This window comes from Spermophilus citellus (genome assembly GCF_964194105.1).
Source record: "Spermophilus citellus genome assembly, chromosome: 2".
Taxonomy (NCBI): Eukaryota; Metazoa; Chordata; class Mammalia; order Rodentia; family Sciuridae; genus Spermophilus; species Spermophilus citellus.
The window spans coordinates 14,063,690-14,185,585 of NC_138183.1; the positions used below are offsets into that span (position 1 = coordinate 14,063,690).

Sequence of the window (121,896 nt, forward strand, 5' to 3'; positions counted from 1 at the left end):
TCTCCCCAGCCCCTCGCAACCATCATTCCATCCTTAAATTCATTTCTCATCCCTTATATACGTAGCATTGTGTACTATTTTGTCTTGCTATGAGTGTCTTATTCCACTTAGCATAATGTCCTCCAGGTTCATCTAGGCCTTTGCATACTGTAGAATTTTCTTTTTTTCTGGGGCAGGATTGTATCCCAGTGTCTATCACCTTTTTTTTCATCTATTCATTTGTCAATGTACATTTAGGTTGTTTTCACCTCTTGACTGTTGTCAGTAGTACTGCAATGAACATGGGAATGATAATATCTCTTTGAGATTCTGATTTCACTTCTTTTGGATGAATACTTACAAGTGGGTTTGTTGGATCATATAGAAGTTATATTCTGAAGTTTTTGAGGAGTCTCCAGAGTTGCATTACTTTGAATTTTCAACAACATCGTGCATATGGGTTCCAATATCTCCACATCATCACCAACTCTTGCTCTCCTAGTTTAAAATAATTGCCATATTGATAGGTATGAGGTGGTTTCTCATTTTGGATTGTATTTTGCATTTCAAGACATTTAGCAATATTGAGCAATTTATTTATATAGATATTTTCCATTTCTATTCCTTCATGAGAAGCATCTATTTGAGCTCTTAGCCCATTTTTAAATTGGGTGATGCATTTTTTAGTATTATGTTATAGGAACTCCCTATTTATATTTATTTATCAGATGTATGGTTTTCAAATATTTTTTTTCCCATTAAACAGGTGCCTTTTCACTGTGTTGGTTGTTTGCTATGCGGAAACTCTTTTGATGCAATGCTGCTTATTTATTTTTGGTTTTTTTTTTTGTCTAGGCTGTTGATATTATATTTTTGAAATCATTGCCAAGACCAATGTAGTAAAAATTTTAAGACTTTTATATTATTATTATTCCTTAATCAATTTCCATACTAATAATTGGTCAATTCAGAATTTATTTCTTCATGATTCAATCTTGGTAGTGCTAAAAGAAAAACTCTTGGCAAATTCAGCAGAATTTTGAGCAAAAAACAGTTGACAAATTGGACAGCCAGCAGAACTAGGAGAGCTCGAACTGCAGTGTTAGCTGGGAGTATCCACATTTACATACAGAAAACAGAAGAGAGGAAAAGAAACAGCTTCAGTGTTTGCCTTGTTTGGATATGGTCTGATCAGTTGGCAGACTATATTGATTAGACTTAGCTAATTATTACAAAAAATAAGCTCTTGTTAGACTTTCAATTTGTTTCTGTATTAAATTAGGTTGTAGTCCGTTACCGAAGAGCTCACTGTATAGAGGCAGTCTCAGGCCAAATTTAACAGTAGATTCTGTGTTTCAAAAAATTCACTCATTTCTTTTAGGTTATCCAGTTCGTTGGCATGTAATTGCTCATAGCAGTAGTTTATGATCCTTTTTATTTCTGTAGCATCCTTTTTATTTCTTCTTTCATTGCTTATTTTATGTATTTGAGTTCTCTCTTTTTAATTTGTCTAAAGGATTGTCAATTTTGTTTTTTCTTTTCAAAACATCAACTCTTAGTTTTATTGCTTTTCTATTTTCTAATCTTTGTCATTTCTTTCCTTATGTTTGGTCAAAGTCTATTCTTTTTCTAGATTCTTGAAGTATAAATTAAAATCTTTATTCTTTTTTAATGTAGGCATTTATTGATATGAATGTTTCTCTTAGTATTGCTTTTCATGGATCCCATAAGTGTTGGTATGACTTGTTTTCATTTTTATTTGTTTTAATGAAACTTGTTTTCATTTTTATTCTCAGTGTATCTTCTGTGTGCACGCATGCATGCACATTGGGGAACAAACCGAGGGTCTCACACATGCTAGGCAAGTGCTCTGTCACTGAGCTACACTCCCAGTCCTTCTCAATATATTTCCTGATTTCTTTCTTTCTTTTTTTTTTTTTTTATTCTTGACCTAGTTCAGGAGCATGTTGTTTATTCTTCATATTTGGGAATTTTCCAGTTTTTTCTTCTTTTGATTTGTAGTTCCATTCTATTGCAATGTAAAAAAAATAGTATGATTTCAGTACTCTTAAATTTGTTGAGACTTATTCATGACCTACCTTGTCTTCTGTCTGGAGAAAGATCTGTGTGCATTTGAGAAGAATATGTATTCTTCTGCTGTTGGTTGCCGTGTTCTGTTTATGCCTGTTAGGTTCCTTTGGTTTACAGTGCTTACTTAACTCCTGTTTCCTTATTGGTTTTCTATACAGAGGTCAGATCTATTACTGAAAGTGGGTGTTGAAGCCTCACACTCTTATGTATTGCTATCTGTTTCTTCCTTCAGTTTTGTCATTGTTAGTTTTGTGTGTTTAGATGCTCTAATGGTAGGTGCATATATATTTATTATCATTAGACCTTTCTAGTAGACTAACCCTTTATTATCATAAAACATCTTTCTTTGTCTCTTATAACAGTTTCTGATTTAAAATCTTTTTTGTCTTATGGCTTTTTTTTAGGTTACCATTTGCAGAGACTATCTTTTTCCATTCCTTCACTTCCACAGCACAAATCAAATAGCTTTATCAGCATTCTTCACCAGATTCCAATCAACTCTACAAATCGGATTCTATTTTGAGTGGGAATAAACTCCTCCAAGATCCTCTCCCCCATTTCCAGCTGGCTTCATCTTTCATCCTTCTCTTCCACCTTTTCCTTTCAAACGCCTTGTGCTCAAATGTCACTCACTTCCTTAAGGTACCTGAGAAGGGCCTGGATTCTGTCATGCCTCTGCCTGGAGTGCTCTTTCCTTTCTAATTTGCCACGAAAGCTCAAGCTTCACCTTCTCCTCCAGCCCCCACTCCCAAGTGGGCCTGGAAGAACTTACCTTTTCTCCCATGTTAGTTTACTAGGGTTGCTGTAACAGAGCCCCAAAGACTGGTTGGTTTAAGCAATGAGAAAATTTGTTTCCTCACAGTTCTGAAGGTGGGAAGTTCAAGATCCAGATATTGCAAAGTTGGTTTCTTCCCAAAACCTCTCCCCTTGCCTTATGGATGGCCACCTTCTCAACTGTCTTCACATGGCCTTTCCTCTGCGTGCATCCACCCTAATGGCCTCATATAACCTATTATCTCCTCAAAGCCCCTGTCTCCAAATACATTCAGATTCTGAGGTCATGGAGGTTAGGACTTCAACATATTAATTGTGGGGGACACAATTCAGCCCATGATGATCCCCTTGTACTCAGCAGGGTGTTATACCATCAATGGAATGAACTCATTTCATTCTTGAGGACAGGAACAGGATTTACTGAAATTTATGTTCCTTGCCTGAAATAAATGAGTACTCAATGTGTTTTAAAGAGATAGACAAACCACCATAAAAATATGTGCATTTGTTGCGTTTTAAAAATCTTATTTGAGCATCTCAAGACAATACATTTGCAAAGAGTATGTAATGACACTGCTACAGAAATGTGTTTAATCATGTTCTTTACTATTGGTATAGATCAGAATTGCTGTGGGAAATAGAACCTGATATCTGATAAAATGGGTTCCATTTGATTTTGCAAATGCTTTGAGTGTTTAGATAATTTGATGGAAGCATTTATTCTAAGGGATGTTCTCTTTCTGTGTTTTTTTTTTAACAGATGAATCATATAAGAAAATTCTCAGACCAAGACGTTCCTTGAAAGAGGAAATAGAAAATCTAGGTGCTCCAAATTTTCATTTTTTTCCTCTAGAAGTTATAATGGAATAATGCAAGATCTGCAACACTTTGTCATTCTAGATAATTGATGTAGAACAGATGAAAAGGTCTATACATACTTCCAGATTTTACTATCAGAGAGGTGAAGCAAACTGGTAAAATTAACCCACATTTGTTCCGCATAGTCTTCACCTAAAAGATAAGGTATTCCTCATGTCCATTTTCTATAGTGACAAAGTCCTTAACCAAGTCACTAAATCCCCCCCCCAAGCCTCAGTTTCATTTTAAAGTCCCTTTGTGGCAGTGTCACACTCTAACCTAGAGAAATTATGATCAGTATTTCATTATGCCAAAGTGAGTTACTGAAAACTCAAGTATCTGGCCAAGTTTAAGTAAATGGGAGAAAAACATGGTCCAATGTTTCATCTCATGATATTGCCTCTTGGTTCCTGCCCTGGCACCGCCCCTTAGCAGGTACAATCACTTCATACCTTTGTCATCTCTAAATGACAGGAAAGGACATTATCATTCTAACCCACCGATCAGTGGTTTTTGAAAAAATAGTAAATTCTCTTCTTGCACCCACCCGGGCTTCCTACTGACTGCAGCTTGACTGTAGTTTTAGTCAGCTTTTTGTTGCTGTGATCAAAACCCTGGACAAGAACAATGTAGAGAAGGAAAACTTTATTTTGGTTCATGGTTTTAGAGGCTTAGTCCATAGTCAGCCAACTCTATAGCTCTCTGAAATGGAATAGGCCAAGTGGGGAAGAGGCAATTTCCTATTCTGGGAGCTGATCAAATAGTTGGAGGAAGTTTGATCAGAGCCTCTAAGTCCAGCCCTGAGACTTCGAATCTATACTTGGTTGAGAATTGTTTGTTATTATCTCAGCATCCCAATTCAGACACCCTGTTATCCGGAAGTGCTGTTATGATGGAGCCCATGTAAGTGAGGAGAGCTGCAGGGAGAGAGCTCTGAGGATTACTGTTGGCCAGCAGTGTTCCAAAGCTTTCTTGAAGTGCTGTGACCTGGCAAGTGAGCTTCGGGCAAACAGTTCTCACATTGATGTAATCATAGCAAGGTCAAGTAAGTGTAAAAGCTTCCACTCCATATGCAGTGCAGTAGGAAGGTGCTGGGTGGAATTTGTACTGCCACAGGAAGAAGAGATTCCAAACTGGGCTTTGATGTACAAAAGATGAAGTCAACTCCCGCAGTTCACCTCAAAAAGCAGAACCAGAAGCACAGTCATACCAGTTTGGGGATCACTAATCCCACATCTCCACTAACTCATTTTTAAAGTCGTAGGTCTTGATTTATCCTCTAAGAGCCAATTTGTAAAATGAAAATATTTGCATCATTGTGTGACATTGATTTTCTGCAGACTTCACTGGCTACAAGGAGCATGATTTTTAAAAAATTGCATAAAAACAATAACATACTTTGAAGAATCAAAATATCATCCATGATTTCACCACAAACCAATAAGATGTACTAGAAGTTGGTGCTTTATCTAGCTAATGCATGCTCTCTTCTTCCTCCTCCTCCTCCCTCTTCTTCTTCTCCTACCTTCTCCTTCTTCTGATGGCTAAATGTTAGGACTTGGTTACAGCTTAAAGCCTTTATATTAGTACTGATGCTGGTATTGATAAAGTTTGTGGATGACATTAAGTTGAGAAATCTTTCTTGATATTAAACTGAAAAATGCTTCTTTCTGTAATTAATTAGTGAAAGAAAAAGGTGAATCAGAAGTAAAAGGAATCTCAGTAGGCATATACAGACAAGAGTTTCCTTTAGTTCATTTTCACAGGGTTTAGGCTTTGTACAAATCAAAGAATGATGAGAATAATTTATTAACATTTTTTTCAATTTTACTGCCCTACTTTTTAACCTATTTTCTTTTGCATTCTATTTAACTATATACTATTTGGGGAAACATACAAATGAACTTAAGACAGAAGGTAGCTAAGAAAAATATTGAAATTTTTGTTTAAAATGATACTCAAACAAGTAGGTAGTTTATTAAAAATTATATTTTCCCAGTTATTTAAAAAGACATGTCTTTCCATGAATGTGTGAAAGCATATGAATAAGATTCAAAATGTATTTTATTTTAAAAAATATTTATTTTTTAAATGTAGTTAGACACAATACTTTTACTTTTATGTGGTGCTGAGGATCGAACCCAGGGCCTTGCATGTGCTAGGCAAGTACTTTACCACGGAGCCACAACCCCAGCCCCCATATGTATTTTAAAATATAAAATTTATCTTAAATCCTCAGTAATTGTGCTAGTATAAGGGAAACCCTACCATAATTTATGAGTGCATATATTTTTATAGCTTAAAGAAATAAAAGTAATCTAGCTCAAGTTTAAAAGGAGAAAAATCAGTAAAATAATAATAATAAGAGCAAACATTTCAAAATGTCACCCTTTCCACAATGTTAACTACTGTTAGGAGATTTATACATACATTGGGATCACACTACATAAATGGGATTCATGCCTTTCTGCAATGTGCTTTTCTTAAGTGTTGATAAATATTATGAACTCATTTTCACATTAGAGCAGAGAAATCTGCCTCATTCTTTTTAAATAATTGCATAGTACTTAATAATACTACCATGTCTTCATTTTTCTTCATTGTTTATATCTTACTGGTCACATTTGTTTCTGGGACCGTCATAACAAATCACTACCAATTGGACGCTTAAAAGAATGGAAATTCATTCTCTCACGGTTCTGGAGGCCAGAAGTCCAAAAGGTGTCAGCAAAGTCAGCTCCTTCCAGAGTCTCTAGTACAGAATCCTTCCTTAGCTCTTCATGTGTCTGATGGCTGCTGGTGATCGTTGGTGTTCTTTGGGTTACAGATACATTGGTCCAATCTCTGCCTCTGGCTTCACATGGCCATCTCCCCTATGTTTCTGTGTCTTCTCTTTTTCTGTCTCTTATAAGGACACTTTTAATGTTATACCTAATTAAGACATCTCATAAGGAGTTTGAACCCACTCTAATCCAGTATGTCTCATTTCAAGACAATTAACTTAATTCTCAATTGATTTCACATTCCCAAGTACCAGGGGATTTAGACATATCTTTTTAGGATCACAGTAAAAATTTGGATATAACTTATTAGGGCCACCTACAATAAGTATTTAAATATTTCCCCACATTTTCAATATTAGAAACTCCTAAGAAAAAAGCAAAACTATAATTTTGATCTTTTTTATGTGTATGTATATTTCTGTAAAATAGATATCATTATGTCTTAGTTCTGGCTACTATAACAAAAATACTATAGAGGAGGAATTTAAACTATAAACATTGATTTCTCACAGTTCTGCAGACAGAGAAGGCCAAGGCCAGGGGCCTATGGAATCTGGTGTTTGCTAAGGGCCTTCTTCCTTACTTGTAGACTGCTATCTTCTCCTGGTATCCTTACAAGGTAGAGAGAGAAAAAAGGCTAGCCCTTGTCCTTTTCTTATAGGACCACTAATTCCAGCAAGAAAGTTCCACTGTCATGACCTGATCACCTCCCAGAGGCCTCCTTCCAAAACTCATCACATCAGGGCATCAACACATGGGAGCACACAAACACTTAGCCAGTAGCACATTGTCTGAAGGTGGAATTGCTAAACCAGAGAGGGTACATTCTTGGAATTGATATATATTTAAAAATGGATGGTGGCGGGTGTGCTGGGGTTGTGGCTCAGTGGTAAAGCACTTGCCTAGCATGGATGAGGCCCTGGGTTTGATCCTCAGCACCACATAAAAATAAATAAATAAATAAATAAAGGTTAAATTCATTTTTAAAAAATCCTTTAAAAAAACAAAATGGATGGTACCAATTTCTACTCCCCACAAAAGCTGAATTTTCTGCCCCCTTGCCAAAATCTTTAATTTTTGTCAGTCTGCTGAGTCGGAAGTGTCTTACTTTATTAAGAAAATTAGTGATTCCATGTAAACTGATGACCAGAACATATGTTTATATGTTTATTGGACACTGATAGTTCTTCTGTGATTACCCTTTTCCATCTTGGCCAATTTTTCTTTGCCTTGTCTATCTTTTTGCCTGTTGTTTTATAGACATTGTCAAACATCATGGAAGCCAACCCTTCTCTGTAATATAAATTGCAAATATAGGTATGTGTATTAAGTACATACACACAAACATACAGACATAAACATATAATTAATATGTTGCAAGTATTTTCTTCCAACCCTTGTTTATAGCATCAGGAGTTGGGTTTTTTTTTCAATACCTTTATATATTTATTTGTTTATTTTTTATGTGGTGTTGAGGAATGAACTCAGTGTCTCACACGTGCAAGGCAAGCGCTCTACCACTGAGTTACAGCCCCAGCCCAAGGAGTTTTTAATAGTTGGTAAAATTTGTCTAGAGCTTCTGGGATTGATGTTTCTCTCTATATATCCCACTAACCTCTTTCTTCTACTTTCTTCATTGGTTGTTCTCTTCTGAAATTTTTAAGTGAATTACACTATTTTCAATTATAAATGTTTAAGTTGTCTCCTATTTCTATCAGGTTTTGCTTTATGTATTTCAAAGCTATGTTAAGTGCAAAAGGCATATGTCTGTTCCGTAGTTTTAGTAAATCATAATTTTATCTACATAAAATACTCCTCTTTGTTCATTGAGCATTGTGAGCTCTATTTTATCGCAAGTTATTATTTTCTCTGTAGCTTACTTTTGTCCTATTTGACCAATACATGGCTTTCTGTTCCTTTATTTTTAAACTTCCCACATTATTTTGGTGGCATTACATATTTTTTAAAAATCCATTTATTGCTGAGGATTTTTTTTCTTTAACAGTTCAAGAATTTCTCACTTTAAAGGGGATATTTGAAACCTGCCTCAGTTTGTTGAGACTATACTTATTTCTGTTCCCTTGTTTTCTATTTCTTTATATCCTTTTCTTCCTGTTGATTCACTTTGGTCATCCTTCTTTATCCTGTTAAAATGTTATACTAGTTTCCTTCATAAAAGTAACACTGTTTAGAAGAGTATGAAGTTCAAGGTAAAAGTCCTTGACTGGGCTGGGGCTGTGACTCAGTGGTAGAGTGCTCGCCTAGCATGCATGAGGCACTGAGTTCGCTCCTCAGCACCACAACCCCAGCCCCGCCCTTCCATCCATTTTTAAATTCAGGACTGAATTCCTTATAATTATTAATTAAAAGTTAACCACCTTTAACCAGGCACAGCGGCACATGACTATAATCCCATCCCAGGGGATGGGGAGGCTGAGGCAAGAGGATTGAGAGTTCAAAGCCAGCCTTAGCAACTTAGTGAGTAAAATAAAGATATTGTCTCACTTAAAACTAAAAAATAAAAATTTTAAAAAGTGCTTGGCTTTACTTGCTGTCCAATTTATGGCAATTGTGGACAATTTTATCTCCTCTCAGAAAAGTTGTTTACTATACAAACATTTGCATCTGGATCTATATCTGTATCTTTTGTTTTATACCTAGAGGATATCACCATTCTGTGCCTTGGGTTTTGCACTTAATATATTTTATTATTTTTTAATTTTAAATTTATTTATTTATTCTAATTTATTATACATGACAGCAGAATGCATTTCAATTCATACTACACATACAGAGCACAATTTTCATGTCTTTGGTTGTTCACAAAGTAGAGTCACACCATTCGTGTCTTCATACATGTACCTAGGGTAATGATGTCCATCTCATTCCACAGTCTTTCCTACCCTCAGGTCCCCTCTCTTCTCCTTCCTCCCCTTTGCCCTATTCAAAGTTTATTCATTTCTCCCATGTTCCCTATCCCCCAACCCCATTATGGATCAGTATCCACATAACAGGGAAAACATTCAGCCTTTGTTTTGGAGGGATTGGCTTACTTCACTTAGCATGATATTTTCCAACTCCATCTGTTTGCCTGCAAATGCCATGATTTTATTCTCTTTTAATGCTGAGTAATATTCCATTGTGTATATATACCACAGTTTCTTTATTTGTTCATCTATCAAAGGGCATTTAGGTTGGTTCCACAATTTAGCTACTGTAAATTGTGCTGCTATAAACATTGATGTGGCTGTGTCCCTGTAGTATGCTGTTTTTAAGTCCTTTGGGTATAGACAGAGGAGTGAGATAGCTGGGTCAAATGGTGGTTCCATTCCAAGTTAACATATTTTAGATAGCTTAAATTAATGCTTTTATGGTTCCTATTTTGATATCGCAAAAATTAAATGTTTGACTAAATTCCTTACAATTATTAATTAAAAGTTAACCATCTTTAGCCAGGCGCAGTGGCACATGACTGTAATCCCAGGGGATTGGGAGGCTGAGGCAGGAGGATTGAAAGTTCAAAGCCAGCCTTAGCAACTTAGTGAGGCCCTAAGAAACTCAGCAAGACCCTAAATTAAAAAGGGCTGGGGATATGGCTTAGTGGTTAAATCCTCCTGAGTTCAATCCCCAGTACCAAAAGAAAAGAAAAAATTAACCATCCTGCTTTAACATATAACTCTGTATGTTTTTTCCTGTCTTCCTTCCTTCCTTCCTTTCCTGTCTTCCTTCCTTCCTCTTTTTTTCCTGTGATGTTGGGGAATCAAACCTAGGGCCTCATGTATGCTAGGCAAGTGTTCTACCACTGAGCTACATTGCCAATCCCTGAGGTTTTATTTTATTTTATTTTATTTTAGACATATCACCAACCATATTGGTGATGAAGACAGTTTTAGAAAACTGGTTGTGGAAAGTGTATCACATTCCAAAAAGGTATTTTAAACTTTTATCTTTATTTTCATTAGGAAACTTAGAAAACATTCAAATATGATGAATATATGGTCTGCCACTCTTCTAAAATTTCCTTCATTAATTAAAGATAGTACTGACATTGGATCAGGGTTAATTTGGTTGGTGGTTGGGTTGATCTTTCCCTCAGTCTCTGATTGACTACAAAATGAAGGCTCTTTGCAGAAGAATTTCATTCAACTTGTCTCAAACAATAACTGAGCTTGTCTGTAGTTTGAGGTGATTTCTGGGCTTTGCACTTTTGAATAATTATTTTGGTCTTTCCAAACAACCTCTTTATAAAAACTAACAATATATATTGTCCAGGTTGACATGCATTTCCAATGATATTTTTCTATATAACAAGGAAAAAGAGGCAATATTTTCCTCATATAAAAAACACATTCTGTAAGATACTAACTAGCCATATGGCTTAGAAAATGTTGGTTTTGTTATCACACCTTGTTTGACGTCCAACAGCATCCTTCACTCCCCCGTCTCCAGTCTTACCCACTTTTCTCTTCTATTCTCCCAGCACAGCCACCAAATCATTAGATTAAATTCTGAGTCCACTCATGTTGCTTCCCCATGGGGTGGAATCTATGTGGATAGAGTGCCTGCTCCTGCCCCTCTCCCCCACAGCTCCAGCTTCTTCTCCCTGCAGGGACTGCCCTGGCCCCCTGCTGTTGGCTTTCTGCTCCAGCAATGCATGCCCCTGCAGCCTCCAGACCTTTTCCTGGAAATCCTTTCCTAGTTCCCCACTCCTGATAAACTCCAGCTCACTTTTAAAAAACCAACTCAGACCATGGGTTCTCCACAAAGTGGTCTCCAGAGAATTAAATACTTGATTTTTCTGCACACTATAGTTTGTACAAGCTTCGAACTGAAGCACTTACTATCTTCTGTGATAATTTGTTTCTGTATCTCCCTCCTCTTCTAGAGTACATTCCTTGAAGGCACACCCTTTGTTATGCATCTCTTTATTTAGTCTAGGATGTGCCTGGTACTTGATGGACACTTAGGAAATATTCACAGAGCAGATAAATTAGGGACTTTTGATTTCCAAAAATTCCATTTTTGATCATGTTTGTTTTTATACTCCACTTTTCTTAGTAGGGTTCACTAAATATAATTTAATTTTATTTGATAGTTTGTAATATCATAATTCCTTGAAGTCCTTATTGTGAAAGTAAGATAATGAACACAAAACACAGGAGTTTATATTAAGTTGAACCATATATATCTGCTGGTTTTCAAACATTTTGGCTGACACAAACAATAATTTCATGTGGTTTAACTTAATACAGTGTCTAAGCAGTTGTTCTGAATATGTAAAAGGCTCCGTTATCCTCTGATCTTCTAATCTTTTCTTGGTCTCATCCTCACTCACGGCCATTGATTTAAGTTGGTTTCCTTGTGATTTGCCTCAGGAGCCCCTATGAGAAAAGTAGGAACGTTCTGATTAACAGATGGCACCACGCTGGTTGCCCACTAATCAAGGCCCACATATGTTTCTTGGCTATGGACTATTTTATCTTCCAGGCTTCAGCTGGAGTTAGTACTACCTGATTGTGTAACTACCTGGGAAATTCAGGGTGTTGGCATTTCAGATAAAGGTAAGTACCTGGTCTGATATAGTGAATTAGGGAACATTTTCCTTGTTGAGGTTTATCTATCATCTTGTTGACAGTTCACCCAGGACTTTGGTAGTAACCTATTTTGTATTCTCATTGTAATCCAGGATAAAAACACAAAATCTATGTCTCTGAACATATTTTATTCATTTACTATTTTTATAAGCCGTCCCTCAGTGAGCAACAAATTACAACTTTCCATTTTCCTAAAAGCTTTCTGATCCACTGTGGATTTGAGGTGAGGGATAAATGAAGAATCCATTAGTGAACTCTCTGGCAAATTATGGATAATAGTACTGTTTTAAAATTATTTTTAATAATGTTTATTTGATTTTCACAGCTCAGTATCTTTACCCATCATCCAGGATATAAAATAATTAAAGAGCTTTTTACTGTGTTGAAAAAACAGGATTGAGAAAGACTGCTTAGAAGCCTATGTAACTTTGTAACTACCTTGCTAACAATGGAGCAAGAGTCCTGAAAGTTTTAAAAAAATATTAGATTCTAACAGAAGACATTACAGTAGACATAGTAAATTAGAGGGTGCAACAGAGGAGGTGTGAGGAACGGCTGAGGCTGCTGAGTTACAGAGAAAACAAAATAACCCACTTCAATTTGTTCAGCTACTATTACATAATAGTAAAAAATATTAATGTGCTAGAAAAAATTGCATATGAATCAATGAGATACTCTGCTATCATTCCTTTACTTTTCAGTCATTGTAAACTTATTAGCATTCAGGGCTATGCCTGTTGTGGAACAGACAGGACCTAAAAGCAAATGTTGTTGGTATGTAATTAATATTTTTAGTCTAATGCCTTAAAGGAAATGACACTGGGACTAGCAGAAATCGTGTTGGTGTTCTATTATTTTTTAAAAGTTCATGAACTATTGGAAGATACATGAACACTAAGTGAATATTTGATGATATTAAGAAATTATTTGAGGGATGTAATATAATGACATCATAGATATGTTTGAAAAGAGAAGTTATTTCTTAGATATGTACCAAAATAGTAACAGATGAAATAATATGATTCTGGAATTTACTTTAAAATAATCCAGGAAATGGAGCTGGACATAGTAGTGCCACTGTGGGAGGGAGCTTGGGAGGCTAAGGATCACAAATTTGAGCCCAGGCTCAGCATCGTAGGGAGAATCTGTCTTAAAATACAAATTTAAAAAATTGGGCATGTAGGTCATTGGTAAAGTGCCCCTGAGTTCAATCTCCAGTACCAAATAATAACAACAACAACAATAATAATAATCAAGGAAATGTAGAGAGAAGGAGGTTTCAAGGAAATAAATTTGTCCTTGAGTTGGTAATCATGCATGCTGGATAATGGGTACATAGGAGTACAGTATACCACTAACTCTATTTTTTTTGTATAGATTTAAATTCTTTTATAATAAAAACTTTTAAGTTCATAAATAATCATAATAAAACTCTTTATGAATGATCATTATCTGAACATTGAAGACAAAGGTAGGTGCCCCAGATATTCGCCCCACACACACACATCATTCAGGCCTTCTCAGATGAGTCTGCCTAAAAGACCATCTACTCCTTGTGTTCTCTCTCTCACCACCCTGTCTTATTTACTTCATGGATCACTTCCTGACATGTCATCACAGCTGCTACGTCTCTGACTAGGTTATAAGCACCATGAAGGCGGGGATTTTGTCTTCTGGTTCTCTGTTGCATTTATATTGTCTGGAACAGCGGCTGCCCACGGTAGACTCAAAATATCAATCGATTCTGAGGAAATAACAGGTCACAAGGCAGAACTTCCAAGAGCCATGAGAAATATAGGAGGGGAGAAGGAAACTTGATTATAGGATATTCTTCTTCTCCACAAAGTAAAGGCAAGGCGAGAATTTGAAAGAAGATAGAGTAATCTGGGAAGCCCCTAGTGCACTGAAAGTTACTGTCGCTCCTCGCAGGCCTGTGTGTTGCTGACGGGCTGCAGTTGCAGGTGTACAGAGACCACTTCTCAGTCACAAGTAACGGTACTTCCAGAGTCAATTAAAAGGAACAGTTCCTAGCATCAGAACTCCAGGATTCCAAGTAAGTAGGTAAATGCACAATAGAGACTTCATGATTGGGAAATCTGATGGTAAAATCACTTTACTTTAATGCTCAAAGTATCTAAGTGCATGTTGGGGGACTCAAGGACAGAGAAGAGGTAAAAAAAACTCTCTTCCAAATTATACTGTAGCAGGAGGGAGCCAGATGAAGATTCAGGTAAGGACAAAGTCACTTTTTGTTGGAAATGATGGGAGATGAGAGGTGTCCCTAGGTAAATCAATACATCAAACCATGCTTGTAAAATATTTAGAAGACACTACTATATACAGACTATCTGCATTTTCTGCCCCATCAGCATGCTTTCTCCCACCCAGGAAGCAGCACAATCTGCAAAATGCCAACTCACAGAAAGCCACGTCACCAAAAGAGCCAGTTTACCTGATGATCAGCTTCTGAATATCAACTCCACCTACTTCACCAAATTTGTGAGCCTGGAGTTGCAGACCAACTTTATCAAGAATCTTTTTGACGTCTTTGACAGGAATGTTCCTTTATGAATTTTTCCAATTTTTTTCTGGATGCTTTCAAAATTCAGATTAACATTAACTTTACATTTTCATATACTTTACATTTTTAATCTACATTTGAAATTTGAGTTGTTTAGCTTTTTAAAAAATTTAAATGACATTTAGCATTTAAAATTAAAAAATTTTAAATCTGATGTTTTCTGATGTTTTAATTTAATTGTTAAGATTTTTAAAAAGTTTTAAATAATTATACATGACAATAGAATGCACTTTGATATATCATATATAATGAAGTATAATTACTCATTATTTTGTTTGTACATAATGTAGAATCCCACTGGTCATATAGTTATATTTGTACACAGAATAATAGTGTCTGATTCATTCTACTGTCTTTCCCATGTCCCCTCCACTCCCTTCACTCACCTCTACCTAAAATAACTCTATTCTTCCCTACTGTCTCCCCCACCCCCCGCCATTGTGAGTTAGCTGAGAAAACTTTTGGCCTTTGGCTTTTGGGGATTGGCTTATTTTGCTTAGCATGATATATCCTAGCTCCGTCCATTTACCAGCAAATGTCATAATTTCACTCTTATTTAAATCTGAACAATATTCCATCATATATATACACCACACCTTTTTTATTCATTCATCTGTTGAAGGGCACCTAGATTGCTTCCATAGTTTAGCATTGTGAATTGAGCTGCTATAAACATTGATGTAGCTGTGTCACTGTAATATGCTGAGTTTAAATCTTTGGGGTATAAACCAAGGAGTGGGATAGCTGGGTCAAATGGTGGCTCCATTCTAAGTTTTCTGAGGAATCTCCATACCACTTTCCATAATGGTTGCACCAATTTTTACTCCCACCAGCAATATATGAGTGTACCTTCCTTCCCACATCCTTTCCAACATTTATTGTTAGTTGTATTCTTGATAATTGGCATGTTGACTGGGGTGAGATAAAGTCTTAGAGTAATTTTGATTTGCATTTCTCTAATTGCTAGAGATGTTGAATACTTTTTCATATATTTGTTGATCAATTGTATTTATTCTTCTGTGAAGTGTATGTTCAGTTCCTTAGCCCATTTATTGATTGGGGTTTTTTCTTTTCTTTCTTTCTTTTTTTTTTGGGGGGGGGGGATGTTAAGTTTTTGATAGAAATACAGAGATAAAGTTGGCAAGCAATTTAAGGAATTGATGATGAGAGAATACAAAAAATTGCTAACATTTGAGTTATTACAAATGCTACTAAAAATAACAGATCCCATCACATATGAAAACCTGTGGCAACAATTTGATCACATCAGAAATGCTGAGATTCTGGTTACTAGTAAGATCAATTAAGATATATCCTCTTGTTAGCAATTTCATATGAAAGGGGTAAAAGAACACTCAAAGAAATGTATGAGGAAGCCACAGAAGCCAGTGTATGGTTTGTTGAGATGTAACAAGTATCATATGAAACTCTCAGCAACCCTGTTAGGTGGGTAAGTAGATTGCAATCCCTATTTTATAAAAATAAAAATAATGGGGCTGGGGATGTGGCTCAAGCGGTAGCGTGCTCGCCTGGCATGCGTGAGGCCCGGGTTCAATCCTCAGCACCACATACAAAGATGTTGTATCCGCCGATAACTAAAAAATAAATATTAAAATTCTCTCTCTCTCTCTCTCTCCCCTCTCTCACTCTCTCTTAAAAAAAAATAAAAATAAAGTTAAGTTTTGAAAATAGTTAAGATATTCTTAACTATTTATTGTGGAGAAAAAATGGAAATGAAAGATGGATAATAAAAAACAAGGGACAGGGTTCAATGTTGGTAAGATTCATGAGAAGCAATGATCCAGTTCTCATAAATAAATTCACTCAAGAAATACTAAATAGATAATATTTCCTGAATTTCCTAGAATAAGCACTAGCTTTAAAAGTCAACTAAATTTTGGAAGGCATTTTTATATACCTGTCTTTTCATAATTTACAGTAGAATAAATCACTTTTTATTGTATTAACTGGGAATCATCACATCTTGTTTCAAAGAATTAAAGGTCTAACTTCATGGAAAAGCAATCCAGTTCTATGACCTTTCTGAATATTGCTTCTAAAAATTGTTCAAAAACATTTTAAGAATTGCCCTAACACATGAAAATGGAAGCATTTCTAAATTAAAATTCAAGCTGGGCACAGTGGCACACATCTATTAATCCTAGCTGAGGCAAGTGGATTGCAAATTCAAGGTCAGATTCAGTAAACTTAGTGAGACCTTGTCTCCAAAAAAAAAAAAAAAAAAGAAAGAACTGGAGATGTAGCGTGGTATAAAATGCCCAGGGTTCAATCCCCAGTAAAATAAACAAATAAATAAATTAAGGTTCAAATCTAACCTATTGATCAAATTTTCCAGAATTTCCTCACATATTATTTTTTTAAAAAAATGTTTTTGTAGTTGTAAATGAACAGAATGCCCTTATTTGTTCATTTTTATGTGGTGCTGAGGATAGAATGCAGTGCTCGCACATGCTAGTCAAGTGTTCTGCCACTGAGCTACAGCCCCAACCCTCTTCATATGTCATTAAGCCACTTTGTCCTATGGTCTCAGATATGGAACACCTATAAAAACTTAAATATAGTTTATAATTTGTAATATATGACATGATTATTTAATAATAACATAATTTTATTATAACATAACATTAATTGGTATTGCTTAATATTAATACAAATAATATGTATAAGCTGTATATCATTTCCAATCTATGTTAATGCAGCTATGTAAATTTTGTTGAAATATTCACAGAAACTGAAAACCTGAAATTTAATTGGTTAATGTGCATTTTATAAGACATGCAAAGAAGCAGGAAAGTGTAGACACACAGAGGTAAAATCAATAAAATCTGCACCTTTAGGGTCTACACACTGGACTTCCTGGACACAGACATTACATGACCAAAGAACTAAAGGAAACCATGTCTAAAGGAATAAAAGAAAATATAAGAATGATGTCTCCCCAAATAAAGAATATCAACAGAGAGACAGAAGTTATAAATAAGAACCAAACAGAAATTCTGGGGTTCAAAACTGGAATGACTGAACTGAAAAATTTGCCAGAGGCATTCACCAGTAGATTTGAGCATGCTGAAGAAAGACTCAGCAAACTTGAAGATAGATGAATTGATATTATACAGTCTCAGGGGCAAAAAAGAGAAAAAGTAAGAAAAGTGAGTAGTCTCCAACTGCCATCTTGTTATACCATCAAATGTACCCACATGTGTGTAAAGGGAGACCTCTGGGATAACACCAAGCACATATGCATAAAGGGAGATTCAGGAAAGGAGACGGGCAGAAAATTTATTGGAAGAAATAATGGTTAAAAACTTCCAAATACAACGAAAAACATTAATTATACATCCCTAAATGCCAAGTATCACAAACTCAGAAACAGTCACATGGGGTTATATTAAAATAAAACCATCAAGAGTCAATGATCAAAAGAGAATCTTGAAAATAGCAAGACAAAAGCAACACATTATGGTAGAAAGGATCCTCAGTAAAATTAACAGGCAATTTCTCATCAGAAAACATGGAGGCCATGAGATAATGGCATTATATATTCAAAGCTAAAAAAAGACTATCAACCAAAAGTTCTACATAATACCATCACCACTTCAGTGGTTAGAACTCAACATACATGTTTTAGGGGTTACAAACATTCAGACCACAGTATCAACCATCACAGGACACAGGTATACCTGTTCAATGTTTCCTATTTTATCCTCTTAAAAATTTCTCTTGACATTTTTTAATCACTCTGCCAATACATCGCCCTACATTATTAAAAGCTCTGATAATGTGTTAAGAAATTCATCTTAGGTATCAGATATAAGTTCATTCCTAACTTAGACCCTCTCAGGATGCAGGGACCTGCAACCTGTGCAATTTCTCAGGGCTCTGCACTCAAGAAGGACTCCACATTTGGTTTAATGTTCTGCCAATGCTGTACTGCAATTATTAATATTTTTATCTTTAAAGTTGGGTTTTCTAAGTAAAGTCTGGTGGGTCAGTGGAGCATGCACAGAAACAGAGGAAATAGCACAAGACCAGGCCACCATTCCTTGCCACCTCATTCACAGCATACGCAGTACCCCATGAACACAGAGTTCCAGGGGACCCACGATGTAAGGAAGTTTATAGAGACTCAAAGTCAGTGCAAGGTTAAGTGTGCCTGTTCTACAGCTGAGCAAGCAGGGCTTAATGACAGCCCAAAGAGGCCACATTTCCCTTTGGAACCAGAATTCTTCTGAGCACAGAAAGAGGCAGTGACATTCTAGAAAACGAGGAGTCTTATCATATTGTTTACTATTCATGTTATTTCCCTGTGTCAACCAACCACTTACACTGAATATAATATAGGAGAAGAAAAGTCATAATTCCTTTTCCCTCCAGGCTTTTCTTATTCATTAGTTAGCAAAGGTAGAGGATATTGTTAGAACATTTCAAAAAATGAAATCAAAATAACTGAGTCTATTTTATGCAGCCTTCCCACAGTGCTGGGAAGAATGGAACATACATGCCTGAGGAAGCTGTGCCATGGGAGTCATTGATTTGGGCCTTTTGAGGTGTCCCCCAAAAGCTCATATGTGAGACAGTGTAAGAAGGTTTGGAAGAGAAATTATTGGGTTGTGAGAGGCTTAACTTAAGCAGTGAATTCAAATCACCTGATAGGATTAATTGAGTGGTAACTGAAGGCAGGTGTGGTGTGGCTGAAGGAGGTAGGTCATTGGGGCGTGCCTTTGGGGTATATATATTTGTATCCAGCAAGTGAAGTCTTCCTCGGCTTCCTGATCATCATGTGAACTGCTTTCCTCCATCACACTCTCTCGCCATGATGTTCTGCCTCACCTCAAGCCCTGAGGAGTGAATCTGGCCTTCTATGGACTAAGACCTCTGAAACTGTGAGCCCCTAAATAAACTTTTCCTCCTCCAAAATTGTTCTAGTCACAGAAGTGAAAAAGCTTACTAAAACAACCCATGAGTGAAATGCTTTTATATTTGCTTTTGAAACTGCCTTTGTACAATATAAAGAGAAATGGTGAAATTCATGCCGTTGACTTAAATTTTTAATTTTCCTTTACTGTCAAGTGCATTAAAACTAAAAAACACCATGAGAAGTTGAGGGAGATACTATAGAAGAAAAGGGAAAGGCTTTATATTTCAATACCTGAACAGCACTTTTCCCTGCTTTTTTGAACAAAAGGCTTCATGTTTTCCTCTTACACTGGGTCCCTCAAACTATATAGTTGACCATGTCCACTTTTTATGTAATTCTGGGTTTTTTTTTTTTTTGTAAACTCTTTCTGATCATCAGATTTTTCTCTACACTTCAGATAATGCTAAATCATGCCAATCAACATCAAATGACTTCTACAGTGGTGAATCCTTTCATTAATTTCTTATTTTCTTTCTAACTTTCATGGACATACCCATAAAGTATTGGAGGGGAAGAATATCACAAAAAATTGGTGGGGTTGGGAGAATGGACCACACATTTGAGATTTGGATGTTGTTTTGGAAGAAAAAAAATCCATTGAAAAGTTTTGTTATATCTGGCTTTTTTTTTTTTTAAACAGAGACTTCTGCAAGTCTTTTTTTCAAAAATATTTAAGGTAGAAATAAAAGAATTGGAAAAGCAGGAGAGATAAGATGCTAGAAAAAAACAATCATAATGTTGTGAAGCTGGGACCCTTAGAGAAACTGAGGCAGTGTGAAGACCTTCCTCTTCAAACCCTCATTCTTGCAACCAAGTCAGAAAGATTTCAGACATGTTGCTCAGAGTAACAGGAATGAGCTTATTGAAAGGATAGCAAAAGGGAAAGGGAGAGAGTGGGTCCTCTTATAGAGGAGAGGGACAATGTGCCTCTCCTACACTCCAGTTTTATTGTGGATTCCAGAGAAGTTTCTAGAGAGTCCCACCCAGTTCTACCTCTTGACTTTTGACTGACAGCAGGGTGACATCAGATTTTAAGTCCCCATGGTCATGACAACTTTAGGTTATTGGCCCATGCTGACTGGTTCTAAATGGATTCTTAACCATACGTTCTTACAGATTATATGGTTAGGAGGAACTATCCTTATCTCCCATAATTTCAGGATCTGGTCACAAAAGTCTCCTGAGTTCCTTGCGTGAACATTATTTTGAGCCTGCATTTCTCCTGCAGTTAACAGGTAAGAAATGTGACATATCCTATCCACTTAGGCCAGGCAGATTAACAGGTAAGTTGCATCTTGGAAAAGAAAGCATGTGTGGGTCATCACGGTGGTCCCATTTTATGCAATTATTCTCTTAACCTCATGTTCCCACCATCCTTCTCTGTCTGTTCCTTAACAATAAGAACTGTTATGGCTTAGATATGAGGTGTCCCCCAAAAGCTCATGTGTGAGACAATACAAGAATATTTAGAGGTTCAGTGATTAGTTTATGAGCATTGTCACCTATTCAGTGGGTTAATCCACTGATATGAATTAAATATGCAGGTAGGGTGTGGCTGGAGAAACACTGGAGGTGTACCTTTGGGGTTTATATTTTATCCCTGGTGAGCAGAGCCCACCCCCAGCCCCCACTTCCTGATTGACATGTCCTGATCTGCTTTCCTCCTCCTTAACCTTTTGACTGGATGTTCTGTCTCACCTCGGGCCCAGAGTAACGGAGTTGCCCATTTATGGATTAAGATCTCTGAAACTGTGAGCCAAATAAACTTTTCCTCCTCTAATTGTTCTTGTCAGATGTTTTGGTTACAGTGACGAAACAGCTGGCTGAAACACTGCATGCATGTTTATATGATTTTTTTGATGCTAAAGGGTGTCATATGTCAGCATTCTTGTTACTTCTGGGCATTGAAGAAGTTTGATCTCAGAAGAGATACAGGATTGGAAGCCAGAGTCAGCCTTGGAAAAGTGTTGCTAGATCAGAATGCATCAGTCCAGCTTTCTTTGGGAAGCTATTAATTTACTATCAGCAGGTGGCGCTTTCAAAGCAGGCTTCTTTAAAGCTGCTGTTCTTTAAGGACTTCAGGATGATGAGTTTGTTCCTGTTCATGGTGGTATTGGATGTAAGCAGCTTTCATGAAAGTTACCTTTTTAGAAAAATATATGACCTGGTGTAGAAGTTAACTACTATAATATTATAAATTACCTAAAAAAAATAGTGGTTTAAAATAGCAGCAGACATTAGTTAACCTCCTCATCTCCTATGGGCAAGAATTCAGGAATGGTTAAGTTGGCCAATCACAGCTCAGGTTCTCTTTTGAGGGTGCAGTTAAGATGTCAGTGGGGCTCAGCCACCTAAGGGTGTGACCAGGGCTATCTATAGGCAGCTTGCTCATACAGCTCTGGGTAGGAGGCCTTAGTTCCTTTCCACATGGGCCTCTCCATAATCTTCTTGAGTGTCCTTGCTGCACAATGGCTGGGTTCCCCAGATCAGGAAATCCACCAGACAGTAAGGCAGGAATAGTCATGTCTTGTATGAGCTAACCTCAGAAGTCACCCACCTTTACTTTTGCTGTATTTATTTACCTAATAGCCCAACTCTGGTACAGTGTGAGAGGGGACCACAAAAGGGCATCAAGATCCTTACCAAGAGTTAAGGATCAACCGGGGCCATCTTGAGGTTCCTGGCCATTAGAGGAGTAATAGGTACCACAATTAGATGAAGGAACTTATGTTGATCAAAAAGTAAGATTGTCTGAAAAAAATGTATCAGTGGAGCCAAAGAGAGGATTAATGGGCTGAGCTTGATGCATTAAAAGGTATGGGGTGTAGACAGAAAAGCTCAAGTGAGGTAACCGACCACCCATCTATAACCTCCCTCGAGCTGAGCAATAAAGGCAGAGTGGGAGTGTATCTCTTTGTTTCTTTTGAAGCGAATGTGCTTAACTGCACTCCATTGTTAACACTTGATTTTCTCTTTCAACCTTATGGCTTGCTATTTTCTCCCTACTCTGAAATCCTCTCCTGTCTCCTTATTGGATAGGACCCAAAGTGGCCTTTTGCAACTTGCAATTCCAACCCACTACATGAGTGACTTAAAAGAATACTGTGAGCAACATCTTTCTCCTTTATCTTTCCTCAGTTGCCATTTGAGATTTTAATATAAACTCCTCTGCAATAGATTTGAACCATAAGTTCGTATTATCACTAAAGATGTGTCAATAGACAAAGATATTACTTTGTGTGCTTTTGACCTTCATAAAAGTTATGCATTTTGTGTCTTGCAGCTTTGATTTGATGAATATATACAGTAATTTATCATCCTATTGTTTAAGGTTGCATTCTAATTTTTGATTTTATAAGGAATATCAAAGAACATTCCTGTAGTAATCTCTAGGACAATGTGTGAATTTTTCCTGATGTATATACTTAGAGGGTCACTTTTCTGTTATCCTCTACCAAGTTTATTGTGGTATGTGATAAATTCCTGATAAGGTATTAGGAGACTAGAGTTGGATAAGGATACTGCCTGGTACAGAATTATGAGGGAACAAGGCTGCTTTGAGGGTCTGGTGTTGATAACCCAAGTCACTTGGGAAAAGAATTTTAACTTGAGCTGAAGTAGAGGATCATGAGCACAAAGAGAAAAGAGGCTGTGGTCAGCTTTCCATCTCTGCCGGGTTTCTGCTCTCGTGACTAAAAGGCTCAGGGGTCACTCCAGTCAAACTGGGCTAACTGGGCTGCATGAAATAACCACACAAGAGACACAAATACCTTTTTATTTGGGGTTGCTGTGACGGCTCCTCTGACCTTAAGGGTCCGAAGAAAGAGAGACCGAGAGCACGCGCTGACCCCTTTTATTGAGGGAAGCTATTCAAATGAGGCAAGGGGTCAGGTTTCAGTATCTTCATGATGTCCACTGTCAGCAAGTTGACTGACACCTGGGTAGGCCACACCCAAGGGCACAGTAAGAGGAGGGGACACACACAAGGCACTTCCATAGAAGATTCTATCCTAAATAGGGCAAGGGGTGCTAAGAGCCATAGCCAAGTAGTATGATGCATGGCATTTTGGGTTGAAAGGTGACGCCAGCAAGCCATTGAGATGATATGATTATGTTAAGATCTGCATTCATATGGATATTACAGCCCTGCTGTCCACCTCAGCCTGCTACAGGACTCCTGGAGAGTTCCCATTGGTTGGGGAAGTGCGGTAGGAGGGAATTCCGGAGGAGGGATTTCCCGTTGGTGTGTGTGCCGGGGAGAACGCCGCATGTGTGGGTCCATATTTCCCGAGAGCATACAGGGCATTGGTGGGAGTTTCAAAATAAAGTTTGTTCCTGTTTGAGTGGCTTGTGATTTTGTGCCCAGCCAGACTGCAGCAATTGGTGGCCCGTGCAGGGGACGCCTGAAGCTCAGAGGTAAGTAAAATTGCTCGCCCCTGAGGGAAGGCGAGAGAATGGGTGACCATTTCAAATAACAATGTGTTATTGTTTTGATTTATTTTTTTTTTTGTTTCAAGCTGCCTATCCCTAGAACTTTCTCAGGCAAACTGGGAAAAATGGTTGGCTCAAGGGTTGAAGTTGTTTGGCCCTGAGAAAGAGAAAATTGATACAACGATTTTTTGTTCCGTTTTTGTTTCATTCTGTTTCGGTTTTGTTTTATGTTATCTTATTGGGTTGCGTTACCTTTATAGTAGAATAGAAAATAGTAAAAAACAAACCGAAAGACTGTTAAGTAAATTGTTAGAGGTCCAGACTATGGTAGAAAACATGTTATGTCAAGCAAAAGAGAAGGTCTCTCGAGCAAGTCAGATAGAGGAACAAAATTTAAAGGAAGAAAGCTTAGAGGAAAAACAACCATGGAGGGTGGGGGGGAGCTACAACAGGAGGCTGCTACTAACTTCGTTCTACCACCAGAGGATGTAATTCAACCAACAGCTCCACCTATAGAGACAGCTGAGTGGCCCTCAACCCCCGTAGTTGATAGACGGAATCCTGAGGCAGGACCTCAAAGATTAGCATGCCCTGTACTTGAGCAGGGAGGAGGGCAACAAATTCACCTGCTTTAGATTTCAAATCAGTGAAGCAATTAAAGGAGGCTGTAACAACCTATGGCCCGAAAGCACCCTTCACTGTAAGCATGGTCGAATCCATTACCAACTTGGACATGATGCCAGCAGATTGGGCTAACATGTGTTGATCTGTGCTAAATGGAGGACAATATTTGTTATGGAAGGTTGCCAATGAGGAATTTTGCACGGAGACAGCTAGGCGAAATGCAGCAGCCAGTTACCCTCAAAGAAATCTAGATATATTGTTAGGAAAAGGACCTTATGAGGGTCAACAGCAACAAATTGAATATGATCCTGGCGTATACGCACAAATTGCTGTAGATGCAGTTAGGGCATGAAAGACTTTACAAGGACATGGAGATTTACAAGGTCAATTATCTAAGGTGATACAGAGATCTAATGAACCTTATGATGAATTGGTAGATAGGCTTATTTAAACAGCTTCCAGAATTTTGGGGGATACAGAACAAGCAATGCCATTAATAAAACAACTGGCTTATGACCAAGCAAATCGTTGCTGCAGAGAGGTCATTAGACCATGGAGACATGAAGATTTAAACACATATATTAAATTATGTAGAGACATTAATGAACAAGGGCAAGTCTTGGCAGCTGCAGTACAACAGGCTTTAGATGCCAGGCCAAAAACATGCTACAATTGTGAACAAACAGGACATTTTAAAAGGAGTTGCCCCATAGGAGGAGGGTTTAACAAAGCTAGGTATCAAAGGAATAGAATACCAGGTATTTGCCCACGATGCCATAGAGGGAGACATTGGGCTAATGAATGCCATTCTCAAACCACCATAGAGGGTATTCCGTTATCAAAAAATGGACAAGGGGGTGGAGGCGGCAGCACCTGCGGTGGCGGCGGCAGCAGCGGAGGAGAGGTGGGACGCAGCTTGTGGGACCTGGGTTACCGGCATGGACATATCGGGGCAGGAGACCGATTGGCGGAATGCCGCCTTCCGGCAGAAGCTGGTTAGTCAAATTGAGGATGCCAAGAGGAAAGCTGGTGTGGGCCACAGTGTATCCAGCAAGGAAATGGAGAACCATGTATTCCTGAAGGCCAAGACCCGGGACGAATACCTTTCCCTCGTGGCCAGGCTCATTATCCATTTTCGAGATATTTGGTTATCACGTGGTGCACCTGCTTCGTGGAGTCCACGGAGGCCCTCCAACAGGACATCTGGCTGAGTCCCCCATTTGCAGGGACAACTATTGGATCGAGACTACCCATGACCTATGGCTTCAAGGAACTTTCATCGATTTCGGCCCCAGGGAAATTCACATCTTCAGTGCCCTGGGCTTTACAGCTATGCTTCTCTTGTCTCCACACCCTGACCACCCCTCCCTTCCTTCACACTTGTCGTCCCTCTCTAGCAGGAAGTAGCCAGAAAATCTGATCGCCCTGCTCCCAACACAAAAACAAACAGGGAGGAATGTTGGGTATTTGGAAGACTCCCCACCAAAGTTCAGTTTCCTCTCAGGAGAACATCACGGGATCACTTACCCCTACCCCTCCTCTCCAAAGGGCGCCAAGCCAAAGAGCACCAAATTCAAAGGTTTTCTTGACCAATCCCCACAGGACACAGTGTCTGCTTGCTGTTCCTGTGTCACCCTGCCAATCAGCACCTGCCAAGTCACCTATACAATCCTTCTTAAGCCAAAGCTTGCAAGCTGTCTGCCTTCTTCCACTCTTACCTCTTCCTCTTCTTTCTCTCTCTCTCTCTCTGCTCTGGTCTCTTTCTCTCTGCTCTCCTCTTCTCCTCTCTCTGCTCTCTGCCTCTCCTTTTCTTCCCCTTCGGACAGCCCCCCAATAAAATCTCTTGGTTGAAAAAAAAAAAAAAAGGACAAGGACCAAGTGTTTACCCACGATATCATGGAGAAAGGCATCAGGCTCCATTGCCAAAAAACGGACTGGGGGGCCCAATGCTCCAGGGCCCACAACCACAAGTATACGAAGCAATGGAGGAACCCAGCAACACCATCAGGGTAGTGCCCAGGACATATTATCCATTAAATCCCTCATCAGACAAACTAGAGGGAGCGCAGGGTTGGACATCTGCACCTCCGCCAGAGCAGTACTAACTCCAGAGATGGGAGTTCAAATCATTCCCACAGGAGTAAAAGGACCTCTTCCCCAAGGAACAGTAGGCTTACTATTGGGACGAAGTTCTTCTACACTAAAAGGACTTATGATAAGTCCTGGGGTAATTGATCCCGATTATGAAGGTGAAATAAAAATTATAGCTAGTTCTCCAAGAGGTATATCAGTAATTTCACCAGGAGATAGAATAGCACAGTTATTAATAATACCCAGCCTGCATGATAAATTTTCCAGTCATACTGTAGAAAGAGGTTCCAGGGGATTAGGCTCCACAGGTGTGGATTGGGCTATGCTGTCTTTAAATTTAGATTCTCGTCCAATGCTAAAACTAAATATTCAAGGACATGAATTTAATGGGCTACTGGACACAGGAGCTGACCTTAGCATCATATCTCGTCAAGAATGGCCAAAACATTGGCCATTACAACAAGCCACTCAAACGCTTCAAGGCCTAGGAGTGGCAACTAATCCCTATAGAAGTGCAATGGTATTAGATTGGAAAGATCCTGAAGGATGTGAAGGAACTATACAGCCATATGTATTGGATCATCTTCCTATAAATTTATGGGGATGAGATGTCCTAGATCAATTAGGTTTGACATTAACAAATAACATCAATCCTAAAGCGCCCACTACTAGGGCTAGACAAGGCTTTAGGAAAGAAAAAAGATTAAGAGAACAAGAACAAGGTATAACAGCACCAATTCAAATAGATCAAGGAATAAATAGACATGGATTGGGTTTTCAGAAAGGGCCACTGAGACAATCAAAATTACTTGGAAATCAGAAAGACCAGTATGGGTTCCTCAGTGGCCCCTGACTAAAGAAAAGATACAAGTACCCCATGACCTGGTCAAACAATTAGTGGAGGGACATATACAACCTTCCGTATCTCCCCATAATACTCCCATTTTTGTCATTAAAAAGAAATCTGGTAAATGGAGATTATTGCAAGATTTAAGAGCCATTAATAATGAAATGGTTATTATGGGACCTGCTCAATCAGGGATTCCCCAATTGTCTGCTTTGCCAAAAACCTGGTATGTTTTAGCTATAGATATTAAAGATTGGTTTTTTTTTTCAATTCCAATTCATCCTGAGGATAGTCCACGTTTTGCATTTACTATCCATGCACTGAATCATGAAGGTCCTGATCAGAGGTATGAATGGAAAGTACTCCCTCAAGGGATGGCTAATAGTCCAACTATGTGTAAAATTTATGTTAACAAAGCAATCCAGCCACTTAGAAATCAAAATCCTGAACTACAAATATTTCACTATATGGATGATGTATTATTGGCACATAAAGATGAAAACACATTGCTAGAATGTTATGCCACACTTACAAATTTATTTAAAAAATTATAATCTAGAGATAGCAATAGATAAAGTACAATTAAATCTTCCAATTAATTATTTAGGAGTTCTATTATCCTCAACCATGGTCCGTCCACCAAAGATTCAAATACGAGTAGATCAACTCAAATCACTTAATGACTTTCAAAAGTTATTGGGAGACATATATTGGATAAGGCCTTATCTAGGCATACCAACAGAAGAGTTGGGACCTTTATTTGATATCCTAAAAGGTCCATCAGATCCAAATTCACCCCGCATGTTAACACCTGAAGCAAGAAAGGCATTAAAAATCATTGAAACATATATGGAAGGGCATCTAGGTTGGTTCCACAGTCTAGCTATTGTGAATAAAAAAAATGTGGCATCTATACACAATGGACTATTATGCAGCACTAAGAAATGACAAAATCATAGAATTTTCAGGGAAATGGATGGCATTAGAGCAGATTATGCTAAGTGAAGCTAGCCAAGCCCTAAAAAACAAATGCCAAATGTCATCTTTGATATAAAGAGAGCAACTAAGAACAGAACAGGAAGGAAGAGCATGAGGAAAAGACTAATAGTAAACAAAGACGAATGGGGGGAGAGAAAGGGAGAGAGAAGGGAAAGCATATGGAAATGATAGGAGACCTTCAATGATACACAAAATTATAAGAGGTTATGAGGGGCAAGGGGGAGGGGGTGAAAAAGGGGAGAGAATTGAACAACAGCAGAGGAGGTAGAGAGGGAAGATGGGAGGGGAGGGGAGGGGAGGGGGGATAGTAGGGGATAGGAAAGGTAGCAGAATACAACAGTCACTAATATGCCATTATGTAATAATATGAGTATGTAACAGTTGTGATTCTGCAATCTGTATTTGGGGTAAAAATGGGAGTTCAAAACCCAATTGAGTCTAATATATGAAAGATGATATATCATGAGCTCTGTAATGTTTTGAACAATCAATAAAAAAAAGAAACATATATGGAAAATATGCATTTGGATAGAATTCATATAAGTTTGCCTTTGTTATTTATTGTACTACCAACAAAAAATATTCCTACAGGGGTATTTTGGCAAGAAGGTCCATTATTATGGATACATTTATCTTATTCTCCTAACACTATTCTTACTAGGTATCCTGAAGCTGTAGGACAATTAATACTCAAAGGAATAAGAGCAGAAAAGAGAGTGTTTGGGATTTCTCCCAATAAAATTATTACTCCATATACTATGGATCAAATTGATGAGTTAGCTAATGAGTTAAATACTTGGGCAATAATCATGTGTAAATCTAATGTTTCATTTGATAATCACTTACCATCTAATCCTTTGTTGTCTTTTTGGTCTTTGCATCTTGTAGTTTTTCCAAAAATGACAAAAAAAAAACCCTATCATAAATGCTCCAAATATATTCACTGATGGGTCAAATAATGGTACAGTAGCAATAGTTACACCTGATCAAACTTTTACATTTTTAGTACCCAAACAATCAGCTCAAAAGGTAGAGCTTAATGCAGTATTACAAGCTTTTATGATGTTTAAAGATTCTGTATTTAATGTATTTTCTGATAGTATGTAGTTAATGCTATAGTATCCCTTGAAGATGCTGGTAGGATTTCCCCTTCTTCTACTGTTTTCTCTTTGTTTTCCACTATACAAAGTCTAATCTGGGACAGAAAAGATCCATTCTTTATAGGACATATCAGGGCACATACAGGATTGCCTGGAGCCCTTAGTTTTGGCAATGATTTAGCAGATAAATCTACACGACACACATATTTTCTCCACAATAGAAGAAGCTATAAATTTTCATAAAAGGTTCCATGTCAATGCCAATACTTTACAAAAGCGCTTTAAAATAACTAAGGAACAAGCCAGACATATAATAAAACAATGTCAAAATTGTGTGACCTTTTTACCACAAATTAATCTTGGAGTCAATCCTAGAGGATTGATATCTAACCATATTTGGCAGATGGATATCACACACTTGCCAGAATTTGGAAAATTAAAATATTTGCATGTTACAGTTGATACTTCTTCCAGATTTTTGATGGGCTCCCTTCATGCTGGAGAAAAAACTAAAGATATTATAGCTCATTGCTTACAAAATTTTGCCACTGTGGGCGTTCCAAAACAGTTAAAAACAGATAATGGTCCTGGTTATACTTCTAACTCTTTTAAACAGTTTTGCTCATCATTTGGCATTACTGACATAACAAGAATTCCATACAATCCACAGGGACAAGGCATAGTTGAAAGAGCTCATCAAACTATTAAAATGTACTTATTAAAACAAAAATAGGGAATTGGAAAGGGGTATATATCCCCCAAAGATAAACTTAAAATAACCTTTTTTACTCTAAACTTTTTAAATTTGGATTCATCAGGGCTTAGTGCTGCAGAAAGACATTTGTATCCAAAAAAATGTACATAAGCCTAAGATACTTTGGAAGGATATTCTAACAGGACAATGGAAAGGTCCTGACCCAGTGATTGTCTGGAGTCGGGGTTCTGTTTGTGTGTTTCCACAGGGAGAACAGCAGCCAATTTGGATTCCAGAGAGACTAACCAAAGTAATTTCTACAGACCAAAAAGAAGATGATTTGACTCAAATCCATAACAGCTGATATCCAGAGCTCCAGCTTGGCTATTCTTACATCTGCGACAGTGATTAACCAGGATGCTTTTTTCAATATCTATTTTATTATTGCTTTTTCCCACATCATAAAGTTCTATTTTATTTTTGAGCTCATACAGACCTAGGTTAATGTTTTTCTGATCAGTTTTATTTTTTGACTGGAGTTTTTAAACATTGCAATGGAGATTTCACCTATGTAAAGCTACAAGGCCTTTACTATTGTCTTATGTGTTGTACGTTTGTGTGCACACTTGTGTTTTGTGTTGTATGTCCATGTGTGCGTATGTTCATATATTCATATATGAGGAGCACTCATGAATAAATGGATCTGAATTTTTTTATTATTCACATGATTTAAATGGTTTAATTTAAATTGGGTAAACAGCTGTTGAGAATTGTTTTAATATGTGAACAAATAAGGAGGTTAACAGATCTGTTTGTTTACTTTTACCTTTCCTTTTCATTATATTTAATAATTCTGTTAAGGATAATGTAAATTGTTCAGAAAGTTGTTTTCTTAGTACCTGTTGGAATGTTACATAATTTTTTTAGCATCATTGCCAGAATTTCTATTTTCATCCCAGTGCCAGTGAAGACAAAGATAAAACCAAACTACAGCTTCTTTGATAGTTATCACAACAAACTGTATAAACTGATACATCAATGAATAATAACTCAACAACTGATGCTCTATCAAGGAGTTGATTTATTTTGGGAGGAAATGGACATATTGATAGATTCCTCCGCTTTGAACTGCTTGCAGAACTTGCCTGGACTATGTACCAATTACATGCATTGTGAACTATCTGTTAATGCAGCGGATTGTGGTAGTGCTGGCGTATCTTTGCTGATGTGTCACCAGTGATACAATTTTTCCAAAGGAGCCATCAATTGGCTTGGTGTCGTGGCATTTCTGTATCCTCCTTCCTTCTACTAGTGATGGTCTAAATTTGGGGGCCAACAGAGGTGAGACAAAGAACCTCACCCCCCCACACACTGGTGCATAGGCCTCTCCACAAGTATGGCTATATGCTGGACCGGTAGTCAGTGACGGGTATGATCCAATTGCAGTGGTATCAACCTAAGACAGGAGGCTGACGCCTAGAGGTCAGCTCATCTGATGACGGGTAAGAACCATATGTTGAATTGGACAACCTAACAGGCACGGTCCCTAAGCCACATTGCTTGTTGCTTAATTAAACAGAAGGGGGGAGATGCTAAGAGCCATAGCCAAGTAGTATGATGCATGGCATTTTTGGTTGAAAGGTGACGCCAGCAAACCATTGAGATGATATGATTATGTTAAGATCTGCATTCATATGGATATTAGACCCCTGCTGTCCACCTCAGCCTGCTACGGGACTCCTGGAGAGTTCCCATTGGTTGGGGAAGTGCGGTAGGAGGGAATTCCGGAGGAGGGATTTCCCGTTGGTGTGTGTGCCGGGGAGAACGCCGCATGTGTGGGTCCATATTTCCCGAGAGCATACAGGGCATTGGTGGGAGTTTCAAAATAAAGTTTGTTCCTGTTTGAGTGGCTCTTGATTTTTGTGCCCAGACAGACTGCGGCAAAGGGGTTATATTTCAAAGGAACAGGTGAGCATAGCTTAACCCATGGGGCTGTAGCAAGACAGACCCATTTCTGTGGCTGAGCACCTCAGCACCCAGTTAGGGAGAGTAACTCAGTCACCTGTAAGGTTGGCCTCCCACACATCTCTATAACAAACACCTGGGAAAATGTTTACTTCGGCTCTCTGTTTTGGGGATTCCTATATGGGAAGCTCATTGCTTTTAGGGCTCTGATGAGGATTGGGGTAGCACATCACCACAGCCATGAGTAGTGAAGCAAAAACCACTCGCCTCATGGCTGGAAAGTGAAAGAGAAAAAGAAAGGGACAGGGCTAAGGTCATGCTATCACCAAGGGCGTGCACCTAAAGCCTGGAAGACCTCCCAGTAGGCCACACCTCACCTCTAGAAGGTTCCACATCTCAGTAGTCCCACTCTGGAAAAAAGAGCTGTTAATGTTTGGGAGTTTAGGGAACATTCCAGATCTAATTATAGCAGTTGGTTTCTCCTTTGGTCTGATCGACTGAAAAACTTATTTCCACCTGGATTTAGGTAAGTTGGTACAGGGAAGCAACAAGAATAGAACAATTAAACAAGAAATGTGAGAAGAGGTTATTTAGTAGTGTAAGTCAGTGGTCTTTAAACAACGTGTCCAGGGACCCCAGGGTTGCCATGTAAAGCCCTCAAGGGCTCCTAAAGGTTTAAATGTGGACAATGGACTGTCCTACTCTTCTTCACCTGGAGCTGTTCCACTCTGTTAACACATCAAACTTCTCTGTAAGATTTTGTTTCAATAAACATTTTGGTAGCTCAATGTGTATTTCAACCCATTTAAACACACACATGCCCAGTGGGAAACAACAGATTAATGAGAGAGATTGACTCATACGTTTCCCTAAGTGGATGTAGCTTGTACTCTGAGATTCCCTTCCCCAGTGCTATTAAGGGAAAGCACTTAAATAAAGGTGTTGAGTGTACCGTGTGTTCCAGAGCCGGAAGCAGTAATCCATTCATTACCCATAGTTCCAAAGACACATTAAACTGAGGGTATAAGAAGATTAAGAACAGTATGAAGGCATGAGACTATGGGCTTGAACCAAAAAGCAGGCTGAGGAGCAGATGTGTTATACCCAGAACCACTGAGTGCCCCCCTTCCACTGTTGAACGTACTTTGCATGATCTCAAGTCTCAATTGAGAATGATTTAATGGGCTGGAGATGTGGCTCAACCTGTAGTGCGCTCGCCTGGCATGCGTGCGACCCGGCTCTTCGATCCTCAGCACCACATACCAACAAAGATGTTGTGTCCGCCGAGAACTAAAAAATAAATATTAAAAAATTCTCTCTCTCTCTCTCTCTCTCTCTCTCTCTCTCCTCTCTCACTCTCTCCTCTCTCACTCTCTCTTTAAAAAAAAAAAAAAGGAGAATGATTTAATTCCGGGGAGACACTTCCCTTTCTCTGGTAGCCTCCAGAGACTGAACAGGCCCGTGCAAATTACATGAGGTGGTTATGGGACATACTACCTTTCCTGCACCAGCCAGGCAGCAGGCACCTAAAGCTAGCAGTTGGTGGGCTAAATTTCTGAAAACAATAACACAAAATATTGCTGCTTTTTCATTCTCTGGATTTAACATCCATTAATATTGCCTCCCTATGAGTTTGTTTGCTTTTGAAATTGATACACAATAAAATCCTTTATCATGTATAAAAAAGAGGTATATAGTTTATATTAATAGTAAATTGATTTCTAGACCTTTTTCACTTTTACTAATTAAAAGATACAAAAATAACTGAAAGATACAAAATTATTATCCTGCTAGAAGCACCTTCATGTCATGGTGACTTCTGGGAATCGCCACACATACTTCAGATGGTTGGCTGTAGGGAAGAATGGGAACTTGGTGAATGAAGAACCAACAAGACTGGATAAGGAGGGGCCTTGTAACTGAGGCTGTCATCTGGGCTCCACCTTGAGAGCAGAATCAAGGTAATATCAACAGGAATGTTAAGTGATCATCAAAACTTCTGCCAAATTTTTAAGATTCTCCTCTTTTAGAAATGCAGTATTTTACAAAAATAAAATAAAACCAAAGATTTGCCCAAAGGTCACATTTTTACCATACAAAGAAAAATCCATCTTTGGTTTGCATCTAAAAGACAGGAAAAAAATTTCGTTAAACAGTTGAGAATATGTTTTTTTTTTTTTTAGAATCTTTGAACTCCTTCATTCTTTAAATATATTCTATAAGCTAAACATTGCAATGGTTTGCAAATACTATTTATTAGCATTTGTCCTATAGCACAAGCAAACAAACTTCTTTGCACTTAAAACAAATATTACCCATGTTGATTGAAGTGTTCTTTTCCTCAAGTTTCTTTTCCCGAAAGTGATGATGAAAGTGCTTTGTTTAACTTGACCTATCTTTCACAACTCAGCTTAATAATTGACAGATTTTCTTCTGAATTAAATGGGCTAAGTGGTCAGACAGTAGCGGCATATTTCTGTCATTTCAGCGACGTGTAAGAGACACCTTTAGTGAATGTATCTGTTCTTTTTCCCCTACCAAATTCAGTATTAACGTGTTGGTAAATAGAACCTTATCAATTCAAAGCAAGGATGTCTTGAAATCTTCATACAAATATATGAACTTTTAAATAAAAATATTCTGTGTCTAAATGGATGCAGATTTATAGAAATATGGTTAGGATGTGAACTCTATTTCAAGTAGAGTACATATTACATACTAAGGTAGAAATTAGTGATAATAAAATTTTTCTAATGACTATAAAATCATAAAACCAAATTGAAAATCTTAAAGCGTTAGGGGTATAGTTCAGTGGTAAAGCATTTGCCTAGCAGACATGAAACCCTGGATTCAATTCCCAATACCAAAAAAAAAAAAAAAAAAAAAAAAAAAACACCTAAAAAAGGTAAATTTTTATTTAATTGTGAATTAATTGCTATTCTCAGTTGTTATAAGAAGCTTTGTCTTTCTTGAGCTATACTAAAATCTTGAAATCTTCATACAAATATATGAACTTTTAAATAAAAATATTCTGTGTCTAAATGGATGCAGATTTTGAATGAGCAGTGTTTGAATGGATGGGTATTAAAGGGTGTGCATTCCCTACCAAACTCCAAAGTGTTTGGTTAGTACTTAGAGGATGATGACAGCATCCTCAGCATGGCATTCTCATTGCCAGTCACAAGATTTTCTCTACCTAATGTTCAGATTTCTCTCTAGACTGGGAAAGACCACCTGATTATCCTTTGGACCCCTTTTGCAGATCTTAGTTATCCTTATACCATTTGCAGCATCAATGACGATATCACTTTCAGGTCTTCTCTGAAAGAGACAACCTTTTTGTTGTTGTTTTAATTTTTTTTAGTTGTTGATGAACTTTTATTTTTTATTTATTCATATGTGGTGCTGAGAATCAAACCCAGTGCCTCACACATGCTAGGCAAACACTCCACAACTGAGCCACAACCCCATCCCTGAAAGAGCCTTGTTTGTTCAAAACCCTTCTAAAATCATCTGAGATAGAAACTAAATCCAGGTAGGTCTTTTTTCCAGAGATATGCTAAAAAAACAAAACAACATCAGAGCAAATGCCCTGGTCTAGAGGAGAAAGGCCAAAGGTGGCTTCCTAGATTCTAGCATTGAGCTGTTCTTCATAGTGCTAAACTCTCATTTTAGAGTCTATTTACTTGCATTAATAGAATTAAGTCTTCTGGGTATAAATTCCCATAAAATAACTTCTATCTTTAGTGTTTTAGTTCTGATTTTAGTTTTCTTACTTAGAGATTCCTCTTTCAGAATTAATAATTAACCAGAAAACTAATTTATCCAAAATCTTCAAGCTCAGTTTATTTACAAAGAAAGTAGCTTCAAGCAGGTTATGTCCATGGTTTTATACCACCTCCAGCCATGGACCTTTTGAAAATACTTTGTCTTTTAATCTTCCTGGGGAAAAGTTGGAGTCAGGAACAAACGTAAGTAAAAGAAATTGTCTTCATTTTATAATGTATCTTAGTAGTGATGAGTGAAGAAAACAGTAAATTCAACAGATTGTGTTGATTTGAAAATAACTCTCTCCTTCTGAGAGCACCAAATGGGTAGTCTCATTTCTGAATGAGACAGCCAAGGAACATTTTGATATGATGAGTGACTAACAAAGTGACAACTTTTATGAGATTGTTATTTATAAAAATATACATAAGTGATTATTCACATTCTACTTCAAAAAGGCACAAAGTCAACTCAAGATAATAACTTATTTGTCATTTCTTGCTTATTTGTATTCAGTGCTTAGTTTGATTTGTGTTTTTCATGGACTACACACAGTTAAGCCAGAGTTACTTGGGGGTCAAGTCTAACACTGCGATTTAAAAATTTATTGTTGTAATTAATTGTGTCTACACTTCTGAGCTGATTCTTCACAATTTTTAGTGGTGTTGAAAGCCTGTACATTTTAAATTATGTCTTACAAGTGGGGATTTCATATTTAGAAACAATGTCTGATTTTTGAAAAGTAACTGGATATTATCTAATGGAACCAACTCATTTAAGATGTGAGGGTATGTCCAGATAGGGCAAGTGATTGGCTAAAGGTCACACAACTAGAGAGAGAAGGACAAGACTTTCATTCACGTCTTCTCCTTATCACTTCAATTTTTTCAAAACTTTCCACATAAATATATTAAATACAAATTCTTAGTATGTCATAAATGTATATATAGTATTTTACCATCTCTCATCTGATGTTTACCACAATCAACACATTACCTTATGTAGTTTTTATTTCTTACTTTTTAGTGGGTTTTTTTACTTCTTAGTTACATGTAATATTGGAGTAATTTTGACATATTCGAAAATGCATATAACATAGTTTTCTCCATTTCAGTTGCAAGTACTACCCCTTCCCTCTCCTCCTCCCTCCCCTAGTATCCTTCTTCTACTCTATTCTATTGGTTTTATGTTTATCTATTTTAAATTGTATGTATGTATGTATACACACTCAAATTTTTTTTGAGACAATCAATTAAAGCTTATGGAAATTGATATTAATTGACTTCACATTACTGGCAGAAGTAAGGCTAGAATCTGGGATCACAAGATTCTTATCCAAGGACATTCTGAATTCTCCCCTACTACAGTGCATTGGCCCTTAATAAAAAGCAACTCCTCACTTGCTCTGAAAAAGTGGTAATCAATTACTTTAATTGATTGGTTGATTGAACAAATGTTATTGAGCACCTAGCATGTGATTTGCACTGAGGGTACAGCAGATGAGAAAAGACAATTCCTAGAGCTTGCTTCTCATGGGAGAAACCAACAACAGAAGGAATAAATGGGGACAGGTAGTTACTGGTATTATGAAATAAAAGTAAGAAGATAAGGAAATGAAGGAGCACTATTTAAAAGTATGGACAAGAGAGTTCTCTTAAGGAGATGACACTTGAGCAGGTATTGAAGAAGCAAGGGAGGAAGCCATGCAACCTTCTGGGGGAAACATTCTAGGTAAAGGCCAAGGAAGCATTCTCACCTCTCTGCAAGCTCAGTGGCCTGATCCTCTGCAGTTGTTGAAAGAAAATGAAAATATGGGACTGAAACTTGTATGAAGGTGATTCCATGGCCATCCTGCCCCAATTACTGGGGACTGAACCCAGGGGTGCTCTACCACTGAGTTATATCCCCAGCTCCTTTTGGTTTTTATTATGAGACAGGGTCTTGCTATAAATTGCCCAGGCAGGCCTCAAACTTGGAATCCTCCTTCCTCAGCCTCCCAAATAGTGGGAATTCCAGGTGTGGGCCACCTAAGAGCTTCTAGGCACTGAATTTACAATGTCTTACCACTACCACCAAATAAACAACTCAAAACAATATTAAATGAAAAATGCAAAGTTTCTAAGAATACTGAGATTAAAATAGCTTTTTATCTTCAGACATTTCTGATTGCAAAAGTCTTAAGTTCCATTTAGGATGACTGTTGAAAATGCTAATTCTGGAAATGTCTTCTCAGATTTAGTTCTTAATTCTATAAATTAGTTATGTGATTTTGGCAAGTTAATAAGCAACTTGCTCATCTTAAAATGGGAGTAATAATAAGACCCTCTGCACCAAATAGTTATAATAACAAATGAGTAATAATTATATATATATATATATATAAATTAGTAATAATATAATATATAATGAGTTATACATGATGGGTAATAATACATAATATATAATGATATCTCACACAGAGTTTGGAATGGTGTCTAGCACATAGGGAGGTTTTAGCAAACATATCTTATTACCATTTCTCATTTTCTGCAGTCCCCTGCTAAAACAGTAAATGACTGAAATGATTGGCTGGTGGGTTGGAGGTCTGGAGATTTTTAAATGTACCTATAATTGGCTCCAAATTAGTTATGTAGCAGAACTGCCTGATGCTTTAAAGGAATTATTTACTGCTAAACTAATTTTGTTGTTACCATAGACTTGTTGATCTTTAAAGACTTTTTTAAGAAGTCAGATATTGGTAGGAGCCTAGGGTAATTCTACCCAGTGGGGTGGTAGGTGTATCTCAAGACTTTGGGAACACTTCAATCAGTCAATCACTAGGCCCTTTTAGGTTGATACATACTTCTTATGCAGTTCTCACTATTCAAATTAGATACTTACATGATATGTAATTAATAATCTAATTTATGTTTATTTGAAAGTTTCCATTTAATAAGACAATAAAAAATCATATTTTAAAATTTGAATTTCAAAAGTTGGTATAGATCACTACCATTCTTATATAAATTGCATAAAGATAAAATTGAAGCAAATAGTCTGTGGTTGGAACAATGCTTGTTACTTTGATCTCAATTATACACATACAATAGAGACCTGAATGTAAACTTTCACCTCATTTACTTATAAGTCATGACCTCTGATCACATGTAAAACAGGAATAATAATAGTACTGGCTATTATAGCACTGGCTAATAATAATACATCACTGGCTTGTAAAGATGAAAAGAGTTCTATGGAAGTCTGCTCTGACACATCACTACCCAAGTTACTGCCTTTATGATTATTGTTGTATGATTGTTGTTATTTCTGTTACCTCACAGAGCTCCATCACTACTGCCAGATACCTTCCTCCAGCTCATTCATGTTCTGTGTCTTTATCCCCTCACTAGAAAGGCATATTTCTAATATTAATTCTTTTGAACTAACTTAGTGAAATTGGTGGATCTTATTCTTAATGATGAGTACTAAGCATGCTGGGTGCTGTCATATACATGCTCTTATTTAACCCTGACCACAGTCTGGTTTAAAGAAAATACACCTTGAAATTTTAACAGATGTATTATTTTGGGCTCAGGGAGGATTAGTGACTTTACCTCAGTCATTCAGCCAGCAGATGGCAGGATTGAAATTCAGTTTTTAGCACCTGTATTTCTTTTTTCTTCAGTGGAAGAAAGAGAAAGGAAGGAGGGAGTGGGAGGAGAGAGAGAGGGAAGGAAGAAGAGAGAGAGACACACACACATACACCATACCACACACACATGCAAGTGCCCACTTCTATGTTGCCATGAACATCATGGAGACCTCCCTGGCTGCTATTATTACCTTTCCAAACATAAACAAAATCCCCAGCTCTATTTCCCACATCTAAATTCTAAGCTCTTTCTTCTTGGAAACTATGCTGAAATTATCATAGATCACAAAATAAATTTTTGTTTTAAAATATCATTTAAGTTGAAATATGTCTATTTCAAGTTGAATCTCACAAGTGAGAGAAAAATAAAGAAAGAACACATGTCATATAAAGATACTGAACTCTTTCCTGTTTCAACAGCTACGTTATTTCAGCACCAAAAGTACTTCATGTTGGAGCATCTGAAAATATTGTGATTCAAGTTTATGGATACACTGAAGCATTTGATGCAACAGTCTCTATTAAAAGTTATCCTGATAAAAAAATTAGTTACTCTTCAAGTTATGTTATTTTAACTCCAGAAAATAAATTCCAAAGCTCTGCAATATTAAGCGTATGTATTTATCCTTCATTTTCTTTTTGTATGCAGAATATTTCTGATAAAATATGTTCAAAATTAGAATATTGATAAACATAAGATATGACCATTTGTGCTACACTACCACTGTGTAATTATTAGCTGATTATCAGTTGCTAATGATAATCTGAATGAAACAGAAAATTCTAAACAGAAGAATTGTGTCTTCTTTCTGAGCCATGCATGTAAATGTTCAAACTCTTATTGGAAAGTAAAATTGTATACTTAGAAAGATATTTGGTGATGAATTGAAAATAGTTTTTTTGCTATGAAAATTATCATGCAAGATATAGAGAAACATGAATATGCATATTGTTCTGTAGTACTTTGCTCACAATCAACCATGGATGCTATTGAATGTGTGGTTGCTTAAACTCCAATATTCTAAAATCCAAAAGTCATAAATTATTGACTACTCAAATAAATAGCTCTCACTGACAACCCATGGTATATAGAAATGTCAACCTTGATCAACCAACTTCTTCTATTAAGACATAGTAGTATAGAGACATGCTTGCAAGTAATTTGTTATTAAAAACTATGATACTTAAAAAAGAACCAGAAAAAAAAATCAAAGTTGGAGGGGGCTCTAGAGTTCATTAAGACCAGTGTTTGTCTAAAGTGAGTTCTTCATAAAGAAATTAAAAATTGAAATTTTATGAAAACTTCAAGTTAGACTCATATTGATTGTTAATATTTTGGATTCATTTCTACATTTGTTTTGATTTTTAATTATGTGAGGTCATAAGCATAAGAATATTACAGCTGATGTTAGGTTTGGATATATTAAGATACACTGTGAATGATTTTCATTATACTACAAATAATAAAATGTCAGCATGAAGAATCTTTCTATATTTATCCTTTAAAAGTGGTATACTTATTACTCATGTTTAAGCAACTCTGATCTAAATAAATTGTGGCCAACGTAAGGAATCTATCATTAGTTTTGGATGGCAAGTGTTCTAATATCAACAAACACTTGCACTTATTAGTTTTATTAAGAATTAAATTCATTCCCCACAAGTGTTATTTTCAGTAGGCACTGCCTTATCTGAAAAGATGCAGCATTGCCACTAGCCACCTGTGGTGCTTACCTTTAAATTTAAATCAATCAGTTGTGCTATTGAACAATTGATTGAAAAAGGAAATGAAGGTGAGAGAATCATAAAAATCAATATGCATCTGAAGCATTTAATTTTATCTTAACATTCTAAGGTATCTTTCTTGGCCAATTGTTGGATGTTTGCCACTGTATTCCAAGGACAAGTCCGTTGACTTGAGTTCAAATCTAATTTATTATAGGTTATGCCTTCAATGAATCATGAGTGTTCTATAGTGTTTCTTAAGAGTGAAGAAGGAAATTAAGATGCTTTGCAAAGTAACCTGAGTACAGAATCCTAAGATTTTTACAAAGTTTTCAAAATTTCTACAACAATCTGAAATAGCTGTTAGTATTTTCACCCCGTGTTTTAAATCCTAATTTTCTGAGAAACACTGTGCTTCCTTTTATTGCATATTTTTTGTGTAAAATCACATATCATTGAAGGTAAAGGGGATGAGTATAATTATATGCTCAGATTGGGAAGCGTGCACCATGGCCCAGGAGCAGCAGTATGTGATGGGCACAGAGTGTGCAGAGCCTGAGCCAGGCTGCCAGAGGCCGAGGAGAGCAGGGCTCATCAGGGAGCCGACCAGGCCGAGGTTTCCCATCAGTTCTGTAGCAGTGGCTGCATTAAGAGTGTGTAAATTGAGCAAACATGGAACCAAGAAGACTGACCATTCTTAAAGTTGATGATAATAATCGATACTGAAGGGCTTTGGGCAAATTTAATTGACTCTTCTGGCTCCCAATCCACTTCACAAATGGTGAGATGAACACCAATTTGGGTTTAATGAGATTGCAGTGGTGTTGAGAAAGTCAACATGTCTTAGAACCCTAAAATTACTTTTCTCTTTTCCATTAACATTTTCTTTTACAGATACATCCCAAACAACTGTCTGGAGAACAAGGCTCTGTTTCATATGTGTATTTGGACGTCGTATCAAAGCATTTTTCAAAATCAAAAAAAATGCCAATAAGCTATGACAATGGATATCTCTTCGTTCATACAGACAAACCTGTTTACACTCCACACCAGTCAGGTAGAGTGCAAGATTCTTCCTTCACTGGAGAAAAATGACACTGTGTTGTAGAACTTTTTAACACCTGAAATTGGAGACACATTTTCAACCTGCTCAAGAGATTAAATTCCTAATGACTTTTATATTTTCAAATAGCATTTTAGTGTTTAATTTCTAATAAAAAATCAACAGTTACATTATCTTCCCTATCAATTATTTCCAAGTAGAAAAGAGCTTTTTAAACATTGTAATATATTGTTTGAATTTATTTATTAACAAACGTAAGACTTAATTGCAAATACAATTTTGGCAATGGGAAAATAACTTATTATAGAACCACATACATGAAAAATTTCATTGACTCTGGAGCAGATCCCCAAACTGGAGAAACAAATCCAAGCCGAAGGGATTAGATGTTTCAGCAGAGAATACAGCAGCTCACAGAAATGTGTGGATATTGAATTTCAAAGAGTTTCTACCTGAGAAAATGTTAAAGGCACTGTTCTTCTGTTAGGGGGAAAGGCAGAATAGCCAGTCTAACCCTGGTTGAGGAGTGCCTGGAAATATTCTCAGTGGACCAAAAGTTCAACCCAGAAAAGCATGATACTGCCCACATGGTCATGTGTGCAAAGCCTTCACCTCCCCATCTCTCCTCCTCACCATCTTTGTCCCTAGACCACACCAGACCCAAGGTTATGAGAGAGGTGTCTGTAAAAGGGGGAGCCTCTGACATTTTATTAGTGATAGTTTTGGGAAAGGACAGAATAAAGAAGGCAGAACCAGCAGATTTTGTTGGTACACAGTGGGGACTTGCTAAATGTTGGCAGATGTTGACGTCAACACTGAGGTGGGACATGGCTGTACCACTACCTCTTTAGCAGGGGCACCTGTTACAATCCACTCAGCATGGAAAGGTCCAGAGAGGGTGGGGATATTGCCATCATCTTAGACAGAATGTCCTTGCCAAAACAGTGCCATCTCTTGAAGATAACTTGGTAACAAGGAAACAGTCTCTGCCCCACACAGAGCAGGTCCTTTGAAGCTTGATTATAGCTAGAAACAAGCACAACCTCGACCCTTCTTCCTGTATTACTGATGCTCCTTGACTGGGTCCTGTTCACCCTGCCTACCACCTAGGGTCAGGAGTCACTGTCCAGTAAGCACCTAGTCTAATGTCTAGTCCCAATGTCTGGGACCTTTCATGGCTATCAGTGCTTTCCTTAAGAATGGCCTCATTATTATATTAAAGTCCTCTACCAGGACTTTAATGTAAGAAGGTGAAATATATCCTCATGTATTATAATCATAGAAGAAAATGAGAGCACTTCCTTTAAACATTGCCACCTCAGTGAGAGGTAGTGATGTGTAAGTGGTTAGAGGCAGACTCTGGAGCCAGATTTCCTGGGTTCAAATTCCAGCTTGGGCTGTTATTACCTACATGACTTTGTGAATTAGACTCTCAGATCCCCACTTTCCTCATCTGTAAAAAATAAAAAAATGTTAATAAAATAACATACTTACTAGAGTTGTGGGAGGGGGTGTGGGGGACAGGGGGATTCAATATGGCAGATACGTATGAGGGGGAGGAGAGAAAAAGAACATGAGAGACGTACTCAGCATGTTGATTTTATCTCATGGTTTCAGTAAAACTGATTTTAACATAGCTTCTTTGTAGAGTTTTTGCATAGTACTGATCCTCTAAAACATAATGGGGCTTTTGGTAGCAATATTTTTATTATATGAACAAAGTTTTCACCATGAAATGATTTGAACACCAGCTTTTGCTAGAGAAATTACAGCATGTCATTGAAAAGCATTTACTCCATGTGTAACAAACAGCTAAACAAAGGTTTTTGTTCAAACGTGTGGGTACATTAATTGACAGAAATGAAAGGAAGACAATGGACAATTTGAGCCCCTGGCATTACTATTTTAAACATAAGAAAATAATGGTAGGATCTGGTTCACTAATGTTAACAAAACCATATAATTCAAGGCTTTTTGTAAGTGCTTAGTTGAGGCCTTGCTGAGTTTCATAAGTGGAAGAGTATATAGGTCTGAATCAAACTCCAGATTTTTCACTGAAATCTTTAACTATAATTTAAGATAACATTTTATGTTTCCAAATAACCATATGGTAGATCTAGGTCATTATTCTTCTGCTTTGAAATTCTCAATAAATAATGACTTATATAATTATATAATTATAGATATAATTAATTTTGTACTATGGGTGTGTTCCCAAAAAGTTGTATGTAAGTGTATTTTGGGGGGGAAGGTGGCTACCGGGGATTGAATTCAGGACACTGTATCACTGAGCCACATCCACCGCCCTATTTTGTATTTTATTTAGAGACAAGGTCTCATTGAGCTGCTTAGCTCCTCATTTTTGCTGAGGCTGGCTTTGAACTCATGATCCTCTTGTCTCAGCTTCCTGAGTTGCCGGGATTACAGTCATAAGTATATTTTAATAAAGTGAACTGTATTTTAAATTCACTGGGGGAAATAACTCTTAAGAAAACCCAGAGGAGTCACCTTCGGATAAAGAAAAGATAGATAAAGACAGACATATCTGTCTTCAAAGTGACATTTTATTTTTTCTAAATATGGACTGTAGTGTATAGACTATTTATTGAGGTTTTTAAATGCGACTTTCTCTTTTAAGAATGACTGTTTTTTTTTTAAATACCCTTGTGTTTAACAGAGGTTTTGATTATATTAATTTTCTTTGCAGTAAAGGTTAGAGTTTATTCACTGGATGATGAGTTAAAGCCAGCCAAAAGAGAAACTGTTTTAACTTTCATAGTAAGTATATGATTTATTTAAATAACACTAACTCTTGTTTTTAAGACAGGAGTCCCATTCCAAAATCCTGTCCTTACAGCACCCTCTGTCTTTCAGTGTCCCATAAACAGATGATAAACATCCATTATGAGAATAGCACCATACACCTTTACCCGTATGCTCTAGACATGCAGGAAGCTACACATTGAAGGATTTTGAACTAAACCATTTAAGTACATCCTTTATAATTCCTTTTTAAAAGAACACCCACCAATCAATTATAATTAATTAAATATCTATTATGATTTTTTATTTGCATAATTTAAAATGAAGAATTATAATCCATGGTGCTTACTTTTAAGTTATGTAGAATTTAATAACTATGGCTTTTGCAGGTAAATGGATGGAGTTGGAGAATATCATGCTAAGTGATATAAGCCAATCCCAAAAAACCAAAGGCCAAATGTTCTCTTTGATAAGTGTATGCTGATCCATAACAGCAGGGGGTAGGGCATGGGAAAAATGGAGGAACTTTGATTGGGTAAAGCAGAGGGTGAGGTGGGAAGGGGGAATGGGGGCAGGAAAGATGGTGAAATGAGATGGATATTATTACCTTAGGTACATGTGTGACTGCACATATGGTATGACACTATATCGTGTACAACCAGAGAAATGAAAAGTTGTGCTCCATTTGTGTACAATGAATCAAAATGAATTCTGCTGTCATATATGCATAATTAGAATAAATAAATTAATAAAAAATACAAAAAAAGAATTTAATAACTAATATGCTAACACATGTGGAAATTTTTGCTAACCGGTGGGGTGAAGCAGTTATTCATTTGTCAGATATGACAAACATAATAGATAATGTGAAATAAATTTGCAGTGTCTCACCCAGTTTATAAGATTGTAATAGATGCCTGTAGCTTTACTCAGTTTACACACCTATGATATTTTTGTGGGGAAATAAGATACTGCAATTAGTCAAAACTGCTCACTTATTAACATCAGGTGTAGGAGTACAGTCCTCCCCTATAGGCTGTGGCACCACTTCTGCTACTCCAAAAACAAAACCAACAGAAACCTTATCAGAATGCAAGTAAAAAGAGGGGATGCTAGAGAACAAAACTACCCTAGAATATAAACCAAACCAATTATGCATTAGGATAAATGACATAAGAGAGGAGCTTGGAGGAGACAAAAGAGGGTGACAGGAAGGGCTGAGAAAACCCTGTTTTGGAATGCAGGAGGTACAGGAAACCTGGAAATGGGTCTTAATGAAAGGAACTGACATGGGTTTTTTTAAAATAATAAAGGTCCTCCTGTGGAAGAAATAGTGTTAATAGACCTCTGGGAGGAGGAAGTATTTTAAACAGTAGTAGTAGTAGTAGTAGTAGTGTTAATAGACCTCTGGGAGGAGGAAGTATTTTAAACAGTAGTAGTTAATAAATGACTGGCAGACTGATAGAATGGCTGGAAGAGAACTAAACAAAGGAAACCTTGGCTCTTTTGGAGAGCACCAGGGCTGTGGACAGGCTCCTGAGCCCACATCTCCATGATTGAACGTGAACAAAGCAGAACCCAGGAACCACTGAATTCCAGTCATTCCAGGCAAGAGCCTTCCCTAGAGAGCAGGGTGGAGGAGCTGATCCCAGACCTGCAGGGAGCCAGTATGTAGGAAGTTTCCTGAAAGAGTACTCAGATCATCTTAGAGAATCCCATACTGGGGCTGGGGATGTGGCTCAAGCGGTAGCATGCTCGCCTGGCATGCGTGCGGCCACCACATAAAAACAAAGATGTTGTGTCCGCCAAAATAAAAAATAATTATTAAAAAAAAATTCTCTCTCTCTCTCTCTCTCTTAAAAAAAAAAAAAATTGTAGAGAATCCCATACTGATTCTGGGATGAAGGTCAGCAGGGAAGATACTTACCTTCAGTGTTGAGTGTAGTTCTTCCTCCAGATAGGCTTTTGTAACTGTTACAATTTGTAATCCAACAGAAAAAAAAAAAGCAGCTTAAAATTCCAACCGGGAATTTCAGTCTGAGTAAATGGTGCTGATTTTTAGTTAAGGTGCCACCAGACCTCCAAGTGTGATTCCAAGAGGACGAAATCTCATCTTGTTTATTTGCTAAACCAAATACAAAAATGAAGCTTGTAGGGAAGGTTTTATGAGACCTTTCAAGTTCCTTTAGCCATTTTGAGGTTGTAGAGGCTTAAAATGCCCATAGAACACATTTAGTGATTGTCTAGCTAATAAAATTCAGTTTGTAGAATATTTGCTTTGAAAAATTTCAAATGAACATACATACATACATTTTTTAAAAATCTGGTATTTCTAAAGCCTGCTAGATTCACGTTTAGAATCTAATAGGGATACTTTGTGTTGTTGACACATTGTTATACTTCTTTTTTTAATTGTAAAATAGAGAGTGGAGCCTCTTCCAGAAAAAGAGGACAGGTGAGACAGGTTCCCAAAATAGGAAGGAAGTAGCTTTAAGTGAACTGTATGTACCTTGCATAACATTACATTGAATTTTGTCTTTCATATTTAATTTGAAGTCAGGAGTATTCTTGGTAAGTATTTCTAAAGGTCAAAGATCATATAATTAGTTGAAATTGTTAAAAAGTGGTTTCTGGGTCTTCGGGGCTGCTGTGGATTGAGTATGTGCCCCAAGCTCAGGTGAGGCAGTGTTGGGAGGTGGGGTCAGGGGAGGAGTCAGAAGGCTTCACTCTGATGAATGAATTAGGCCATTCTCAGGGAACAGGTGAGTTCTTTGGGAGAGGCTTTGTCATCAGAGCAAACTCTTTCCCATGAGCTTGCTTGTCCCCCCCCCCCTTTCCCACCATAAGAGAAACAAGACAAGGGTCCCCCCAGATGCCAGCACCATCCTCTTGAACTTCCAAGGCTCCAGAAACAGTGAGCCTAAATAAATCTGTGTTCTTCACAGACTGCCGAGTCTGAAATATTCTTTTATAGTTGGAGAAAATAAATTAAGACAAGGATGTTTGTTTTTATTCAAAGGATCCCCAAGGATCAGAAGTTGACATAGTAGAAGAAAAGGATTATACTGGAATTATCTCTTTTCCTGACTTCAAGATTCCATCTAATCCTATGTATGTAAAAATATTACTTGATAAAGTTCCCTCTACAAAGCACATCAGGAACTTTTGGCCTTGAAGCAGTCAAATGGAGCCACCTAGTGTTAACAAACGGTGTCACAAATGTGGATATGCAAAGTATTCAGTCTTTTGAGAAGTTAGGATCAATTCCTAGGGGTTGGGGGGAGTCCCAGTACTAGAGCCTGGCCAGGTGAGCTGATAGACCTTACAGGAGGCAGAAGTAGGAGGATTGGTTAAGCCCAGCAGATTGGGACTAGGATGGGCTACAGAGTGAGACCATGTCTCAAAAGGGAAAAAAAAATCCCAATACGTCTCATTCATTCTCTTAACATACAGAAATAACAATTGGGAAGAGACAAAAATAGTCCTTGGGCTTCTTTTCATCAAAAGCATCACTTCCCACTTCCCACCTCTGAAGGAATTCTGTAGGCTATGGGTCCAAGAGACTGACATGGTGCCATTCCTTGCCTGGGTGTCAGATAATCAGGTCCTCTGTAGTTTCTGTCTGCATAGACCACCAGAAGGCAGAGTCCAACATGGGGACAGTTAGAGCCATTTCCTCATTGGTCTTCACGTGAAAGGACTTAAAATCATGTCTGCACAGGATCTGATATAACACACCTTTAGTGAACACATTCCTGGCATGTGTAAATCACCGTGGGAGGGAGAGGTGCCCAATAGAAACCAAGAATCCACAATCCCTGCTTTGAAGGAACTTAAAATAGAGGAGGACTCATAAGACAAGGGCACTTAGAGATGGCGACATTGTAACTTTGAGGCTCAATCTCTTTATGGTCATTTCTCCTCTGCCCTCTTGAGGGGAGTTTGCATTTAGTTCATTGGATTATCAACCTACAAATTTAGATTGAAATTGGGAGATTTGGAGAATTTCAATAATTTACAAATTGTGTCCTTTTTTGAGAATGCTGCATGCTCTCGAGTACAGATTGAGCCTAATATTTCACTGCCATTATCATCTTGTGCTACTTTACCCAGGGAAGATTATGTATCAGAGGTGAGGATCTATTACGACCACAACGTTCCCAAGCCTCAGTACCACCTGTTGCCCCTGTTTAGAGTGTGCTTCCCCTTGTCCTTCACAGAGCAAGCTTCCTGTCATCTTTAGGTCTCAGAGAAAATGCTGCTTTTGCAGAGAGGCTATCACTGGATATGATCTTTGGAGTCCCTCACTATCTTTACTCTATCTTCACACCTGTGTATTTTCTTTTTGACACTTACCTCAACATGGTGGTTGTTTATTTATGAATGAACATGCCTTTTTATTTAGATTGTAAACTCCTTGAAGGCAGGGGCCTTGTCCATTTATCTCACTGCTGTATCTCAGCACTTCACCTATTGTAGGTACTCATTGAGTTAAGATGATGATGATAATAATCACAGTCATAATATCAACATTAATTGACAACATAACCAATCTGAAGGTCGGGTGTTCTTTTTTTTTTTTTTTCATTTCACAAATGAGGTTAAGTAACTTGGATAAGTCAAACATGGTAGTAAATGAAAAAGTGAGAATTAGATTTTTTTTCCTATTTTGTCTACTTTTTCATTTCTAGTGCTTAATATACTGCTCAGTAAATACTTTTTAGTAAAGGTTGTTAATTGCACAGGTACAGAATATAGAATTGAGCCTATAATTTTACCACTCTTTATTGATTTTACTACTAATTATTTTACTTCCTCTTTAAACACACCATACTTTGTCTCCAACCTGAATTTCATTTGTGTGAGGTGTGAATTTTGTCATGCAAATAGGCTTGATCTATAATGTATGTTTCCTGATATACTATTATGAGTTTTCTACTCTTGTGAATCTTAATGTTATGCTAGCATAGTTAAGTTCCAGGATTAAATAAATTCTCAACTTGTCAGCTCTTCAAATCCAAGTTAATGAATCTATATTAAGATGAAATATCCAGCCATAGTGGCACACACCTGTAATTCCAGTAATTTGGGAGGCTGAAGCAGGAGAATCACAAATTCAAGGCCAGTCTCAGCAACTTAGCAAGTTCCTCTCTCAATATAAAAAATTAAAAGTGCTGAGGTTATAGCTCAGTGGTAGACCTGGAAAAATTACACAATATATGAAAATCTGATTACTAAACAATTGTTATTGTCCTGATAATGCCAAATTAGTTCTATTTCTTGCTTTAAAATCTTACACAAATAAAACATTTATTTAGGCTACATGTAGATGTATAAAATATATTATAACTTCTTTAAAATAGGAATGTATTTGGTTTCCACTGTGTGGATTAAAATATGTGATAATGTGTAATTTTTAATATTTTGCTTCACAGATATGGTGTGTGGACAATTAAAGCTAAATATAAAGAGGACTTTTCGACAGCTGGAACCACATACTTTGAAATTAAAGAATATGGTAATTTCTGACAACTAGAAGTCTACCTACTAAAAGTCGTGGGTTTTGCAGTAATTCTTTTCATTAGTGTTCCTAAAGTAAAATCATCCCAGATGTAGATGGGGCCACCTGCTGGTGTTGCTCAGGGCCTGTTGAGGCAGGGGATGGGGTAGGGGTATTGAATGCCCAAATTCTGGTTCCAGGTTGCCTTTGTTCATCTTGAGCAAGTCGCCAGCTTCTCTGCACTTGGGATCTTCTTCATGGAGCTGGAAGAGCCTAGTCCTCTAAGGAGCTTGACTTGTTAAGGTCTTTTAGAGAATTATGATTTTTAGGAGAAATAAACAATCAGAAATAAGGACAGTGGAACCCAGAAAGATAAATGAGTCACTCAAATCTCAGTCACTTAGAAACAGAACAAAGATATCAGGTTCCCTTATAGCTAGTTCAGTGCTTTTTCTTCCAGGTTACGAATCTCTAACATACTGATTTAAAAATTTCTTATTCGAAACCAATCATATTAGTGAACTAATAATTAACATGTCAATAACTTTATAGTTCTCGTAGTAGTTTAATAGAATATCTGTGTGCCCCATATCAGGTTTAACTTTTTTCTGCTTGAAGTCATTTTTCATTCTCTCAGGAGATTCATAATGATAGAAGGATAAATACTCAACAGGAAATTTTCACAAATAACAAGGAAAACAGTGATAAAAATTTGTACTGAAATACAACCTGAAAGATTACAGTCTCCCAGACACATGGCGTTCAAACTGATCTCATTTCTTCTATGTGCTTTTGCTACTTTCTATATATGTGTAGAATTCACCCACTTTCTGTAGCCACCCTGGTCTGTTCATCACTAGGCTCTCTCCTGGACAACTGCTGAAGCCTCCCATCTGGTGCCTCTGCTTCCAAGTGACCTTGCTTGGCATTAGCCAAAAAAAAAAAAAAAAAATTGAAATGCAAATCTCATCATATTATTTTATTATATTTCATTACAATAGATCCTTATTCGTTTGGATTCATTTGGACAGGTCTCCCTGGCTCCTCCTCATCCTCACTTGAGTTCACTCCTGACCTCGCTGACCTGCAGCACTGGGGGCTTTACACGTGATGTTCCCTCTGCTTCCAACATTCTTCCCTTCCCTCCTTGCCCAGCCAGCTCCTGTCCATGGCTCATGTCCAAGTTGAAAAGCCACAGGAAGCTTTCCTTGAACTCCTTTCCCTGCATGGGATCCCTGTACGTCACATCAGTGCCCATCATTGTAGCTTGGGTGTGTATCTGTGTGATTAGATACCTGTCCTATCTTTCCTGCTTGTTCCTGTCTGTCTTAGTCATCCCCGTGTCCCTGTTGATAGGTGTGTGCTGCTATATGGTGAGCAGGTGTCAGCTGGAAGGCTAAAATAGTTCCCTGCCCCTCCCACCCTGGAGAGAGCACACCTGCCTTGGTCTCTGAAGAACAGGAACACAGCCCACAGCAACAGACTGCTTCATTCTGTTCCTTCTACCTTCAATGTCTAGAAGACCTGTGAGCCACGGCTGCAGCTGACTCACCCCTCTCTAGGTCACTCTCTGTCCACAATATCCATTCCATGCAGTCACCCAGGTTTCTATTAACTGCAGTGCAGGTCATCAGAATCCGAATCCATGACCCTTGGATGTGGCCTGAGTTAGGGCCATTTCAATAGATTGAATCATTTTCTTTACCAAAGAGATAAAAGAAAAAAAATTAGACCCCTGCCTCCTTTTGGTCCTATTTTTAAATTTGACATTGATGTTCATTCTTATCTCTAATTGGGAGTTCTCGCTCCCTTTTCCAACATCAGAGTTGCTTGCTGGCACTTGCAGACTGGATGCATTTTTTTACTAGATGAAAATGGGAGATGCTAAATAGACCAGAATTTTCCTTTTCTATTTTCAATTTAATGAATATTCATTGAACACATACTATGTTAAAGACTTAGAAGGGTGAAGAGAGAAAAAGAAAAATAGAGAATGGTCTTTCATTTGTTTTGAAGGAGCCCATATTTAGTGGAGGGAGTAACCTGTTGCCTGTAATGTACATTATAACCAAAATGGAAGAAGCCAGGTGCTTCCAGTGGGGAGGCTGGACTGCCTGGGTGGCAAGGCTTCCCAGGGGCATTGTTGCTGATGGAGTGGTGATGCCAAGGCAGATGTGGTGTTGATGGTGCAGCCTGCCCAGGTACCAGCAAGGAGAGCCCTTTGCTGTGTTTTCAAGGCCTAATTCACCAGGTAATATTCCTCCTCCTTTCCATTTTCAGTCTTGCCACATTTTTCTGTATCAATAGAACCAGAAGGCAATTTCATTGGTTACAAGAACTTTAAGAATTTTGGAATTACTATAAAAGCAAGGTAAGAGAGATTTGTTTGTTTTGATTTTTAGATTACCCAGCTAAACTAAGAAACATTGTGCTCATAGTTTATTTGCTTATTCTGACTTTAGTTTTGTTGGTTATTTGTTAGTGAAAAGCAAGGAAAAAGAAAAGAAAAAGGTCCTAAAGATTTAAACTCTGTATATATATATTTGGAACACAGATGACTTAGCATATCTGGCTGAAATATGGATACTTCACTTTCTTGTCATTTTTAGTGGCTTACTCAGCCAGCAAAAGCTCCATAACTTTAAAAACCCAATGCCTTGAAACCACCACTGTTTACGAGTCAGCTGGGCAGTTCTGCTGACCTGGGCCAGGCTGATGTCAGCTAGGCTCACCCTACAATATAATGTAGTTGTTAATAACCAAGTGTGCTCCACTCAGTACACAGGTCATCTTGGGGGTGGGTGTCGAGTACAGGAAGGTCTTATTCACATGTCTGTCAATAGCTGGCAGGGGTGGGGGCTAACAGTGCTTGGACCACACAGGTATCCTACCCAGCAGGCTAGCCTTCAGCAGCAGCAGTGCTCTGACAGAAATGCAAGCAGAAAAGTTCTCTGGAGCCTACGCTTGGTACTGGCACACCATTACTTCCACCATATTCTTTTGTCCAAAGCAAGTTACAAGGCCAGCCCAGAGGAAGTAGGCTCCTCCCACGCCTTCTGCAGGAAGGGCTGCCAATGTTGTGGATCCAGGGAGAGGGAGAGAATTGGGGTTAGTGTTGTAGCAAGCTATCACGAGAGCCAAGGTCATTTAGAAATGCCCATATAATGTAGTTGTTAATAACCAATTTATACAGCACAGTATCCTTATAGCAACTCTGCATAGCACAAGTACAAAAATTGAGGTAGATAAATGCTAGATCATTTGCTCAACATAATACAGCTGGTAAGTTGCACAACCTGTTAGTTCTGGAGTGCTTACCCTCAAACACTACCCCATACTGCCTCTATTGTAAGCATTTACTGTGAAAATAGAGTGATATTTAGTATACAACACTGTAAATGGCACACTTGAGAGAAAATTATAGAAACTAACCTCTTGTAATGGTGACGGTTTGTTCCAACTATGAATAAGGAAAGTTAGCTCTTGCTATACTATTATTTGATACATAGAAATTTCACTTTATTCTTACTTTAATTCTAAACTTAAAAAGCAAATATGCAGTTTGTATTTTTTCAAAAGAACTTATCTCACAACAGTGAGATCAGCATGCTCCTTTTAAAGACATAAAAGAAAATTGGGAGTCGCTCCCCACTGATGTCACGACCACCTAGGAAGTAACGTGGGCTGGAGGAAGGGCCCTGGAGCTGGGTGTCTTCATCTCTCCCATGTCAGCTCTTTAATTTCTCTCACAGTAATAAAAATCCATACTCCAGCTTTCTTATTGTTGCTTTATGAAGTGTAGTAGTGGGTTGGAAGTGTATCAAGTGCTGTATGTGATTTCAAATCGTTACAGTTTATCTGATTGTTATTGTCACCATGTTGGGCAACACAATTTTGTGGTATTGTTTGACAGATATTTCTATAATAAAGTAGTCACTGATGCTGAAGTTTATATCTATTTTGGAATAAGAGAAGATATAAAAGATGGTCAAAAAGAAATGATGCCAAAAGCAATGCAGAACACCAAGGTGAGTTGCTAAGACGTGTTCGCTCATACCAAAGATGACGTGACAGCTGTGGGGTATTTCGGACCCCTCTAGTCCAAGCCCTCATTCTGCATAGGTGTGGAAGCTGAAGCTTAGCACCCTCTGTTGACTTCCCTTTGCCCTTGTGATAAAGGCCCGGGCATCAGCCAGCTGATCTTGGGCCAATTCTCTCCTCCTCCCCTATGTACTAATCACTCCAAGTGCTCAGACTTGCAGTCCCTCTTCACTTTAGGTCTTTGTTCTTTCCCTCTGTCTCTTCCCAACTCTTCTTCACCTAATTCCTTCTCATTCTTTAAGTTAACATCTTCTCTCTAGGAAGCCCCCCACCCTAGCTCCTCCCTTGGCTAACTATGAGCTCCTGAGTCATTTATGGTTGTCACAACAGGGGACATGTCGTGGATAGACAGAGCACCCCCCACCTCCACACACACACAACAAAGATTATCCTGTCCAAAATGTCAGTGATGCTGAGGGGAAGAAGAAGACCTTCCTTTTGGGGAGGGTTTATTTACTTGTTTATCATTTTAGATATTGAACTTTTTGCAGGTCCAAATCATTATCATTTTATGGCCAGAGACAGCATACCTCCTTGTAATGAGTAGGTGCTCTGTAAATATTTGTGAAGTTATTTGTTTATGGCTAAGGGCGTGATTGATGGGACTGAAGTTAGAGTTCTGGCCCCCTCTCCTCTTATTCAGTTTCTTTACATTATACCATGGGTGATACGAGGTTATGTCATTTTTCCTTACTTTTGCATATTCATGTATTTTGCATCATCAGTCATATATTCTCTGCTTTTTAAAAGGCAGCCCTATATTTTCAAGATACAAATTACATGTCTTTTATTTTTCTCATACTGGGGATTGAACCCAGGGACACTCTACTGCTGAGCTATATTCCCAGCCCTTTTTATTTTTTATTTGAGACAGGATCTTATTAAGTTGCGGAGGCTGGCCTTGAATTTACAATCCTCATGCCTCAAACTCCTCAGTCGCTGGAATTGCAGGACAGGAATGTAACTAAGTTCTCAAGCAAGTACCTAGTATATGTGAGGCCCTGCATTCAATCCCCAGTAACAAAAATAAAAAAGATAAAAATAAAATTAAACCAGACAAAAATGCCTGTCCTCAAATTTAAAGTTAAAAATAGGAAAAAAATCTATTTTTAAATAGTTAAATGATATGATATGCCCTTAACTTCATCTCCCTCTATTTAACATATGTTTGTGAATTAATGTTTAAAGTTACTAACAGTGAAGCACAAATGAAATATAAAATCCAAAAAACTCTTGGCTAATGGCAGAAGCAGAATGAGAGGCTCCTGCAGGTGGATGAGAACTCAGGGTTTGGAAGAGGCACTTGTGTCTCTAGTACCAAAAAGGCCTGTTGATCCTGTCACGTTCCAGCTTCTTCCATGTCTGTGGCTCCACACAGAGGAAGCAGGAAGCAACTGCTGGGCTTAATGGTGGCCTCAGTCATCCACTTCATGGGTGATGCTAAAACAGTTTAATAATATTTGCTTTCAATTTAGAGTCCAGTTAACACAAATTTTGTGAATATTTTCTTGTAAATTCTTCTCTAAAATAATGTTTCCATTTTCCCCTTTTAAAAGTTGATAAATGGAATTGCTCATGTCACATTTGATTCTGAAACGGCAATTAAAGAGCTGTCATATGACAGTCTAGAAGATTTAAACAACAAGTACCTTTATATTGCTGTAACAGTCATAGAGTCTACAGGTAAGTGTGTGTGTGTGTGTGTGTGTGTGTGTGTGTGTGTGTGTGTATTTAACTTTCTCTTGGGAAATTCTTAGTATATCAAGGGTGCAAATGACTTGTAGAGTTATTTTATATCTTCTTTTTTTTAATGGTTAAATTTTATTTTTATATTATTGAAGACTGGGATGAGAAAAGAGCTCTGCCAAACTGTAGTTTCTGGGGGAAGCCACTGGGTCCCTGCTGTCTCATCTGCAGAAATGGAATATCACCATCCAGGTGATATCTGAAGTGGCTCTGCAGGCATCTGGCTGGAAGGTGTGCTACTGCAGTATTTTCCCCTGGACAGAATCTAAATCAAAATGAGATTATATATGTACAAATACTTGATAAAATACTAAGCAAATGAAAATGTTACTTGCTGGGTTTCTGTTCTCGTGACTAAAAGGCTCAGGGGTCACTCCAGTTGAACTGGGCTAACTGGGCTGCACGAAATAACCACACAAGAGACACAAATACCTTTTTCTTTGGGGTCGCTGTGACGGCTCCTCTGACCTTAAGGGTCTGCAGAAAGAGAGAGAGTGAGAGCAGCAAGCACTGACTCCTTTTATTGAGGAGAAGCTATTCAAATGAGGCAAGGGGTCAGGTTTCAGGGGGCTGAGTCTATCTTCATGATGTCCACTGTCAGCAGGTTGACTGACACCTGGGTAGGCCACATCTAAGGGCACAGTAAGAGAAGGGGACACACACAAGGCACTTCCATGGAAGATTCTATCCTAAACAGGGCAAGGGGTTAGATTACAAAGGAACAGGTAAGCGTAGCTTCACCCATGGGGCTGTAGCAAGACACACCCATGCAGGAGACACCGACCCTCGGACCCAAGAATGGTGGGGAAAGCTCTGCCACATTTCTGTGACTGAGCGCCTCAGCACCAAACCGGGGAGTGTGACCCAGTCACGTGCAAGGTTGGTCTCCCACAGTTACTGTTATTGTTCTGTCTCCTTATCTTTGCAATTATGAACTTGAACTAAATGCTTCCTAAATCCCTCTTTAGATGTAAAATTCATTTTTTATCTAAAATTAGAGGGAATAGTGTTTCTAAAATGAGTATAGTAATAGTATATACCTCCTAGGGTTATGGTGAGGATCAAAGAGTCAGTATAAGCAAAGCTTAAACAGTACCTGTCAAATAAGCCCTATGTCCATGGCCCTCTTCCTATCTTCTCCCTCCTCTTTCCCACCTTTATCCTCCTACTCTGGAAGGTCCTCCCTACCACACTTAATATACTGGCTGGTGCTTTCAACCCTACTCCAATAGTTTCAACAGTTACAAATCACTACTCTGAGTTGAGTCAAATTGTTTTACTTCTAGTATCTTTTGTTTACCAAGAGATACTAGAAGTATGTATCTCATTATTTATATTGAATCCCCCACCTAACCTTCAATAAATAATTTAACTACATTGATTGAGCCCAACTTTTTTTTTCCATAAAATAATAGGCACAGCACATTGGCTCATGCCTGTAATCCCAGCATCTCAGGAGGCTGAGGCAGGAGGATTGTGAGTTCGAAGCCAGCCTTAGCAACTTAGTGAAGCCCTACCTAAATAAATTATAAATAAGGGCTGGGAATGTGGTTCAGTGGTTTGTGGTTTAAGCACCTCTGGGTTCAATCCCAGGTACCAAAAAGAAAAAAAGAGAGAGAGAGAAAGACCAGATGTTCTAAGACCCTTTTCTCTCCTTTTAAATTTGTCCTTCTCTGGTGAAAGGAGACTCTCATCATCATACAAAATACATGTATGAAGATGTGAAAAAAAATAAAAATAAATAAATTTGTCCTTCTGTGGTATGAGGTTATCGTGCAGTTATGAGCACCTCACCTATGCCAGATACTCAGCAGATGTTGGAGAGTCGCAGTGAATTTATACTCCTTGCCCTGGCTGTTGTTTTCAGCATTATTTCAATGTTTCTTTCTTACTTTTTTGTTCCTCAGTTTATCTTAAATAAATTCAATTTGTTCAATATTTATGAAATATTCAAAGTGTTGCTAAACACACAGGCTTATAAATGTGAATGATGTATAATGCCAAAACCAAGTGGATTAAAAACTGACATCAGGTAGAAGACAGTAATCCAAGACCCCTGACAAGAAGCAATTCCAAATGTGCTCTCCACAAAGCATTCAATGCTAGTGACCTTAAGAAGAGGGCAAGTTTCTGGACACATGTATAGCAACCAAGAACAGGGTTCTGATGACGAGTCCTGAAGGAGAAGGGTTTGGAGACCGGGATGGTAGATAGGGCGAAGTGGGGTTCCTTCCACAGGGAGGGCTCACCAAGAAGCCTGGAAAATGAAGACTGGTCTTTGAGAATGAGATTTTACAGTTTGTTACAGTGTAAGATATATATGGGAGCCTCGTGGATACGGCATTGGAATGGAGGTTGAGGATACTAGAGTTTCATGTTATTTTAATGTTTACCTTAACTTTTAGCCGTAGGATGACACTATTGAGTTTTTGCTGGTGGTCCCTCAGGTTCTCTCTACATCGAGCTCTCTGATTCTTCTTTTTGTCTCATACCCATGATCTAACTATGAACACCTATAAGGCTCAGTCTCTGGCTTGGTCTTTTGCTGTCTCCTTACTTGGTGAACAGGTTTTGCTGAGACTGGGGCCACTGCTAAGAAGCAACATCCTTCCTTCTTCCTCCTCAGTCCTTTGCAAAAGCTGTTTCCACAAAGGCATCTACATAGGAGCCTTCTGCGTGGGTTTGGAAACTCCTGAGGTCTAAATTCCACTCTGCCCCTCCGAACCAAGATCCATGTCCTACTTATTGTGGGGGAAAAAAATGAATGAGTGCGGGGAGCCGGGGAGAGAAAGAGTAAGTCCGTGGGCTCCTAGAGATGATATAGAGACCCGTGCAGATCATTAGACTTCAAATATGCTTGCCATTTCCTTAGGTGGATTTTCTGAAGAGGCAGAAGTACCTGGCGTCAACTATGTTCTCTCTCCCTACAAACTGAACTTGGTTGCTACTCCTCTTTTCTTGAAGCCTGGGATTCCATATTCTATCAAGGTAGGTCATTTGCTTCTGCTGTGTCTGAGTGCCTTTCTGTGGGTCTCACTTTCTCTCTCTGCCGTCTCTGGGCACACCCTGTTTGGTCTCTCCTCTGTCTATGTTGCTCTCTATCCTTCCCATTTGGACTTTCTGTCACTTTTTGCTCCCTTTTCTATTGTTTCTTTTTAAAATGCTAATAATATAGAGTCAAAGCATCCTTTTCATGTTTATTGTATTTATTATTGTATTCAGTATTTTATTTAAAATAATGTTATATATTCCATCTTTAATTTAGAACGCCTAGAGCATGATATTTTAATTTTTTCTTTGAAAACATTTTTCTTTTAATAATATTCTTTTACATACATATACAATATATAATATATTATCACATAATACATAGTTATTATTATTACACAATAAAATATTTGAAATATAATATTAAATTTTATGTCACATATAAAAATAACATAAAACATCATTATACAATATACATGTATGAAGATGTGAATTTGGTGTCAACATACCTTACATACAAACAGAGATATGATAAATGGTATAAAGGTGGTATAAAGGTGTAATAAGAATTGTATGCAAAAAAAATAAGAGAGCTCATTATAATGGCATAATTTGGTGTGCACATACTTTATATACAGAGTTACAAAAATTGTGCTGTGAATGGATAATTATGAATGTAATGCACCTCACTATTGTCATGTATGTAAGAAATAAATTTTAAAAAGAAAAAAAATAACATAAAGCAAAAGATATCCTTTTGGAAATAATATATGCATGGTGGTGCAAGGTAGAGGTTAAGAAAAAAAAATGTTATTTATTGTATCTCATACACAAAAGAATCATTCCCAGAAGCCATTGCTTCATTTTCTCCATTATCCAGTTCCAATATAATTAAAGATGTGTAGAAGGTGGAACATAGATCTTGCCACATCTTCTTGGTTGGCATAATGAAATGATATTTATGTTCTGAGTCAGGTTGATATGTGGAGGAATCCATTCAAGATGATTAAACTAAATAGAATTTAACATTTCTATATGTCGAGAACATAATCTTACTGAATTAACAACCACAATGAATTTAAGCGTCTGTAGAGAGGAAGGAAAAAGATTCAGACTTGTTGGGCTTTCAGGGTCATGATGAGCTGTTGATGTGGATGGAATTGTTCTGACAAACAGGTGCAGGTTAAGGATTCTCTGGACCAGTTGGTAGGCGGGGTCCCTGTAACCCTGAATGCACAAACCATTGATGAAAACCAAGAGATGGGCGACTTGGAACCACAGAAGAGCATCACACGTCTCAGTGATGGAGTAGCCTCGTTTGTGGTTAACCTCCCATCTGGAGTGACGGCACTGGAGTTTGATGTGAGCTGAATCTCTGGCTATATTTTCTAGGACAGTGTGTACTTTTGACTGTATGTTTTGGCAAGTGTAGAGAACAGATGTGGCAGATTTTACACATGAGTCCAGTGAACAGTTCTACAATTCTGAAAACAAACCAAATGACAAGAGACACTCTTCTTTTTCATTGAATGGTCCTTGAGTAAGATCAATCAATCCATATTTTGTTTCCAATAAAAGTATATTAGAGGGGCTGGCTTTGTGGCTTGGTGGTACAGCGCTTGTCTAGCACATGTGAGGACCTGAGTTCAATCCTCAGCACCACATAAAAATAAATAAATTAAATAAAGGTATTGTGTCCAACTACAACTAAAAAATAAATATTTTTTTAAAAGTATATTAGAATCCAGAAACTTCAGAATAGGTATAGCAGTGGGCATCAGTGGTAGGAATCCCCTCCCCCAACACACCCATTCTTCCAGAGCCATACGAGGGTCAAATATGGAAGCTTCCCTTTTCTCTAATGCACAAACCACTCTGCTTTAGGGTTCAATCATCCTCTCTCCCAGCAAATAATGTTTAGGTTCCCAGTCTCAACCCAGGTATAACTAACTACACAGATCAATGACTGCAGCATGCGCAGATTCACTATCATCTACTCAGCCCTTACTGAATACTTAGGCATTGTGCTAAGAGATTTCTGAGGAACAAATTCATTTATCAGCAGTAAGAGTTGGAAAATATCATCTTTGCCATTTTGTGTCAGAGGAAAGGAGACTTCTACCTCTGTTTTGATCTCTGTTTTGATCAAATAACTTGTCCAGAATTAATAAGTGGCAGCACCAGGATGCAAACCAATGTGTACCTGACCCCAGATCACAAGCTAGTAATCTTTCTGCTATCTGAAGGCAGATTTCCCTGACACAACACCACAGATGGTATCTGTCATCATAGATGACACTGTGATGACACTAACTTCTAACTTCTGCCCCCCCCCGGCTTGAGTTGGTGCTACCTCCCACCAATTTCCCTCTCCCTCCTCAATCCCTGCCCTCCCATCCCCAAAAAGAGTAGTCAAGCTCACATGGTATTTCAGGAAGGGAGCCAGTGTTTGTTCCTGGAGCATCTTTCTCTCTGCATTTCACCAGACTTTTCCACCATGGCCCACAATCCCATCATTATTTTCCATAGTCTTTGCAAAGTTACTTGATACTGCAGCTGTACAAACACTGGAGTGCTGGAACCTCCCCCTCCCAACAAACTGCCCTTTGGTATTTTGTCTTGTGAAATTCAGAAATTTAAAAAGCAAAGAATTGGAAAGTTGTTTTATAAAAGCATGACTCACCATCCAAATGTCTTTTTGAAATTTTCCTTTTCAGATCAAAACTGATGACCCAGATCTTCCAGAAGAAAATCAGGCCAGCAGAAATTACCAAGCAATCACATACTCATCACTCAGCCAAAGTTACCTTTATATTGATTGGACTGGAAACTATAAGCCTCTGCTAGTAGGAGAACATCTGAATATTATTGTTACTCCCAAAAGTCCATATATTGACAAAATAACTCACTACAATTTCTTGGTAAGTATAATAATGATATATTTACATCTCATTCACCCACCTGGAAAAATATCTTAGGTTTATGAGAAGCACTGGAATGGTACTTTACATTTGTAAACACAAAGCACTTTCAATAACATCACTTACGGGCTAGAGATGTAGCTGGGGTAGACCACTTGCCTACCATGCCAAGTCTCTGGATTCAATTCCCAGCACCACACACACACACACACACACACACACACACACACACACACACCATATAATTTGAATATCAAGTTTTCAAAACCTTTTCACATAGTGCACGATTTTCATAACCATTTCACAGATGAGGAAGTTGAGGTGATATGATTAGGTGATATGACTTACCATGGTCACTTAGCTCAGCTGAGAAAGATTTGACTTGAACTAAGGACCTCTATTTCCTGATCTGATAACTCTTCTCGCCAAAGAGAGCCTGATTCAGTGACATCCCCTCTGCTGTTTCATAGCCAAAAAATATACTCCTGCACCTAGTTCAAATATGTGCATTTCACTGGCACAAAATGGGGGGATCCAAATCCAGCTCTGAAGAGTCGTGTCTTATTGACCCTGCTATTAGCAACACCAATATTGTAACACCCACATTTGACAGGAGATGGAGCAGTCAGGCCTGTTGGTGAAGCCAAGAAAAGAATGTGCAAAAAATGTCAAGGGCTTCCTGCAGTCACCAAAGACATAGAATGAATCGTTCCATAGGCCAGGTCAAGCAGATGGTGAGGCTCTTTGAATAATTTTGAGGAAGAAATAGAAAAATAAATGAGGACCATACAAAGATATTGACTGATGAAGAACAGGGAAACAGCTTATGGATTACTATTCTAAAACCATGTAAGCAGTCCTTTTCTCCAAAGACACAATTTTTTAAAATGTTTTTTTATTGGTCAATTAAGGGGATTAAGAAAAAACTTACCCTCCCATTTAGAATCAAATCCATACTTAAAACCTGAATTCCCCCAAAAGATGCCCTCCACCTACTTGTCTTTTTTTTTTTTAAATCAATGAAACAAAAGAGGGTTTAGTGACAGTATGTGATTCGAACAGATTTGGGTTCAAATTTTAGCTCTCTAATTTCTAGATAGGTCATTTTCAATTAAAATCAGTATGACTTTTTATTTTTTATTTTTATTTTTTTTTCAGTCTGACTTTGTTAGTTTCTGAGCCTCAGATTCTCCAATGGGGGTACTATGCCTATCCCACTGCTGTACTGTAAGAACTGAAGGAGCTAAATAAAGGTCAAAGTGCCTGGCGCATAGTAGGAATATACATACATTTTTTTACTCCAGTTTCCATCCTGATGCATAGGTTTTGTTTTTATACTTATTTTCATTACTGCTGTTTATTTTTAGATTTTATCCAGGGGCAAAATTGTACACTTTGGCACAAGAGAGAAGATTCTAGATTCAACTTATCAAAGTATAAACATCCCAGTGACTCAGAACATGGTTCCTTCCGCTCGACTTCTGGTCTATTACATCGTCACAGGAGAGCAGACTGCAGAATTAGTGTCCGACTCAGTCTGGTTAAATATTGAAGAGAAGTGTGACAATCAGCTCCAGGTGAGACACAAATTATATATCACAACTAATTTTTTTTTTTAATGGAAGTTGTCAAAGCGGCTGCCTCTGAACAGTTCTGTCACATACAAATGTTCTTTTTCACATGAACTTCTAGGTTCGTCTGTCTCCAGATGCCGATGCATATTCTCCAGGCCAAGATGTGTCTCTTAACTTGGCAACTGAGCAAGAGTCGTGGGTGGCAGTCACAGCAGTGGACAGGGCTGTGTATGGAGTCCAAGGAAGAGCCAGAAAGCCCATGGAAAGGGTTAAGTAGTGCTGTTCTGGGGTCTCTGTGGGAGGTGTGGCTCAGTGCAGCCTTCAGCAGGGTAGCCATCAGGCAGGTTGGGGGAGAGTTTGGGCAACACAGCCTGCTTCTCCACAAGGTCCTCAGCACAGTGGGTCTTAGGAAGGTCAACCACCGTCAGCTAATATTTAAGCACAAGTCAGTGCTTTTTTGCTTTCCAAATACAGATCCAAGCACTTTAAAAACACACGATCATGGTAGCAATTGTATTTATGGGGCAAAAGCGCCCTCAACTCAGAGAGCTGGAGGATTTAGAGTAGCATGTGGTGGTGGGGACAGAAGCAGCACAAGAGAAGCCCGGACACAAAATCTTTGGGTTGGTTTATGTAACTCAATAAATCTGTGGCGCAGAAGAATTTGACAATGACTCAATTCCCTAAGTTCCCATTTATTTCCACTACACTCAGCTATTATTGTCTTGGCTTGGGTTTGCTTGAACAAGGGAAGAACAAACTAAGAAACTGCAAAGTTAAAACTATTCACAGTGGAGAGGACATTTGAAGTCAAATTTCAAACTGAAATAAGCCCCCAGATCAGTCCTTCTCCACTAGAGCCTTCTCTTGGAAACATAAGAGGGCATGTTCTTTTTCTATTTAGCAACTAAAAATTAGTTTAATGACTCACCCCTTTGTGCTTTCACCTATTCATTCATTTGTTTTAGACATTGATTGCAACATATATTTTATGTACAAAACACTCTGGGTCAATTTCTAAGAATTTTCAGTCTTGGATGAATTTTGAATAGGTATGTATTTATAAATATAAAATCACAAACTAAAGGAATAGAGATGGGAGATTTGGTCCTGGTCCTTGGAAAAACCTGTGCCCTGTGCATCTCACAGGTTGCGCTAACCACTCAATGGCCAGTACCTTTAGTTCTCCACACACCTGAAGAAGCTCATCCTTTTGCCTTTCTGGACAGGCATTCCAAGCTCTAGAGAAGAGTGACCTGGGCTGTGGGGCCGGTGGTGGCCGAGACAATGCAGATGTGTTTCATCTGGCTGGACTCACCTTCCTCACCAATGCGAATGCAGAGGACTCCCAAGACTATGGTAAAGCCTGCGTTTATCACTGAGATTGACTTTGATCATTTGCTTCCCAACTCTCCTTTTTGTCCCTCTTCCAGAATATTCCCCACAATGATCTTAGAATGCTGTGACTACATAACTCCTCTGTATAAGGTGTTCCAGTGGCCTTCAAGATAAAGAACAAGTTCTTTAGCACAGTACTCAACACCTTCTGTGATCTTCTCCTGGGTCTTCCAACAATTTCTCGTCCTGCTGTTCCTGCTTGTCTACACAGCACCAGGTGTAGCTCTGATTTGCTGCTGTGCTCTTCATACCTTTGGGCCTTGACTCACGGGGACTGCTTTCCCCTTTATTAGCCTGGAGAAGCAAGTGGAACAATCCACTCCTCTAGGGGGCCTCTTCCCACACAGAATTGATCACTCCCTTCTGCTTTAATAGGAGGGTCTTGTAGGGACCAGGTCTGTTTATAACATGACAGCACTGGGTCATTCATATCCTCACACTCAGTTATAGTCCTGTCTCACCCATAGCCATGTGGGCTCTTCATGGGCAGCGACCACATCTTAATCACTGTTCTGTGGTTTTAAAATTGTTCATAATTATACTTGATAACTGTGGTATTTATGTTTGTATTTGTAATAACATAGCTTGTAGAGCAAATAAGAAAAATCTTTACCTTGAAGCTGGAGATCACTTTGGGTAGTATGGCCATTTCGACAATATTAATTCTGCTAGTTCAAGAACGTGGGCGACCTTTCCATCCTCTGATGTCTCCTTTAATTTCTTTCTTTAGTGTTCTATAATTTCATGATAAATATTTTTCAGTTAGATTTATTCACAGTGTTTTGTTTTTGGTTTTTGGTGGGGTGTTTTATTTTGTCTTGTTTTTAATATTTTTAGTTGTAGATGGACACAATACCTTTATTTTGTCTAGTTATTATTATTTTTTTAATGTGGTGCTAGGGATCGAACCCAGTGCCTCATGCATGTGAGGCAAGCACTCTCCCTCTGAGCCACAACCCCGGCCTTTGTTTTGTTTTTTGAGGCTATTGTGAATGAAATTGTTTTCCTGATTTTTGTTTCATCAGTTTCAATATCAGTGCATAGAAAAACTAATAATTTTTATGTTGATTTTGTATCCTGCTTTGCTAAATTTATTTGTCAGCTGTAGAAGTCTTCTGGTAGAGTTTTTTGGGTCTTCTAGGTAAAGAATCATCTGCAAACAAATAATTCAACTTCTTTTTCTATTTCTATCCCTCATTTCCCTCTCTTGTCTGGTTGCTCAGGTTACAGTTTCAAGTATGTTGTGGAATAGGATTGATAGGAATGTCTGGATCCTGATTTTAGAGGAAATGCTTTCCGGTTTTTCCCTTTTGAGAATGATGTTGGCTTTGGTTTTGTCATTTATAGCCTTTATGATGGTTGAAGTAACTTCCTTCTATTCCTGATTTCTTCACTGTTTTTAACATGATTGGGTTCTGGATTTTTTGTATCTATTGAGATGGCTTTTCTGTATCTGTTGAGATGATGTTTGTCCTTAATTCTATTTATGAATTCTATTTATGAAGTACTTTTATTGATCTGTGTACGCTGAACCAACCTTGGATCTCTAGAGTGAAACCAGCTGCATCATTATGTACCATCTTCTTAATGTATTTTTGAATGAGGATGGCTAATATCTTATTGAGGATTTGCTCACTCTAAATGCTTAGGTAGTTCTCAATAACCAGCGAGTCCATAAGTTTTCAGATTCAAGACCAAATTCAGATAAAAAAAAACTATACGACACCATGCCATGATCTCCACTGTGATAAATAAGTCACATTATGATGTGTAATGCACAGTGCCCAATCCAGAATAAGCAAGAAGTAACACAATTTGTTAAATGAATGAGTTGTGAATGTTTTAAGTACTTAGGCCCATGCAATATTTCTTTTAGCTTTTATTCCCTTTCTTTTATTTTTTTAATTACACAGATAAACCTTGTAAAGAAATTCTCAGGCCAAGAAGAGATCTGCAACAGAAAATAAAGGAGCAAGGTACTCTAAGAGTTTCATGTGATTGTAGAAAGTTCATGATCATATCATCCAAAAACTGGAGAAAATAAAATATCATGTAATTTCTCTTAACTCAAATAGAATGGGTGAAAAGAAAGATATGGGTGTCCAACTTGCCTCACTCAGAAAGATTAATCCAAATATATCCAGGAGTCCATTTACTATAAGCCCTAATATGAAAATAAGTCTTTATTACTTTTATCTCTAAAATCTACAATATGAGCTTTGATTTGTCACAAATATTTCCTCACTGACAAATCATACTCTTCCATTTTATTCAGAAAAATATCCATGATTTGATTAACTCTGGGGCATACATAGACATCTGTTTCTTTGCTGAATCTTATCCAGTTATCTGGTCAAGCCTCTTACTTCACAGACCAAGAAACTGAGGCACGAAGACTCAATGTAGATTTATTTTTTATCCTTCCACATTTTTTATTTGTGCATTATAGTTGTACAATTGTGCATTATAGTTGTATAATGATAGAATTTGTTGTTATCACATATTTGTACATACATATAAAGTAACAACATAATTTGGCCAATATCACTTCCTACTACTTTCCCCTTCCTCTCAATATATAGCTAATAGCTAAGCATTTTGGATTATTCTTTGGAAAATAATTCTAATGGGAATTAATTTAAATTGTTATAGGTCAGTTGATCATTTTATAGTACAAAGAACATCAATCTGAGAGTCCAGAGCCTGAGTTCAGCTAGTGATCATGTTTATAGTAACTTGCATATGAGCTACTGTAATTCTAACCTTCATTCTGTGTTCTAATGTTATGAAAGGAGAGAGGTTGATTAATCTGAGCCCTTACAATGAAGGATGATGCCACTGGTGAAGGTCTGCAGATATGTCATATAAGAAATGTTTCAAAAAGTAGAATATTTAGCTATAAGGAAATTCCTGTATAATAATGATAGCTATCTTCAAATATTTAAAGGCCTTCTTGGACACTTAGCTTATTATACTCAAAGTATGCTGAACCCTAAGTGCCATTTTCAAAAGTTAGTACTTAGCTTAGTTGCAGAAAGCCCTTCAGCCATTTAGTGTGAATTGAGATGGACCAACTGGTGGGGTCACCGTCTCCCTATTCTAGCCTAATTCCTAGGACAGGCTGGTCAGTCAACTAGGTATGGCTATTGTGGTTAAGGGGGCATTTGGTAGTAGAAATCAAATGAGAGATGCTAGGATTCAGCCTGGTCAAAGGCATTTGTATTATTATTCTTTTAGCTGATAAATACAAACATCCCATACCAAAGAGGTGTTGCTATGATGGAGCCCGTCGTAATGATGATGAAACCTGCGAGCAGCGGGTTGCGCGGATTACCATAGGCCCATTCTGTATCAGAGCTTTCAATGAATGTTGTATCATCGCAAAGCAGTATCGAGATGCAGCTCCTCATAAAAATATCCAGTTGGGAAGGCTAAGTGAGTATGACATTTTCTATCAGATTTCTGCCCAATGTGGAGAATTGTGTGTAATTTTATGCTGCTAAGAAAAGCAGTTTTCATGCTGTAGTTGAAAATAGAAACAACTTGTAAAGGCCCACAAAAAAAAAATATGCTGTCATTTTTGGGAATTTGAAGAGATATAGTATAGAGCAGAGCACACTAGTTGAGAACCAACACCCAGTGAAAACCTAAAACCAACTCAGTTTGTAAATATTAATGACTATCTATCCTCCAAGCAAGACACTTGGACCAGATAGCTCCAATATGCCTTTGAGTTCTATCATTCTGTAGTGCTGTGGTATTACAACCATTGAAAATTGTTTATAGCTACACTGACCAAATATACAGCAAGAGTGTTTTAATTGTAGCTTAAGGTTAATTGTGCTTATAAAAGTTGAAATCTCATTTTAGTTTCAGCCATAATAAATGTTTTCAGAATTTATAAAACTCTTTTTAATGTTTTTAAACTTTTAGGACTTTGATTTATATATCATCTTAAAGAAAATGAACAAAAGGGGCTGTGGCTCAGTGGTAGGGTGCTTGCCTAGCATGCGTGAGGCACTGGGTTCAATCCTCAGCACCACATAAAAATAAAATAATAATAAAGTGAAGATGTTGTGCCCACCTAAACTAAAAAATAAATATTTAAAAAAAGAGTGGGGGAAATTAAAAAAGAAAATGAACAAAAGCACATAGCCTTTAAGAAAACAAAGGAAAGCAAGTGACAGATCTTTCTTTTACCCTGACTTTTGCTTACCTATGTATTTTAAACATTGCCCTTCCCAGAAATGGGTGCATTTCTACACAAATAAATGTTATGGCTATTTATGAAAACCATGTCATTAGATATATTTGGGTTGTTTTCAATTTTGGGTTTATTACGAGCAGCATCTTGATAAACAGTCTAGTACTCTTTTTTTCAGTTAAAATAATCTGGTTGGCCTCAGCTACCTGGAATTCCCTCTCTACGGCCCCTTCCTCTCTGGAGGCTCTACCTGTCCTTCTAGACAGCTGTGGAGCCTCGAGTCTTCAAGACCACTAGGCTCGGCGTGGCCTCCTCTGCTGCCCTACCTGTAAACTGCCTCCAGGCAGTAAGCTGGGGTGATGTAAGGACTCTCTCCCCTCAGGGCTCGTGGTCCTGTGCTGTTATGTCCTAAGGACTGAAAACTGTTGCTTTATATATTGTGTAGCATTTTCTAGATTTTTAAGCAAGGGGTAAATCCAGTACACCTTGGATAGAAGCAGAAGTTCTGACTATTTTTATTAAAGTAAATATAAATAAAACATTGAGTTAAGGCAAGGAATCACATAAAATTTGCCTATTTTCTAATATAGACACAATTATTAAAATTGTAGAAGTGAATGTAATTTTATAGACTAACCAGTATCTTGCATAACCTCAGTCAAACTAAACATTTAACACTCTAAGGGAAAAAAAAAATCATAAAGATGTTTTTCTACTTTGTCTTATCAGTGCTGTTAGTGGAGAAATCCTAGGCCTTTACAGTTCTGTTTTGAAATCACTAAGCAAAATGTTTTATTGGCCTTTTGGAAAACACCTAAGTAATAGATTAACAGCCATATTTTAAAATTCATCTTCAAAGAGAATTTATATTGTTTTTCCATAACTGAATATGCTTTTCCCTACTCCCCAGATATAAAGACCCTATTACCAGTAAGCAAGCCAGAAATTCGGAGCTACTTCCCAGAAAGCTGGTTATGGGAAGTTCATTTTGTTCCCAAAAGGTATTCTGCTTCTTTCATGTTCCTCTGGAAAAAAAAAAAGTGTGGAAAATGAAAATATTATGGCCAAAAATCTGGATGCTACTCATTCCCCATAGTTTGCTTTAGAGTTAAGATGATCCCACCATCTGGTCCAGTTTTGCTCTGTTTCGCTTCATGATTTTTTGTTTTGGTTTGGTTTGGTTTGGTTTGGTAGTGTACTTTGCTGTGATAATTCCTTCCAGGGCAGCATTAATTATTGGTAAAGAAGAGTACTCTTCCATTCTATTTCATTTCACTTTAGGATCCATTTACGACATGCAGTTGTGTGCTCTACACCTAAGCAGCTATTTTTATCTTAATAATAGCTGTACAATAAAATAAACATTAATAAACAAAAAGATTAATTATTGTCTTGTTAAAGTCTTATTTGAACCGGGCATGGTGGCACATGCCTTTAATCCCAGAGGTTTGGGTGGCTGAAGCAGGAGGATCGAGAATTCAAAGCCAGCCTCAGCAATTTAGTGAGGCCCTAAGCCACGCAGTGAGACCCTGTCTCTAAATAAAATACAAAAAAAAAAAAAAAAAGGCTAGGGATATGGCTCAGTGGTTAAGTACCCCTGGGTTCAATTCCCAGTTCCCCCCCCCCCAAAAAAGTCTTATTTGATACATCTTTTTTGGGGGGTATGGGATTGAACTCAAGGGCACTCAACCACTGAGCCACATCCTGAGCCCTATTTTGTATTTTATTTAGAGACAGGGTCTCACTGAGTCACTTAGCACCTCGCCATTGCTGAGGCTGGCTTTTGAACTCTCAGTCCTCCTGTCTCAGCCTTCCGAGACACTGGGATTACAGGTGTGCACCACCATACCTGGCTTACTTGACACAGCTTAATGGGATGTATGCCTGCACTATATCAAGCACTGAAAACAGTGATACACAATACTGAGTCTCCAGGCCTCAATATTCCAGGTGGGCTCAAACCTCTGGCTTTCCCATGAGAAGTCAAAGGCCTATATCCAGAGCTAGCAGTAGTTTCCTCATGGGTCTCCTTGTCCCCTGTGGTCTTCCTCCACACTCTTGGACATTTCAGCTGACATTGCTCAAGCTCACACTTCCAATACTGCCCCTCACCCGACCAGTGATTGCATTAATTACCCTTTCCAATTAAATCTGTTGCCTGAATTGAAATATATAATGGTCTGTTTACTTCCTGTCTTTCTCATTAAAATTTGAATACCTTAAGGGCCAAAAACTGAATTCAGATTATTTTTTATATCCTGGACTAAGATCCTACTTGTAGAGGTATAAAAATAAATGTGCTAAATAAATACATGCTGCCGGGGGCTGGGGTTGTGGCTCAGTGGTAGAGCGCTTGCCTAGCATGCTTGAGGCACTGGGTTCGATCCTCAGCATCACATGAACAAATTAAATAAAGAAAATAAAGGTATAATAAATATATAAATAAATACATGCTGCCTCTGAACTCTCAGTATTCCTCGGTAGAGATATCACAGTGAAATACAATTTATTTCCTTAACAATTTCTTCCACTAGACAACAGAAAACAGAACTAAGAGGGACAAGTGCTGTATGCTTGACTTGTACTTGACACTATGCCTGACTCAAAGCTGGTGCATAGGACCTGGAAATAAATATCCATGCTTAATCAGAAAGTTTTGGTTTTGTCAATTGGTGGTGAGCAGTGTTCAGTTGCATTACTTTGCTTCCCTATTTTAGAATATACAATAAACATAGTTTTTCTTTGCTTTATATGCTTTGAAATGCATCCTCGAATGCTCACTTTATAATGTCTAAAAACATGGAATAGAATGGAGAGCTGCTGAATGTATTTTTGTTGATGAGTTTTTCCCTAATAGTTTATTTCATTTTTGTCTTATGATATTTTTTCTTTCTTCTAAAGTAATAAAAAGCAAAAATGCCGTTGAGTTGGGTTAATTAATGTTTGACTGTATTTGAACATCAACCATTTACCTTCCAGGAAACAGCTGAAGTTTGTGCTCCCTGATTCTCTAACTACCTGGGAAATTCAAGGTGTTGGCATTTCAAATAGTGGTAAGAAAGCTGAAGTTGAGTGCTCATTGAAGGAGTGGTTCGATTAGCAAGATGTATCCTTGTTACTGTGTATTCAGTGTACCCAGGACTTAGGTAGTGTCATTAAAAAAATAATAATCTTCCTGTATTATCAGGAGACTTAGATATACCCACATCTTTGAGCTGATTGATCTCTCCTTTTGTTCTTCCATTAGCTATCATTTTATACATGCGGGTGTCACATCCCTATTTTCTTTCACTTTTCTCAGTAACTGGGAGCTTGAGTTAGGAATAAATACATGACTTCCCTCTTGGCCCAATGTCCCTTTGTGGTGACGACTTACTTTTATGAATAACTTCAGCACTGGCTTCATTTCTTTATTTACTGTTTTTCTTTTCACAAAGTCTTATTTTCCCACAATCAAAATTTTATGCCAATTATTGGAGCCAATCATAAATATCTAAAAGCCAGTCATGAATGCTTATTAGTTAATAAGCCCTTTCATGCCTTAAATAGAATTAAATATTTGTTGAACAAATAAAGTTTTCTGTTAATAACTGTTACAATAAAGATCAGCTGGGCCTGATGGCACATGCCTGAAATCTCAGTCACTGGGGAGGCTGAGGCAGGAGGATAGCTAGTTCAAAGTCAGCCTCAATAATTTAGGGAGGCCCTAAGCAACTCAGAAGACCCTGTCTCAAAAGTAAAAATAAAAAGGCTGGGGATGTGGTTCAGTGGTTAAGTGCCCCTGGATTCAATCTCTGGTATGCCCCCCGCCAAAAAAGAATAAAGATCAATGAGCAGAAAATTTAAGAACATGGATCATAAAACCGAAAAAAACACGGTGTAATATTCTTTTTACTTTGAAGTAGAGCCAACATGAGACATTTCAGTACTAACAAAGCAGGATGGGAGTTCCCTGATGTGCCCCTGCTCTGCTTTTCCTTTGTGCTGAAGGTATATGTGTTGCTGATACCCTCAAGGCTACGGTGTTCAAAGACATCTTCCTGGAAATGAACATCCCGTATTCTGTTGTGCGAGGGGAGCAGATCCAATTGAAGGGAACTGTTTACAACTACAGGACTTCTGGCATAATGGTGAGTAGGTATTCGTGGTGTGGAAGAAGAAACGGGGTTCTGAGAATGTCCTTGGTATGATTATCATATGCACAAAAACAGAAATTCAGCTCAGTTCAGCAGTATAACCACGCACTTACAAGGAGTGTGGTACCAGAATGTGCAGCTTGGTACAAGAAGGGGTACAGAAGGGAGGAAGGGTTGAGACAAGTGTTCATGCAGCTCCAGAACAAGGTGCCCAAGGCAGTTGGTATACTGTGGAGGTTCAGGGAAGGGTGAGTTCATATTTAGTTCATTTCACACCTTTGAGTTCCTTGAGCTCCTTGACGCTAGCTCCTCTTTCCTTGCGTCCATTTTAGCTGTTCATATTCATCTTCACTTTGGGGAACTTGTCACCCTCCCTAGCGTCTTGATTTCAAACATCTCACCCTTGAGTCGTAGCCTCCTTCCTGTCCTTCTGACTGGCTACTCACAGCAGGGTTCTGCAGCACCAGCAACACCTCCAGTCCACAACTTGATTACTTGTTAATTAGCCATTGGCCCTCTGCCATTGTTTCTTTAGTCCTTGTACAGGTTACAGTAATGAGCCATCATTATAACCACACTGATTAAAAAGATGGTGACTCCCTTGAGCCTGTCACTCCAGGGTACAATCCATGAAGGTCCAACCCTGATGGGATTCACCACTTGTCTCCCCTTTGCCAGCACACCTCAAAACAAAAGTGTACAGAGGCTGGCTGGCTTCCCTTGAAAATCACACAATCACCAAACTTCCTATGGGAATCCAATGCCGTCTAAAAATCTCTCTGCCTATTTTTACATCTCCAATTTTATTCTCAGAGATGACTATTTCAGTAGCTCCACCCAAGTTTGGTTTATTCGCCCTCTAAAGTTTTGAAGAATTATGTATTCCATTGACACATTTTAAGTTTTCATATAAAATATTTCATTATGAGTTATAATGCCAATCTATTGCTTTGAAATATTTAAATATATATTTTTAAATAAGACTGTATATCACATTTGAATATATATATAATGTAATCTAAATAACATTGTAAACCATTTTTTAAAAATTTGAATAAGTTCTTAACAGATTATATGTCATTCCTTTTTCTTTATGAACTCATTTTTATTCCACTGTCCTATATTTTATGCTTGAATTTTTCCATTCTATTGATTATCCTGTCATACTTTGATGCGGTAAAGATATGACACACATAAAAATGAAGTATTTTTAAATGGCAAAGAATTATGGATTTAGTTACCATTATAAATATCATTAGTACACGACTGATAAAATAACATGACATTATGTATTTCTAAAGTCATTAAACAATTGGTTTAGTAACTGGATAAATAATATTTATTGCTAAAAATGAAAGTAAGCTCAACATTACATCTTTTCATTTTTCATCCATTCTATCTGCTCTGGTTAAGATGGGGAAATCACTGGCTTCAGGTGACCCTGAGATTTTCTTCAGCTCCTAACCCACCAACTCAGGTTGTCACTGTGTCATGAGGGGATAAGAAGGAGAGGGAACTTTACATTTTTGAGAAATTCCTCAAAATTAGTTGTTAAATGTTGATGCTTTCTTCTGTTTATCTTGATTTACTCTCAATTTTATGGATTGAATCTTTTAGGTATAGTTCTTGATTTTATCATTTCACCAGGTTTTGGAGGAAAGGTGAAAAATATTCACTGTTTGGGCCATAAGTCCATGAGTCCTATTACTAACCAATAATAAATATGAGGAAATGGAAGACTAGAGAAGTCATGCAATCTGTCCCATGTCACAGTTAATAAGAAAACCAAGGTTTGAATCTAGGTATTTTTAGAGCTAGAGTTTAGTTGTAAAACTGGGTACAAGTGGGAAGTTAATAAAAAATAAGTTGGGGACATATTGGGCAGGACTGTGCATGGGCCAAGATATGTAGTTTTCAACCTTTCATCAAATCATCATTTAGTGAATATTGGAGGTTGGGCTAAAAGATACAAAGAGGAGTAAGACGTGGAGTGCCTGAGCCCGAGGCTCCCACTGTTCCAAACACAAAACACAGAGAGACAACATAATGCTCTCAGAACAGCTTGGAGAACGACAGTAGCTTTGTACCTCACTTAGGAGGTAGTGGCCTAAGAAAGACCAGGCATCTCCAAGCCAGGGCTGAGTTTTCTAGACATCCTTTCCCATCACTCAGCTCCACAGCAGCTTGTGTGTATGTTAGGAAATCAGAAGCAAGCTTTCTGCCATGCCTGAGAACGTAAGGGGTCACCCTAACATCACTAAAGCCTCAGGGAAAAGCTTGTCTAATCAAATGAAATTCAGGGTAAATGTTCCCAGAGATAAAGTTTGGGTTTTTTTTTTTCATAAAATGTATGACTCAAGTGATAACTCAGTGTTGATATGATTGATTGATTTGATTGATATGATTTTTCACTGATGATATTTCAGTTTTGTGTTAAAATGTCAGCTGAGGAGGGAATCTGTACCTCAGGAAGCCCAACCATTGACCCCCAGGGGACAAAGTCCTCCAAATGTGTGCGCCAGAGAGTAGAGGGCTCCTCCAGTCACTTGGTGACCTTCAGCCTGCTCCCCCTGGAAATTGGCCTCCACCATATCAACTTTTCCCTGGAGACAGCGCTTGGAAAAGAAATTTTAGTAAAAACATTGCGAGTGGTGGTAAGAAAAGCATTCTTTTTAAACATATCTTTTTCTGAAAAAAAAAAGTTATCAATCACGTATGCTTAAATGATTCAGGTGAGCGGAGGAAAGGAGAAAAACAATAATGTAAATGTCACAGAATATTAACAGTTGAGGAATCTGAATGGAGGTCATTCTGATTTTTTTTTTGTACTATTCTTGCAACTTTTCTGTGTGTTTGAAATCATGTTTAGATTTTTTTAAATAAAACAACAGCACTTTTTATTGAAGAAAATATGAATACTGAAAAAAGCCACAGAAAGAAAAAAAGTCACCAATAATCCCCACACCCAGAGATTCACTATTTTAACAAATTGGTATGTGTCTTCCAGGGTTTCCCCAGACAAATTCAGAAATTGCATCTTGAAATGTACATGTCAGATATCATGCTAGGCTCTGAAGTTAAAGCAAAAAATAACATATGACCTTTGCCTTTAAAGAACTTAACTCTCCAATTTATGAGTGAGTGAGCAAGCCGAAAAAGGAAGAAAATAATCATTTATTAAATACCATTAATCCCATAGTCTGTTAAATGTTTCCATGTTAATATTAAGACTCTCTTATACAATTCGTATTTGTCAATTTAGAACAATGTTAATTTAAACTAAGGTCAGATTCTTGGCAAGGTTCACATTGCTAGTTACTGATAGGTCTCCCTAGGTTTTCATTCTCCAAGCTCTGCTTTCAGTTGTGGAATTCCCTTCTGTGAACCTGGATTGAGTTGTTCTGTGCAAGGCCCATTCCTGTGCATCCTTGCACAGATTCTGGAGCAAGCTGCTTGGCTTTGACTCTTGGCTCCCCACTTCCAGCAGTGTGACATTGGATATGTTACTCCATCTCTACATGTGTCAATTGTCTCATTTGTCAAATGGGAGTAATTATAGCACCTTCCTCATGGAGTTTTTCAGAGGTTAAAGAGTTAATAAATAGTTAATAAATACCAAGCACTTAGACAAGTTACCCAGCCTATCATAACTTCCATTTAAGGGCTTGCTCTGATCATACAAATAGCCATGTAAGCATGCAAGTATTTATATATAGTTTGCTTTTTCAAGAAAAGAAGATTTTTTAAATTGGGAAAGTAGACCAAAAAAGTTGATTCGAGAAATTCAGGTCATGTAAATTTAATTATATTCTTAACTGATGTTTTCTGCCTTTACTTTAGCCAGAAGGAGTCAAAAGGGAGAGTTATGCTGGTGTTACTCTGGACCCTCAGGGAATTTATGGTAGGAAAATGATTATGTATTTTATGTGTTGTCTTTCTGCTCTAGAAATTGAAGTGCACATGTAACTTAAAATGCTACTTTTCAAAATGTTAAATGTGTAGAATCAGAAATGTCTGCTTCCTAAATCACCGACTTTATTGATAACATTTTTTTATGCTATAAACTGTAGGATTGAGACCAAAGGTTATTCCATTAATTTTAAATGCAAAGCATTGAAATACTAAGAATTGTGTGGATTCCCTCATATGTCAGTTATTTTCTATCCATCACAATAATAATTTATACTATTATGTTATATTACCATAAGTCCAAAGAAAATGTCATTTGCATAATTATTTAGCATGCATTATTTGAAAACACAATAATGTTGATCACTTTACAAATCCATTCCTTATTGCTCCTGATTCTTTGATTTTCCCTCAACTGAAATATGCAAACTCCTTGAAGCTAGACTCTTGTAAACATTTGTGTATTAAGTCAACGCCTACACACAAATATACAATATATATTTCTGAATTTTTTAGAATGTGCTTTGTGAACAACTCTTCTCAACAAGGGAAGACAGACTGTCATTCTTCATATTAAGTTGTTACAATTTATCTTCTTGTCATATTCAGTCCTTTCTGTTTTTTTTTTTTTCATGATGCAACAGTGGGGGAAAAGACATTTACTTACAATTAAAGACCACTATACTCAGAGTTCTGTTTCCTCAGGGAAAGCAAAGTGCTACTACTTTTACATTTTAAATCAGCTGGGTATCACAAACTGAATAAGGATGACTTCAGCAGAGTAACAACAGAAAGCTCCTTCCAACGTGCATGTAGCCACCCAGGCACACACCCACAGAGGACACTCCTGAGTGGGCTAGGGGTAGAGACACTGCGTGTTCTGAGATCTCAGGCCTGGGGCAGAGCCCTTGAGCCTCAGAGCCTCCATGTCCTTTCATCAACAGTGCTTCCTATCCTGACATTATTGCAAGAAAAATCCCAGCCCCGTCTTATTTGTCCTATGTGTAAACAGTAGGGTCAAAGAGAGGAATGATCTTTTTATCTAGAATGAATCCCTCTAGGGAATTTCTTAGTTTAAAACTTTCTGGGCTGGGGATATAGCTCAGTCGTGGGACACTTGCCCAGCATGCACAAGGCCCTGGATTCCAACCCGGCACTGGGAAGGGAAACAAGTCTACTCCTCTTTCCCATCTTGTCGTGTGACCTTTTTTCCTTATAATTTTAGGCAACTTAGATTCAGGCAGTTTCGTTGCCTTCTAGGAAGCCAAAGAGGGTTAAGATGGCAATCAATTCTATCCAGTTATCTTATAGAGTTTATTAATACTTCCAATATTTATATATTGAAATTGCTATTCCACAGTGACACTCTACAGAATTCAGTGTTTTAGAAATAATCAGGATGAACCTGAAAAAGTACATGGATGATAATAATGTTAAAGGAAATATGAAAATATGTGTATGGGTGAGGGAGAATGGGGTCTCATAGCACACTGGGAAGCATTAGCCTTGAAAAATCTGGATAAGCATTTATCTGGACTATATAGTGGGACTGCTGGGTCAAAGGGCACACACATATTTAATGTCATTTACTCTTTAGTATTCCTGCGCTTCTACCAGCACAAGGGTCCTCTTCTCTCCCTAGCTATTACCAATTATTTCTGTTACTTACCTTTGTGAATTGTGTCATTTTTTTTGGATGGCTATAAAGTAATATCTCATTGTCATTTTAGTATCGATTATTCTGGTTAATTTTAAGCATCTCTTCATATATTTATTAGCTGTTTAAATTTTCCACCTGCCCATTGCCTATTCACATCTTTTTAACTTTTCCTATTTCCCTTTGGATTTGTCCATTTCTTCTTCATTTTGTCTCTGATATACTTTGAGTAACAGAAAATCTAAATGGGTTTTGAACAATGATTCTTTATACTGGGATAGTCAAATCCATCATAATTTGTCTGATTTATGATTATTTATTTTGGGATAATCTTTAAGAAATCTTCCTCTACCCTTAGTTCAAAAAGACATTGATGGATATCTCATTCTACTGATTTTACAGATTCAGCTTTTTAGCATTTTAATCTTTCTAGAATCTACTTTTACATGTGATGTCATGATGGTTCTTTGCTCATGATCTCTTAAAAGAAGTAAAATTGACTTCCTGAGTTCTAACTTCCTCCTTTAGCTTTTCCATCTGGTAGCAGAGTTGTCAATGAGAATTAAAATAATCAAGAGCAGGTATCAGGGGAGAAAATGGCAGAAGCTCAAATTTAGATATTCACAAACACCTCTCTATAAATAAGTGTCATGCATCAAGCATGAACTGTATGCCAATTTCTCTATCTATACCATTTCACATCACACACATCCTTTGAGGAAAAAAGTTATTACCTCCATCCAACTAAGAAACATACTGAATTATAGGTTGTGTCTTGCTCAGTGCCATATATTTTTAGGATGCTCTCTTTGAACTCCAAGCTCCATCAGCCATACTACAAGACTCTTAAATGCCTTCACTGACTTTTATCTTAATGTAATATCCTCAACACTTTTATTTTTTATTTGTTTTAATTAATTATACATGACAGTAGAATGCACTTATATACTTTGTATCATACATATATGGGATATAATTTCTCATTTTTCTGAGTATACATATGGTAGAATCACATTGGTCATACAGTCACATACATACATACAGTAATAATGTCTGTTTCATTCTATTTTTCTTATCTCCACATCCCCTGCCTTCCCCTCCTTTCACTTCCCTCTACCTAATCTAAGGTAACATTATTTTTTTTGCATTACACTTCTTAATACACATAAATACCAACTTTTTGTATTTCTGTTTGTATATAAAGTATGTTGACACCCAATTCAAGTCTTCATACATGTACTTCGTATAATGATGTCCATCACATTCCACTAGCCTTGTTAATCCCTCCCACCCCTCTTCCCTAACTAGATTTCATCTATTCCTCCCATGCTCTCTCTCCCAATCCCACTATGAGTCAACCTCCTTGTATCAGAGAAATATTTGGTATTTCAGGGACAGAGCCACATCAATGTTTATAGCAGCTCAATTCACAATAGCTAAACTGTGAAGCCAACCTAGATCCTTCAGTGGATGAATGGATAAAAAAAAATGTGGCATATATACACAATGGAATTTTACTCAGCATTAAAAAAGAACAAAACCATGGCATTTGCAGGTAAATGGATGGCGTTGGAGAAGATAATGCTAAGTGAAGTTAGCCAATCCTCCAAAAACAAATGCTGAATGTTTTCTCCTCTGCACTTTTCAAGGCTAATGGAGGAAGAGGTCTCATGAGGAACATTCCTGCATCTTTGGCAAAGCCATGTGGCTCGTCCATTAAATTGCAAACTGTCACTCATTTCTTCAGCATCTTCCATGAGCCAGGGACTTTGTGAACTTCAGTTTGAGTCAGAGATAGTTCCTGTCCTGAAAGAGCCTTCTTAGCAGGACAACAGGAGGTAGATTCTCTTTCTGGTGACTACAGTGGACTCTGCAGTAAAACTTCCTCAGCTCAGATCACAGCTCCACCTGGGGTAGTGGCCTTCAGCCTTTCCAAGCCCAATTTGCTCATCTATAAAATTAAAATAATAAAAATAGACCTAACACACAGAAGTGTTGTGAAGATCCAATGTAATAACACATTTAAAGAATTTAGTGCAGTGCTTGGTACTCTATCAGTACAATGATAAATGTTATCATTTTGTGATATAAACCACTGAGTGATTGTAATAGAAAAATTCTCCTGAGACCAGTATGCTAAAACTCTGCTGTTGAGGACATAGAGGAAAAAAAAATGATAGCTAAATTAGACTGACAGGGGACAGTGGAAAGAATTTCAGGTCATGCTTCCCAACAGTGTTCAAATAACCTTGACTAAGATATTACATATTAGTTATTTTTAGATTTCAGTTCCAGGAACAATTTTCTCTCTTTGGACAAAATGGCATGCTACCCTATACTAGTGAATAAACTTGATATATCCTATTTATTTCATGTCAGAAAGCTTACAGTCAAATTAGATTTTTTATTTAAAAAGATTATATAAGCCTAGGATTTAATTTTCAAAAATCTTGATGATTTTTCTTTCTTTTAAAATAAAATTGTTATTATTGAAGTGTTTTATTCTGAAAAATTATTTGGCAGTAGGTACCTTATAAATAATCTGCAAAAAATCTCTTCCCCGAAGAAGTCTGTAAGTCTCATCATTTTTTAATTTACAGGTGTCATTAGCAGACGAAAGGAATTCCCATACAGGATACCATTAGATTTGGTCCCCAAAACAAATGTCAAAAGGATTTTGAGTGTAAAAGGTAAATTAATAAATCCCATTTTTATTACTTACTTCACTTTGTGCTTCAAACAAAAATCAAATATCCTCGTGATTATTGCATTTATGTTTCTGCAATTCCCTACACACACAGCTCTGCCCTTGAGCGTACCCTGTCGCTTGCTACTCCCACCCCCACACCCTTTTCAAATGCCTGATGGCTTCTGCAGCTGTCTTCTGCCACTCGCCCGATTTAAATGGAGATTATTAATTCTCCCATGATGGAGGGTAAGGGCTGTCATGGGCCCAGAGACCCTACTAAAATGGGGGTGCAGGTGCTTCTGGACTTAAAGAACTTTTCAGGGTCCTAACTAATCCTGCTCCACAGAAGGCTTTGTGATATGTTGCTTTCCTGCAGAATGACTGGTCCCAGAGGGGCTGTCTTACTCTATTTGTGCTGCTATAATAAAATACCTGAACCTGGGGACTTAAGAAAGACCAAATATGTATTTCTCACAGTTGTGGAGGTTGGAGGTTGGAATCATGGTGCTGGCACATTGAGTGTCTAGCAAAGGCTGCTCTCTGCTTCCCAAGTGGCCCCGTGTTGCTGCAACCTCACATGGCAAAAGACAGGGGGAAAATGACAAAAACGTGTGAACAGCTTCCCACACCTCTTTTATAAAGTCATTAATCCCTTCATGAGGGCTGAGCCTTCCTGACCTAATCTCCCCAAAGCCTTCTAATACCATCACCTCGGCGGTTAGGGTTCGGCATAGGTTCTGGGGTGGCACACACTTTGAATCCACAGCAGTATCTCTCCCTGCAGTATGTTCGCAGATGTGGCATCTTTGATGGGCTCCCCCTGGTCTCTGGCCTTCATAATTCAATAACTTAACACAATATGACAGCATGTCCTGACTGTATTTTATCTCAGACAAAACCTTGGAATCACAGATCATTGCTACTGGAAAGGATCTTTTTGATCATGCACAATCCTATTGTTGGATTTATCAGAAAATGTCTTGCCTAAGGTTGCACAGGGAGTTATAGCAGAGCGATCCCAGCACTCCCTTCTCCTGCTCTTTGCTTTGCTTCATGGGAGGATAGTTACTATGATTCACAATGGTCTAAATCTATCAGGTTGAATGGCAACCAGTTTGCCATGTTCTCTAAGCAGTAATCTGTCTTCTGTATTATACCATCTACCACTATAAAATAGTAATGTTTTTAAGTCTTTTTTGATTCTTTAAAGTTCACATTCCTAACCAGATGGTTCTTCTTGTCATTTTTGAGAAGCAGAGTAGAGATGGTTGATCCTCTCTCTTTAGAGTACACTGTTAGATGTTGATAGAAAGGGGATGTGTCTTCTTTGATTTCTTTTGTTTCAGGACTGCTGATAGGTGAAGTGCTGTCTACTGTTCTGAGTCCAGAAGGCATTGACCTCCTCACCCACCTCCCCAAGGGGAGTGCAGAGGCAGAGCTCATGAGCATTGTCCCTGTATTCTATGTTTATCACTACCTGGAAACAGGAAATCACTGGAACATTTTTCATCCTAACTCATTAACTAAAAAACAGAACCTGAAGAAAAAAATAAAAGAAGGTAAAAATAATCTATTTTATATAATAATCCAGTGGGTTTCAAGCAAATATTTAATTAAACTAGCATTTAAGTTGTGAATTATATAAAAGCTTAATTACAAAAGAATTTTAGGGGGGAAAAACATGAGTTTGACCTTGCTATATAAATAGATACTATTTCTTTAGCATTTTGGCTTAACTTTCCAAAATGCCTGGATGGGAGACAAGACACCTGCATTCCAAACTCCACTGAACACTTTCTTCCTCTTTGAATGAGATTAGAATGTTCTACTTGATAATTGCCAATTCAAGTAATTCCTTTGAGAAGTTCAGTGTTGGACACAGAGTACATGCTTGCTGCCCAACACCAAATGCAGTTTACTGCTCCCAGGGGCTGATACTCTTTGAGTAGAAATGGAGTTCAATGGAGCTCTGTGCTCTTTTTCTGGTGCCTCTTAGGGATGGTGAGCATCATGTCCTACAAAAATGCTGACCATTCTTACAGCATGTGGAGGGACGGAAGTGCCAGCACTTGGTAAGTAGAAGATTTTTTTTAACTTATATTTCATGTAGTAGTTGATTAATTAAAGAATAGCTATCATAACGGAACTCCGTTCCTCCAGTTGACTAAAAGCCTATCTCATTCTTCACTCCTCTTTTTCTCTTATAACACACATCTGATCCTCAAATATCCTTGGCTGCATCTTCAAAATAGATCCTGAATTTGGCTAGCTCTCACCAACTCCATCACACCATCCTGGCCAAGCCAGCATCCTCTCTGAATGATTGCTCTAGCCTCCTCTAGCCTTCCGACTTAGACTTGGATCCTCTTTGGTCTATACTCAACACAGCAGCTGGAACAACTCTGTTAAATGCGAATTAGGCCAGGCCACTCAAAACCATTCAGGAGCTTCCCATCTTATCCAGGGTAGAATCCAAACTTTTAATTGAGAGTTAGAAAGCTCTAGCTGATCTCCACGTCACCTCACCTATGTGATTTCTCCACGCCATGCAGGCTCCCACCTCTGCACCTTTGCACCGAGTGTTCCCTCTGTCTCTTATCCCTCCCAGGTGTCAGCAAGGCTGGTTCTCTTATCTCCTTCAGGTCTTTACCAGAAGTCACCTTCTTAGTGAGGCCCTTGCTGTATCATTCTATTTAAAATGGCGACTTGCTTTCATCCCAGCACTTTCCTGTCCTTCTCTGTTTGTGTCCATTTTCTCCTTAACATTTAGTACTAACATTCTTACTTATTCCACTGTCTCTCCCATTAGAACATAAGCTGCATGTGGGCAGTTTCAAATGTGCCTAATGCCTGGTACATGCCTGGTTCATACCGCGTGCTCAATAAGTATTTATTCAATAAATTATAACTTCTGTAATTCTGATAATTTGAGGAGAAGGTAGTCTGAATGAATTAAAAGTCCACATAGCAGTCTATTTTCAAAAAAATGCTATCATGCTTTGACAAAACACTTAACAAAACATAGCTTATCAACCTTGGTGGGTTCCACTATGTGAAACACATTAAAGGAGTTTATAAATTTCAATGATTTAATTTTAGATTTTTCCTCTTAACTATCAAGAGTCCCCAGGATTTCCTCCCTGGTCTCTTATTTCCTGCAGTCTCTCCTTTTGCAATCTCATCTTTGCCTATGACTTCCATATCTTTATGCTGATGACTCCCTAATTAATGTCTCCAGGCCTAACTTCTCTCCAAAGCTCTGCAGCCCAAGGCCTCAAGCACAGTCTGTACCCAATTCATTCTCTCCTTCTCAGACACGCTTCTCTGTTCCCTTCATCAGTGCCCGGCAATGCCCTAACCCTCATCCCCACCCGTCAAGTCAGGCTCCTCAGTTGGCTGTTGACCCCTCCCTTTGCTTTTGGTTCCAAGTCATGTGCCACAGATTAGACTTCAGAATTGGGTCCTACCACATGTAGGTGGCACATTTTCAAAGATTCATGGGTCCTGGGAGCACACCAACCAGAGGGTAACACTAGGTTACAGGAGTAGAAGGGTGTCAGTGCTGACCAGAAACTGCCACAAGATGAACTGGGAAGCAAGCCTGGAGAACAGAAATCCTGAGAGGAGGTGATGTGACCTCTAGGTCAACACCAGAGCCCTTCAAGAGGTCGGGGCAAGGCGGAGTAGATAGCGTTTAGCCCGAAACAGGAGCACTTGCATGCAATGAGTACGAGTACTGTCCTTGACTCTGTAAGTTCCTTCAAAGAAATAATATGCATAAGAGAAAACAGCACGTGAATACCCACAAAAATTTTCTGGAGAAATAAAGACTAAAAACAAAAAAATATCATTCATACTTTGAAAAGTATACATATACAAAAAAGTATACTATTTATATTAACAAAAGCCAGAATTGATGATTGTGAACTTTTTTGTGTTATATTATTATAATTCATAAGAGTCCCTTTTGTGTTTGATTTTTAAAAAAAAAAAAAGGTTTTCAAAACTAGTATCAAACTAGCTATCATTCTGCAACTTGCCTATTTCCTTCAATATTTAGGTTTTTAGGTCTAGCAACATAGGTAAATCTAATACATTCCATTCATTGCATGCGGTATTATATTTTACAAATATATCACACATCATATGTTCCTTATCCGTTCTCATTTTGATGGACAATTTTTCCAATTTTCAGAAATTACACTCATATGTCTTTCTGTGCACACCTGTGAGTATCTGTAGGGTGTATCCCCAGAAATGGAATTGCTGGGATGTAAGGCATGCACATTTTCAGTTTCATTACATTTTGTCAGATTTCTCTTCAAGGTAGTTTCAAACATTCTTTTCCACTACAAATTTTTAGTATACCAGATCCAATTGTAAAGCTAGAAGAGCTAAGCCAGCCTAAAAGAGCTTCTAGAGAAGGTCTAGAACAAAAGAAAGGTCTAGAACAAAAGAAAGTCAAATAACCTACAATTTCTCCTTTCCTCCAAGTCACACTTAAATTTTGAATTTCAGAGCCATCTAGAAAAGACAGGTTAGTGAGAAGAGGACCCAAAAAGCCTGAGCCAGATGCTCTTGCTTCATTATTAACTAGTGAAGAGCTGTCTAAATATCCATTCCTGAAGGACTCTGGGTCTGAGGCACCCCAGGACCAAACAGAGGCAGATACACTCACTTAGACCCACTGGACATGTAACTGTAAGCCAGAACTATTTTTAGGTGTGGTCATATAATTAATCCTTATAACAGATTCCAGGAGTGAGAACCTTTTTTCTCTTTATTGCTATTGCCTTGAAACTGAAGCCCAAGGAGGGTGCATAAGTGGCCATATAGCTAACAGATGGAGAGGGAGCCTGGCCTAGAACTACACTTTTAGGCTTCTCTAGGATGCTAACAGAAAAGACATTCCCAGAAGCTAGATTCCAAAAGAGCTCCAGTGAGGATTCTTTTTTTTTTTTTTTTTTTTTTTTTTTGTAGGGAGATGCTGGGGATTGAATCAGAGGCATTCAACCACTGAGTCACATCCCCAACCCTTTTTTTTTTGTATTTTATTTAGAGACAGGGTACCACTGAGTTGCTTAGTGCCTCATTGTTTCTGAGGCTGGTTTTGAACTCACAGCTCTCCTGCCTCAGCCTCCCAAGCTGCTGAGATTACAGGTGTGTGCCACCATACAAGGCCCAGTGAGGGTTCTTGAATATGGCCATCATGGAAGTGTTCCTCCTGCTTGGGAGCAGACTAGGGGATTGCAGGAAGAGAATCCCTCAATTCTTTTCCCTAAAAGTCAACAGAATAAAAAATGACCTTCTGATGTCCTCAGAGGAAAATTAAGAAAAGGGACCCAAGTGGGGAGAGGCTGGGGCTGGGGCTCAATGGTAGAGCATTTGGCTCAGGCATATGAGGCACTGGGTTCGATCCTCAGCACTACGTAAAAAATAAATGAATAAGTAAAGATATTGGGTCCATCTGCAGCTTAAAATTTTTTTAAAAAATTAATAAAGCTATTGAAACAAAGATTAAGAACAACATAAAGACCCATAAACAGGTTCATAGCTAAAATAGTTTCAGGCATCTGTACCAAAATACTGTAATATATAAAATCATCTGTGAAAGAATGAGGAAACTATGTTTTAATATAGACTCTAAGGTATATTATTAAATGAAAAAAGCCAAGTACAGGATAATGTAAATATACTGCTGCTTTGGTGTGGCTGGGATGGAAAGGTAACAGGGAGCTTTTTGTCTTGTCTTTAATATCTGGAAGGATCTACGAGAAAGAGTGGGGGTAGGGAGTGGGTAGGAGGAAGATTCTTCGTTATCTATCCTTTTATGCGTTTGGATTTTGAATCATATGAAAGTTTTCCCTCTGAAAATTAATTACTTAAAATGCGTTTTTAAAAAAGCAAATGATTTTGCAAAAGGCGCGGAGGGGAAAGGAAGGGGGCCTGGGGAGAGGAAAGATGGTGGAATGAGATGGACATCATTACCCTGGGTACGTGTATGACTGCTCATATGGTGAGATGCTACATCGTGTACAACCAGAGAAATGAGAAGTTATGCTGCAATTGTGTACAATGAATCAAATTGCATTCTGTTGTCATTTATACCTAATTAAAATTGATTAATTAATTAATTTTTTTAAGTTAAAAAAAATAGCAAGTGAAAACAAATTAGGTCTGGGATACAGTTCAGTTGGTAGAGTGCTTGCCTGGCATGCACAAGCCCTGGGTTTGATCCCCAGTGCCATATACACACAAAAATATCTTATGGGCTGTGGCTGTAGCTCAGTGGTAAAGCATTTGCCCCCACATGTGTGAGGCACTGGGTTCAATCCTCAGCATCACATAAAAATAAATAAAGATACTGTGTGTGCATCTACAACTAAAAAATATTTTTTTAAAAAAAGAAAGCAAATTAAATAAACCTACAAAATTTTAAAGTGAAGAAAAGTGGAGTGGGGGAGTCAAGTGGTCTGAGTCTGGGATGTGGAGAGGCCAAGAGGGAGCAGCTCTTGGGCAGCTAGAAAGGAAAGAGGTGTTTGGGGAGGTCATGAATTCCATCCTGTCTAATAGCTAGCTCTGTGTTAGATCCTAACAGAGACTCAAATTGCTTTTTGTCTAAGTAATCCTGATGTTAAAAGTTCCTTGTGTAGTGGCAAGTTGTGTGTCAACAGCAGATTTCAAGGGGAGAAGTGAGATAAGACAATCTCAGGGGTTCTGGGAAAGGAAATTCAAGCCTTAGCGATTTAGGTGCCAACAATGTGCAAATTTTACAACCTAGAATTTACAGTTTTACTCTTCCATGGCTTGTGTTCGTGCGTCAGTATCTTGACTCAAAATTATTTCTTTCACCTTGGTTTTCTTTAACCTTAGAAAGTATTTTTTTTTCCTTGTCATTGGGAATCCATTTTAGCTTCTATGCTAACTAACACTGTTGTAATCACAGAAGACATGCTGTTCGCATTTATTATTGACTGAATGTTTTGGAAATCTTTCAAATGTCTTCTCACCTTGTAAAATGGTGACTTCCTTTGGAATTGTGTTTTAAATTTTTTACTTTCTTTGGAAGCATAAAACTGTATGAACTAACACACCCTGCAAATTGAAAGCCAAAAGGAATTCAGCATTCTAAATATTTATTTGATTTCTGTCTTAAAGGTTAACAGCTTTTGCTCTAAGAGTACTTGGACAAGTAAATAAATATGTAGAGCAGAACCAAAATTCCATTTGTAATTCTTTACTGTGGCTGGTTGAGAATTGTCAGTTGGAAAACGGATCTTTTAAGGAAAATTCTCAGTATCAACCAATAAAATTACAGGTAAGGAAGTCAAACATACAAATTAGCAATAATTTTATTTATGAATTTCATTCTCATTCTACTAAGGGAGGATGAAGAAAAGAGGAATAACATATATGTAATCTAGCAGGAAACTCCTCTTGTGAAGAGGCAAAGAATACTAAAGCCTTCCTATACTCTCTGAGATGGAGAGATCCTCAATTAGCTCATTGGAGGTCAGATAAGTGACTGGTAGAACAGGCATTAGCGATTCACAAGGGTTAACTTCCAGAGACCTCAGAATAAGTAAAATATACTAATTTGTCTACCTCCCTTTGGTGTGGAATCTGTACCTAAAGTTCAGAGTCTTCTTGCAGATCAAGGTGTTGTCGTGAAAGATGAGACCTTCTTTAGACCCTGTTAATAAGAGAGATGGGGGTCAATTTGTTTTAAAAAGTAAAAGGAAGAGTTTTCTGAGATTAAAATCTACTTACAAACTTGAATTACAAAGAAATTACAATATCGCTCCAAGGTAGCTCAGAAATTCCTTCTATACCTTACATAAGATTCAACAGAATTTTTTATCTGCCTGCTCTTATCCATTCCCTTTCATATCAAGCACAAGTGACCTCCATGATTGACAGTGGATCTCATAATGGTCCCTTGTTATACCAATAGCAAAATATTGGACTCCCATGAGAAATGGGGGCAACTAACATCATCAAGGTGCTATTTGAACAGTAAAATACTATAACACGTTTCTTCTTGAGATACCCACTCATCCACCCATCCAACCATCCACCCACCTACCTGCCCATCCACATTCATTCAACAACCGTCCACCAAGCACCTGATACATGCCAGGGCTTATTTGGGCATGGTAGGACAGAAGAGCCGAGAAGAATGGACCCCAGATAGTATCCCTGCCACAAAGAAGCTCATACACTGGTAGAGAAGGGAGGGTACAAATGCTAGCCTAAGCACTAGCAACTCTAATCAAGATATATGTGGGTATGCTCACTAATGTACTTAGTAGGAGTCAAGAGATATTAAGTACTAGGTGGCAGGGACCCAGCCATGAACACAAGCAAAGTGGCCACTGCAGCCTCAGAGCTCAGGACTCAGCAGAGAAGTCAGACATCAGGTAACTTCAAGTCGTGGCACATACTAAGAAAAGGAAAAAATAGTTAGGCGTGGTGGCACACAGCTGTAGTCCCTGTGACTCAAGAGGCTGAGATAGGAGGATCCCAAGTTCAAGGCCAGCCTGGGCAACTTGGTGAGAGCCTGTCTCAAAATAGACAACAAAAAGGGTTCAATCCCCAGGACAAAAAAAAAAAAGAAAAGAAGGGAGGGAGGGAGGGGAAGAGAAAAGGGATAAATAGTTTCAACGAAAGCAGGGAATCTAACCTAGATGGGAGGAATTGGAAAACAACGAGTTGACCAAGCTCCTGGGAGAAATAGGAGGGACACAGAAGGAGCATTCCAAGTAGAGCCACAGCATGCCTGATGTTTTTCATCAGTATTAATAAATTTCTTTTTTTAACTAAAATTAAAATTGTATGTATTATGGCATAAGGCCTGATGTTTTGGTGTATGTATACATTATAGAATGATTCAGTCAAGCTAATTAACATATGTATTATCTCACATGTATTCTTTTTTTGTTGTTTTGGGCTTTTTTATTGAGATATATATATAGTCTCTTAGCAATTTTCAAATGACATTCTACATTGTTATTAACTATAGTCTCTGTTGTACAGTCTTCTATGTCTTTATTCTTCTTAGTGGAATTTTGTATCTTTTGCCAATCTCTCCCTAATCCAGCCCTAGTCATAGCCTTGATTACTGCTTCTATGAGTTCAACTTTATTAGATTCCAAATATAAGCAGTATTTGTCTTTCAATGACTGGCTGATTTCACTTAGCATAATGTCCTCCGAGTTCATCCATGTTGTCACAAACGACAGGATCTCCTTCTTTTTAAAGGCTGAATAATATTCCACTGTGTGTATATATACACTATATTTCATGTATCCATGGATGGACACTGAGATTGATTCCATATCTTGGCTTTTGCAAATAATGCTGCAGTGAATGTGGGAGGGAAAATATATCTTAGAGATCTTGATTTCCTCTCTTTTGGACATATACCCACTGGTGGTACTGGTAGATATTAATTCTGTATTAATTTTCTGAGGAACCTCCATACTGTTTTCCGTAGTAGCTGTCCTACATTACATTCCCACCAACAGTGTTCAGAGGTCCCTTTTCTCCATGTCCTCTCCAACACTTTTTGCTCATTGTCTTGCTCATAGCATCCTAGCAGGTGTCAGGTAATATCGCACTGTGGTGTCAGTTTGCAATTCCCCGATGCTTAGTGACATTGAGGATTTTTTTGTATACCTGTTATGCCTGGCATTTTGAATTGCAGAAAGAAAGAATGGGGAGGTGGTTCATTTAAAGAACTGGGACCTTGAGAGCTAGATGGTGAGGGGCAGGAAATAAAATTATGGGGTTGACTCTATTTCACTGAAGGTCTTATCAGCATTGCATTGGATTTTCACTACCCTTGGAGGAAAAAATACGGGTGAACAGAGACCAGGGCTTTGTAGAAGTGCTATATTTTCACGGGATCTTGAAGGAGGTGGCAAATTTGAGGGTGGGAGGTGAAGAAGTATCAGATGGGACTAGGAGGTGGGGCAGGGGAGAAGGGCAACAGAAGGCCCTGGAGTAGGAAGACCTGAGCTCATGGAGAAACGTGGAGTGTGTGAAGGGAGGGCAGGACGTGGGCCTCAAAGAAGAGATTAGAACCAGATCATTTTACTTTTTTAAAACATTGTTTATTTTTAGGGTACCTTGCCTGTGGAGGCTGGACAGAACACCTTGTATCTCACAGCCTTTGTTGTCATTGGGATTAGAAAGGCTTTTGACATATGCTCCCTGCTGGTAAGTAAGAGTTTGCTTTCCTTCCATTTATTGCAGTGTGGGGAAGCCACCAATCAGAGGACACTTAGAAAAAAATTTCTTTCCCTCCTTTTTCACATTACTTGAAAATAACTTGAACTCCAGAATCAAAGGCTTTCAAAACTATCATAGCTATTAGAGACCACATCCTCTCAACTACTTGAGACTTCAGAAGATGGATGCCTGTAAATAAGGTGAACGTAATCATCCAGTGGCACACAGTACAAAATTGTAGAATTGGGACAATAATGGGGACTGTGAAGGACTGACCCAGTGTCTCCAGCTCCCCTCTCTTACTGTACATATTTCTGTATGCTTGTTGCCATTAAATTCAGTAACTGAAGCTCTTTGTAACATGCAAGTACTTGGGGCCACACAAGCACAGGTCTGCTCCTTTGGGCTGTTCTGTTTTGCTTGCCTGGAAGCTGAGGTGAATAAAGAGGATCCTCCTACTTGAACCAACATAGATGCTTCCAGAGGCTAATGGAGATGCTCTCTTGGTGTGGGAAGAGCTAGATCCCAGAGCTAAGGTTAAATACTCCTATCTGCACAGCAGAATTCAATGAGACATGTCCTTCAATCTAGGATACGAAACCGAGATGGAAAAAACCAAGGGTATTTGCAGAACCTGAACCTGAACAAAAACAGTTTTAGTTTGTTTAATAAACATTTGCATTTACACTTACACCAGATAACCAGGTGCCTAGAGGACCAGGTGGCACCCGCAGCCATGAGTGGGAGAAGCATGCGTGGAGGGGGGAGGATGAGCCACAGGGGATGCCAGCCACGTACTCCAGGCTCTCGTTCATAGTAACTCTTCCAGTGGTGTCAGCCCAAAGTGATAGAAGTCTTTTCCCAGGAATTCATAGGACCAGAAAGTACTTTGGCAACTGGGCTCTCTTTTCCGCTGTTTATAGTTTTACTTATTTTTTAGCATAATTTCTTTTGAACACATGCACCTGTCTCCACAATGCTGAAAGGGAAGGGGACAGTTGTGTCTGTGCTTGGTGCTTCTTTCCAGAGGTCAGGCCTGACATTGAAGTCAGAAACTTAAGGGACAAAATCTCTAAAAGGAAAGTGGGAATTCAGAGGTGAAAAGCCTGACCTGATTTGGACAACCATGTTTCTTCCAAGTTATGCTCTTCCCCTTCTCTCAGAAGGGCTTGCTTTGCTGAGACACTGTCCATTTCCACTCAGTGGTGTCCTCCCACCCCTCGTCTCCCCTGCCCCGGATGGTGCTCCCCGAGAGCTGTGCTCATCAGTTGACAGGATGGTGCTTGACCAAGCAAACTTGAGTTTCTTCTGCTCTCGTTTCCAGAAAATCAACACAGCCCTCGAAAAAGCGGACTCCTTCCTGCTTGAAAATGCCCTCCCGCCCCAGAACACCTTTACCCTGGCCATTGTGGCCTATGCTCTTTCCCTGGGAGATAAAACGCACCCAAGGTTTCGTTTAATTACTTCAGCCTTAAAGAAAGAAGCTGTGGTTAAAGGTGAGACTAATCCTGCACAGTTATTCAGCAAATGTTTACTAAGCACACAGAGTCTGCAAACTTGGGGAAGTGGGTGGCTACAAGATTGAGCAAGACACAGTCCCTGCTCTCAAGGAACAGTCCTTACGCTGCGATGCACCAAGTGTTGATATTCGTTTATTTATTCATTCACTCAGTAAGTATGTATTCATTCTTTCATTCAAATAATGTGTCTTGAGCGGGGGGCTGAGGTTGTGGCTCAGTGGTAGAGCGCTTGCCTAGTATGTGTGAGGCACTGGGTTCAATTCTCAGCACCACATTTAAATAAATAAAACAAAGGTCCATTGACAACTAAAAAATATTTTTTTAAAATGTGTGTTGAGTGTCTTAGGGGCACTTTCTATGTGCCAGGCATTGTCCTAGGCTCTAGAAATAAAACAGACCCCAAAGAAAAAAATCTAGCCCTTATGAAATGCACATTCCACTTGGGGAGAGACAAACATGATACAAAAATAAAACTGTGAACAGGTTGGTAATAACTGATATGAAGAAAAATAAGGCAGGAAAAGAAGTTATAACAAGGGTAAAGGTTGGGATTTAAGGTAAGATGTTTCAGCTTAATCCTCACAGAGCAGATGGTGCAGCTGTGTGTCACTTAACAGTGGGGTGCGTATTAGTTTCACCATTGTGTGAACAATAGAGTATATTTACATGATCATAGATGGCATAGCCTGGTACACACTCAGGTCATATGGTACATGCTGTTGTATAAGCAGCCCATGATTGACTAAAACATATCATACAGCACGAGACCGAGACCGTATGTGAGTAAAGACCTGAAAGGACGTCAGGAAGCAAGCCCTGTGGCTGCTAGAAGGGTGTTTCTGGTGAACAGAGAGCAAGCACAAATGCCCCAAGGCATGAGCCTGCCTGGTGCCCCAAGAGTAACAGGAGGCCAGTGTGACCACGGGAAAGTTGAGATGAGGAGCAGGAAGTGAGGTCAGGGGGGGGAGTGAGACAAGGTTGTGTAACACATTGGAGGCCATTACAGGGACTTTTCAGGATTCTGTGTACAATGATTAGGACACTTGCCTCAGTCCAGTTTCTGTTGTTAGAATGCGAGAGACCAGTTAATTTATAGAGGAGAAAAGTTTATTTGGGCTTACAATTCTGAAGTCCAAGAGCATGGTGCCAGCACTTGCTCAGCTTCTGATGAAACCCTCTGGTGGAAAGCAGATGGGCAAGTGGGCACATGTGGAAAGAGAAAAGGGGACTGAACTCCTGGGATAGCTCATCCATTCCCATGAGAAAAAGCATTAACCCATTCATGAAGACTCCACCCCCATGACCCAAACACTCCCCATTAGGCTCCACCTCCCATCCCTGCTGCATGGGGGACCAAGCCCCATCATGAGCTTTGGGGATGACAAGCCATATTTAAAGTGTACAGCACCCAAGCAGGCTGGTGAATTGAAGCAGCCTGTGCTCTGCTCCTCGAGGTACGCACCCTGGTTTTGACAGCAACCTCCATCCACAGCAAAGGGTGTCTGTGTCTCATTCATGTCAAAGTGCTATAGGGCCAGAGGGCAGCCCAGAACTTTAATTTCCACTTAAAGTAAGAAGGGAAGCCACTGGAGGATTTTGAGCAAAGGAGTGGTCGACCTGCTTGCATTCTACCAGGTAGCAAAGGTCATCAGCATAGTTGGACACTTTTTAAAAAAATAGTGATGAACTTTTTTATTTTATTTATTTGTTTGTATGTGGTGCTGAGAATCCAACCCAGTACCTCACACATGCTAGGCAAGCACTCTATCACTGAGCCACAACCCCAGCCTCTTGGATGGACACTTTTGAGCCCTCTCCTGGATGGAGTTTTATAAAAATTTTATTTTTAAATGAGGTCTATGACCTTCTACAAAGCTTCACTCTGTCCTCACTGAAAAATGACTACATTTTATCAATACCTCCAAACCTCTTGTAAACTACTTCGAAAATCACATAAAAGAAACATCTTCCATATTATGATATGGATCAGAAAATCATAGAATTTAAGAGCTAGAAAAGAACTTAATAATTAAAATAATGTTCAAGCTGGAAGTTTATTTCAGAACCTAAATGAAATCTTTCATGCAGAAAATGTGAGTCTCTGAAAGGTATGGGAAAGTATCTTGTTCAAAGTCATGAAAATAATGTAATTAATGAGTTGTAAACAGACACATGGAATTTTTTACTAACCTTCAAAAATGATTTCAAGGTATACTGTTTTTAAAAAATATAATAATAATTTATTCCAAAAAGGATTCAAGGTGACTGGTTTATTTAACTAAAGCAATAATATATATATATTATATATATATATTATATATATTATATAGTATATTTATATATTATATATTATATAGTATATTTATATATTATATATGTTGTATAATATATTTATATATTATATGTTATATACACACATATGTATACATATTATATATAATATGGATGTATATTATATATATTAGAATCTATGTTATGAAAAGTGCTGCATATATGAAATTGCCTTTGGTACTTTCAATTGGAAGAAGATAATTAAAGATCTAATAAGGATGTGAGTGGAATCTAATAATTCCCAATATGTGAATTTTTTTCCTTCAGGGAGAAAGGTTCTCCAATTTACTTTGTAGTGTCAATAATAGTAGTAATCTTTTATATGTGCATGGTTCTTTCTGGTTTACAGATTTTTTCGCATTTAGAATCTTATTTAAGTTTCACTGCATGGAAGAAACTATTATCTACATGAAGTACTAGGAGATTGACCAAGCAACCTTGCCCAGGTGGACAGAGGTGTTAGTCCTAGAGGAGAGACTGGCACCTGGGTCTGTTAATCTCCAGCTTATTGTACTTTCCACTCCACTGAACCACCTCACCCTGGTCACTTATCATAAGTGATCTCATTTTGTATCGGACCCTTGAGGAATTTCTTCATATGAAGAAAATCAGAGGGTCTGGGATTGTGGCTCAGAGGTAGCACGGGTGGAACCCAGGTTCGATCCTCAGCACCACATAAAAATAAAGGCATTGTGTTGTGTCCATCTACACCTAAAAAATAAATATTAAAAAAAGAAAGAAAGAAAATCAGAAACTTCTAGGAATGAGAAGGCGATAATATACTCACTACTAAAGTGGTGTCATATTCACATTTTTAATCCTCTGTGATGTGTTGATGCCAGGTAATCCACCCATTTACCGCTTTTGGAAAGACAATCTCCAGCGTAGAGACAGCTCCACACCTAACACTGGCACCGCAGGTATGGTGGAAACCACCGCCTACGCCTTGCTCACCAGCCTCAGCCTGAAAGACATGAATTATGTCAAACCCATCATCAAATGGCTAGCGGAGGAGCAGAGGTACGGAGGCGGCTTCTACTCCACCCAGGTAGTACTTTTGTGGCTTCTTTTATCCTCCTGTAGACATTTTTATTGTTGCTCACACCACACATTCCACACTTATTCAGGCCTCCATGCTTTGCCCACCAAATGAGCACGCTATAGATAAAAGTAAATGTTTAGAAGTGAAGGCCCCCTAGACATCTACATTGATATCCTTACTATGTGGAGAGGGAAGTGAGCCCAGGGAGTTCCCTCAGGGCATTAGTGGCAGACTCTAACTCAGGACTTCCATCTCCCAACTAAGCCCAGGGATTCCTTCCTAATTCTTAGAGACCATGAAAGGCTTGTAAGTTCTTTTAAAAAAAATAATAATTTGTTCCAAAAGGATTCAAGGTGACTGGTTTACTTGACTAAAGCAATAATGTGTGTCTGTGTGCATGTGTGTGTATAACTACATATATACTATATATGTATATATAAATATTATATATGTATACATAATTATATCACATCCTATGTAACATAGTGTTTACCATGTAGACAAAGGTACCCTTACCCTTCCCTGCAGAAAACAACTAAAAAATAAGAGAAACACTGATTGTTATATTTACCTACCTATCAATTATTTGAGTATGTTTATTTTATATTCTATTATGTAGTTGTATAAAATACAGTCATGCGCCACAAAATATCATTTCAGTCAATGAGAGACCACATATACAACAGTGGTTCCAGGGAGCCCTGAAACATTCCTGTTCCCTAGTGATGATATGCTTATCATAATGTCATAGTGTAACATGTTATCCACATGCCTGTGGTAACGCAGGTAAAAACAAACCTATTGCACTACCGCTCATATAAAAGCATAGCACATACAATTATGCACTTAATACTTGATAATAAATGAGTATGTTACTGGTTTTGTCTATTTATATACTATACTTTTATTTTGGGTGCTGAGATTATTAAATCTTGCACCTTGAGCTTGCTAAGCACAAACTGTACACTGACCTACAGCCCCACCCCTATAGTACACTTGTTATTACTTAAAAGCATACTCACTCTACTTACAAAAACCTCACACACATCTTGTGTTTACCGCATCTCTTCATTGTATAAAGAGGCCACGTTGAGTGATTGTCGTATACCTAGGTTTGTGTGAGTACACTCTGTGATGTTTGTACAATGATGGAATTGCCTATATTCTATATTCAAAATTAAGCTGAAATGTTGACATCTTTTCTGCCCCCTGAATGTTTAGATAGTGATGACATGTGTATATCTACATATATTTATAGATATATGTAAATATACAGTTCAGGGATCCTGAAGGATTAATCTAGTAATCATCTAATGGATTTGTCTTGAGGACAACTGTAGGCTTAGGAGAGGGAAAAAAAAATACCCTACTGATTAGCACTGGCTTCCATAGGCATGCACAAAGAGAGTAGCTGTGTATGTAACATCTCTCATCTAGCCACATTTCTTCATTTTATAGGTAAGGAAGATGAAACCCAAAATGATAAATTTACTCATTTATTCTTCAACAAATATTTCTTGAGTGGCTATCATATGTACCTACTAAATGCAATAGATATTGTATCCATCAGTTTTTTGCTACTAGAACCAGATACCACAGAGTAGGTGGTTTATACTGAACAGAAATGGATTAGCTCATGGTTTGGGAGGCTGGGAATTAGAAGATTAAAGTGCCATCATCTGGCAGCTGGCAAGGGCCTTCCTGCAGCATCATCCCTTGAAGGAAGGCAAAGAGGTCAAGAGAAGGAAAGAAAGAGAACAATCACACACAAAAGAGGGTCAAACTCATACTTATAAGGACAAAAATGGCATTAATCCATTAGTGAGGGTGGTTCTCCCATAGACCTAGATATTTCTCATTAGAATCCATCTCCAACATTGCCACACTGGGGATTAGGTTTTCAATCTGAACCTGGGGACTCAATCAAACCATCGCAGATACCATGATACAGTACTCACTCACTCCATGATTCATATGACAGAGAGGGAGGTCACTAACTATAAAGAAAAGTATTTTAACTAACTACAAATAAAAGTATAACAGATGGAGATGGGTGCTAAAAACGGAAGAAAGGAAACACTAAAACAGGGAATATTGGGAAGGGAAAATAGAGTTGGGGGCATTCAGCAGAGTGACTTGCCCGAGGTTACCTGAACAGAATATGTAGAGAACCCAGGTCTGAGACCACACTTACTTCCTGTTCCTACAAACAGCAGCATCCTTGTTGAGAGGAAAGGAGACGCCCTTCCACCTCCACAATGGTTGCACTTGGGCACTGGAGTTTTGCCTCCAACAACAATGATGCACACATTCATAAGGAAGGGCGTTTGTCAAACGGGGGGATATAAATAAGCTCAATGTGATTCATGCCTTGCTGGTTGTTGATAGGATACAATCAATGCCATCGAGGGCCTGACAGAATATTCACTCCTGGTTAAACAACTCCAATTGAATATGGACATCAATGTCTCCTACAAGCACAAAGGGGACTTCCACCGTTACAAGGTGACCGAAAAGAATTTCCTTGGGAGGCCAGTAGAGGTAAATAAAGATTTTTTTCATAATATTTCACCATTGGATAAGACCACCAAAATCATCTGTCCCGCCCTTACTGTACAAATGTATTTATGAACTATTTAAACATATGCTGAGTGCCTGGGGTGCCTTAAGGAAGAGTGCCTGTTATATCGTGAGTGCTGGGGACTCCAAAGTAAAACCCATAGAACCTGTGTAGAGATAGTCAGTTAAGCAGACAGAGAAAATGAAGAGCCTCAATAAATCTGTGGAAGTTCCAAGGGGGGGCCTCCTGATCCAGGCTGAAAGATGGGGACATTGTCTTAACATGCCCAAATGTGTGGGTCAGATCTAGAACAATCGGAGTGAGGTAGCCAGGCAAAGAGAAGGGAAGAACATTCCAGATATAGGTATGTCACACACAAAGGTTCAGTTGCAGAGTGGGAGAGCAGACATGGAAGACTCCTGGTGGTTCTTTTGGCCTCAGTCCTATATGCAGACTGTAACCAAGTAGGAATTGGCCTTTAGGTCCCCAAACTCCTTGCTTCATGTCCTTTGCTACTAATGGATTTTTAAAAGTGAAAACTTTAATGACTTATGAAAATTTCCCAAAGACAAGGACACACTGGGGAGAAGTGGGTTCTGTATTACTATTAGCAGTCAGTATGCAGATGCTAACATTTACTTTTCTAATTATTATGTTTGTATTATTAAGCATATTTAAAGATACAGATAATTGGGATAGTCCTCACTGTCTACATCCTCCACAATTCTATGCTTGTGAAAAATATTAAATAGGCATGAAAAATAAAAATAAAATTAATGCAAAAATTGCAAACCAGTGGCCCATAATTTTAAAAAGATACAGACCTGAATACAGGTCTATGTCAACATTTAAAGATCCAGAGATTTCAAATACAAATATGATTATCAGCTTCCCTTAAAAAAAGCAAAAGATCAGGGTTGGGGTTGTGGCTCAGTGGCAGAGCGCTCGCCTCGCACATGCGAGACCCTGGGTTCGATCCTCAGCACCACATAAAAATAAATAAGTGAAATTAAATATTTTTAAAAAGAAAATCAAAAGATCAGTGATAGGGCTCTAGGCATTGATTGGCATGTCATTTTTAATTTGCTAATTTTCACTAGTCACATGAAATATGCATTTATGTCCTCACTAGCTTCACTCAGCCTCTGTAGTCATTTGCTCTTATGGTCCTTAGTTTATGAATGTGTCTCCTGTCCTTGAGACACATTCATTTAATTATTGGTTTTTGTTTGGTTTTGTTTGCTGTTTTGTTTCTGTGGTGCTGGGTCCTCACTCTTACCAGACAAGCATTCTACCGCTGAGCCATCCCATCCCACCCCTGAGCATTTAAAACTCACCAGATTCACATTCTGAGTCCAAGTTCTAATGAGAAGCTATTGGCCTAAGGATCCTAGTGGGCTTGTTTGATCCTAGTGGGCTTGTTCCTAGTGGGCTGGAAGTACTTTTCTCCATAGGGGTAATTTTGTAAGAGTCTCTTGTCATCTTAAAATACCTTGAACCTCAGCCCAGAATGCTGCTTCCATGTGAAATCTGGGCTGTTATTATCTAGTTTGGAATTCTGTACACACGCTCTTCTTTAAACATGTTACATGAAATGAAAGGTCATCGAATAAGTGCGGAAACTTTCGTTTAAATTAAGTGAAACGAGGGCTCGGGCTGGGGCTCAGAGGGAGAATGCTCGCCTGGGATGTGTGAGGCACTGGGTTTGATCCTCAACACCACATAAAGTAAAATAAAGACATTGTGTCCACCTATAACTAAAAAATAAATATTTTTTAAAAAAATTAAAAATAAAATGAAATAAAATAAAATAAATCAAGTGAAACGAGTTCTTTAGTATAAGATTCTCCTATTCTTTAATGTGACTCAGGAGCGAGGTGGGCCCATTGCCCAGCATTTCCCAAACGTATTTGTGTCCATAGAAACCTTTTTTTCTAGCTTTCCAGTTAATGTGGCAAGATTCTGTCAGGTAGAATAGGAAAGCTGGCCAATTTTCTTAAGTCTCCTAACATTTGAGAGAAGGATGACAAACCTGAATGCACCCTGGATCCTTTTTGCACTTGTGTGCTAAGCATGGGTCAGGGGAGGCTACAGACAGACACTTTGGCCCTTGCTCAGCATGACCTCTCCCAGGCTTTCCATAAATTGGGAATTTAAAGGATAGAAATTCTCTCGAGAGGAGAATTACTTAACTGAGTTCTTGTCTTCATTTCCTCCTAGTAGGTTGGGAAGAAAAGCAACAGCAGCGATGGGTTTAGAAGGCTTGAGTGGGGTGCCAGGAGTTTGGACAAACAAGGCCAGAGACAAGTGGGAGGAAATAAGCCATCAAGAGGTGGAAGAGGGCCACCATGCTAATGAAAGCATCCTCCATTGGCACATAGGATGCCCTTTCCTGAGCTAGAAACTTAGCTGACTGGCAAAAGGAAATGAAGACCCAGGTTTACTATGATCATCTGTAACAGTAATGCAACCAAAAAGGACCTCTGACATGAGTGAGCTGTCATTCTAGAGAGCTCAGGCATCTGGCTTACATATGGAAGGCAAGGGGTGAGCTCCAGCAGCTTTTAGTGCCAACTATGGACATATGTCTTATCCATTGACTCTCACCAGGGCTCTGAGAGGAGACTGGCAGGTGTCAGTCAATTCTTTTATTTGCTCCATCCTCTCTCCCTATTGAATAATAAAAAAGCCTGATTTCTTTCCAGGTGCCTTTCAATGATGACCTTGTCATCAGTACAGGATTTAGCAATGGCCTGGCTACAGTACATGTAAGTATTTAACTGGAAGTCAGTAGGGAGCTGTGTCTCTATTTGTACTAGGTAACGTAAAAGTTAAGGACTTTACCACAAAGTCACAGAAATTTGAACTTGTATAACCATGACTAAAATAGGATTCAGAGAATTATCTAATTCTTTCTAGCTATCTTGACAGCTCTTCACACAATTTATTTTTGATAATGACATGTTAATCCTTATATGCATACCTTCTATATATTTGTGGAAATTATATATACCTAATTACACAGTCATGTACCACATAATGACACTGCTGTCAATGCTGGGACCACATAGACAATGGTCTTATAAGATTATATCACCTAGTGATGTCATAGCTGCCTAGCTTTTGTAAGTAAACCCTATGATATTCACACAACATCAAAACGGCCTAATGACTCCATTCTGAGAACACATCCCCAGGGTTATGTGGTACATGACTATGTATAGACCTATAATTTTTTTTATATGAGTGCCTCATACATTGTGCATGTATGTATGTTTTCTTTGGTTAGTAACATGTCGCATCTTGTTTATCCAACCTGTTTGAGGATTGAGGTATTATACATCAAGGTTGAAGTTTCTTCTATTTTAGCCATTTTTGTGGTTACAAGTTTTTCTAATTTATTTACATATATCCTTGCAGTCTTAAGCTGTGTGTTCTGAGCTGAATTTAAAATTCTATTGGTGACTTTAATTTTGTTCTTACCTTGGGTCCGTTTATTCCTTCAAGGTCTGATTATAGATTGCCTGAGGAAGGGGTAGTCCTTTTCTGCTATCCTGGTTGCTCTCACTGTGTCTACTTCTGGCAGTTCTCTCACCCACCCAACACACCTTGCCTTGATGGTGTATGGGCTAGTGTAAAACCACACTTCCTAGCCTTGTAGGGTCATGTGTAAAATTAAAGCGCCCAAGCTCCGGGACAAGACCCTTGGGAATTTTCTATAGTGTAAGGTGCTCAGACCAAGAATGTACCTGGGCAAAGGTCATTTTTTGTTTGTTTGTTTACTTTGGGCTTCCCAGCTATGTTTCAGGTTTGGAGTTTGCTGCAAGTTCAGCTGCTGGGAAATGAGTCGTTAGTGTCCAACATTCATACTGGATTCTGAAAACAAAACTTCAAGCACCCCGTTTACGTCAGCAGGACTGCCATGATACCTTTTTTATTTTGCCATTTTAAATAGAACCTTCTTGTTTCCATGTCTCCATGTAGGTAAAAACAATAGTTCATAAAACCAGCACCTCTGAGGAAGTTTGCAGCTTTTATTTGAAAATTGATACCCAGGATATTGAAGGTAAAACAAAATGACTTACTTGTAATTTTGGCTAAACATAAAGAATGTCAAAAAAGAGAGCTTTCCTGGTTAGGAAAAATGTACTCACTAAAGAAACAAAATGTCTTAACCCAATTCTTAAGCAGGCTAATATCCACGTAAACATTACTACAATTATAATAGGCGTAACTCTTTAATAACAGTTGGAAACTAACATTAAATAATCTAACAACTAACCTAAATTCATTCACTATTCTTGACGTTGTTTTGATCCTGTTACTTTTAAGGATTGTAATTAGTTGTAAAGCTGCAGAAAGGTCTAATTCCTTTTAATCCCCTTTACTTCTGTGCCAGCATTTCATTTAGGACCTTGAATTCTCTTTTAACCCTGTGAATTTTTCCATCCCTAGCTGTTCTGCTGGACTCCAAGGGATCCAGCAAATGCACAATCCTCTGCCTCCATCTTTACCTTGTTCTTCTCTCCAGTACTCACAGTCCTCATTGTCTTTTTCTTCCCCCACCCCATCCTCAATGTCCTCCTCCCTTCTCTATCTCCTCCTCCTCCTCCTCCAACTCCTCCTCTCCCATCCCCCATCTTCTCTTCCTCCTCCTCCTCCCTCTCTTCTATCTCCTCCTCCTCCTTTTCTTCCCCCTCCTCCTTTTCTTATGTTCCTTTCTTTTTTTCCCCCTTTGTAACCTGTGGCCCTCCCAAGCCTCTATTAATTGGATCTTACTTCCCTGTCCAAAATCAAGTCCACTTGCAGGCTCCAAACCACCTCCTTTGACCTTTGCCCCAGGGTCAGAGCCTTGCTGCTGCCTGTGCCCTGATGGCTTCCATTTTGGCTCAGTTTCTACCAGCTTTCTTGCAACCACCAGCAAATGCAGCCATTGGCTCTTCCTCCTTCCAAATCTCCCAGACACATTGCCAATATAGACTTATCTTAAATGTCGTCTTCCTTAAATTATAAGTTCTTTGAGAGCAAAGAGCTGTTGTAATTATTTAAAGATTTCCTGATGTTGCCCATAGCCATGAATTTCCATTGAAATCACCAAAAGTGCCAACTTCCAAATGTCAAATCATTTTGAAGAATGTTCAGAGACTTGATCGTTAACGATTCTGTTCTGACAGGTTCCAAGACAACTCAAAACACTTTGCTTCACATTTGCTCATTTGTTCCTTTGTTTGTACTAGCATCCAGCTACAGTGGCTTCCGTGACTCAGGATACAAGCGCATCGTAGCCTGTGCCAGGTGAGCCATTTCCACAAGACGAGTGTGGAGTTCAAGGTCTCGATTTTATCATAGTATTACTTCTTTGTATCTTTTTGAATCTTAAGAAGTCCAGAAGATATGAAATTGTTCAATTTTTTTTAAATGGCAAAATTTAACAGGTGTTACTCTATAGCTACTTATTATAAAGAACAACATGGGTTCTCCTCTATTTTTTGTTTAAACAATATAATAACTTTTTCAGTCTTTCAGAGAGTGGAGATATGATGCATTAGGAAAAGAAAATGCAAAAGAGTCTCCCATTAGCAGTTCCTGCCCTCTTAGAAAAATAATTCACTCAACCGAGTCCCTGGCCACTATCAGCCAGTGGTTCTCAACCCAGGCTGCACATTAAAGTCAGAAGTTTCCGAAATAACCAAAGCTCACACCTCACCCCAGAGGCCATTCTAAATGGAGCCAAACTTGAGAACCATCTATGTTAAACCATCTGTGACTGGACCCAGGGTCCTAAATTGGCTATTGTCTTAGTTTCCTATAGCTGTTAAGTAATAATTTGCTGCAAACTTTATGACAATTCAAATTTATTCTTCTACATGTCTAGAAATCAAAAGTCCTAAAATCAAGGAGTAGGCAGGGCTGTTTCTCCTGGAGGCTCTAGAAAAGAATCCATTTCTTTGCCTTTTCCAGATTCTAGGGGCTGCCTGTGTCTCTTGGCTTGTGGCCTCTTCCTCCATCTTCAAGGCCAGCATCTGAGCTTTTCCAGTTGCCCTTCCTCACTCTGATGCCTGCTTTCATCGTCACATCCCTCTCTGACTCTTCTGCTTCTTTCCCCGTAAAAGACCCGCGATTCTATTATGCCCACCCAGATAATCCTCCCTAATCTCCCTACCTCAGATCCTTAATTTAATCATATTTATAAAGTCCCTTTTGCCACATAAGCTTAACATATTCCAGGTTTGGGGGATTAGGACATGGACATGCCCGGGGAGCCATTGGTCTCTTACCAAGCCACCATCCTCAAATGTTTGTGAACATGTGTGCTGATTTTGAAAATATGCGTGTATTTTTGGCTTCACTAAGAGTGCATCAGTTAGTGGTGGAAGCAAGGGCTGGACCTAGGCTCCTTCCCTCTCCTCTCCAGGCCCCTGTCATATTCTGTCTCCTTAACTCTTGGTATTGTCAAAAACAGTGGTATCTGTGGAAGGTGCTTTGCTGTTTTTACTTGTAATCACACATGATACCAAAACCCTCCATATGGACATCTTGGACATTCAGTGGGGCTGGGTAACAGATTAGATTTAAAGAGGACTTTGGGAATACTGTAGAAATAGACTGATTTTAGAAATAGACTAAGACCCAAAGATGTAATGTAAGCTGCCAAGTTCTTACAGTTAGATGCAGAGCCAGGGGCTCATGTCCCTGACCCCTGACACCCAATTCAGTATCTAAACCAATTCTGTCAATCAGTGCAATCTGAGACCATTGATCCCCAAAAACAGCAATTGTTTTCCACTGCCTCCCAGCCAGCTGTTTACATTCTTCTTTTTTTAAGCATTAAATTAGATGGTATATTTATTTTTTTAATTTTTTTATTTTAATTTGATCATTAGCAATTCAAGGAGAATGTATTACAATTCATATTGCTCATATAGAGCACAATTTTTCATATTTCTGGTTGTATACAATGTATATTCACACCATTTGTGTCTTCATACATGTACTTAGGGTAATGATGTCCATCTCATTCCATATTTTTTACCCCCTTGCCCCCTCCCCTTCTCTTCCTCCCCTTTGCCCTGTCTAGAGTTTGTCTAATCTTCCCATGCTCCCCCTCCCAACCCCACTATGAATCAGCCTCCTTATATTAGAGAAAACATTTGACATTTGGTTTTCTGGAATTGGCTAACTTCATTTAGCATCATCTTCTCCGACTTCATCCATTTACCTGCAAATGCCAATGGTTTTATTCTCTTTTATTGTTGAGCAATGTTCCGTTGTGTGCATATACCACGTTTTCTTTATCCATTCATCTAACTGAAGGGCATCTAGGTTGGTTCCACAGTTCAGCTATTGTGAATTGGGCTGCTATAAACACTGATGTGGCTGTGTCCCTGTAATATGCTGTTTTTAAGTCCTTTGGGTGTAAACTGAGGAGTGGGATAGATGGGTCAAATGGTGCTTTCATTCCCAGTTTTCCAAGGAATCTCCATACTGCTTTCCAGATTGGCTGCACCATTTTGCAGTCCCACCAGCAATGTATGAGTGTGCCTTTTCCCCACATCTTCGACAATACTTACTGTTGTTTGTATTCTTAATAGCTGCCATTCTGACTGGAATGAGATGATATCTTAGAGTAGTTTTGATTTGTATTTCTTTAATTGCTAGAGATTAAATATTTTTCATATATTTATTGATTGTATGTCACCTTCTGAAAAGTGTCTGTTCATGTCCTTGGCCCATTTATTGATTGGATTATTTGTTTTGAATTCTTTATATACCCTAGAGATTAGTGCTCTATTTGATGTGTAAGTGGTAAAAATTTGCTCCCAAGTTGTAGGCGCTCTATTCACCTCACTGATTGTTTCTTTTACTGAAAAGAAGCTTTTTAGTTTGAATCCATCTCATTTATTAATTCTTGATTTTAATTCTTGTGCAATAGGAGTCTTATTAAGGAAGTCAGGGCCTAATCTGATATAACAGGAACATATCTCAACATTGTAAAAGCTATCTATGCTAAGTCCCAAGCCAACATCATTTTAAATGGAGAAAAATTGAAAGCATTTCCTCTAAAAACTGGAACAAGACAGGGATGCCCTCTTTCACCACTTCTATTTAACATAGTTCTTGAAACACTGGCCAGAGCAATTAGACAGATGAAAGAAATTAAAGCGATACAGAGAAATAAGAATTCAAATTAGCACTATTTGCCAATAATATGATACTATAACTAGGAGAGATAAAAAAATTCCACCAGAAAACTTCTAAATTAGTAAATGAATTCAGCAAAGTAGCAGGATACAAAATCAACACCCATAAATCAAAGGCATTTCTGTTTATCAGTGACAAATCCTCTGAAGGGGAAATGAGGAAAATTACCCCATTTACAATGGCCTCAGAAAAAAAGTAAAATACTTGGGAATCAACCTAACAAAAGAAGTGAAAGACCTCTACAACAAAAACTACAGAATGCTAAAGAAAGAAATTAAAGAAGATCTTAGAAGATGGAAATATATCCCTTGTTCTTGGATAGGCAGAATTAATATTGTCAAAATGACCATACTTCCAAAAGCACTATACAGATTTAATGCAATTCCAATCAAAATCCCAATGACATTCCTCGTAGAAATAGAAAAAGCAGTCATGAAATTCATCTGGAAAAATAAGAGACCCAGAATAGCTAAAGCAATCCTTAGCAGGAAGGGTGAAGAAGGTGGCATCACTATACCAAGACCGTAAACTATACTACAGAACAAGATGAACAAAAACAGCATGGTATTGTCACCAAAACAGACTGGTAGACCAATGGTACAGAATAGAGGACAGAGAGATTAACCCACATGATTACAATTATCTTATATTAGACAAAGGCACCAAAAACGTACGTTAGAAAAAAGTTAGCCTCTTCAACAAATGGTGCTGGGAAAACTGGAATCCTATAAGCAACAAAATGAAATTAAACCCCTATTTCTTACCATGCACAAAACTCAAATTGGATCAAGGACCTAGGAATGAAACCAGAGACCCTGCATCTGATAGAAGAAAAAGTCGGCCCTAATCTCCGTCATATTGGATTAGGCCCCGACTTCCTTAGTAAGACATTACTCTTCTTCAGGTTCCTTCACTACCTAGTCTTCTTTCCTTGGCAGTGTAGCTTCCTTCCAGCGTTCCCTGCCTCCTGCCTTGGCCGGTCCTTGCTCTGTTCTCTCTTGAGCATCTTTCTTCATTTCCTAACATCTTTCCATGAAGGTCACCTTTTCCCAAGCAGCTCGCTTCCTCCTAACTGCCATTCCTCTTCTTGGGTTGACTGAAGAGGAGACACAATCATGGTTCTCTTTAAACCCACTGCAGTTGTCTCAGGGAGGTGTGAGCAAACTTCTGGGCACAGCCAGAATCTGTGCGCAGGACTCTACGGGGAGGCTTCTGGAGTTGGCACCAGGAAGGGCTCTTGACGATGGAGTGGCACACACCTGTGAGCCACCTCTGCCTGAATGTACTCCAGTGACCTTCAGCAAACCAGCTTACTTCTCTGAACCTTTTCTGTAAAACAAGAATAACTGAACAGTCTTAGCTTAACATTTCTGCCAGTTCTAAATGTCTACAACCCTGCTACACCCCAAAAGGCTCTTTATAAAAAATTCATTCATTTGTCTTCATTGATAGGAAGCCTAATTTCACATCATCAATGTACAAAAGGAAGTTAAAATGTCATGTTGAGTAGTCTCTCTTTTGGTTGGTACAAATTGGAGACAGAATGTTCAAAAAAGGCCGGTGGAATATGTTCTGGGCTCTGTGATACAGAAGTTAGGTTGGGTCAGTTCCAAAAGTAACTGTGTAGTTCTTATTCATGTAAGAAATTCTTTGCTTTCAAATATTCTCTCTCTTGACTAAAAGACAGAGAGAGAGAAAGAAAGAAAGAAAATCCCAGCACATACTCTCTGTGTTCTGAGGGTCTCTTTCGTGCATTTAGCTTTTTACAACCTCTCTGTTATGTTCATAAGAAAAGGAGAGGGGGAAAGAGGATTTCATTTCTCTCACAACAAAATGCCTTGGGGAAGATTGCTGGTTTTGGCAGCAAGCAAAGGGCTTCCTGAAAGGAGGATTTCTGTTCTGTGGTTGAAATGGTCTCTATGGCAACCAGTCATCAAGGCTCCAGCGACCTTTTCATAGACACCCTCCACGGGGGGGCTTTTCCATCCTGTCCTGGAGTATTTGCATCTGTGAGCCAGAGTTCTCTGCCTCTGCCCATCCAATTAGGGAGATGGCTCCGGTGTCACAGTACATTCAAAGAAGTCTTATGTTCTGCTTTAAATGGTTAGCTTGGTGGAGAATGGGGTTAAGTTTTTATGAGTCAGAGATTTCCTAATCCTTTATTGTTGGGGTAAATAGTCTACCTAAAACTACTAATAGAGGTGTTTTGTGAGTGCTCCCTTATGTGTGGTTGAGGAAGAGGTGCCCTGACACCTCACCGAATCAGTGTCTCCGGTTTCACTAGCTCATTCCTTTGGGTGAGATCCATTCATTCCCCCTCTTATGAGGCCATCTTCTCAGTTTCTTCCTTTTATCCTGTCTGCTCTTCCCTGCTCCAGCCTCCAGGACACAGCTGCCTCTCAGGCATCTTGTGTGGAGGCTGGAACCCTGCTCTCTACAGGGGCCTTGCCTCTGCCCCCACTTTCAGTCCTCTGACTCCCCTTAATGGTAGTGCTGAGCCTCTGCCACTCAGCCAAAGCCTCAGAATCGTAAAGACAAATGTAAAACACAAGTTTATGCTTCTTCACTGATCATTTTACAAATGAGCTTAGAAAGGGGAAATGACTTGTGGAGATCTCTCAGCAGAATTGGGATAAAACCCAGGCTTCCTGTTTCTCCCTCTCAGCATTCTTTCCTTTCTTACCAAAACCAAAAACAACAAACAAAAAACCAAAAAAAACCTCCTGCTTCATCTTTGCCTTTTTCCCCTAATTTCTCACTAGCATGATTCTCAGAAAGGGACTGTCCTCAAGGAACTCTTCTTTCAAATCTACCTATTGTGGGAATTTTTAAGAACAGAGTAAAGTAGGGGGAGAAATGAGATAATCAAGTGTGATCTCACCGTCTGGAGAAAATAGCTGCTGACATTTAAGTGTATTTTCTTCCTAGACACACTTATGGAGTCCCTCTCAATAATACAACTAATTTTCAATTTAAAATGTACTCAATTTAAATGAACTCGAGTGAGAATCAAGAAACCTGTATTTTAATGAACTAGCCATGTAACCTTGGCTGAGTGTCTTACTCTGTCCTCAGTTTCTCCAGCTAGTTCACCTGGACTGGTGTCTTCTGTGCTCCAGAATAGGCTATACTGAGATTACTGGACAAATCAAGGAAAGAGAATAGATGAGCCAAAGATCTCTTACAACCCTAAAATTCAGAGACTTTAACCCATGTAAGGGACCGGAATAGCTAAATGGAGACCCAAATTGAAATTTAGAGTATAGAGTCCTTTATTAAAGCATCTTATCCATTTACTTATTCCAATTCCTAATCTCTCATTCATTTAGCTACAAGCCCAGCAAGGAGGAATCATCATCCGGGTCCTCCCATGCAGTGATGGACATCTCCTTGCCCACTGGCATCGGTGCAAACCAAGAAGATTTACAAACTGCAAGTGTTTTATTTTAAAAGTTGCTGTGAATGTTTGGATTTCTTTTCTGCGTTATTTTTATAGACAAGTTTGTCTTTTCATTCTCATTTGTCCCTTTCATGCAATCACCCCAAATTTTCTTTCCAAAACAATAATCTACCTACGTTTTGATTTACACAAGTGAAGCCAGGGCATATACTAGCACGGTCCAAAGAGTGTGAGTGCTTGTGCTAACATGTTCAGGTTTTTTCCAAGAGGAGAAAACTGCTCTTGAACTTCTTTGAATAGTGAATCACATGCCTTTAGTTAAACATCCCATCATCAAGTGAGTGCAATTAAACATAAAGATAACAAAATGAAATGTAAGCTTTCCTCTTTCCTTCCTTAGCTTGTGGAAGGGGTAGATCAACTATTGACTGATTACCAAATCAAAGATGGACATGTCATTCTGCAGCTGAATTCGGTAAGGTCCACTTTCCCCTTCCTATCGCCATTCAAAATGTATAAAGTAAGCTGTTATGAATTTCTTCTCTCCCATCATTTCCTTAAATCCTTGAATTTGTCAAGCAGATTCCCTCCAGCGATTTCCTTTGTGTCAGATTCCGGATATTTGAACTTTTCGAAGTTGGGTTTCTGAATCCTGCCACTTTTACAGTGTATGAATATCACAGACCAGGTAATCCGCTTTACTCTAAAATTTCTTCAGAAAACTAATTGATAGTTCCACCGCGTGGCCAGCACGCTGGTTTCATATAAGAGGTTCGTAGCATAGAAGTTAACTAGTGAGATCAAAATAAACACACAGACTCAATTACCTTTTTCTATGACCAGGTCCAAGACGGCCCTCCCTCTAGCTCTCGCCTCGCACCACCAGGTGGGGCAGCAAGGCTTACTCAGGACTAGCAGGAGTGAGAGAGAGAGAGCACGCCAGGGAGTGGCCTTTTTGGGGGGAACAAGAAATTCAGGGGAAAATTCCATCCAATGAAAGTCGAGGGGGCAGCATTCCAAGGTCAGGGTCAGTGATTGGTCTCAGGGTCAATGGTCAGTCACACCCCCACACGGACAGACTCTCGCACCTGGAGAGGGTGGGGATAGCTCTGACACAGTTTGGCCAGAACGCCTCACACCCAATCCAGGAGGTGCCCAATCACGTGCGAGAATGGCTTCCCACAGATAGTCTTCACATAACCAATAGAAATCCACTAGAGACCCATGAGATCGATTTATATATAGCCTCACTTAGAACCTATTTCGTAACAGTCCCAACCAGAATATTCCAACTATTGCATACAGGTTTCTTTTTAAACGACTAAATCCAATCTACTTCATGACATTGAGAAAATCATTTCACGTCTCAGTTCTCACTTTGTTTTTAAAATAACTGGATGATGTTGCCTAACTTAAAATTTTTTGCCTCAAGTTTGTCTGTGGTATTCACTGTTAGTATACCCTTCTATTTCTTTGATCTTCCCAGAAAATTTCTACCTTGCATTCCCATTACAGTTTGCAGATAGCTCTGTGATAGCGCTTTTCACATTGCATTGAAATTGTTGGTGTATCTTTCCCACTAACCCCAAAGTGTTTTCATCCTTGCGTGCCTAGTATCTAACACAGTGTCAGGCACATGGTGTGTACTCAATAAACTTTTGTTGAATGAAGGATCCCACGTTGAACTACTCAGGCACTTCAGAGATTGTTAAGTGACAGGAGAGCTTACCAGTTCAGAAAGCAGATGACTTGACCTTGGGCAGCTCTGTCTGTTAGCCACCTCTCATAACCACTCTTTTATTGCCACAGATAAACAGTGCACCATGTTTTACAGCACCTCATACACCAAACTCCAAAAAGTTTGTGAAGGACCAATGTGCAAGTGCATAGAAGGTAAGGTTCACTTACTTAGACTGCATGCTTGTTTAAAGCAACCACACATAATCCAAAATTAATCTGGGGGAAGCTGTTTGACAAACTACTGTTTCTGAGAAGTGGAAATGTAATCTCAACTGAGAGAAAGCTAATGATTCCTTGAGCATTGTGAAGCTACTTCTGCATAACTCTAGAACAACCCCATGGAACACTGCCCAGGAGCAGGGAAACCCATGCAGGTGGTTGTTGGATACCCCAGGGTAACATGATGGGAAATTTTTACTTTCCCCCAATCTTTTTAACATAGGACCAAAGCCCAAGAAAACGGACTTGGGGCTAAGCCACTAGCTCCTTTCTCCTTATCCCTCCCAATCAGGGAAGTCTCTTTATGGTCTAGTTCGGTTCCATCTTTCATAAATTGAAAACAGCTTTATTTGATCAAGGGAAAGATCCAGAACTCACCGGTAACCAACCACAGGCTCTGGGAGGGTCTGGGTTGGTTTTGGTTCTTTCAAAATCCTTGATATCTACATGTTTCCTATGTACTTATTATACCATCTTATAGTTATAAATCAGATTATCATTTTAGATTGTTCAAGGGACTTTTGATTATACTCCAATGGAAAAATTTTCCCCGTTCTTCAAGGGAAGCAAATACATTTCTATAGAACTGGTTGTGGAGTTAATGCACATCTAAGAGTAAGTCTTATGTTCTAGATTTGGCACATGTTGGTTGGTTTTGTTTTTATTTTATGTACTGTTCCACTTAATGGAAGAGAAGAAAATGGCAGGTTTTTAGGAATCTGGCTTTTGTAAGATTCTATTGGATTGCCTCAGGGCTCATGAAACACCATGTTTACTCCCAAAGGGAGCACCCGCTTCTTCACAGTGACCTAACGTGTGCCATTTTTCACACCCAGCTGACTGTGGGCAAATGCAGGAAGATTTGGATCTGACGATCTCTGCAGAGACTAGGAAAGCAACGGCATGTAAACCAGAGATTGCATATGGTAAGTTCAACTGTTCAATAGAGTTCCTTTAAACATGAAATTTTATGAATCCATGATCCATTAGAAAGGTCAGAAACCTTAACTAGTGATTATATGGATACCATATTCCATTTGTCCCTTGAAGGAAAAATGGCATCGATTTTCAACATTAACATGGAAAGTTATTTATTCTCTAGCAAAGAAATATGATTTTCATGATAAATAATGAAAGTGACATGCATACCCAGCCAAGACTCTTTACTAGATCCTTTTGAATTACAGGCATTAAAACCAATTCAAAGGGAACTTTTAACACTCCACAGGGATCTGAGATTTCAATTCTGTATTCCTCCAGTTAACAGAACAGAGGCAGTGGCAAGAGTGGCTTGAGAGACTTGGTTCTTTTAAAAATGTCTACAGGGTAAAAGTAAAATTTCTAAATAATTTTTAGTATTTATAGAATTGCAATCCATGTTTCAAACTGTATTTCAAAAGGAGGATCTCCTTCCAGTTGTCCAGAACCTAGAGCTAAATCAATACCCAAGTACCACTGTAACCTTGTCTCCAGTTCCTGATAGAATTAGCTTTGTTTTCTATCCATAGTTTCCCATGCTTATTTCTGGCACTTTTTTTTTTTTCCTTAAGAAAGAGAGATCAGGGCTAGGGCTGTAGCTCAGTGGTAGAGTGCTTGCCTTGCACATGTGAGGCACTGGGTTTGGCCCTCAGCACTACATAAAAATAAACAATAAGGATATTGTGTCCATCTATAACTCAAAAATCAAGATATTTTTTAAAAATACAGAGATCATATTGTACACTATGTCTTTTTTATTGGAAGGGTATCATTTCTAAGTACAAAAAAAAACTACAGTTGATTTGGCACTTTGTAATTACCTACTGTTTTTGTGTGTGGTTTCTCACTGGAATTCCAGAAGAGGCCTTTCAGAAACCTAATGTGGTGGCACACACCTGTAATCCTAGCAACTCAGGAGGATCACAAGTTTGAGGCCAGACTGGGCAAGTTAGTCATACCCTGTCTCAAAAATAAAAAGGGCTGGGCATGTAGCTCAGTGGTAGAGCACTTGCCTAGCATATGTGAAACTCTGAAAGCCCTAGATTCAGTCCCCAGCATGGGGAAAAAACACACACACACACACACACACACACTTACACTTTGAGTATTTTACAAGCTTTATCAGTGTTTTACTAATAAAGAAAATGGGCCTTAAGGAGACTAAAACATTTGCTCAAGGTTATGCAGGAAGTATGTTGTAGACTAGAATACATCCTGGGCTCCAATATTTTTTCCCATCATAATCTACTGAATTCTCTTAATGGAAGGAAATACCGCTATCAGAATAAATTTTGAATGCTTTAAGCTATTTCTTTTCTATGAACTCATCTTGATTTTTAAAAAGTCTGACTCAGCCAAGACCCACTGCAGTTTTTTAAATATATCAAGACAAAGAGAATATTATATTGTTTTAGCAAACAAACAAAAATTTCACTAAATTCTTTCTTCCTTCCATTTTAGAACTATTTTAACTCTGAGATATCAGAAACCAATTTTAACATAGAGAATAAACACAACCTGGATTTAGGGTATTACTTTCAAGAAAAGAGGTTTGAGATTAAAGGATTCATTGAGAAATATTTACATAAACACCTTTAAAGGATGTGTCTCCCCAACTATAATATAAAACTGGATTTTTCTGGAAACCATAGACTATTACTGTAATAACACAATGGAAACAAAATAGTCCCCTCTCTCAACCCATCCTCATATGGTAGGTACATTGTCCATGTCCAACACAAAGACATACATCTGAAATCCAGGACATCTTTCATATTTTTTTAATTTTTTTGAATTTTTTTGTTGTAGATGGACATAATGACTTTATTTACTTATTTTTCTATGTGATGCTGAGAATCGAACCCAGTGCCTCACATGTGCTAGGCAAGCCCTCTACCACTGAGCCATACCCCAACCCCTTTTTTACACATCTTAAGCCACTGATTTACATAACTTTTTCTTCTGCCACAGTGAGTTCACTCTCTATCCATCATTTATCTTTATCTAGGATAGACTGATAGACTAGAAGGATCTCAGAAATAAAATCTCTTTTTTAGTTCTTTCTTTGCAACTCCATCCCCAACAAATGCACAAATAAGAAAGGAGTCTTCTATGAAGCCAAGTAGAAGAGATGATTCCCTTCAAGCAGGTCATTCCAGAGCTGAGGTCCAGCATGCCATGAGTCAAACACTGATGCCTGAACCTTCAAAAATAGGATTGGGGTAGCTCATGTCAGATAGTTGCCAATCCTAGCAAGGATGAGTGAGAAAACAGAATCCTGTTAAAATCAAACATCAGAATCAATGAAGATATATGAGGAAGAAAATCAAGGAGACAAGCTGGCAGGTTGTTTCCCCTGGTAGGCCTGACAGAGAGAGAAAGGGCCACTGTTCCAGGTAGAGAAGGAAGGGGCTCTTTAATTCAAAGTGCCCATGATGTGACTCCACTAATCTTAAAGGATTAACATCTGAACTTTACATCTAACATGAGTTTATCTTGTTGGTTGGTTTTATGTGCTTCTGTTGTTTAATTTGGTACGTCTCTTACCCTAATCAGCCTGTTATGTAACCATGGCCAGAGCTAATGATTCTCATAGGCTTAGGAAGGGGCTTAGGAAGGCTCCTTGGGAGAAGTAAGATCTACCTCAGGTTTCCCATAATAGCTGCCATGCTGCGTTTCTCATTTGTTTGGTGAATTCTGGCTTTTATTGAACATAGTATCAGTGGTATTCAGCCTGAATTATTTGTTTTTGTCTTGTCTTGCTTTGCTCTCTGACCAGCTTACAAAGTTAGCATCACATCCGTCACTGAAGACAACGTTTTTGTCAGGTACTCAGCAACTCTCCTAGATGTCTACAAAGCAGGTGAGCCTTCATGCATTTCTTTCATTCATTCAACAAACATTTAGCACTTACTGTTTGCCAGGCATTATGTTAGACCCAGAGTTGTATCAACTTGAATAAAACAGACTTCTGCCTTCATAGAGTTTTATATTATACTTGGGGAGACACATCCTTTAAAGGTGTTCATGTAAATATTTCTCAATGAATCCTTTAATCTCAAACCTCAGCAAAACAGTTTGATGTGTTGTTTAGTTGTTCTTCCAGCACCTTGAGGTTAACAAAAACCATAAGCCAATCTCAAAGTGCAATTTTTTGTTTTGAGTCACTTAAAACACTTTTTTAAATGAAGTAGTTCATTTATTTAACATAATGAAAATTTAGCTTATTGCCTTATTCATATCTACCAAAGAGCTATTTTCTCATTTCAGTAGATGTAAGTTCTGTAATAAATAGATCTAAACATAAATTATAATAATATATTTATGTCAATTATTTTTCTTAATTCCTATCAAGTATTTTGAGTCTAAAGTGTTCTAAAAAATCTAATAATATTTTCCTCATTTTAATTTGTTTTATCAACACTAACAACATTTTTCCTAGTTTTAAGTGTTTTGCTTTATAAAAGTTATTTGTGATGCTGTTTCGGTTTTTCCTCATTGGAGGTCACAGGTTTTCTCTTTTTGAATGGATTACCTTTCTCATGAAATAGGTATTTAGCACTCTGGTCATTCCACCACTCTTCCATTTTTTGAGCACTGTTTACATTCAACACCCACATCACAAACAATAAGCCACCCATTTTTTACTGAATGATAAATGCTTTTCATTCCCAAAATAAAAATTATTTGTTTTACTGTGTACCAATTTTTTTGCATTGTATCAAGATTATCTTGAGCTTTACACAGTATCAGATGATTTCCAAACTGTAGTCCTTTGTGAGTGTCATTTCATTATTCTATAGATGCAGGGGATTAACTTTTATGATACCTAAAAAGGAATGTTAAGCCATCCCCATTCTGGATATTCCTTTTTAATAGTTATAAATTTTGAATTTACATAAACATTAAAATAATACACACTTACTACTTGCTTAAGAATTGTTGCCTACTAACAAGAAACCACTCAGAACCAAGGATAAATGATGTAGTTGGTGATAAACTGATTTTTCTCCTAAAGCATAAGGGTACATATAGTAGGTGAGGATATAAACAGAAAAAAGATTTATTCTCTCTTCTAAATATACTTGAAATTTTCCACTAACAAAAGTTTTTAAAAATAATAAGACCCAAGGCTGGGAATATAGCTCAGTTGGAAGAGTGCTTGCCTCATATGCACAAGGCCCTGGGTTCAATCCCCAGCACCACACACACAAAATAATAACAATAATAATAATGATGATGATGATGATGATGATGATACCCATGAATCCACACTGCATAGTATGACGATGGTTGACTTGGCAGATTGCATGGGCATGTGGTTCAGATGTTGCTGTAACAGGACACCGTGGCACTGGGATAGCCTAAGAAAATGAGCCTGAACAATTTACGTTATTAATTAAAGTTTTTCCATGCACACATTTATTAAATATGGTTTTCAGACAGGTTCAAATTTTTTTCAGGATTTAACAATTAAAAATGACTCTACCAGAGGGGTGTGTGCGTGTGTGTGTGTGTGTGTGTGTGTGCGTGTGTGTGTGTGTGAGTGTGAGATTGTTGCTTGTTTGGTATTGGGAATTGAACCCAGGAGTGCTTTGCCACTGAATTACATTCCCAGCCCTTTTCATTTTTTATTTTGAGTCAGAGTCTCACTAAACTGCTGAGTCTGGCCTGGAACTTATGATCCCCCTGCCTCAGCCTCACAAATTGCTGGGATTACATGTGTGCAGCACTGTGCTCTGCCAGAGTATAAAAAGTTAAAATATCACGGGCTGGGGATGTGGCTCAAGCAGTAGCGCGCTCGCCTGGCATGCATGCGGCCCAGGTTCGATCCTCAGCACCACATACCAACAAAGATGTTGTGTCTGTCCGCCGAAAGCTAAAAAATAAATAAATATTAAAAATTCTCTCTCTCTCTTTAAAAAAAAAAAGTTAAAATATCAGTCCTAAATATATAAATATCAGTCCTAAATATATAGCAGTGAATCAGACACAGTCCTTGCCTTAAGAAGTTTCTAGTCTAGATGAGGAGACAGACATGTGATGTGAAACACTGATAGAAATTTACGATAAAAGGAGTGAGGGAGGGCTGGGGGTTGAGCTCAGTGGTGGAGGTCTCCTCTAGCAGCCTCCAGCCCTGGGTTCCATCCCCATTACTCATACAACAGAGAGTAGACAAGAAAGTTTTAGTGGATACTGTGAAGATTGAAAGGGGGTCTAAAGATGGGTAAAATTCAACAGACCAACGTGGGGAGGAGTGCATTCCAGGAAGAAGAACCAGCTTCTAGGCGACTCTGAATCCTTTGGGAATCCCAGTTCTTCTCCTTAAAGTTTTCCAAGTCTTTCGGGTCTTATTCTTTTCAACAAAGTTGACCATTGCCAGCTACCAAATGCTTTTCTCTTTTTCTATATGACACATGGGAATTAATATTGTTCAACTATTAGAGCAATAATTCTGAGTCTATAAGAGCAGTAATAACAAACACATGATTCTTACTGTGTTCTAAGCACTGGTCACACATTGACCCATTGAATCTCACAATGTTCCACGAGGTAGCTTTTATCATTATGGCTATTTTTCAGGTGAAAGGACTGAGTGCTTAATACAGAGCATAGAATATTTGCCCAGAGTCACACAGCCAAGAAATGGCACAGCTAGAGCTTGAGTGAGACAGTCTGGCTCCAGAGTCTGAAGTCTTCACCATGTGACTAGTGCGGTTCTCCAGTGGCCATTAACCTCTCAGAAGCCATAAGGAACTGGACGCTTGAGAGGGTTGATAACTGTGACATGAGAACAAGAATGTGATAAGCTTCCTTGTGTCTCTCAGGAGAAGCCGTCGCTGAGAAAGGGTCTGAAATCACCTTCATCAAAAAGACCACCTGTGCTCATGCAGACCTGGTAAAAGGAAGACAGTATTTAATTATGGGTAAAGAAGCCCTGCAGATAAAATACAATTTCAGCTTCAAGTAAGTCACCAGTAGTTTGAGGCCTCTGATCTTCCCTCCAAAACTGAGTGTAGTTCTTACTTATTTGCACAATACACTTCTTATGCACCCTGCTCTTTACCAAGAAACCATTGCAAACATAAATGAACTAACACGTGCTGACAACAAAGAAGTGCTGGCAATGTCCTGGCAGCTATGTGACAGGCCATATGGATGACGGAACCAGCATGATGAATCAGTTCAGGAGCACCACACCAGCTCCCTTAATCTGTCCTCAGAAAATGTTTAAATATGTACCTTAAAATCTGTTTACAAAATATGGACCGTGACATAGATGCCATTTCCACCTTTAGCCATGGGAGCCCCAAACAGCTCACCATCTTTTAAGGGTCTATGCACTCCCCAGGCTGGTTCCGAAGAGTGTGACTGACAGCTGGGGCCCTGGGGACCTGCCCATAGTCTCTTACCAGGGAGATCTAATACAGCTTCGCTCTGTGTGTGGCCGTCATCACAAACTCTGTTTCCATTTCTTCTTGGTAGGTACATCTACCCATTAGACTCCTCAACCTGGATTGAATATTGGCCTACAGACACGTCATGTCCATCATGCCAAGCATTTATAGCTAACTTAGATGAGTTTGCTGAAGACATCTTTTTAAATGGCTGTGAAAACGCCTGAAGAAGTCCAACTGCGTGGAATTTTGGTGTATGGACTCCTGTTGCTAAAATTACACCTTTTTTTTTTAAACATTCACAGCTGGTCTTATTTGGAAAGCCCACTTTCCTTTAGAATTAGTGGTGCTGGCTTTTATTAGAGTACACATTGAAGAGCTGTAGGTTTCTGAAATAACATGACCTTGGGGGGGGGGGTATGAAGAGAGATCCTCCCAAGTTATTGGACACCAGAAGCAATAAACTGGCACACCTCCTAAAACCTACCACTCAGGAATGTTTGCTGTGGCCAAAAGAATAACCCCATTGAAATGGAGTATCTTATGAAAACATGGTCTTTGCTTGAAAGAAAATACCAAGGAGCATGAAACTGATCATTAAAACTTGACTTTCCTTTCAAAATGTACTAAAATGCATGTTATTTTATACTAGAAGCAGCTTCAGCTACTCATAGGCAAATTGAGAGAGGGTAAGAAAGGTGGCAGCAGAGAACCCTGACCCTGAGGAGACCCGATCCCACCCCCTCCACATACTGAGAAGGTAAGAGAGAGCTCAGCTTTGCCCCCTCCCCTCCGCTGCCCTCACCATACCCTGACAGGAGATCCCTCTACTCTCCTCCCTTCCTTTCCCTCCCAGCCCCTATTAATTTCCCCAGGAACTTGCTCTTGCCAATAATTGCTCTACCAGAAGGCAGGCCCTGGTACAGTAACCTGGTGAGAATCAGGAGACCCTTTGTTCTAGCCCTAACACGTCTCTCTCTCTCAGCCTCCATGTGAACTTTACAAAAGAGGATTCATAATGGGAGGTTAATTTTTAAGTGACATTTTGTTGCACTTGAGATCTGATAAGGATTCTCCCATATGTTCCCATCTCCTGTCTCAAGAATGTCAGAAGGTACAGGAGTCATTATTGTCCACACTTGACAGCGGC

General features: G+C 38.5%; 1 protein-coding gene across 2 annotated transcripts; it reads left to right on the top strand.

Annotated features, from left to right (window-relative positions):
- Positions 1–36,256: 36,256 nt before the first annotated feature.
- On the top strand, positions 36,257–120,973 carry LOC308640414 (complement C5-like; the record flags this gene model as incomplete). Of its 2 annotated transcripts, none has more annotated exons than XM_081278487.1 (41): positions 36,257–36,321; positions 40,170–40,362; positions 42,369–42,531; positions 45,245–45,315; positions 48,320–48,411; positions 50,736–50,818; positions 53,081–53,171; positions 54,714–54,828; positions 56,458–56,584; positions 59,520–59,635; positions 60,812–60,997; positions 62,353–62,556; positions 63,924–64,133; positions 64,249–64,398; positions 65,360–65,489; positions 67,442–67,504; positions 68,766–68,963; positions 70,643–70,733; positions 72,712–72,785; positions 73,723–73,862; positions 76,295–76,522; positions 77,709–77,769; positions 82,035–82,124; positions 83,470–83,682; positions 84,120–84,195; positions 89,282–89,441; positions 92,249–92,344; positions 93,681–93,852; positions 97,050–97,255; positions 99,638–99,790; positions 102,515–102,577; positions 103,794–103,875; positions 105,047–105,104; positions 111,341–111,449; positions 111,812–111,886; positions 111,994–112,099; positions 113,221–113,304; positions 114,207–114,296; positions 117,128–117,211; positions 120,177–120,315; positions 120,835–120,973. In XM_081278487.1, the coding sequence occupies 41 exons, from the start codon at positions 36,257–36,259 to the stop codon at positions 120,971–120,973; spliced, it is 5,046 nt and encodes a 1,681-aa protein (XP_081134613.1). The 2 variants fall into 2 exon arrangements, with proteins under 2 accessions (XP_081134613.1, XP_081134614.1); XM_081278488.1 differs by having other exon boundaries at positions 111,341–111,443.
- Positions 120,974–121,896: the final 923 nt, after the last annotated feature.